Genomic DNA, 144,179 nt, shown 5'->3' on the forward strand with positions numbered 1-144,179 from the left:
GATTCAAAACATGTGATTTTTGGGTTAAAATGTCTCCTGTACGTTTGGTCACTCTGTGCACTAGGGAGTGGCCTACTTTGGTTGCGGCATGGCCGCCACGTGGTAGTTTGGATCCAACCCTGATACAGCGTGTACACGTGGCTGTGTCAGGTAGGCCTGAACTTTACGGGCAGTTTCCATATATTGATTGTTGGAGACAGGCCGTAAATGACTCGCCAAAATGGATTCAGATATGCCACGAGGAGCAATGTCGCCTCATGGTGGCCAGGACTTGTTTGTCCACTAGGACTGTGGTTAGGCCCATTTTGGACACGCCCCCTGAGTCCGAGATCCCTTTGCCGCCCCCTTACTTCCCTTTAAGAGGAAATGACGCGAATGCAGGAAGTTCTATACCCCTCCCCTCATTGCCCTCATCCACTTCCGCTTCCTCCTCCAGTACAGAATCCACCCCCCTCGTATTAAACCTCCCCTTCCGGAACCAGAACCAACCCCCGTTAGATCTAAATATCCTGATTTGGCGCCACTTCAAACTTCCGGTCAAGCTTCTTCTAGCTCGGCTGGGAGTATTCTATTTACTAACTTTTCCCAAAATCAAGCTCCCACATCCTCATGCCCTATTTCTCCCCGACTGGAACCCATAATTGACGCCCCTCCACGTAGCCCTATACTAACCCGACAACTGACCGGTACCCAACAATTAAAACATTATCAGATGCCTCTTCGTCTTAATCCCGGGTCAGCCTATATCGATGCCGCAGGTCAAATGGCACATGCTGACCCAGTCTTCGTATATGTCCCGTTCACGACTACCGATCTCTTGAATTGGAAGACCCACAATTCCTCGTACACTGAGAAACCACAAGCTATGACCGATCTGTTCACCTCGATAGTTCAGACGCATAATCCGACATGGGCTGATTGCCAGCAGTTATTAATGACTTTGTTTAATAATGAGGAAAGGACAAGGATTAATCAAGCGGCCATTAAAGCGCTAGAGGATAGAGCCCGTGCTTTGAATCAAGCCAATCCGGCAGCATGGGCCGCAACACATTATCCTAACACCGATCCCGACTGGAATGTTAATGGCGCAGATATGGTCCAACTTAAAGCCTATAGAGACGCTATAATTGCTGGCATGAAAGCCGGAGGAAAGAAAGCTATTAATATGTCGAAGACAGTTGAGGTGATTCAGAAAAGTGATGAAGCGCCCAGTGTCTTTTATGACCGATTATTGGAGGCATACCGCTTGTATACCCCCTTTAATCCGGAAGACGCAGATAATTCCCGAATGGTGAACTCCGCCTTTGTCAGCCAAGCTTACGGAAATATTAAGCTCAAGCTACAGAAGTTAGAAGGGTTTGCAGGTATGTCTATCACCCAACTAATGGAGGTAGCGAATAAAGTGTATATGAATAGGGAAACAGAAAGTAAGAAAGAGGAAGAGCGCAAGATGCGTAAAAAGGCAGATATGCTAGCGGTAGCGATCGCAGGCGTAGATAGACGGGGCCCAGATAGAGGCGATAGTAGATGGAATAGGGAGCCTTTGAGTAGGAATCAGTGCGCGTATTGCAAGGAAGAAGGGCATTGGAGAAACGAGTGTCCGCAAAGAGAGCAGTACGAGAGAGACCAACCCAGGGCAGGTTACGGAAACTTTAGAGGCAGAGCGAGAGGTAGAGGAGGCCCCGGAGGGAGTAATGGTAATAGAGGGAGCAATGGGAACAGAGGAAGTGTTAGGGAAGATAGGTACTACCCAGCAGCGCAAAGGTCCCGCGATAGAGAAGGTAGGGACTTTGTAGGATTGGCTGACACGGTCATGGAGGACTATTGATACCGACCGGGCTCCATCCCCCTTGGTCGAGCGGAGCCTATGGTCGATGTATCAATAGGGGGAAAAAGGAGTGCGTTCATGATCGACACTGGTGCTGAACATTCGGTGGTGACTGACCTAGTTGCTCCTCCATCCGGAAGAACTATTACTGTAATAGGAGCAACTGGAAGAAGTGCTGCAAAACCGGTTCTTAAAAGTCGACTCTGTACATTGGGAGGCCACGTAGTAAAACATCAATTCCTTTATATGCCTGAATGTCCAGTCCAATTGCTGGGACGTGATATGCTATCTAAGTTACAAGCGCAGATTACGTTCCTACCAAATGGAACAACATCCTTAAAGTTTAATGGACCTTCAGGTATTATGACATTATCCGTACCAAAGGAAGAAGAGTGGCGACTTTATACAGCGTTGACTAGCCAAAACCCTAGGAGTGATGAGTCCTTATTCAACATACCAGGAGTTTGGGCAGAGAACAACCCACCAGGACTGGCCCGCAATATTCCACCTATTAAAATCGAACTAAAACTTGGGGTTTATCCAGTGAGCCTAAGACAATATCACATCCCGCAGAAGGCTAAGAAGAATATCCAATCTTATCTGGATAAGTTCATACGGTATGGTATCCTAAAATTCTGTACTTCCCCCTGGAACACCCCATTGCTGCCAAAGCCCGGTACAGATGAATATCGACCTGTGCAGGACTTGAGAGCAGTCTTGAGAGCAGTCAATGATGCGGTTGTTAGTATACATCCAGTTGTGCCCAATCCGTATAACCTGCTTGCTTTAATTCCGGGCGGGGCTACTTACTTTACAGTCCTAGACCTCAAAGATGCCTTCTTTTGCCTCCGAATTGCCGCAGAAAGTCAATGTATCTTCGCTTTCCAATGGGAAAACGCTGTAACGGGCTCAAAACGCCAAATGACCTGGACAAGACTGCCCCAAGGGTTTAAAAATTCACCTACCCTATTTGGTTCAGCTCTAAGTCAAGATTTATTGGATTTCGAGTCCATCCCAGGAGAGTGTGTATTGTTACAATATGTAGATGACTTGTTGATAGCAGCAGTTACAAAGGAAATATGTCAGCAAGCAACGCACGATCTACTACACATTCTCTGGAAGGCAGGATACAAGGTGTCTAGAAAGAAGGCTCAGTTGTGTTTGCCAACTGTCAAATATCTGGGATTCCATATCTCTGAAGGTCAAAGAATTATGGGGCCAGAGAGAAAAGAAGCTGTGTGCCAAATACCGATACCCAAGAATAGAAGACAAGTGCGAGAATTCTTGGGGGCAGCAGGCTTCTGTAGGATATGGATTCCCAGCTACGCGATACTGGCAAAACCTCTGTATGCAGCTATCAAAGGTACAGAGCACGACCCCTTCTTATGGACTCAAGAACAGCAAACGGCATTTGAAGATGTGAAGAAGGCTTTGATGAGTGCCCCAGCATTAGGTCTACCTGATCACACACGACCATTCTACCTGTATGTACATGAGCAAAGAAGAATGGCTGTGGGAGTATTGACACAGTATTTGGGATCATGGCAAAGACCTGTTGCCTACATGTCTAAGAAACTGGATGCAGTGGCCAGCGGACTTCCACCTTGTCTAAGAGCCGTAGCTGCAGCCGCCCTGCTAGTAGCTGAAGCCGATAAACTCACTCTGGGTCAAGAACTTTATGTACAAGTCCCACATGCAGTACAGACGTTGTTGGATTACAAAGGAAATCATTGGTTTAGTAACAGCCGTATGACCAAGTATCAAGCAATGTTGTGTGAAAACCCAAGAGTGCATTTAGAGACTGTAAACACCTTAAACCCAGCTACCCTTTTGCCACAACCTATTGAAAGTCAACATGATTGTTTGGAAGTAATGGATGAAGTATTTTCAAGTAGACCAGATCTTCGTGATTTTCTTATCCAGAACCCCGATGTTCAATATTACACCGACGGCAGTAGTTATGTGAAAGAAGGGATCCGCTATGCAGGATATGCAGTAACAACAATAGACAAGGTGATAGAAGCTCGGCCACTAGCAAAAGGAACATCAGCACAAAAGGCAGAATTGATAGCACTGACACGAGCGTTACAATTGGCTGAAGGTTTAAGAGTGAACATCTACACGGACTCCAAGTATGCGTTTTTAACCACTCATGCCCACGGAGCTTTGTATAAAGAAAGAGGACTATTGAATTCAGAAGGCAAAGAAATCAAGTACGCAGCTGAAATCCTACAACTATTGGAAGCAGTGTGGGAGCCGAGAGAAGTCGGTATTATACATTGTCGAGCGCATCTGAGAGGAGATGGTGATGTAACCAAAGGAAATCGGATTGGCAGACAGTACAGCTAAGCGTGCCGCTGAATCGGGAAGACAGGAGTATGTGGGGCATATAGCTGCTCTTATACCAACTCCACTGTCTCAATGGACTCCAGTTTATACAGCTCAAGAAGAGGAGTGGTTAAAGACTGAACCTGGAAAGTATTTGGAGAACAAATGGTATCAGTTAGAAGATGGAAGAATAGTCATTCCAGCATCACTAGCGGTAGAAATTGTCCAAAACTATCACAACGGGACACATTCTGGGAGAGACAGCACAGAAGAATCTCTCAGAAAACATTTCTACATACCAAGATTGTCCAACTTGACTCAGGCCATTGTACGAAGATGTGTAACGTGTGCTAAAAATAATGCATGGCAAGGACCAGTAAAGCCACCAGGAGTCCAGTTTATGGGGGGACTCCCCATGTCCGATTTACAAATTGACTATACAGTAATGCCTAAATCGGGTGGACATCGCTACCTGCAGGTGGTTGTGTGCACCTATTCAGGCTGGGTAGAAGCATGTCCTACTCGTACAGAGAAAGCAGGAGAAGTTGTGAGATTCCTGCTACGAGAAATAATACCCCGATATGGACTACCCTGCTCTATAGGATCGGACAATGGTCCAGCTTTTGTTCATCAGTGCCTACAACAACTGACTCATATGCTTGGTATAAAGTGGAGGCTTCATACGGCATATAGACCCCAGAGTTCTGGTAAAGTAGAGAGAATGAATAGAACTATTAAGAATCAGTTGGCTAAAATGTGTCAGGAAACCCAACTTAAGTGGAACGTTCTCTTACCCATAGCTCTATTGCGAATCCGCAGTACACCTACCAGAAGGATGGGCCTCTCTCCTTTTGAAATCATGTATGGGCGACCACCTCCCGTACTTGGTAACTTAAGGGGGGATTTGAGTCAGTTGGGAGAAGGAATTACCCGGCAGCAGGTTGTAGAGTTGGGTAAGACTATGGAGGAGGTACAGAAATGGGTACAAGATAGATTACCTGTGAATATTTATCCCCCAGTTCATAGTTACCATCCAGGAGACCAAGTGTGGATTAAAGAGTGGAATAATGTACCGTTAGGGCCCAAGTGGAGAGGTCCTTATGTTGTTCTTTTGTCTACCCCTACAGCGATAAAAGTAGCCGAAGTGACTCCGTGGATACATCACTCCAGGGTTAAACCAGCAGCAGTCGATTCTTAGCAAGCTACAGCAGATCCAGAGAATCCCTGCAAGATCCGGTTAAAGCGCACGACTCAGTCGGAGTGACGAGGAACTTTGTGGATTACAAATTTTATTGTTTCAAGGATTTGGTAAGTGAGTGAGAAGGCCATAATAAAGCCTGTCCGCTCACCGACGTATAGTATATAAGCCAGGAAAAGTCTCGAAGGGACCCCTGTGAAGACGAGCAGAACTCCATTCCCTGCAGCCCTTACATCCTGGAAGCTGAGGTGCCTTCGCACGGACGAAGACTGAGGATGACGACGAAAGATGTGTTCATGATAATGTTTTTATATGTGTATTTTTATATTCAGGAAGGTAGAGGTACCGACACTCCTAGCTGTGAGGTATGCATTAAGACTACAAGAACAGGTAACCATATTTCCCAAACCCTAATTTGGCATTCACAATACGAGTGTAAAGGAGATGTATCAAGATGTAGATACCTAAATATAGAATATAGTGTGTGCCATTTAGGAGTAGGAGAACCTAAGTGCTTCAGTCCAGAATATCAACCTCGTACAATTTGGTTGACTCTCAGGAATGGAGAGCCTCAGGGGACCCTAATTAATAAGACGGTATTAGAATCCGTACATTCTTCGGGTGTTCTGCTATTTGATGCGTGTAAGGCGATATCAAGTGGTAGAAAGCCGTGGAATGTATGTGGGGATCTTAGATGGGAGAGGACGTATGGGTCTAACGATAAATATATTTGTCCCAGTAGTAAAAATAAATATGTGAGTCCTAGATGCCCAAATAGAGATTATAACTTTTGCCCATATTGGTCTTGTGTGGGGTGGGCAACTTGGGGACAGACAGTAGACAAGGACATGATTGTGACTAAGTTGCCTACCAGCCCATATTGTAAGTCTATGGAATGCAATCCAGTCCATATACTTATAAATAACCCTGACAAGTTCTTAGATAAATATGGTAATTTATTTGGGTTTCAAATATATGGGACGGGTTTAGATCCTGGGACAGTATTGTTTATAGGGATAGAGACTGATACGGTATCCTCCCAGACTCATCAAGTATACCATTCCTTTTATGAAGAGATGAGCATAGATAATAAGATCCCCCATAATGCTAAAAACCTGTTTATTGATTTAGCCAAAAGTATTGCCGGTAGTCTTAATGTTACCAACTGCTATGTGTGTGGAGGTACTAACATGGGAGACCAATGGCCTTGGGAAGCAAAGGAGGTAATGTCCGGTTCTGAGGCAGTTGACCAATTAATATCTACACAAGCCGATTATCATATGAGTGTTAGAGGTAAATCTGAGTGGAGATTAAAGACCTCCATCATAGGTTATGTTTGCATAGCAAGGAAAGGAATGATGTATAATACTTCTGTAGGAGAATTAACTTGTCTAGGGCAAAAAGCTTATGACGATGATACAAAGAATACAACTTGGTGGTCGGCTTCAAATGTCTCAGAGCCATCTAACCCGTTTGCTAGATACGCCAATTTAAAGGATGTGTGGTTTGACCTATCCATCACATCTAACTGGAGAGCCCCAGCAAATTTGTACTGGATCTGTGGTAAGAAAGCCTATTCGGAGTTGCCACAGGACTGGGAAGGGGCATGTGTGTTGGGTATGCTCAAACCATCCTTCTTGTTACCTATTGAAACAGGTGAGACTTTAGGTGTTAAAGTGTATGATGTGAATCATAGGAAGAAAAGGGAACCCATAGAGATAGGCGCCTGGGAAGATAATGAATGGCCTCCCCAGCGTATTATAGATTACTATGGGCCAGCCACGTGGGCAGAAGATGGTACCTTTGGTTATAGAACCCCAATTTATATGCTCAACCGTATTATAAGATTACAGGCAGTGGTTGAGATTATTACTAACGAGACATCACAAGCGCTCAATCTTCTAGCGAAGCATAATACCAGGATGAGGACAGCAGTATACCAAAATAGATTAGCCTTGGATTACCTTTTGGCAGTAGAGGGAGGTGTATGTGGGAAGTTTAACCTGAGCAATTGCTGTCTTCAAATAGATGACGAAGGGCAAGCAATAGCTGAGCTTACTAGCCATATGGTTAAACTAGCGCATGTGCCTACTCAGGTATGGAAAGGGTATAATCCAAGCAGTTGGTTTGGTAGCTGGTATGAGTGGTTTGGAGGGCTTAAGGCAGTGGTAGGTGGAGTCCTACTGATTTTAATGTTGTGTCTACTCCTGCCGTGTCTTATACCCTTAGTAGTTAGGTCTGTGCAAAGCCTGATAGAAAATATAGCAGAGAGGAAGGCTGCTGCACAGATAATGGCAATTTATAAATATAATGCTCTAGATCAGGGAGAACCAATGCAGGAAGATGAGTGTTGAAGATTCACATCATAAGATAAGTCTGGTCTGGTTCAAGGTAACTTGCGGTGTATGCAAACTAAGGTTAAGTGATGCCTCAAGTAATTGTGAAATATCAAGAGGCATCAAAGGGGGGAATGTGGTGGAATCTCGGTAAAAATAAATTTAGTAGGCCGAGATTACCACGTGGCATGTGTACGTGCATATGCTGACGTATCGATCAGTTGGTTGCACGAGGCAAAGATACGATCAGTAGTGTACGGAGCATGTGCAAGAATACAGGATATAGTATTCCCCTCCTCCATTGTGCTGGACAGGCCATGCGGTCAAGCAGGAAGTTAATTCTTATTTGTATTGATTGGTCAAGAGAATGTGCGGGTGGAGCTTAATATGGGAGGAGTTATGTGCCTATATAAGGAGCCTGCACTATTGTCCGGGGCTCAGAACCTGCTGTATTTTGGTGACATTAGTCCCTCTGAGTCCCGATCGGTGATCCAATAAAGAATCTCTTCCATCCTGAAGAAACCTGTGTCCATCTCTCTGTGCTTGGCTTCCGTCAGTTTCTCCGGTATCAGTAAAGAGAGATCTAATGTTTAATCTTCCTTTAATTTAGAATTTCATATCTCCTGCTCTGTTAAACACATATAGGAGCTTCATATGTGTGGTTAAAATTCAAGACCAGGATATAAAAACTTCTATAGTGAACACACTGTACTGACAAAAAAAAAAATTTAAACCATGTTTTCATGTGGGCTGTGTAAGTCACAGCCAGGGGAGGTGTTGCTATATCTGTTTAAAAGTGATTTAACACCTAAATGGCAGAGAATTGAGCAGAGACAGCAGGGACATGAGCCATACACCAAATTGCTTCATTAAACCAAAGTTGTTTTGGTGCTTAAAATATTCTTTTAGCAAAAGATCTGTACTCATGCATATTAGTTTTGGGCTCCTGAACCATGAAATGTATTTTGGCCTGTCAACAGTTATAAAGTTCTGCTCAGAATTATATAGGCCTCTAAGCTGCAAACTAGTCTAGTATTCTAATAAGAGGTGGAAGGGCTGGTGGAGAGACAAAACAATATATTGTTTCTAAGGTATTTATGTTACCGGGTGTGGAGTGTTGGCCAAGGTCCCAAAGAGGCTTGTCAGCACCAAACAACAGCCTATGTAAGTTGAACACAGGCGTGTGCTCCCAACCTCACATCGTAAAAGCCCAGATACAGCCTCACTGGAAAATACTTTTATAAATTCTCTTAATTCTCAAAAAGTCAAACAACAAAATAAACATAAAGAACAGGATGAAGTAAAAGTGGAGCATTAACTTAAGACAAACAAGCCCCCAAGCAGTCCGATGAATATACAAACACTTTTGTTTTAAAGGGGTGTTAGCAAAGCATTGATGGTAATTTTTTGGTGATCCGATTGATGACTTATTGTATAACAAAGTAATTTAGAACAAAATATTGTTATTATAGAAGGGCAATTTTTCATCTTGCGGATGTAAACGAAATCTTAATGAGATATACATAATTCGGATTTGCTGGAATTAAGGTGTAGGGCCAGGTGCCAGTCCCACAATAGATATTCTTGCATCCTCCTGCTCTCAGATGGGGGGGGAGGTTGTGTGTGTATATGTATATATAGTCAATGATCCCGATTCTATGGTTGTAAAACACTGCGGAATGTAGGCACTATATAAATAATCAAAAATATATGGTCACTTATCTATACTGTGTTATTTTATTATGTGACATGTTATTATCTACAGTGTCATTTTACATAACAGGTACATCTTAAAAACACTTTGATCTATAATTTAGGATTACTTTTCTGATCTATGAAAGTCAGTTGTGCACATGACAGACCCTTTAATAGGCCCTGTGCCACCTCCACTACTCAATCTAAAATCGTTGCCCACACACGCTATTGAACTTAGCTGTGATAAAATAAAACCAAGTCTAAAACAATTACACTGATTGAAAAACATCTAGTTGCTTTCAATAAATACATCTAATGGTGTTGTATGCTGGATCTTGACAGAACATGCATCATTGTGAAATTTACGTTTGTTTTATTGCTTTGGGGCATATTGATACATTGTTGTATGCTTATTTTATAAATTTTGCATACGTAATTTATATTATAAACTCTCTGAATTTGTTTCGCATTAAAATCTGAAAAGGAAATACAGGTGTATTCCTGATCCTATAGTGTTAAAGCATTATATAGGTGGCCAGCCCCCCCATGACGCCCCTAAATACGGTTAAATCTTACCTTTATTCCAGCGCTGCACAGTCTGCCAGTGTTGTGCCCGATCCGCCTCCAAGGAGGTGGGGCAGGGGTGAAGCCAAATGCCATGCTGGCCAATTAGCATCTCCTCATTGAGATGTATTGAATAAATGCATCTCTATGAGCAAAGTTCACCATCTCCATGCAGAGTGTGGAGATGCAGAACGTTAGTGCTGCATGTTGTGCAGCACTGACCAAGGAAGCACCTCTAGTGGCTGAGTGACGGCAACTGGAGATGTCCCTAGGCAGCAATGTAAACACTGCCTTTTTTCTGAAAAAGCAGTGTTTACATTAAAAAGCCTGCAGGGACATTAAGCTGTAGTTGGTCTGGTGACTATAGTGTTCATTTAAAGGTAACATATAGTGCTAGGAAAACAAACTTATTTTCCTGGCACCATAGCTCACCCCATGGTGCAGAAGGTGTTAAAAATCCTGTCAGGACCAATGTCCCTCGGCGCTGGCTCAGGTCCGCCTTCTCTCCTCCCCCACCCACAGCAGTCAGCAGGGGAGACCTAATGTGCAAGAGTGGCAATGACCTCACTTGCAATAGAATTTCCCCATTATACAATGCTTTCCTTTGACGTTTTGGGTGCATTGGGTGAATATTTACAAAACCAAAAGTCTCCTACAAGCCCAGAAGTCACTCTAGGGGCTGTGTGGTAAACAGCCTCTAGAGATGGAGTTAACCCTGAAAGTTAATAATTGCAGTTTCTTAAAAACTGCAATAATTACCTTTGCAGGGCTAAAAAAAACCTGAGACAGTACCTACAGTGCCTCTTTAAGTGCAATACGGCTAACATTATGCATTTCACCTCGTGGTAGGGCTTCCTCAGACATCTGAGGAATGTTAAAGGAATGCTATAGTGCCAGGAATACAAAGCCTCTTCTGACGTTACTGACAAGGTTGCACTAATGCACATGCGCGGCAAGTGTCATGCGTGCATTAGACCCTCCCCATAGGAGAGTATTGAATCAATGGTTTCCTATGGGGAAATAGCTGACGCTGGATGTCCTAAGGCAGAATGTGAGGATGTCCAGAGTCAGTTACCAGACCAAAAGTCCGTTAACAGCGAGGAAGCACCTCCAGTGGCTGCCTGATCGACAGCCACTGGAGGCAGACTTAGTGCTGCAATGCAATACGGACACTGTACCCAGACCACTTCAATAAGCTGAAGTGGTCTGGGTGCCTACAGTGTTCCTTCATTTACGAGTTGAAACGCGGAACAGGGGGAGGAGAGAGTGAGTCTGGTTAGTGTGATTCATGCAGAGCAGGCTCTGGTGTCAGGTTTCTCTCTCCTTTGCTTTATTGTGATTTGTGCATTTGTTAGAAATTGTTTGTGTGCTGCTTTAAAAACATTGTCAAGTGATGCATGTCCTTTTAAGTTAAGACCGTGTCCAGGACCACCACACAATCATTGAAGTTATTGTGGTGCCCAGAGTGATCTTTCAAAGAAAATGGGCACTTCTCAGGATTTTTATTACGTTTACTTATTCTATATTTAGCAAATATGTATGGTGTGAAAACGAATATTTACAAAATCACACCTCTTTATCTCACAATTGGGCACCTCCATTTTAGCTCCCTGTCAATCCTTGTTATAAGCTCCATCTTTTGTACCTGGTGATCATCATAGAGAAAGCATACAGAGAAGAAGAGAAATTAAACAAATTTCCAGGCTGGCTAATGTCAATTCTGTGCAAAACTTCTGTCTGATGCCAGCATGCTGGTGCCAGACAACCAATGGGGCCTGGCCCCCCTCATCAAGCCACCCTCCCCTCCCCTCCCTTTTGGTGATGGGGAGTGATCTCATGCAAGAAAGGCTGCAGGGATGACTTGGCAATGGCGACGTCAGTATTAGTGGGTTGTTTGTTTTAAAGGATAACTATAGTGTAAGGAAAACAAACTCGTTTTTTTTGACACTATAGTGCCCTGAGGGTGCCCCCACCCTCAGGGTACCCATCCCGTGGCGCTGAAGGGGTTAAAACCCCTTCAGTTACTTACCTTAATCCAGTGCGGGGCCCCCTCGGTGCTGGTGACCTCTCCTCCCACTCCGTCAGCTCCCCCGGCCGACGTTACAGGAGCCGAATGCGCATGCGCGGCAAGTGCCGCGCGTGCATTCAAAGTGTCCATAGGAAAGCATTTCCAAATGCTTTCCTATGGACGCTCTGCGCGATGGACGCATAATATGCCTCCAGCGTTGCAGATGCGCCCCTAGTGGCTGTCCGGAAGACAGCCACTAGAGGCTGGCTTAACCCCAAATGTAAACATAGCAGTTTCTCTGAAACTGCTATGTTTGCATCTGAAGGGTTAAAACCTGAGGGACCTGGCCTCAGAAACTGTTACTCTAATCAAAACCGGTGTTTTGTGAAGTCATTAGTTTTTGGTTGGAGTAACCCTTTTCATAATGTACATCAGTGTGTTTTTGCATTTCCTGGTGAGAATATTCAGTTTAAGACAGGAAGCTTCTGTTCTTCGCTCTTATTAAAGGGACACTCCAGACACCCAGACCACTTCTGCCCAATGGAGTGGTCTGGGTGCCAACTCCCATCCTCCCTAAACCTGCAAGTGTAATTATTGCAGTTTTATAAACTGCAATAATTACCTTGCAGGGTTAAGGCCTCCTCTAGTGGCTGTCTATCAGACAGCCACTAGAGAGACTTCTGGGTTCTTAAAACACAAAAAGTGTTTTAAATAACGCTTGAATAATGCTTTCCTATGGGGAGGTCTAACGTGCGCGCGGCCATAGCTAGCAGGGGAGGAGCGTGGGCGGAGCCTGACCCAGCGCCAAAGGACATCGGCGTTGGATTCAGGTAAGTCACTGAAGGGGTTTTAACGAATTTGTTTTCCTGGCACTGGAGAGTCCCTTTTAAGTTTAGGAAAACAGGATGGAATCTTGATGGGGCTCGATTCAGGTGCAAAGTTAATGAAACTCTGAAGGATAGCTGGACATCACTTTTCCCTATGAACAATTACAAATTCTTATAAAACCTGTAGATAACAATATTTTCTAACAGAGCTTGGGATTCAGGAATCCATAGTGAGGCAGCAGCTGTATTAAATGTGGTCTGCTATTTCTCTACAAGGGTTTTGAAAGAGTCATAATGCAAGCTGTTGAAACGTTAAATTGACAATTTATTTTAATTGCTATGTGAACCTTGCTGGTACCTTCATCCCGCATGCATGAGAACAGAGGCCTGAATGCATAATTCAACCTGTCCGGGCAAGTACTATGTGTAATAATGCAATCACTGGGGGGAATGGGAAAATGTCACTGGATTTGCAAGGGAAGTCAATATGTTTCATCTCAAAGAGCCTGATACATTTTCATTACCAAATAATAAAGTTAAAGAGACACAAGAGTCACCAAAACAACTATTTAAATGACAGTGGTGCATAGATAATGCCCTGCAGTCTCACTGCTAAATTCTCTGCCATTTAAGAGTTAAATCACTTTGTTTATGCAACCCTAAGCACACCTCAGTGCATGTGATTTACACAGCCTTCCTAAACACTTCCTGTAAAGAGAGATATAATGTTTAAACTTCCTTTATTGCACATTCTATATAATTTAGGAATTCTTATCTTGTATCTAACTATAATAAACAAACAATCTAATACAACTATAAAAGAGACACTACACCATAGGCACTGTTTATCTAATTGAAGTAGTTATAGTGGTTGGAGTCCCCTGCTGCTGTCATTCTGTTCCATTCAAATGTTGTTGTTTTATTTTTAAAATTCTTTATTTTCTCAGTGCATGGAGTAACAAAACAGGCTTGTGATGCCACGACAGCATAACAAGCATACTGCACAGTTTTTGGTTTGAGTAAACATGCTGCATCATAGGTCTGAGCTTAGAACCGAAGGGGAGACTGTAGAGACTATAGGTATATTAACATATGTTAAACAAGCTTGATCTATTGTTTAAGATGCTGACATTCTGTCTAGGCACAAACTTATACATTTCTAGTGCAGGCTAACTGAAGGTCTAAGCATGGGTAGGTGAAACATTGCTAGCAATCAAGAGTGTCAACAATATTGTAGCTGGTTTTAAGGATAAACAAAGTGAATCTACATGTAAGAGGCAGATAGCAGGATATGTATAAGGTACATCATGCGAAAGTGATTCCCCATGATATCCCCCCTATACAGCTGTCGGAGGTGGACAAGGGGGATATGTGTGACGGATCGCCGTCACTGAATGCCATTAGCGAATTAGCGGAGTTAACACGTCGGGTTACCCAGGGTCTGCTACAGTTCTTATCTTCCATTACATTCTATATTTCTAGAGATAGTAAGATTAATATGGGAGAAAAAGAGGATCTGAGTAGCCACAACAATCAGAGACCTATAAACGAAGGAGGGCTGGGATTGCACAACGTAAAAACAAAACCGCAGCACAGCATTAATATCGCTGTGGTAATATACCAAAACACTCAAGATGAACCACAGTGGGTTGACATTGAATCACACTGGGCTAGGGAGAGACCCCTGGGCTACCTATGCTGGTTACCACTGACTGAGAGACCACCAGAACACTCCCACTGCGCACGTGGGATACAAATCACTCCCAATTGTGCGGGGTTGGACCAGTGCCAATGGCCACTTCCCTACAAAGCATTGCATTCAATATTCAACCTTTAATCAAACTATGGACATGCAGGGGATGCACATGCGTACACCACTTTTTCAATAAGGGAATACGTATACCATTCCCAGACCTTCAATATGCCGTCTATTTCCTTACCTTCAAATAAAAACCTAACTCATGAAACATACCAAGCCCCGACTCTGTCCCTTACTAAATTTGAACAATTAAACTCATCAACCTCCTTACCAAAGAAAGTTGTATCTATAACTTATAACCACCTTTATGCTCAGCTTTACTCACACAAGTAAGACTAAATTAGGACTACGGACTCATGGTGGACAAACATCTGAGGCCCAAAGCAATAAATACTATAGCTAAAAATAGGTGGAATGAACATTTAGGAGCCCTCGATCCTGAAAAAAAAAAAAAGAGGCCTAACATTCTCAGGGCATAAAAGTCAGATGGGCTACCGAACCATAGTGTAATGCTAAAACACACTACGCACACACAAAATAACATAACCGACAACTGGCCCAACAAAGTAAGACCAACAACACTAATGGTGTCGCATTTTGCAATACAACACCCCAAAAAGTTTCTGGATAAATCACAAAACCAAGAGATCAGATTGCCCATACCACTGTATCATCAATTTCAAGTTTAATTCTATTTCTTTAGGTTTCATTCTATTAGTATGAAATATAACCAACGAAAATGCTACAATGTTTACGCATGGTTACGATAAGCTCAGAACACCTTAGAACCTCACCTTAAGTGACACTAGTCACCAAAACAACTTTAGTTTAATGAACCAGTTTTTGTGTATAGATCATGCCTCTGAAGTTTAATTCACTGCCATTTAGGAGTTAAATAGTTTTTGTTTCTGTTTATGCAGTCATAGCCACACCTCCCCTGGCTTTGACTAACACAGCCTGCATGAAAACAAAATGGTTTCATTTTAAATTAGATGTTACTTAATTTAAATGCTATTTATCTCCTGGTCTGTAAATTGAACATTAATTACATACATGATGCTCCTGCAGTGTCTAGCAAGCCATTAGCAGAGCAGGACATAAGATATTCTAAATTAAACATAATTTGCAGTAAAGGAAGTTTAAACATTAGATGACTAAGGAGGGCCGGTGCAAGGCCCTAGGCAAAGATCCATTTTGCTGCCCCCTCATGTCACTTACTCACTGACAGACACACACTCACTCATATACACAGAAACTCACTGACCGACACACACACTTATTGACAGACATACACTCACTGACAGACAGACAGACACACAGCAGCTCTAATGGTATTGTATTGCAATGGATGTCGAGGCAACGCACAATACCCCAACCCCCCCTCACTGCCGGGGCGCCGGGTGATCGCTCATGGCGCCCAGCAGTATAATGCAGAGCATCGGTAGCCCTCAGGCAGGCTTCCGATGCTCTGCCTGTACCGAGTGCCTCGAAGGTTCAAGGCACTCAGTAAAATAAATAATTAAATAAAATAATTAAAAATGGGGGGTACTGTTTTACTCTGTACACTTCGCTGAGCACAAATGTTAGTGTTTCAAAACAGTAAAACATATTACAGTGAGGATATTGTCAGTGAAAGTGACGTATTTTGCATTTTTCACACACAAACGGCACTTTCACTGATGATATCATTGTTGTAATAAGTTTTACTGTTTTGAAACACTAATATTTGTGTTCAGCAAAGTCTCCCGAGTATAACTGTACCCCCCATGTACAGGTTTTATAGTGTTTTTGAAAGTTACAGGGTCAAATATAAGGCCATTTTTTCACATAGAAATTTGCCAGATTGGTCATGTTGCCTTTGAGAGCGTATGGTAGCCTAAGGATGAGAATTACCCCCATGATGGCATACCATTTGCAAAGGAAGACAACCCAAGGTATTGCAAATGGGGTATGTTCAGTCTTTTTTAGTAGCCACTGGCCAAAGTTAGAATTCATAATTGTTATTTGCATTTTTAACACACAAATATAAATGCTAACTTGGCCAGTGTTTGTGACTAAGTGGCTACTAAAAAAGACTGGACATACCCCATATTGAATACCCTGGGTTATCTACTTTTCAAAAATATATGGTTTGATGGGAGGTAAATTGCATTGGCCAGCTTCAAAAATGTCCCAAATAGGACATGGGTGCATGATAGTAATTGTACAGCAATTTGCACCACAGGGTGCTACCGATATAGGGGATACCCCAGCCGATACGTAGATACATCACTCAATTACTTTACCTGCAGGGAGAACACAGCGGTGCGGCCTAGATGCAGCTGAGCCTGGGAAAGGTGGTCAATTTTCTCTGTTCGATGCGAGCAGTGCAGTACTCTAATCCTCCTAACCCCCAACTAGGGAATTAACCCAGCAATGAGGTACACGCAAAGAGAAGCTTACCAGAAGCTACTTATAGTGCATCTATGCACAAGACCTTCTGTTATTCACAACTAGGGAAGGATTTGGACTCTAAGAGGCCCAAAACCTGTGGACACAAGTTACTGGCCCCAACAAGGCCTGGAGCTGGAGGGATGCCTCATTTCAGTATAAGTACGCTGCTGAATCTAGCGAACCTTTTATGTGCTCCCTATACTTACCTACCGTAGGGATTGACTGACGACATCTACTTCACAGTTTGACATCCTACTTACTAGGCAAAGGAAAAGAACAGAAAGCATGATACAAAATGTCTTCTACTGTATGGGCGCAGTTTTGTAGACACCATTTTGTATCACACTTTCTTTTATTTTCCTTTGTGATCTGCTTGGTTTCAGTAGCTACAGATTGTAACTTTAGCTTGGCCACAATATTTGAATATATATATCAGTCTTCATGTCTATTTCCAACCCTGACACAGCCTTTGACTTATCCTGGTTTTATTTTTTTTTAATTCTTTATTTTTATCGTGCTTTGAGTAATTAACACATAAGCTCGTGGTGCCCCAATAGCATTCCCCGAGCGTAATTTACAGGCATAGACAGTAGGAGCATTGAGATTTTTGGCACATTTTAAAATGGAGCTTAGATCAGGACGTTAGTAAATACGAGTTACATTTGCATGAGTTACGATTACCAGAAGTTAATTAACATGTCTGACTTAGGTTAATAGCATTGTACAGCACCCTAACCATCTAATAAGTTGCTTGGGTGTACATACATTTTTATACAGTAAGTATCTTAGCTAGGGCTATTAGTCAGACTAAGTATAACAAGATGCAGTAGCATAAAGTAGCGTAAAATAGAGTACTATAGAGTAGAGTACCACCAGGCAGATCGTGGCGCATTGGGTCATCCCCTGCGAGTGTCAGGGCGCTAGAGACCGCTGTGCATTGCATGTTTGGCTGTGACATTATTAGGATATAAGTCCCTCCATGTAGCTGTGTATGCCGCCAGAGTGTCCCTTGGTGAGGCTGCCTGCGGTGAGTTCTGCGGTTTGTGCCTTTCGTGTCGCTTACTGTGTGGGAGTTTAATAGTAGGCATGGGGATGGGGATACACCCCGCAGGTCTCTCCAAGTCCACTGGGTCCTGTTGAAATACTGCTGGGCACAATGTCCGTAGGTCTATGTGGTCGTGTGACCCAGTCGTGGGGTGATTGCAGGTCTTGTGCCGATCAGATCACCTTGTCCGGTGCGGGTAGCGGTACGACCTGGCTGTTACAGGGGGACAGCTTTTCAGGGCCTGCCTCAGGCGATGGTCTGCGGTCTTGGAAGTAGGAGGCTGGGGTAAGGAGCTCCTAGTTGGCGCGGTCTGTGCGGCTCTTCTCTAGTGGCCTGTGGGGCAGTTATCGCACGTTCGGCCATTTTGTGGAGGCCGCGTGGCGGTCGTTGGCGGCTGGTGCCGAGCTGCCCAGGAGCGCCTTGTGGGTGTTTGCCCGCCTGGTGGGGACCGGGATAACCCCCACCGGTCCAAAGGGGGGGGTGTAACGGGGCCAGGAGGGCTCCAGTCGCGTTGTGGTTCACTGCAGCCGGGATGGAGAGCGAGGCAGCGGCCGTCTATTCCACTCCCCTCCCGGGTAGGCCTCAGTCCCCAATCCCCTGAGCATCTCACCAGGACCCAGATCCACCCGATTTCAGGTGCTCTAGCTGCACTGGGACACTACAGGAACTTGTGCCACGGTTTTCCAGGGTGTTTCAGGCTGAGTTTAGTGGGTATTTGCCCAATATTGGCTGAATTCTCCAGGAGCTGTGGTGACTTGCAGCCTGCTAGCATGGCCGCCTGGCCCCGCCCCCCTTATCCTGGTTTTAGACATGACTGACTAGTTTAAGGAGACTACAGTAACATTTTAAAAAGTGTGCTATTACCATACCTAGGTTTCTAAATATTTGATATTATTGTGCTTGTTCATGCTGTTGTGGCATTTTATGCGTTTTTGTACTTCATGCACAGAAAAAAAAAAAAATTAAAACACACATTGATCTAGATTCGAATATACTCTTCACCCTCCCTTAAAAAAAGAAAAAAAAAAATGCGGAACAAAAAAACCTAAATATTATGGTGGTATTTCCCAATTGTAAAATGGATATGGATAGATCATAGGGCAAGGATAAAATTACACTCACATCTCAGCGATCCTTTAACATTGATTTAATGAGTAAAGTCATATACACACGCACAGCACAGCTATTTTAGCTTACATTTTACAATTTGGTTTGATACAATTTCAGCTCTAAGGAATAATCCTGTATGTTTCATAGTGAAAGGGAATTTAAAATTATTAATTTTTTTCAAAATTATTTATTTTGATTTTAAAGGCATCAATTTTGTCAATGAAATACATAAATAAGGATAAAGTGTGGGGAGGGTAGACCATACACAATCCAAAAAGAACATAGTTTGTATATCGTTGTCGAACATGACAGATTGGCGTGGAGGGAGTTGCTAATAGGGGCCCCTAGGGGCAAGGCGTTCGTCAAAAGTAGTGATTAGGTCTCTGTCTTGTGTAGGTGAAATGTGGAAGTGAGGGACTGTTCCCCTAACCTGTGCTTCAATGGGGGTCTAGTGGCGTTAATGTCGGGGAGAGCTATGTTAGTGGAGGTTTGTGCTGTTTCTGTGTAGGTTTGTAGGTGTCTTATGCGTGTGTTCCTGGTAGTCTTTTTCCATCTTATTGGATTGGCAAAGGACAAAGTAGGTTTGAGGGGGTATGAGAAGAGAAAAAGCAGAATGTGGGAAAGGGTAGTTCGGGCGCCAACCTCCCTTCCTCCCGAGCAGGTGTATGGGGAAATGAGGAGGAAGGGAGAGAGTTATGTAGTGTATGGGCAGGGTGTGCTGAGGTGAATTTAAAATTTAAGGTGAAAATAGCCAAACTGGAAAAAAGTAAGGTAAACTTTTACTACAGCTACTGTGGACTTAAATTTGAAATTCACTTCAGTAAATAACCTTGTCAAAAGATGAATTGTAAGGAATTCAAAGTACATCAAATATTCGGCCTAAACTGCCAAAACAAAAAAATTAGAGGCACAATTTGTTTTGTTGTTGTTATTGATGTAAATGGTCAACATAGCGAACATGTAATGCTGATAGAAATCACAACAATATAAAGGAGTTCAGGTTTGCATAGATGTCTTAACCTAATTTTAGAAACATTGTCTGATGCAAAAACATGCAAATAATGAAAAATACCACTTGATGATAGGTCTCAATATAGTAAATTAAAAGACTAGTGATGCAAGAGTCAGAAAAGAAAAAAAACAAAACGCAGGCAACGCAAACAGAAAATAAAGAAATCAAACATCCCTCAGCTCAGGGGTTACACAGGCCATAAACAAGATAAAAACAATTTATTCCCTAACTGGGAAAAATGTTCATGGTTAGAAAGAGAATCTCAGTAGTCCAAGGAAGACAAATTCGGAAACAAGTTATTTGAGCTTGTTCAATTTGTAGCATGCTTGTCATGCTTGGCCCAAAAGTGAGAACATAGATCATCAAAAGCTTTTGGACAATTGTATCTGCTTGTGGAGGTCGCAGTGATGAATAGATCTGTGATGTAGTCTTAGAGTCAGCAGCCATTTTGGAAAATTTGCCACGTGCGGTAAGCTGTGCAAACATCATGAGTTTCTCAAGTGTGGAAAGAAATCTCCAGTGGGGATTGGGATAACCCTCATCGGAACAAAGGTGAAGGAAAAATGGGACCCAGTTGAAGGCAAGAACTATTCCCCCTGCCACGAGTAGGTTGCTTTCCCCCGACAAAAGTAGGCTAGAAGGCCACAGAGGAACACCCATCAGTTCCAATTGAACTCAGTCCAGAGTAATAAATGTGGTGTTCTCCTGGCAATAAAGATAATACAACTGTGGTAAAGACCTGAAACAAAACCTTTTAGAGGCCTAATTCCAGGTTGTATTTGAGCAGCTTCTCCAACCGATGTCCTGCTTGATCTGTAGTCAAACTCCACCACTTTGAAATTCAGTTTGAATTCCCTACAATTCTCATAAGTGGATAATTTTATTTGTTTATTTTAAAGTTCTGTTGCTTTGTGTTTATTAAGGTATTTTGTTTTGATTGCAGTCTCAGTAGCTTTGTGGTATTTAGATATTTCAAATTATATATTTTCCTTTGTCTGACATATTTTTTTCTTCCAGCTATAAACTATGGATTTAAAAAACAAATTAGGCAATGTATTTTTTTTTTATTTTTTTTCTCCCAGGACTGAAAATAATACATTACTTGAGTGATGCCAAATGTTACCTTCAGATGTTGTTGAATTACCGCTCAAGAAAAAAAAAATTCTACATTTCATTTTACATTTAGATTTTTTTTATTTCTACCCATTTTCCACAAAAAATACATGACGACTTGGGATACTATGACAGATTCTGTATGGGATGCTTGAATCAAGCCAGAAGGTTACTGTCCCTCTCATTTGTCCCAATGACAAATGTTCGTCTGATCCTAATGCTCCCATTATGGTACATCATTCCTATATTTAACAATAGTTGGCTCACTTTCCCTTCAGACATTTCTATAGAGAGTTAATGATTGCATATATTAAAGCTTTCCTGGTCAAAAGAAAAATAGTAATAGATAATACAAACAAAATGTTTTAAATATTTTAGCATATAAAATAATGGTTTATTGAAAGATTTTTAAGGTAGCTAATTTATGGTAGTGTATGCAATGGTTTACTTTACAGTCTAATGGACTGGCAGTGGCATATATCTGCAGAAAAAGAGTGATGCAGCCTCACATCTGGAATAGATTATAGCCTCAAACCTAAGTTTCTCCTATTGTTTCATGTTCTCCATCTCTTTCCCAATCTGTCTTATGTTTTAAAGAGAAATAGAGCAGAAAATAAGTAAAGAATAAAGTAAGGACTACTTTAATTTATATATTTTTCCTACGCTTGATAATTGTGACAAAATGGTGGAGCTTAAAGGGAAACTCCAATGCCAGGAAAACAATCCGTTTTCCTGGCACTACATGTTTCCTCTCCCTCCCACCTCCCAATCCCCGGTTGCCTTACCAGAGGCAGCGACATGTCCCACGTCGCTCCTCCTCTGCATTACGTCGGACGGTGGGTAAGACGGATCTCTCCAACCGGCCGGGGAGACCTAATGCGCATGCGCAACAATGGTGCGCATGCGCATTAGAGCTCCCCATAGGAAAGCATTGAAAATGCTTTAAAATGGGGAATTGAGCGACACTGGAGGTTAAAATAAACAGGGACCTCCATAAAATTAAGTGCCCCCACCTATTGACTGCAGGTGGGTCCCTAAATAACAAGGGGGAATGGACCTATTGCCCCCTCAACCCCCAACCATTTGCAGCAGATGCCGCGCCCTAAATATCAAGAGGGGTGGACCCCTTGTCCCCTGTAATTGGCAGAAGATCAAGACCCTAAATAATAAGGGATATGAACCAGAGCAGGTAGAGGAAGATATTAGGTCCTATTTAAGTTAATAGCCCCACTCACGGGACACAGGAAAACACTGTCTCCCCATTCATTTCAATAGCCCCCACTCGTGGCCCTAGGTGGGGGCCTCCCAGTCTACTTTCATGACCCACCCTAGCGAGGCAGAGGGAGACACTATGTCCTTTCCAGTTAATTACTTTAGTAGGTTCTTCACGGTGGGGGCATGGGTGACCTGTATCCTCAGTCCCCCTTTATTGGGTTAGCGACTGAGCAGCTATACATCAAGTAGCAACTGGCTGCTTTCTGTTTATTAGACATGCACTTACCTGCACTACAGCGGGTAGGGACAGGAAGGAGGATTTAACCACCTTACGAATACTAATATGAGGGTCATATTTATCCCCATTCAGTAAAGGGGATTGAGGAAGCACCGCTTCTATTTTTAAATAAAGGTAACTCCCTCAGGACGAAATTTCATCCATCAAGCAATTTGTTCTTCGTTTCATTTGTAATTTGTATTCGTTCATTCGTCTTTCAGATGAATGGACAAATTGTCAAAATTCATAAGTCTAATCAGCACCCCCAAACTTTAATGTCAATGTATAAGCGGAAAGATCACATCCCTTGTATGTACCCCATAGGTATTACTAGGGGGTGTTGGGGGCAGAAACCCCACACCTGTGGGATTCTTCAGCCCTAGCATCTATCAAATGTAAAGGGGATTGAGGAAGCACCGCTTCTATTTTTAAATAAAGGTAACTTCCCTCAGGACAAAATTTCATCCATCAAGCAATTTGTTTAAGGGGAGACAAAGACAAACTTGCAACTTGGAGAAAGGAGAATCTTCTAATTTATGCTCTAGCACAAGAGTTAGAGGCACAGAACTGCAGGATGACCTTTCTCAAGACAATGTTGACAATTTACATTTCAGCTTAAAAGTTTATTTTAAGACTAAGATAATTACAGTCCTGCAAGGTTGCCTCCTTAATAAAGGTCTGCTTGTAGCAATCATTACTGTAAGAATGGCCTTCAGCAAGGCCTAATTGCAGAACAGGGTGACTATACAAGTGCAACCTGATTTTTAGCCTAAAACTAGTAATGGGCACTAGTATGAGTCTTCTCCAAACCTCCCCCCCCCCCCACCCCTCTCCCCCCTTTAAACAAAGTTTTCCACTGTCAAGAGTTATTGCCAGGTCAACCAAGTGCTTTCCAGGCTTGTATGAACTCCCAAGCTCTTATAGTCTCATCTCAAGAAAGGTATTTGAGATTACCTTCATTCCATCACCATTTGGATTATATAGACCATACAAACAGCCTACATCACAACAGTTCTAGAATCATCTCATGTAACAATACATTATACAGTGGCATTTAAAAAAATATAAACACAAACATACTCCTAGCATATATGTATCTTTATGCCCTCTTCCATGAGTTAGCTGCATTAGATCACTCACATCAGTTGTTATTAACCACTCCCTTCTCAGAGTTTTGGTATATCTGTCAAGACTTCAAAATATGTAGTTCACATAAAATTATCCTACCCTTGATGGTAACATCTAAAATAACGAAAACAAGAGACTAAGATTTGCTTGTCCTTCAGAGTCGCCTCCCAGCAGCAAATGTTAACCAGACTGGGAAGAAAAATAGATTAAATTATAAAAAAAAAAAAAAAAGGAAAGGAAAAAATGAAGGGATACACAAAATCCTTAGAGGACCCCTCCCACATTGTCTTTTTGGTGTGGATGATACTGGGAGTCCAAAATAAATAAAAGCCATCCCGATAGAAGAAATCAATGCACCAGCAAACACAGCTACAGCCAACTGGCAAGAAGGTAGAAAGTCTTCAAACTGTAGGAAAAGAGATTAGACAATAAGCAAACAATTAGCCGGATAAATACATAAAAAAAATCATGGCAAAACCATGTAAAAATGAACAAGGGCATCATTAGAACAGGAAAAAAAGTTAAAAAAACAAAAATATTGAGTTTGCAAGTGAAGATGAAAAGTGCAAATGTACATTCCCATGACCAATTTATGGAGATCATAAGATCAATAAGAGTACCACCTGCCTCAAAAAATGATGGCCACCAAAAAAATGGTCAACCTCAGCAACAGACCCAAGGACCACTGTGGAAGTTCAGGTTTGACATCAGAAATTAGGAGAAGAAGAAAGAGGAATCAAGATAATTGAAGACAATGAACAGCTGTTTTGAATCAAGATAAGTATAGAAGATCAAGGTGGAAAGGGACTTCGTACGCTGATGAGTAGAACAGGTAACACCTTCGAGTGTGCAGAGGAGGGGTGATAAAATTTCAATATTAACAGTATGAATATCAGACATTCATCAAAAAGAAACAAGGCATAGGAGGAGAGCCACCTTAGTTGAAAGATGGCAAAGTGATAGATCAGCATTATCAAGAACGATTTGGAGAAAATCTAGAATTAAGGAAATGTTGGGGTAAAAAGGCTACATTTGGATGTAGCAGGACTATCCAAACCTATCCCTCAGAGGAGACGACACATGCAGATTCTTGCCCACACCGAGACCTTGAAAGGGTAAAATAGTCAGCAGAAGACCCTAAGCAGAATAAAAGACGATGGGGAAGGAGAAGAGCATCTGCCGTTGACACTTCCAATAGACCCTGAAACCTAGGTTGTATTCGTCAGAGTGTAGTGATCAGGAATATGGTGGCCTTTTGTCATCTCAGGTGATGAAGGACTTTAGTAATCATGGCAAAAGATGGAAAGGTGGTGTAGGAGAGTATCTCTGCTAGCATCCCTCCTTTGTACCTCAGAATACCCAGAGTGATTATAGCAGGTCAGTCTATCAATGAAGACCTGTTGAAGGGTGAAACTGTGCTTACTTTATTTGAAAAACACATTTAGGTGGTACAAAACGTGTACACCCTCAGGGGTTGATTACCAATACTTAAAGAATGATCCCTCACTGGCACCTTCAAGTCCAAGGCTGATAACCATCTCCCACCCACAGAGTCCCTCTTTGCTAAAGCACCAGGAGAACAGTATATCTGATCCACCACCCCAAATATAATGTCCCCATAAACCATGGTATCCACTGATGGCTCACCCCTAAGCCCAAACTGTTGGCGTGAGGGTGCTTTTTGGGGCTGTGCCTTGTGAAGGGCAGAGGGAAAACCAGTGGGGAGAAAATGCCTTTTCATAGTCACAGAACTGCTATTCTGTCAGCCGCAAATGAAATTCAGCAGCAAGTTGCAAAGTGACAAGCAATGGCCAGCAGTATAAAAAGGATTGACTTGCATGGACACGTAAAAAGGAAGGGAAAACATTGGAGCTTACCAGTGAATAAATGAAATGTAGTCTTGTAGAAAGGCACATTCCAAAGGTGCATGAATTGCAATTAGTCTGGACCACAAGAAAAATGCAGAAGGAAAAAATGTGCCGTCCATAACACTACCCATGCATCAGAAGAGGTGCAAAGAAATGGTACAACTGGCAAGATGGTTGTTGTTACTATTCAGGAACTCAAGAAAGAGTTCGGGAACGGTGGAAAAGGAAAGAATGAGGCATGGAGAACAGAGACCAGGGCACCCAGCCTTAGGGGAAAGGAGTATGAGAAATTGCTACTGACACCAGAGCATCATAACAGACACTTGTGTCCCTCTCCCAGGGAGTGATACAATGGGGGGGGGGGGGAGGGGGGAGACAAAATGTCAAAGCAGCAAGTATGGATGAAATCATGAAAAGCAGAATAGAAAAACCGAATACCCTGCAATAGAGTGAAGAGTGTAAAAAGCCTAAAAAGACAAACCAAATCTAGGCTGAAGCCACCAAGTTGAAATAGACTCACCTGGGAGACAGCAATAAAGAAATTAGAGGTGAGAGGGTGGTTTCTGAGAGTTTTGTATTGCTCCCTCCCTTTTGCAGATTCTTGTTTAGATTTTGTTATTAACTTCGTTTGCTGCTGGGAGAGAACTATTGAAAGACAAGTGAAAATGAAGCCGCCTTTCTTGTGTTAAAATGACTGTTCATCCCTCTGTAGACCACCACCTTATTTTACATTTTATTTATTTAATAAATACCAGAGTGTGGCTACGCGAGTGAGGCAAACCAGCGCAACTTCCTACCAAATTCCTAGTTTATGCTTTAGGATAGTACAGACTGCGGAAATATGGATAAGAAATAAAATATACCTTTAAAACTTTGTAACGCGGCCAGGAATTTGAAGTCCCTGTACAAATTCCTTTTCCGTTGTATACACAAATGTTATGTCAGAACTCTGTTTCTATTCCATGGTGTTAGTGTTTTTTTTTGTACTTTGCCTAGTTATAATTGATTTCAGGTGGGCAGTTTTTTTTCTATACTTTAAAATGTGTTTTATATAAATCAGGGCTTAAACTTCCACGACCTATATTACCAAGCAGCTACTTGCAACTGCTAGCCTCGAGAGGTCTTTGAACACTCATCAGGGTACCAGGAGTGAATTGTAATCACCAATAGATAGTGTAAACCGTGGGCCCCGATATTATAGATACTGCAATATTATATAATCACTGGTTACTCATAAGACATCTTGGACAATTTAAGAATGCATTTGATAGCATAGTATCTTTCCTTGCTTGCAGAATTTTGTAGCTTTGTGCTCTCCCATATTTAATGCAAGGGCCCAAAAGACAAATGGTACAGATTATACTGGTACGACTCTTCTAACCAGCTTGTTTGAGAAACTCTGAAATGTTTGCACAATTATAAGCTTTAGTCATTAGTTTAAGCAGTGGCTTTATATTCTTCAATCATAACTCGTAAACTCTAAATAAGAGTAATGTACCAACACATAAATCAGACATGAGGCTGGTGGATTTAAAGGACAAAACAAGTGTTTTTTTTCTATTGGGCATTGCCAAAGCATGCTCCTCTCCATTAGTTAACCTGTATTCATTGTTCCTAATTTGCAATAGTGACTTAAAGTGACAGGGTGGTTCATTTAAGAATTGAATGAGCATGTAATGTAAATATATGAATTCAAGGCATACAGTAAAGTAAAATATAATTTTTGACATAAGCTTTTTTTCTTTCCATAAACTGAATGAATGATGTACTGCACCACTCCACAAAATCTTTAAACCGAAATCCAATTAGACTTAAATGAGTATTAATTCATCTAGAACCTCTTCCACTGTGAAAAATACCAGTCGTCTGTGTTGACAGGGAAAGATAAATAATCGCATGGTTTAGAGGGTCCATGAATGTGAGGGGCACAGTCCATATGCCGCGGGTTTGATAACTAGAGAGAGACAAGAGGGAGAAAGGGCATAATCACACTTTCAGAAATTTCCCAAAATAGCATTTTCTAAATCAACCAAACATTTGGGCTGAAGTTTTATCTTTCCACAGTTATTTGAGACAAACATCCCCCTCGGGCTCAATAATCTTATTTTATTCCTGCCAATATTACTAGTTCCTAGAAATCTAGGAATGTTCTTCCAGCAACTGGATAGCTTACAAACCACGTTGGATAAGAAGTTTAATAATGCAAGTCAAAGAAATTAAAGTCTGGTAAACATATAAACTAACTTTATGCTTATTGTATATAATCAACTTGTACCTGTAGATTAATTAGATCAGGCGTCAGATTCTGTAATGGTTCTTTGCATCCAAACCACGATTCTAGTAGTTTTTCTGTGGAATTACTCCATTCTTTTCTAGAGGGTAGGTAAAACAAGGTCATAACCCATCTTTTGTAATACACAACTTTAGCCAAACTTCAGGAAGGGAAATAAAAATGGTCCAGTAATCACACTGGCAGCATTGTTTGGGATACCTTGGAGAAATACATATTTATACATATAAATATTAAAGAAACACAAACTTTTATTCCTGACCCTATAGTGTTAAAAACATCTAGCCCCCAGATCCTTCCCTTGCCACACTAAATATAGTAAAATCTTACCTTCATTCCAGTCTGCTGGTGCTGGTTATGCCCCTTAGCTGAAATCAGAATTGTTGATCAGACCAACCACAATGCTTCCCCATAGGAAAGCATTGGAATGGCTGTGACTGTTAAGGAGGCAGATCAGGGGAAGAGCCAGCACAAGTCAAACAGTCCTGGCCAATCAGCTTCTCCTCATAAAGATGCATTGAATCAATACATCTATGAGTAAAGTTCAGTGTCTCCATTCAGAGTTGTTCTGGTGACTATAGTGTCCCTTTAATATTATTATTTATTATTTTTTCTGCAGTGTATCTTAAATAAGTATTAGAACCATACAAGGCTGGGCATCTCCTGATGAAGCACCGTTTCAGCATCAGTCAAGAAATCCATATTGAGGACAACCTTTTAAATAATGAAATTTAAGTCTTGGCTCAAATCTGTAAATGGAAAATATCTATGATGCTTTACTAGTAGTTTGTGATTGCAATTTTTTATCTAATTTTTAAACAGGTGTAAAAATTTTCAACTTTTTTCTAGAGAACTCACGAGGAGTTCTTTATAAGATCATATAACATCACTGATCCACATCAATAAGTGACTAATAGTTTGTAAATAGACTTGCATATTGATGAAAGGCTGCTGTCATGATATAAATGAGTTTAACCAACCATCCTACAATTCTGGCAGCATGATGTTACTCAGTGTGCCGGCCCCTGTCCTATATCCCCCCTACCTTCTCCCCCAAAGGAACGATTATCTCCCTTGGTTCAGTGCCTTCCCTTCTACAGAATGCAATTACCAAATGTTCCAGTTCCCTGGCAGGCATTTGCACTCAAACTACTGAAAGGTCACCAGCAGCAAATAGCCGCAAACCTTCTGAAACCACAAAATTGGTCGCTTGGTATAGCGGTGGCCGGTGACTTTGGCTCACGGTTTTGCCCCACTTCCTGACCTGCCAGGAGAGCACTATTTGGAGGGAAGGTACTACAGACCAAATGGAACAGCAGTTCCCAGAGAACCAGGAAGAGCCACCTTTCGTTGGACCACAGAAGGCCCCAACATTTGACTGGCAAAAGCCCCAATCGTGGAACTATTTTGGGCTTAAACCTAGTGTGCGGTCAGAACTTTACCCCGTGGCAACTGGGCTTATCAATGGATCCAGGCGCTTTTTTGCCAACATGGGCGCTTGGACCATAGCTATCTGGAGATGTAAGATGTGAGGTTCCTGTGTGTTTTTCCTGCATTTTGGCGTGTTATTTATGTTAGGCACTCTGTATCCAGAAGATAAATTGGTTTAGCGGGCAGCAACTCAACTATCTCCCAGACACAGAGGCGCCTGGGCAGGCACCGCATGTCCTGAATGGAGACCACATGCTAGGAGTCTGTGCATAAAAGGCTGTATTCAACTCAAAAACAGTTGTACTCCAAGAACCATGTGTCGTTTAGTCACTGTGGTAAGTTATAATCACTGACCAGCACTTTTAGCTACGAGGAGGAATCAGCCGAGATACCCAGTTGCGGTATTGGAGCTCCGCCATTTTATTTATTTATTACTGGTATTTAGAAAGCGCCAACATATTCCGCAGCCCTGTACAATTAGGGGAGAATGTACAATATACGCAGACAAATACAAAAAGGTAGAGAGGGCCCTGCTTAATAATAAGCGGAGATCTAGACATTAAACTTCTTTTATACAAAGTGCGTAGCTAGATAGCCTGTGAGTTTACAATCTAAAACAGGGGTAGGCAACCTTTTGGTAGTACCGTGCCAAAACAAGCTCTTGAAGTCCCTTGTCATGCCGGTACGTTTTTATTTAAAAAGGAGGTGTGCATGTTGCCGTGTTGTTCTTGTTTTACTTATGGATGCTGAAGTTGCTTTGAAACGTATTTGTGCATATGTGGGACGTTATATTGTATATGTTCATAAGGAGTTTACGGTTTTGTGTATGATACTTATTGAATGTGGATGTGTATGGGGGCTGCTTGTGGGGTTGTGTGCGTGTATCTGGATTGTCACTGGTGTGTTTGTGGGGACTGAGATTGTGTGTGAGCGGCCCGTATTATCTGCATGAAAAAGGGCTTCTTGTAGAGCTCTGTATATCTAGCAGTGGGGACCAGGCTGACCAGGTACTGGTCAAGGGCAGGAGCTGCGGAAGGTGCTGCAGGCTTCTCTACTCCAGTGTGGATTCCCATTCACAAGTACGGAGAAGAAGTGATCACTACCCCCATGTGCTGCAATGCATAAATTGAGGGTGGTCCTTCACAACATGGGTTGCAGTAGCAAATATCTGAAGTCCCAATGGGACTCCTGGTAGAACAGAACCTGTTTGGCAGTCTTGAGTGCCGTGCAAAGGCACCTCGAGTGCCATGCAGGGCACATGTGCCATAGGTTGCTGACCCCTGATCTAAAGGATAGAATGGTGATTTGAGACAAGGGGTAGCAGGGGGGAATTTGGAAGTGATGACTAAAAGAAGTTCAGAGAGTTGCAGTATGTTGGTAAAATATAAAGGGAATGAGGACGTAATTGAGGGAGACTCAAACAGTTAGAGGAGCAGGCTATATATTTAAGAGAAACCTGGCTGGTCAGGAAGAGGTGAGGGGTGGGGTGGGTTGTGTTGAGAAAAAAAATTGAGATATTTCAGTATTGCTGGTTCTGGGAGAGTGAGACGTAAAGAACAAAGATGGAGATGGAACAGTTATATGAAGGTATTTACAGCCAGGAGGAGCAAAGGAAAGAGGTGTGCTGGGGGGGGAGAATAAACATTGGTTTTAGATAATTGAAAAGTTAAACTCCTGGAGGTCCGCAACTACCTCGCAGGAGAAATCTCTAAGAGCACACAAGATGTCAAATTGGAAATTCAGGCGCTGGGCGCCCGGACCGCGGTGCTGGAAGAGAGGATGGAACAAGTAACAAGGGCCCACAATACCACAGTGACCCATACAAGAGCTGTGGAGCAAAAAATAACGGAAATGGAACTACTGGTCAAAGACCTGGCGAACCGCTCAAGGCGCAACAATATCCGGCTTAGGGGCCTCCAAGAAACACCCAACGAGGGGGCACTAGTGGAAAAGCTAGAGCAATACTTTAAGCAGCCCCTGCCGGAAATACCGGAAGAAAAATGGACGATTGACTGAGCACACAGGGCGCTCCGGGCCTGCAGAGCTGAAGGGATGGCGCCAAGGGACATCATCATCCGCTTCCACTTCTATACAACAAAAGAAGCAGTGATGAGATATGCCAGACAGGACAAACTCACCTATCAATCTGCCAACATCACCCTGTTCCAAGATCTATCGCCTACTACACTGCAGCGCTGCTGAGACCGGAAGCCATTAACTTCACTGCTGCAAGACCAAGAGATCCGGTACACGTGGGGGCACCCCCACATTCAAGCTCGTGGCTTTCAGGTCAGGCAACGCACACCCTCCTGCCCGGGACTGATCCCATAAAATTTCTCCGCGGCCTCCGCCTAGACCCCCCGCCAGGATTCATCCTGCCACACAACAACTTACCGGAGCTCCGCTCACTCCCCCGGGACTGGCTGACGGCTGGAGAAGCGGCGGACCGACACACATGAACTCTCACCCAGCTCCCGCGAAGTTTGACAACCACTCAACCGGACTGGTTAATAGGTATCCCCCCACACGAACTTGGGGACCGGCCACACCACTGGGCCTGGGGGAAACTCTGGCTACGGCAGGGGAGAATGGGAGAATGGGAGAAGGGATAATCCACCACCACCACCACCACCCCCCACCCACACACACACACACGAGGGATGGGGATTGCACACACTACCCAACTCCTCACGCCACATGGCAACCGATAATCAAACTAGTTACCCAAGGCCTGGGCCCTCTCACACTGGGTAGAAGGCTAAGCCAACAAGATATAAGTATCCAATAATCACCCACGGCCCAGGCCCATAAGGCCTCAAGGACAAAAGCAACCCCACACACAACCTGTGGGAAACCGCAACAATATTAAAGGCAACCTCAACGGCATAACCCCAACCACCGGAGGGAGCCGCAGTCACACCTATAACACCCAATACTACCTTAAACTCCCCATAGCAACTGGAAACATGGGGGAGCACAAAGGTAACCCCGGCCCCACTATCTGGGCACGCTACAAATTAACCTAGACGCATAGCCAGGGATATGTGATGTAACCGTGAATTAGCTATAAATATTTTCTCAATAGCTGTAAATGAGTCTCTCGCATTGTGACAAGGTGGACCGGGAACTCACTCGACCCTGCTGGTTCCATAGGGATATGACCGGCAGGAAGAGAAGCCACCCCCGATTCGCTCTGGCAAAATGTAAGACCAGACTGTACTTACTTTGGAATGTTTTTCTTTATTATGTAAATAGTTATAATGTTTTAATGTTTAATATGTGTACAAGTGAGACTACCGCTCTTAAACCTGCGCAAGACACCATGGTAAAACCAGGGAAGGAACCTACCCGAACTAAGACAGACCCTGACAGAGGACCATACAATCTGAGACAGCCACCACAACGTCACCACCATGACACTTAAAATCCTATCCATAAACTCCAGGGGCCTCAACAAACCCCAAAAACAAAGACTACTACTAAGAGAACTGAAATAAAAAAATACTGTGTAACGGAGCTCCGGGTACCCCGACCGAGTACCCTCCGTTGATGGATGCTCCTAGCGCTCTCAGAGGACTCCAAGCACTGCAGACGACACCACAACCACCGCAGGCTCCACAACCGCCGTAGCTTAACTGGAGCCGCGCCGTCTTCCGTCCACCCTGGAATGAACCTTCAGCATTCAGGAACGTGTGGGGAAGATCTCTCCTCCTGGAGAGCGTATCCGGAACAAGCTCTTAAAAGAGCTAAGTGATTAAGAGCTCAGGGGAATATGCAGCGCATAGCAATCCCCAGTGTGATATAGCAGTTCCCTCCAATAACGAGACAAGGCTACGTATTGAGGGTCAGAAGAGGTCTCTGGACTGGAACACCCAGCCTGCTTTTTATTTGGATAAGGTACACACAGGACACTCCCAGGGGGAGGATGAAATTAACCAATCACAGCATAGTACAGCCCACAGGTTCCCTCCCCTCAGATAAACAGTTAAACCAATTATTACATACAATAAAAATACAGTTTTTACACACACACACTGTAACTTTAAAACCATACATCCAATTTCAATAAAAGTTGCATATTCAGACTCAGCATACATCAAACATAAACACTTCCAAAAATCAGCCAAATCCCTCCAGTGGATCAAAAGTTAGCTGGAAGTCCTTTATGACCGACCGCAAGCACAATTTCCTGCCCAAAACAGTTCCATAGATTTGGGCTGTGCGGTCGGTCAATTTCATGCGAAAAAAACGACTAAGTCCCATTTCGAACGGGACTTAGTCTCTGGAGCTGCAAGTTCCGTATGGGAGAAGGTAAGGGTCAGCGGTGTTCGGCAAAATGTGTAGCCGATTTCAGTTCCACAGAATCTTTAGCATACACCGCTGACCGCATTCGAGGAAACCAAGATGGCCGCCGCCACGTGCAATTGACCGGCAGTAACCTCACAGCCTGGGAGGTAAATTGCCTGCACACTTTAACTTCTGGGTGGTCTGCCTGTGTGGTACTTGGTTCAGTAAGCCCTATTTACTGAACCAAGTGGGGGAAAGCCAGGAACAAGTTATTTTACCGGTCTGGGGACATAGTCTTAAAGGGGCATTGTTCAGCAAAGTCACAATATGTCCCCAGACGGTTCTTAAAGGGCCATACACACCCAATAAATGTTAATAAGTTTTCAGGAGCACAATCTTCCAGGGGCCATAGTCATGAGGCAGGAGGCTGGCAAACATGCTTCTCCACAATCCAGGGAAGCAGGGCAATTTCTCATTTAAAGGGCCAGTTACAAATAGCGATTTGTAACACATCTCCCCTTTGGGGGGAAGACTAACCAGGCACCTGACCTTCTGTCGGTCAGTGCCTCCGTTAGTCGATCCACCAACCCACAATAAACAGATGTCCGAGTAGCCCCCCCACAACATCAAAGTACAGGAACAGCCCACCCACAACACACAGTCACTGCACCTGGGTATTTGGCTGTGGTAATGAGGCCACATGCCGAGGGTACTTGAAGGGCAGAGGCCAACTGCACTCTGCCCAGATGCCAGCTCTTCTGCTGGGGTAGCCTGCAGGACATCAGGCTCTGGACCAGGGACAAAGGTAGGGCAGAGGCCGACTGCACTCTGCCCAGCTGCCAGCTCTTCTGCTGGGGTAGCCTGCAGGACATCAGGCTCTGGACCAGGGAAAAAGGTAGGGCAGAGGCCGACTGCACTCTGCCCAGCTGCCAGCTCTTCTGCTGGGGTAGCCTGCAGGACATCAGGCTCTGGACCAGGGACAAAGGTAGGGCAGAGGCCGACTGCACTCTGCCCAGCTGCCAGCTCGTCTGCTGGGATGCTTGGGACATAGTCCGGCTCAGTAGCCAAGGGAACATGGACGTCAGTAGGGGTTAACATTGCCTCTGTTAACTCTGGTGCCACGCTAGGAGTTACCTGGGGAGGGGAATTTGTACTTACCCCCTCCTCTGGGTGTCCCGGTGAGGGTAGTTGGGGATCTGGAAAGGCTGTCCAGCATCCCTGTAGGTCAGGCACAGAGACCACGGTCCCATCTGCGCCGTCTGGGGGATTGGTGTCTCCCCTTGTTAGGGTAAGCTGCCGCTGGGGAGAGGGTGTGCTGTGCTCCTTTCCCGGAAACACAGGCTGCCGCTGGAGAGGGAGACCGCCTGTCTCCACTCCCGTAACATTGTCCTGTTGCTGTAGAGAGGGACCAACTGTCTCTGCTCTCTGTAGGACACACTGCTGCTGGGGGGGGAAGGTCGGCACCTTCGGCCCCCTGGGGTACACACTGCCGCTGGAGAGGGAGACCGCCTGTCTCCACTCCCTTACCATTGTCCTGTTGCTGTAGAGAGGGACCAACTGTCTCTGCTCTCTGTAGGACACACTGCTGCTGGGGGGGGAAGGACGGCACCTTCGGCTCCCTGACACTCACTCTGGGGTTGGGGATCTTCCCAGTAAACCTCTACGATATCCTTCCAGCTGAAGGGCTCTAGACCTGGTTCTGCTTGTCGGGTAGGTTGGGGCTGCACGGAGCTGAGCAGGTGTAGGTAGTCTTGCTCCAGCTCCCACTCCCTTGTTACCAGGTGGGTCATGTCTTCTCTCACCTCGCGTTCGTCAGCCCAGACATACATGCCCACCCGGTAGTCGTAGATGTCCCAAAACCTAGACTCCTCCGTGCTGCTGAAATCAAGATCCTCCTCCATGGCATCCTGAAGTAGACCAGGACCATCATAATCATCCCCCTCCGGTAGGTCGTGCTCGGCCGTCCAGGGAGTAAGTCGAATGGTATGCCACCAGAGGGCCTGGTATGCGTTGTCTAGCCCGATCTCTCGCCATACCAGGGTCTCCAGTCTTGCCACCCACTCATCTAGGGGCTGCTCCCCCAATAGACATATTCGCATTGCCACACGCTTCTGTAGCCGCTGCTCATCACTGGGGAGGCCCTCACCTCGCCGCCACTGGGCCTCTTCCAGGGCATCATACCAGAGTTCCCTTCTGGCTGCATCCCTGTAATCTGCGGCCTCCTTCTCCTCCTCATCATGGAACGCTGTCCGCAAACCAGCTGATTCCATCCTGTTGTAGCCAGGGGCGCTGCCCAATGGCTAGCGTTGCCCTCAATTGTAACTCCAAACGTTACCAGTGTCTCTGAGCTGCTTCTCCTCGCACTAGGACGCCATCCCACCGCTGCCACCAATGTAACGGAGTTCCGGGTACCCCGACCGAGTACCCTCCGTTGATGGATGCTCCTAGCGCTCTCAGAGGACTCCAAGCACTGCAGACGACACCACAACCACCGCAGGCTCCACAACCGCCGTAGCTTAACTGGAGCCGCGCCGTCTTCCGTCCACCCTGGAATGAACCTTCAGCATTCAGGAACGTGTGGGGAAGATCTCTCCTCCTGGAGAGCGTATCCGGAACAAGCTCTTAAAAGAGCTAAGTGATTAAGAGCTCAGGGGAATATGCAGCGCATAGCAATCCCCAGTGTGATATAGCAGTTCCCTCCAATAACGAGACAAGGCTACGTATTGAGGGTCAGAAGAGGTCTCTGGACTGGAACACCCAGCCTGCTTTTTATTTGGATAAGGTACACACAGGACACTCCCAGGGGGAGGATGAAATTAACCAATCACAGCATAGTACAGCCCACAGGTTCCCTCCCCTCAGATAAACAGTTAAACCAATTATTACATACAATAAAAATACAGTTTTTACACACACACACTGTAACTTTAAAACCATACATCCAATTTCAATAAAAGTTGCATATTCAGACTCAGCATACATCAAACATAAACACTTCCAAAAATCAGCCAAATCCCTCCAGTGGATCAAAAGTTAGCTGGAAGTCCTTTATGACCGACCGCAAGCACAATTTCCTGCCCAAAACAGTTCCATAGATTTGGGCTGTGCGGTCGGTCAATTTCATGCGAAAAAAACGACTAAGTCCCATTTCGAACGGGACTTAGTCTCTGGAGCTGCAAGTTCCGTATGGGAGAAGGTAAGGGTCAGCGGTGTTCGGCAAAATGTGTAGCCGATTTCAGTTCCACAGAATCTTTAGCATACACCGCTGACCGCATTCGAGGAAACCAAGATGGCCGCCGCCACGTGCAATTGACCGGCAGTAACCTCACAGCCTGGGAGGTAAATTGCCTGCACACTTTAACTTCTGGGTGGTCTGCCTGTGTGGTACTTGGTTCAGTAAGCCCTATTTACTGAACCAAGTGGGGGAAAGCCAGGAACAAGTTATTTTACCGGTCTGGGGACATAGTCTTAAAGGGGCATTGTTCAGCAAAGTCACAATATGTCCCCAGACGGTTCTTAAAGGGCCATACACACCCAATAAATGTTAATAAGTTTTCAGGAGCACAATCTTCCAGGGGCCATAGTCATGAGGCAGGAGGCTGGCAAACATGCTTCTCCACAATCCAGGGAAGCAGGGCAATTTCTCATTTAAAGGGCCAGTTACAAATAGCGATTTGTAACATACTGATATAGCACTCATACAGGAGACGCACCTACATAGAACAACACTAGTCAGACTGACAGACCGCACATACACCACGACGTATGAGGCTAGAGCAATTAGGAAAAAAGCAGGTGTCGCCATCCTGATCCACAAAACCTGCCCATTCATACTAACACACCACCAAACTGACCCGGAGGGCAGATACCTAGCTACATCAGGCACTATACACGGCATGAAAATACATGTAGTCAACATATACGCCCCCAATGAACCAGATCATGTCTCCTGGAAGCCCTGATTGCCACTCTACAAGGAGGCATACTAATAGTAGGTGGAGACTTTAACGCAGTCCCTTGCCCGACACTTGACAGAAGCTCCAAACCAGGCACTCAACGCTCACAGGGCAGAGGGAGTCAAGACAAATTAATGCACACCTTTCTTCAACACACGGGCTTACTCGATGCGTGGAGGCTACAACATCCAGATACCAGGGACTATTCATACTACTCCGCACCACACAACACGTACTCTAGAATCGATAACATTCTCCTCAATGGAGCAGGCATGACCAAACTCATACACTCAGATCAACAGCATCACGTGGTCTGACCATGCCGACATATCGGTTACACTGGGGAAACTACACTATCACACAAACTGGACTTGGAAACTCAACGCTAACCTGCTCAATGACGAGGAGATACTCCTCGCCACCCAGGCAACAATCAGACTATTTTAGCAACGATGACACGGGCGACGTAAACCCGACGATCATATGGGCAGCCCACAAATCAGTGCTGAGAGGCCACTTCATCCGAACAGCCACCCATAACAAAAAAGCAAAAACAAAACGCCTCTTAGAACTCCAAACTGCACTACGGAGAATAGAACACCAACACAAACACAACCCCACCACAGCCAAATTTAACGAACTCCAGGCACTAAGACATTCCATCAGAGAACTATCAATAGCAGATGTAGCACACTATCCTACAATCCCGACGCCTTTTCTACGAGAAAGCCAATAAGATGGACACACTATTAGCCCGGACGCTCAGGCCCCGACAAGAATCCAAACCCATCACCACGATCCGTAACTCCTCTAATGCAGCAGTTAACACACCAAGAGACATCAACCTAGCATTCACAGAATACTTTTGCAGACTGTACGACCATACCCCACGAAGTGAGATAGCACATGCCCAACTACTCACAAGTATCAACGACCTCTTGACACACACAGACCTACCAAGGCTAAGAGAGGAGGCAGACACCCTACAAGAGCCCATAACCCAAGAAGTGATAGCGGCAATCTCTACACTACAAGGCAATAAGGCGCCTGGACCTGACATATTACAAAAAATTCAAAGAAGAATTAGTACCCCCCCTAACCAAATTATATAACCACTTCCTACAGGGAGGGACCCCAGACCGAGACATGGCTACCGCTAACGTAATACTACTACCGAAACCGAATAAAGACCCTACCCTAGCTGCGAACTACAGGCCAATCTCCCTAATCAATTCGGACTTGAAAATATTCGCAAAAATCTTATCTCTAAGATTAACACCTCTCTTGACCAAACTAGTTCATCCGGATCAGGTCGGCTTCATGCCAGGACGACAGCTATACGAAAACATCCGCCGCGGGGCAGACCTGATCTGGTACGTGTCCAACTCCAACGCCCCCTCCCTCGCCCTCTCCCATGATGCCGAAAAGGCTTTTGACAGAGTCCAATGGCCTTTTCTATTCCAGCTACTAGAATCCCAAGGCTTCCCAGACACATTCCTTAGCGCAATTAAGGCCCTATATACAGACCTACAAGCACAAACAATCATACCTGGAGCCCCCAGGACCCCCTTCCCGGTGCGAAACAGGACACGACAGGGGTGTCCCCTGTCACCCCTTCTGTTCGCGCTAATTTTGGAACCCCTACTACAATCCATTAGAACAGACCCGCAGATACAGGACATACAAATAGGAAACAAACAATTCAAAGTAGCGGCATACACCGATGACGTACTATTAACACTGTCTGACCCAATACGATCCATGGACCGACTAGACACACTCCTACTACAATACAGAGAAGTCTCCGGATACAAGGTCAACCTCACCAAATCGACAGCCATGCCCTTCCACCTGCAAGACCAAGAAACATTATATATTAAGCACAAACACCAACCAAGGATAAACCATGAATCGCTAACATATCTTGGAATACAACTTACAGCTGACCCCACGGCACTATACAAACACAACTACACACCCCTATTGCACACCATAAAAAAACACGACTTAGACAAACGGACAGACAAACCCATTACATGGCTAGGGCGCCTCCACTCAGTGAAAATGAACGTCATGCCCAGACTCTTATTCCTTTTTCAAGCACTACCGATCAGGGTCACCAGAAAATATCTGGCAGACATCCAGAAGGCTATCAACGCTTTCACATATGGCAGAGGAAAAAACCTAGAATAGCCCGAGCCATGCTATACAACCCTAAAGCACGGGGAGGACTAGGGTTGCCCCACTTACAAAACTACTATGTAGCAGCACAACTGGCCCAAATAGCACACTGGCACTGCCCAATAGACCAACGCAGATGGGTAGACATAGAATCCCTAATGACTGGCACAGACCTACCTCAATTTTTAATATGGACACCCAGAGAACACAGGATGATAATTAGAACCACCTGCCCAGCCATCCTCAACTCGATAAGCCTCTGGGACCAGGTAGCACAGAAATATAAACTCATGAACACCCCAAGCCCGATGACTCCAATATTCCAGAATAGAGCATTCCCACCAGGACTCAGGGCTCAAGATTTCAAAGGCATAGAAACCACAGGGCTACAACGCTACATACACCTATACATCGACAAACTATTAGTAACATACAACCACTTAAAATCCCTGGCTCCACTGCAAACCAGAGATTTTTTCCGCTACATTCAGATCAGGGACTTCGCACAAACCGCCACGGTTAAAGCAGCGACAACCAAGAACATAACATTCTTCGAATGCATATGCTTTAAGGAAACCATGCCAACGAAACTCATCTCACTACTCTATTGCCACATCTGCACAGAGTCAGGGACATGGGGTACAATAACATACACAGACAGGCGGGAGGCGGACCTGGGGGAAACAGAGGGGATAGACTGGCAAAACATTTGGGAAGCATGCACAAAAACATCTATCTGCACCTCCCTACAGGAACAAGCATACAAAACACTACTTAGGTGGTATACAACCCCTATCAAGCAATGCCACATGCAAATCAGCCCCTCAGACACCTGCTGGCGTACGTGCGGGGAAAAAGGCACTTACATTCATATGTGGTGGCACTGTCCAAAGGTTACCCTGTACTGGAGGGAGGTAGTGGCCGTGGGCTCCCGTCTCCTGTACAAAAGACTCATGCCCGACCCTTGGGCTTGCCTCCTCTTCCGACCCACAGACTAACTAGACAAATACGAACAGATACTACTAAACATGCTATACCTAGCGGCCGGCAGAGCCCTGGCTCAACAATGGGTACAGCCGGAGACACCACCTATATCCCTAGTAATGACTAAAGTTAAAGACAACTATTTAATGGACAAAATGACAGCCCAGGTCCGCAATACCATGACAACCTTTAACCGGGTATGGGCACCATGGGAACAATATAACGAATGACTCCACTTCGGAGCTAAAGGGCAGAGAGTGGACGTCCACCCCTCCCCCCCCCCACCACCGAACGACTAACAGGCTCCCACGCTCCTAAAGGAGAGGACGACTCACTCTCATACGAGGCCAGATTGACGCAAACCATGAATAACTACAAAAAAAAAACATGGTCAAATGAGTCACACCTTCCAAAAACCTCACTTTTACCCATCACTGTACACATACTGTTACAATTGTGACAAAATCCAATCACTTATGTACGTTATGTTATACCTTTGAAGTAAAAACAAAAACAAGAAAAAACAGACCAACGAAAATATATAAGCTTGCACCTCAGGCTTCTGCGAAGCCCATAATTGATATGTCAATGTCCTGATAAAACGTTTGTTTGACAATAAATAAAGAATAAAAAAAAAAAAAAAAACTTTTCAAATGATTTCTTTACAAAATGGCACAGACTTTAGTGGTTACTTATGTAGATAAATAATTTTGAAACTTTTCCCAACAAATTGTGATCATTTGAAATGCTTACACAAAATTTAAATAAAACTAAAAAAAAATCAAAAAAATCTAGGCTTTAGATTAATTTAAGGCCAAAAAAAGGACAAAACCAGGATTGACTGGGCACATGGGACTTTGCTGTATCTTAAATTATTGTAAGGAAAAAAAAAAAATTTGCATTAACCAGTCACAGTCATCAAGGAATTCTCAAAGTATTGATACCAGTTAATGCCATCTGAACACATCACTAATACTGCTGTAGACAAACGATAAATAAAGCCATAAACCATAGAACCCCACAAATCCTTTAAACAGAATGCTTGCCAGACACGGCAGTTGATACTTACTCAAATGAGAGTTCTAACGGTGGATCCCATGCATGAAGTGCACGCCTCCAGAGTTTGATTTGCATATCCCATGAGCGCCGGCTGTATTTCTTGTATTTGTTAGGGCTGCGAGGGTGAATTCCTGGCTTTCTCTGCTCCCTGTATAGTAATCAATATACACATGCTTCCTGAAAAAGCTTTTCACATCATTTAATAAAAAGCGTCGCTATTACTTGCACAGAAGGCCATCTGTTATTAAGACACGTTATTGGAAATCACCTGGTATTGCTGTTGCCTGGCCTATGCATTGGGAATGTGCCCTATTTCCATTTATCTTTAACCCTGGCCAGTGATGGGCACTCCTGCAGTAGTGAATTAGAGCTTTTGCAGGTTTTGTTTTTAACCTGCTCTCAGTCCATTACTAGTGTCCAAGCCAATCCATCCAGATCAGAGCACTTTTGGAATAAACCGTTCATAAAAAAGTTTAACCAGGAAAAGCAAGACTGTGCCCATGGACTACAGCCCGCCCCCCCAGCCCCCGGAAGGGCAAATTGCAGACATCATGGACAGGGGAGAAGAAAATTGAGGTGTCCAGATCTTGACATCAGATCAGCCACAACATTAAAACCACTGACAGGTGAAGTGAATAACATTGATTATATTGTTACAATGGCACCTGCCAATGGGTAAGATGTATTAGGCAGCAAGGGAACAGTCAGTTCTTGAATTTCATGTGTTGGAAGCAGGAAAAATGGGCAAGCAAAAAGATCTGAGTGACTTCGACAAGGGCCAAATGGTGATGGCTAGACGACTGGGTTAGAGCATTTCCAAAATTAAAATTCTTGTGGGAGGTTACTGGTATGCATTGGTAGTACCTACCTAAAGTGGTCCAAGGAAGGACAAATGGAACCAGCATCAAGACCATGCCAAGGCTCACTGATGCATGTGGGAAACAAATCGACTTGCCTTTGCTTCCCACATTCAATCTGATCAGAGAGAATAGCAAGCTGTAGTGCAACTTGCTTAGAAATTTAAATGAGCACTATAGGGTCAGGAACACAAACATGTATTCCTGACCCTGTAGTATTAAAACTACCGTTAACACCCCCCTCCATTCCCCCCCTCCCCTCAAATATAGTAAAATCTTACTTGTATTCAGGTTTGAAGCTGCTGCCTCTGCCTGTGAATTGCCTCTGTCTGCTGACATAAGTGGTGGCCTGAGCCAATCACAATGCTTCCCCATAGGATTGGCGGAGACTCTCAAGGAGGCAGATCAGCACAAGTCAACCAGCCCTTGCCAATCAACATCTCCTCAGAGATTAATTGAATCAATGCATCTCTATGAGGAAAGTACAGTGTATGCGTGCAGAGGGTGGAGACACTGAATGGCAGTGCTGCTTACTCTGCAGCACTGCCCAAGGAAGCAACTTTAGCAGCCATCTGAGGAGTGGCCAGTGGAGGTGTCCCTAGGCTGTAGTGTAAACACTGCATTTTCTCTGAAAAGAGTGTTTATAGCAAAAAGCCTGAAGGGAATTATACTCAACAGAATTGATGCAATAAGCTGTAGTTGCTCTGGTGACAACAGTGTCCCTTTAATGCTGGCCATGATAAAATGGTGCCAGAACACACAGTGCATTGCAGTTTGCGGTGTAGCCATAGCCCAGTCAGAGTGCCCATGATGACCCCTGGTCCATAAACGAAAACTCCTTCAATGGGGACTTCAGCATCAGAACTGGACCATGGAGCAACGGAAAAAGGTTGCCTGCTCGGATGAATCACGTTTTCTTTTAGATCAGGTGGAAGGCCAGGTGTGTGTGCGCATCGTTTACAGAGTTAAACAACAAGGAAGTAACAGAACCTGTTGTCTGATTGACAGCCAAGGAGATACAACAAGATTAATTTATAAAAGTGCCAATTTCTACTGAACCCTGCACTTTGTAAAATGGGAAGAGGGAGGAAGACCCTATTCACACATAATTGAAAAAGGAAGAACACAGGCAGCACTCCAGGATTATGAAGGTAATTTTGTCATTGTGGGTTCACCACCTCACCAAGAAATAAGTGCGACGTTTCGCCTCCACAGAGCTTTAATCATGCAACTATTCACACATAAATCACTTTAAGCGAAAATGCGGTCGGTTATCTGTAAGAAGTCAGATTGCAAATATATTATAGCTTTACTGTTTAAAAAAAAAACTACCTGGAGGTAGTTATTGTTCAGAAGAGACTTACTTGGGGACTTGTTCAATATAGCGTTGATAACCAAGTGTGTTCTTGCCATAGTCTATCTGCTTTTGTCGTCTCTGTAAAATAGCTTCATCTGTTTCAAGGTGGGCAGAACCATGCAACTTGGGGGAACTGTTGACAATACATATGAGAGGTGGACACAAATATAAGATATCAATTTGTAGTTTGCTTCTGGCAGGGTAGACATTTTATTACACAAAGTTTATCTGCATATACATTAAAATGACAGTGTGCACCAAAACAACTTTAGCTTAATGAAGCAGTTTACGCATATAGATCATGTCCCTGCAGTTTCACTGCTCAATTCTCTGCAATTTAGGAGTTAAAGCACTTGTAGCTAGGGCTGTATAAACCAACACATCTACCCTTGCAGTTATGCAGCCTTACTTTAGACCAGGGGTAGACAACCTTTTAGCAGCACTGTGCCGATATAGGATTGTGATGTCCCGTAGCGTGCCGGTCCTATTTTTTTTTTTTTAAATTGAGAGGTTTAAGTTGCTGTATTCTGCTTGTGTTATTTATACTGCAGTTGCTTGGTATTGTTGTATTTGTTCGTATATAAGCTATGTGCCTGTGGGCCGGGGAGGGAGATCACTGATCTCCCCTCCGGTCCATGATGGCAAACAGCAGGGCTGGCGCTTGGATAGCATGGGCCAGCAGAGGAGAGCCTCAAACTCACTATTTTCTCAGGGAGGGGAGGGGGGGGGGGGAATTAAGTGATCTGAGATTACTTCCTCTACGTGCTACAATGCATAAATTGAAGATTGTCCTTCACCACCTTTTCGTATTAGCAGATATCTGAAGTTTCACTGGGACTCCTGATAGGCCAGACCCTGTTTGGCTCTAGCAACCTTGAGTGCCGTGCAAAGACACCTTGAGTGCCGTGCATGGCACTAGTGCTGTACGTTTCCTACCCCTGCTTTAGACACTTACATCTCATGCTCTGTTAAGAGAACTGTAATCACACATAGGAGGCAGCTGCACTCTCAGGGTAATGAAAATTCTAAATTAAACACTGTGGCTTTCAGCAAGTGTGTACAGAGACACCGAGTCTCATGCAGTGGAGGTGTGGCTAGGGCTGCATAAACAGTGATTAAAAGGAACACTATGGTCACCTAAATTACTTTAGCTAAATAAAGCAGTTTTAGTGTATTGATCATTCCCCTGCAATTTCACTGCTCAATTCACTGTCATTTAGGAGTTAAATCACTTTGTTTCTGTTAATGCAGCCCTAGCCACACCGCCCCTGGCTATGATTGACAGAGCCTGCATGAAAAAAAACTGGTTTCACTTTCAAACAGATGTAATTTACCTTAAATAACTGTATTTCAATCTCTAAATTGAACTTTAATCACATACAGGAGGCTCTTACAGGGTCTAGCAAGTTATTAACATAGCAGGGGATATGAAAATCTTAATTAAACAGAACTTGCAATAAAGAAAGCCTAAATAGGGCTCTCTTTACAGGAAGTGTTTATGGAAGGCTGTGCAAGTCACATGCAGGGAGGTGTGACTAGGGTTCATAAACAAAGGGATTTAACTCCTAAATGGCAGAGGATTGAGCAGTGAGGCTGCAGGGGCATGTTCTATACACCAAAACAGCTTCATTAAGCTAAAGTTGTTCAGGTGACTATAGTGTCCCTTTAACTCCTAAATGTCAGAATTGAGCAGTGAGACTGCAGGGGCATGATCTATACAACACTGAGTTAAGCTAAAATTGTTTTGATGCTTAGAGCGTCCCTTTAAACCTTTATACAAATTATACATACAGATGTGGGGAGGGGTGTCTGCAACTGTTCTTGGCATGCTTGGATCCATATGGGGGCATCGAGTGAGGAGATATTAGTTCATAGCATCTATTTTTACCTGCGCATCTTATTTTTTGATAAAGAGATATACAATGTTTGACAAGTACTGGGATTCCACTGCATTATAGTGCAATATTTAGAATAAAATGTCAAGATTACTGCTATTGTATGCAAATTAGACTGTAGAGGGTACTAGTTATCCCCATAGTGCTTCCTGCTCAAGTATAGCAAACCTGATTCTTGACTGATCCAGATCGAAGAGATCCAACTCTGTATCAACACCAACACTAACTACATCCACTCTATGGTTTTGCACTTTACAGGAGGATTCATAAACTGTGGACCTGTAATTCACAAAACAAACACTGTTAAATACCAACAGGTGTATATTCAGCCAAAATATTAGACATCATAAATAAGATCCCCCTTTAAACAATAATGGTTATTGTCTGTGGTTGGCTCCCTCGTATTGTACTTACCTTGTTATTTGTGGTATACTTTGATTTTGGTAGCAATCTGTCTCTGACACTAACCCTGGAGCACCAAGAAAACGTGATCTGGAAGACACACTGTACAACAGATTTGTTGCATGAAAAGGAAAGTCAGTTTACAGCAATAGCATATAACTGCAGGAGGCCTTCAGTGTTTAGCAAGTCTAACTAAGGTGGCTAGTCTCATCATTGGGACTACTGCCGTATGAGGCTATACACTTTAATAATTCAGTGACAATCAGGGCAGATCATCCCTCAAATATACCTCTAACAAATGTTTAATTAAAATAAAAAAAAACAATTTACAAATAAAGCACTAAACGTTTTAGTGTCTTTTTTTGTGCAAGATACTAAGCCATGCTTAGAGGAAAAACCCACACACTACCAGGCAGCCAGCATATCAGATGTGTATCAGAGGTGTGGTTACCCAAAGAGGTCCTCCAAGGCAGTACTGCTGTTTATCAGCATCCAGGGTTCTGGGAGTAGAGTAGGTGGCAGCCCATACAGCTGTGTTTGAGGGTTGGACATGGGTGGCATCCGTACATCTAGCTGAGGGGGTAGTCTGAGAAAAACAGATAAGCGTTAATATACTTTCTCAAGATCTGCTGCAGTACAGAAAGACATTTTTGTACCGTAACAGCTAGATTAAAGGGAAGTTGTACTCCATCCCATTTTACTGTAGAACACAAATGGTATTACATGTTATGAACACCAAGTACAACCATGGTTTACACCATTCCTCATCGTTCAGCATTAAAGTGATGCCAGGACAGTCGAGGCAACATAACCACTATAGCAATAAGCATGGTTATGTTGTTTTGAGTGTCCCTTTAAGGAGGAGAGAGATCCTGGGAGCCATGCTGACCCAGTCAGAAGGTTCACCTGACATAAGATTAACTATATATATATATATATATATATATATATATATAAATATAAAAACAAACAAAAAAACACTTTCCTCCCAATCTGCAGGTTTACTAATTTTTTCTATAAAAAGATTTCTCTGAACAGGATATTACAAGCTTCTCGGAGTCAAAGTTCAATTAACAGCTTTCTACAGCAGAAGTCGTCATGCAGATTAATGACAGCTACCCTTACTATGCACAGAAACCACTGCTTATACAATAAGTTCAGAGGGGTCAAAGGACGTTAAAGTAACACTGAGCACCATTGCCTCTATGGAGCAATGATGTGATTATGGTGGCATGAGTCACAATTGCAAGCCATTTCTAAATATTTTGCCCTTTACCTGGCTTTGATGGGCAAATGCAGCCCTTCTGATCTGCCTCATGTTAAAGTGAATTAAAGGGACACTACAGTTACCAAAACAACTTTAGCTTCATGAAGCAATATTGGTGAATAGAACATGCACCTGCAGTCTCACTGCTCAATTCTCTGCTATTTAGGAGTTAAAGGACCAATAGAGTCACCCAGACCACTTCAGCTCAATGAAGTGGTCTGGGTGCCAGGTCCCCCAGGTTTTAACCCTTCAGATGTCTTCCTGACAGCAGCTAGAGGCGCTTCCCCGAAGCTCAATGCGAAAATCACATTGAGCACGCAGAACATCCATAGGAAAGCATTGAGAAATGCTTTCCTATGGGCGTTTTTAATGCGCGTGCAGCTCTGGCCAAGCATGCGGATTCGGCTCCACTCAGGAGCTGACGTCGGAGGGGGAGGAGAGATCACCAGCACCAAGGGAGCAGGGCGCTGGATATAGGTAAGTGGCTGAAGGGGTTTCAACCCCTTCAGCCCAGTGGGAGGAGTTTGTTTTCCTGACACTATAGTGGTCATCTCCTGCTCTGTAAATTGAACTTTAATTACACAAAGGAAGTTCCTACCGGGTCTATCAAGCTATTAACTGAGCAGGACATTTGAAATAAAGCAGAATTTAGGATAAATGAAGTGTAAACATTAGATGACTCTTTACAGGAAGTGTTTAGGAAGGTTGTGTAAATCACATGCAGGGAGGTGTGACTAGGGCTGCATAAACAAAGTGATTTAACGCCTAAATGGCAGTGAACTGAGCAGTGAGACTGCAGGAGCATTATCTATACACCAAAATGCTTCATTAAGCTAAAATGGTTTTGGAGACTATAGTGTTCCTTTAATTTTTCCTCCTTAGTATACAAAGCTGGGACATTCTTGGCTGACACTCAGTCAGTTAATAATATGCAAAATGGGAATGCATTATGTTAATTTGGAAATATGATATTGTGCCTTAGCATAACAAGACCATAAGTAATGAAGTGCCACCAGAGTCAGGTGAATATCTTCTTACGCTGGGATAGCACCACGGGAATACTGGCATCATAACCACTATAGTGCCCTGTAGTTACAATGCTTGGAGGATCTGTTCAGAGTAGCTGCACATGCATGATGTGTCTCAATGCTGCTCTATGAGTAGCATCTGATTTGGCACAATTCTTCAATAATGGTGACTGAGTTGCAGCAAGTAGACTTATTAGTAATTGATGCTTAACCCCTTAATGAATTTTGGTCCAGGTCGCAGCAACATTTTTTTTTTTTTAAATATATTATTCCAAAATGGAATGACCCACTAAATTAATGAAATTAGGTCAGCTTGAATGTGCCATGTTATAGAGTGAACAGCCGATGCTTCAGCCAATGAGCTTCGTTCATGGGCACAAATGGAAGATCCGGATTAGAATCTTCCAGCTCTCTGGCATTAGTTGTGGGCCTCTTATAAGAAGTCAAACCAAAAACACAAAACAAAAAATAAACCCAGTTTGACCACTTAGAACAGGATTAGTTCCAGGGCACCCCTAGCACCTTAACTACAGTGAGCTTTAGTGATTATGGTGTTCTTTAAATTATTTATGTGAAGCAAACTGATGCAAGAGTACATAAACATCAAAATGGTCATTTGGTTTACTACAACATAAACGCTGCATCATAAAAACATGATGGATAAAGTGCTGAAGTCTAAAATGTATTTTAATTGACTGTATGCAGTCTCATTCCACTAAGAATACAGCTAAAATGAAAGTAATACCATAGGTACTTAATTTAGGTGAAGTGGTTATAGCAGGGGGAGACCTCTGTTTTTCCTCCATTTAGTGTTGAGACATTTTTATGATTACTTTAAATAGAATCCCACAGCCCAGCCCCTTATGGAAGTATGGCAAAGGCAGAGATTGCACACTTCCTTCTTACCATACCGATTGATACCAACAATGGGACCAGTGAAAGGCTGCAAGTTGTCAGCTGACACAGTCAGTCACAGCTAATGCAAATGAAACAAGGCGGGCACACTCTACTAAACAACAAAATAGCCCCAGGAAAAGGCTAATGTAATGAATACTGGGTGCTCACCCACATAAAGCTCTATCCCCTAAAGAACCCAAAATACATAACAGTGTGAATAGAGTAAGGAGCACAACCATAAATCTTTATATATGAGAAAAAAAATCTTTATTAAATGGGTATATACTATAGGACTGTCTCTTTAAATATTATCCACAGAGATACAAAGTCATGCTATTCAAAAGCATTTACCAGAAAAACAATGTTATAGGCAGATATAAACGCTCAATGCGTAATAAATGAATGAAAGAAATATCATGCAAACAGTCCACCACTATAATACTAGTATAATGAAAACCCAGACATATAAAAAAATTGCAACAAACCATACCAAATTCAGTGAGAAGTAGGGACAGAGTCAATCAAAAAAAAAAAAAACCAACGTTTCGGCTGAAAAGCCTTTGTCAAGGGAATATAGTACTGGTTAATGATAGGGAGACATGGCCTGAGTCTAAAACAAGAGATTTGTTTTATATTGACATCTTGCCATTTTAAACACAGCCAAGGCCAACAATTCAAATAAAAAATAAAAAAATTATTTAGCAGCAATTTAATAACCAGTTTTCTAAACGCTTTTTAAATTCAAAGTAAACCTTTTCCCTTTAATGAAACAGCCAGCGCTGCCCTTTAATTCAGAGACAAGCAGCAGTAATCTGCTGGACCCATACTTTGTACAAAGTACAAGGCTTTATTGCTAGAAAGCAAGAGGCAAATTTCCCACTAAGAAACCACACAGTATCACTAAAACGAACACAGAAATATAAAATGCAATTAAAATACCAATGATAATAAATGCCCTCAAAACAATAAATCAAAGCTCAATTAAAAAAAAAATGGTCATATCAGGTAAAATAAAAATAATAAAACTCTATAAGGCATTCACAATGACACTGTGCTTGTTCCAGACATGGTAGCTGGCTCTATACACACACTCCATCCTATTACCGCTGCATGGCAGTACTGACAGCTGAGCAGGGGAACCCTGCATCCTTGCCCTTTAAATAACCTGCTCACGTCATCTGGGGGTGTGGCCTACACGTGAAACCTGGAAAGCAGCCACTTGTGTGTGGGCGTGGCCAGAGAGGAAACCCTGCTTATGACCGCAGCCTATCAGCAGTCAAAGCTCGGTGAAACGCACACAGCCAATCAGCGAGGCTGCTATTTTAAAAAAAAAAGCCGCCCAGTACGGCTTATCGCGTGCCTTCGCCTTGTCGGCTGCCATTTGGTTGGCAGAATCCCGCATGCTTAACCCGGATGCAGTTTTGTGATTGGTCAGTCTTCAAGGGCGGAAGATTTCAATTTTTTTTTTTTTTTTTTTTGGACTCGGTGTTGGGAGAGGACGGGGATATAGATCTGGCTTGGAGTGGTTATACACAGGGATGTACTGATATTAAAGATTAGCTTGATGCTTCGCCCCCACCCCCCAGCCTTGGGGTGAACTGAGCGCCCACATGTGAGACCTGGGTACACCTGTGAGTATTAACATAGAGCAAAATCAAACCACTTGTGTTTAATGGTAAATAAAGGCTTTCCAATGCTTCTATCAATATGATAACCAGACATTCTCTATGGGGAGGTAAATTTAAAGGGACAGTATCTCACAGTCCATAATGCGTTATTTAACAACTTTAGCTTAATGAAGCAGTTTTGGTGTGTAAAAAATGCCCCTGCAGTCTCCCTGCTCAGTTCTCAGTTAAACTAGATGATTTTGTTTCTGTCCATGCAGCCCTAGCCACACCTCCCCTGGCTGTGACTGACACAGTAGGCATGAAAACAAAAAGGCTCTTGCAGGTTATAGAAAGCTTAATTATAGAGCAGGAGATTAAAAAAATACAAATCTAGATTAGACAGACTGCAATAAAGGAAGTGTAAACATTAGATGTCTCTTTACAGGAAGTGTTTAGGAAGTTGGTGCAAGTCACATGCAGGGAGGTGTGACTAGGGTTCATAAACAAAGGGATTTAACTCCTGAATGGCAGAGAATTGAGTAGTGAGATCTATACACCAAAACTACTTGATTAAGCTCAAGTTGTTTTGGTGACTATAGTGTCCCTGTAAGTGTAGTGTCCCTACAACCCTTGAAGTTGTTTTGGTGGATCTAGTGTCCATTTAATGCATGGTATAACTACTAAAAATAAACAGTCACTTTTTTTTTTTTAAATATTACATTGCCATGTCCCAATGCCTTCTTTCTTAATTGGCCCCCTTTTCTCCCCCTGAAATGATGCCTTCTCAACTACAATTCCTTATGTATAACAAAGGGTGGAGCTTTAGTTGGCTCCACGGTCTGTGTCATAGGCATAAGGTCTGTATACTCGCCTTCCTCCAGTGCTGTTACGGATCCTTTCACGCAATTGCCAGAGTTAAAGGACCACAATAGGCACCCAGACCACTTCAGCTCAATTAAGTGGTCTGGGTGCCAGGTCCATCTAGGGTTAACCCTGCAGCTGTAAACATAGCAGTTTCAGAGAAACTGCTATGTTTACACTAGGGTCAATCCAGCCTCTAGTGGCTGTCTCATTGACAGCCGCTAAAGGTGCTTCCGCGCTTCTCACTGTGATTTTCAGAAATGCTTTCCTATGGACTGTTTGAATGCACGTGCGGCTCATGCTGCACATGCACATTCGGCGGATGACGTCGGAAGAGGGAGGAGGGTCCCCGGCACTGGAGAAAGGTAAGCGTTTAAGCCCTTCCTCACCCTTCAGCCCGGCGGGAGTGGGACCCTGAGGGTGGGGGGGACCTAAAGACCCTATAGTGCCAGGAAAACGAGTTTGTTTTCCTGGCACTATAGTGGTCCTTTAACATAAATCAGGTGGAGCTGCATCCGTGAGTTGGGCGTGATTTCACTCACATGCCCATCTATGTATACTTAGAAACCTGAAGATGGCATCGTCCTGAAATAAGATTTGAAAGGAACAGTAATGGCGGGATAAAGTTAAAGAAAGCTCTGGAGACCAAAAAAATATTTGGGGGGGGGGGGTTAAAGGATTAACAGATCCCTTGGCTAAAAGCTGAGGGATCCAAATTGTTCAAGATCTTTTTTAAAGGGTTATATCAAGCATCATAGCCATTACAGCCAGATCATTGGCTGGGAGTATCAGCTCATTGGTACTCTCAGCCAATGAGCTAACCTCTGCACTGCAGTTCTCAATTGCTCTAAAATGGTTTTACTACATACATGGAGGGTTGGACATAACTCCTGTGCTGTAGTGCAGGGCTTGACAAATTTGCTTTGGAACTAGGAGCCAGCTAAAAAAGGTAGGATCCAGGTTTTTTAAACTTACAAAGCTTTATTTTCAAAGAGACCCTATAGTCACCAGGACCACTACAGTTTAATGTAGTGGTTCTGATGTCTATAACCTATCCCTGCAGACTTTTCAATGTAAACACTGACTTTTCAGAGAAAAGGCAGTGTTTATATTGCCGCCTAGTGATACCTCTTGTGGCAGCAATGCTATGAGGAGATGCTGGTTGGCGCAGTGTTTTCAGCGCATGCGCAATAGCTTTTCAGTGCTTTCATATGGGAAAGCATTGGATTGGCAAAGATCATCATGCATGATTTTTAGCCATAGAGGCTTGGCCAGCCGTGGGGAGGCTAGTATGGCGTGGAAAAAAAGTTGAGTATAAACATTACTCCCCCGTGATCGCAGAGGGAGCTGGCCACCTAAATATAAACCCATACATTGAGACGGATCCAAACACACTGACAGACGCACAAACAAATTATTTGTTTTAATTCTATTCCACCCAGACTCCCTAACTTTGGGAGAGCTGGCATTGACCTGTTTTCCCTGCGGTCCAGTGGGTGGTTGGTTAGGGGACAGTGAAGGTGGGCTACTGGCTACGCGTTGTGTAGGTTGACGTCATATTCCGGCATCACTAAGCAGTGCACAAGGGAGCAGAGCAGGGAGATTACAGCTCCCTCGCCGTCAGCCTACAGAACGCACAGCCGGCCACCCGCATTCACTGTCCCATAGCCGCCTCAGATGGAATGTGCTCACAAATCTCAAGCGCCAGGACTAAATTGCTGGTCGCCATGGTGACCTGGCGCTTGGGATCAATTTCTGTTGTAGTGGTTATGGTGCTTGGAGATATCCTTTAACCCCTTCCCGACCTAGGACGCGCAGGGTACATCCGACAAAAAAAAGGCAGTTAATGTCCGCGGACGTACACTGCACGTCCGCTGTTAAAATGACCCGGGTACTAACCTGGACCGGCGATCCAGGTCCAGGGGGACTGCCCGAGATCCCAGCAGTCTCCCTGCTGCAGCTCTGGCCCTCCAGTGCCGCAATGGAAGTCTATGGAGCTGCCAGCAGGGGGACTGTCTGAGCAATCAGACAGTCCCCCAGGCACCTAAAATGTAAAAATAAATATATTGTAAAATAATTAAAGCATTTTATAATATATTATGCATATATATGATTGCATTATAAGTGTACTTTGAGACATATATCTCAAAATACACTTATAATGTAATCCTATATATGTATAATATATTATGCATATATAGGAAATAAAAATGTGTGTGTGTGTGTGTGTATATATATTGTATACACACACACATTCTATATGTAGAGTAATGTCTCACGAGTACAACAGTACCCCTCAAGTAAATTTTTTATGGTGATTTTGGAAAGTTACAGGGTCAAACATAAGATTTGCCAATTTCTGTTTTTGTAAATTGCTATTTGCCAGATTGGCTATGTTGCCTTTGAGATGGTATGGCAGGCCAGAAATGAAAATTAACCCCACCATGGCATACCGTCTGAAAAAGTAGACAACCCAGGGTATTTAAAATGGGGTATGTCCAGTCTTTTGTAGTAGCCACTTAGTCACAAACACTGGCCAAACTTAGCATTTATATTTGTTTGTGTGTGTGAAAAATGCAAAAAAAACTTAATGAAATAACTTTGGGCAGTGTTTTTATTTTTATTTTTACTGTGCATGCAAATATAACAAACAAGCTTGAGGTACCCCAACGGCAATCCTCAGGCACATTGTCACTCTTCACATTGGGGTATTCAAGAGCACATGCACAGTTCTATATTTAATAAAGGAGTTAAACAAGCTATCTACACGGTATAATGTTGTCTGGGTGTATTAGAGAAATACAAGAATAGGAAAACGGTTTAGCATAGCAGTGAAGCCACCGAGGCCCGTCACTCTGTCAGGACTGCATTTTAAGTTAAAGACATATAAATATAACAAAGGCTGGTTTAACTTGTCAAAACTAATATACACAATTATTGCGAGCAAGATAGGGTAGCTAGGCATGGTGGCTGTCACTAAACAGGAACATTGCATATTGGGGTATATTTATTTGAGTATGTGGCCCTGTATCCTGAGCAAATAACTGTTCTGCTCTGATCTAAGGTGGAACAGAATTCACAGATTCTCTCTCTGGTAACTAAGAAATCAATCAAGCTAGGGATAAGGACATAACATGGAGCAACAAAAGTAGCAGGCATCAGGGGAGCTCGTGAATTTGACAAGTTACTCCCTGGGTGACTGCATGTTTCACCCAATTACCAGACTTGGTAAGTGCTGCACTCTGCTAAGCTAGCCCTGGTTAGAGAGTGCAGTGTCAGCCGATACCAAGGCATGGAAATACTTGGAGGTGGCCCGGAGGCTGGCCCAGGCATGGGCTAAGAGTGGCCTTTCTCCTGCCCCTGGCCTTATTGAGGGTCTGCATCATGGTTCCACGGACCAGGGGGTCTCACAGTCGAGTCAGTCCTTCCTCTCCAGAAGGTGACGGAAGCTCTGAGTCGTCGGTCGCCGCTTGCGGTGTACGTGCTTCTGCCACTGTGGTAGATGCAGTGGGAGAAAGTCCCTGTTGGCTCTCAGCCCAGGTGGGCCTAGCGTGTGAGGCTTAGATGCTTGGTGGGTGGTTGTGCCAGATGGGGGCATACACAGTCCATCTCCTGCCTGCTTCTGTCTCCCAGTTGCTGCTGCTGCCGTTCGTGCCACCAGCTGCTCCCAGAACCGGGTGAAAATTTTGTCTAGATGCCTCAGCATTCGATCTAGTCCTTCCTCTCCAGAAGGTGACGGAAGCTCTGAGTCGTCGGTCGCCGCTTGCGGTGTACGTGCTTCTGCCACTGCGGTAGATGCAGTGGGAGAAAGTCCCTGTTGGCTCTCAGCCCAGGTGGGCCTAGCGTGTGAGGCTTAGATGCTTGGTGGGTGGTTGTGCCAGATGGGGGCATACACAGTCCATCTCCTGCCTGCTTCTGTCTCCCAGTTGCTGCTGCTGCCGTTCGTGCCACCAGCTGCTCCCAGAACCGGGTGAAAATTTTGTCTAGATACCTCAGCATTCGATCTAGTGTGGCGCACTCGTCTGGTTCTGTTGACTGTCGTTGAGGCTTGCAATATGAAAGGGGCGTCCGCCATTTTGAAACCGTGTTGGAACTCGGTACTGTGCAGTATTAGCTGCCTGTGTTCAGCCAGGTGAGTTGGGTCTTGGGAGGGGGAGAAGAGGAGGAGGAAGCGATTCACCGGGGTCGCAGCTTCAGCTTAAGAGCAAGGATAGCGGCCGTCTCCCCGTGACTCAGCTTCGTAAAGGCAGCAAGCCTTAAGTGGGTCGGTTTGGTGTCGTTTGAGCCCGGTAAAGGTAATACCGGTACACCGACCTCTCACGTGTAAGATCAGTGGAAGCTGCGGTCTGAATGCAGATTGCTAGGTAAGGCACCCTGATTTTGGTCGTCTCACACGGGGAGCACTGGCTGAGCATGTCTGGGCTGCCAGGCTACGCCCCTACTTTGTCCAGTGTTTGTGACTAAGTGGCTACTATAAAAAACTGTACATACCCTATTTGCAATACCTTGAGTTGTCTACTTTTGCAAAAGGTATGGCATCATGGGGGTAATTCTTATTCCTGGGCTACCATATGGTCTTACAGGCAATATAACCAATTTGGCAAATTTCAGTGAAAAAAATGAAATGGGCAAGCCTTATACTTGACCCTGTAACTTTCAAAAACACTGTAAAACTAATACATGGGGGTACTGTTATAATCGGGAGACAAAACTGATATGAGTGTTTCAAAAACGTATCCCAACAATGATATTGTCCGTGAAAGTGCTTATTGTGTGTGTTTTTAAAAATGCAAAAAACGTCACTTTCACGGACTATCATTGCTGTGATCTGTTTTGATTCCGAAACATTAATATTTATGTTCAGCGGAGTCTACAGAGTAAAACCATACTCCCTGTGTACAGGTTTTAGGGTGTTTTGGAAACAGGGTCAATATAGGGCTTGCTCATTTCAGTTTGCTGGGTCTTTTGAGACCATATGGTAGCCAAGGAATGTGAATTAACCCCATCATAGCATATAATTTGCAAATGTAGCCAACCAAGGGTATGTCCAGTTTTTTCTAGTAGCCACTTAGTCACAAACACTGGCCAAAGTTAGCGTTCATATTAGTTTTTTGCATTTTTCGTACACAAATATAAATGCTAACTTTGGCCAGTGTTTGTGGCTAAGTAATTACTACAAAAGACTGGACATACCCCATTTTGAATACCCTGGGCTGTCTACTTTTTCAAATTGTATGTCATGGTGGGGTTTATTTTCATTTCTGGGCTGCCATACTGTCTCAAAGGCAACAATCTGGCAAATAGCAATTTACAAAAAACTAAATTCGCAAATCTTATGTTTGAGTCTGTGTAACTTTCCAAATCACAATAAAACCTGTTCATGAGGGGGGTACTGTTGTACTCGTGAGACATTACTCTTCACAAATATGAGTGTTTTAGAGCAGTAAAATATAATCTACTGATATCATTGATGAAATGGCAGTTTGTGTAACAAATAGAACCGCTAATTTTGGCCAGGGTTTGTAACTAAGTGGCTATTAAAAAAAAAAAAATGGACATACCCCATTTTGAATACCGTGGTTGTCTACTTAAAAAAAAAAAAAAATTAAATTTCATTGGCCAGTTTCAAAAATGTCCCAAATAGAACATGGGTGCATGATGACCAGCTGTGCAAATTCCATGTTTGAAAACTGGAATGCGCACCCTCTAAATAAGGTCTTAGCCCCCAGAGAACCCGACACGCCTGTACATGGGTGGTATCACTGTACTCAGGAGATGCTGAACACATTCTTCAATTGCTATTAGTGATGTCCCGAACCGTTCGCCGGCGAACATAGCGTGTTCGCGGTCGCAAACACACAAGATGTTCGGTCCGCCCCCTATTCGTCATCATTGAGTAAACTTTGACCCTGTACCTCACAGTCAGCAGACACATTCCAGCCAATCAGCAGCAGACCCTCCCTCCCAGACCTTCCCACCTCCATGACGAATAGGGGGCGGACCAAACATCGCGCGTGTTCGCGACCGCGCTATGTTCGCCAGCGATCGGTTCCCGGCGAACTGTTCTGGACATCACTAATTGCTATGTGTGTCAAAAATATCACCATACATTTTTTTTTATTTGGCATAGATTGGTAAAATGGTTGCATGAAAAGAGTCAAAATACCCCAAGTTTATTACCTTAGGTTGTCTTCTTTGAAAAAATATACACATGTGAAGGGTTATTCAGGGATTCCTGACAGATATCAGTGTTACAATGTAACAGCGTAGCGTAGCTTTAATTTTGGGGGAAAAAAATGGTTTGGAAATAGCAAAGTAATACCAGTGCTTTGTGGAAATAGCAAAGTGCTACATTGCCCTATAACTTGCAAAAACATGTTAACATTGGGTATTTCTAAACTCAGGACAAAATTTAGAAACTATTTAGCACCATTGGTTTTTGGCGATTGTGGATGCGTAACAGATTTTGGGGGTCAAAGTTAGAAAGTGCTGTTTTTTTTTTTTTAAATGTTTCATCATATTTTATAATTTTCTTTATAGTAAATTCTATGATATGATGAAAATAATGGTATCTTTAGAAAGACCATTTAATGGCGAGAAAATCTGTATATAATGTGTGGGCACAGTAAATGAGTAAGAGGAAAATGACAGCTAAACACAAACACCGCAGAAATGTAAAAACAGCCCTGGTCACAAACGGTAAGTAAATTGAAAAGTGGTCTGGTCACTGAGGGGGTTAAAGGGACACTTAAGGCACCAAAACAACTTTAAAGAGGTTAAACCATTCTTTAAAGGTTTTTTTTGTTTTTTTTAAGGAGCCTCCCGCGTGGCTGAAGGGGTTAAAACCCTTTCAGCCACTTACCTGAATGCAGAGCATGAGGACGTCCAGTGTAAGATAACGGAAGGTCCGTTTGGATTCCGGAAGCACCACCAGTGGCTGTCTGGTTGACTGCCACTGAGGGCAGACGAACAGCTGCAATGTAAACATTTTCAGTTCTCTGGAACTGCAGTGTTTTACATTGCAGCACTAAATACAATAGGGACACAGCACCCAGACCACTTTCATGAGCTAAAGTGGTCTGGGTGCCTACAGTGTCCCTTTAATGATTTAACCCCAAAGTTGCCTCCAGTGGCGATGTCCACTTCCCCCAGGTGGCATCTGGCTTCTTAATCTTCAGATTCCGGAATCTTGGAGTACCGCTGGGCATAGTCGCTGCAGATTGGTCAGAAACAACTTTTCCAAGCCTGTTTTGTGAAAGGGGAGTCACTAGTTGGCTGAGTGTCAGTTGTCTGCTCTCAGCCAACCAGTGGTGGCATTTCGCGCTTCCTGAATCATAAAATTCAGAAGTCAGATGCCATCTGGGTGGAGGGGACATTGCCACTAGAGCAGCAGTTCCCAAACTGTGTGCCAGGGCACTGCGACATGCACACAGGGGTGCCGCGGAATATTTCCCCAGTGTTATGATTATAGCACCCGGGAAACACGACTGCTTTACAGGGAACCGGTCAAGTGCCCCTGTAATGACCGGGCCCCTGTAATGTCGGCCGGCTGGGAAGAAGTGACAGCCTGTCACTTCCTCCCAGCATCCTGCAGGGAGGCAGCTGCAGCATGAGGGGAGAGGAGCAAGAAGAGCTCCAGACCCCTCACTCCCACAGCAGCAGGACTCCAAGCCACCCTCCTGGCACATAAGGTAAACTGACAGGAGGATGGCTGGAGATATATAAATAATGTTTTAATTTGTTTTTAAATCTCGTGTGTATGAATGTTTGTTTTTATATGCATCCATGTGTGTATGTCTGTATGTGCATACATACAAACAGTCAAACATCAGCACAACATACAAGCACACTCCTGGAATCTAACATACCAGTGCACTCACACAAAAAAATATACAAACACACCCCTTCACTCAAAACACAAATACTTCACACAAATGTACATCTGTATTTAAAAGTGAACATTACATTCAGACACACCCCTGTATTAAAACACAAATGTATACAAGTACCCCTTTAAACACTTATACTATAGTGCCACTATAGCGGCAGCACTGTACAGATATACAACCTAGAAATTTTGACTTGAGGTGCCTTGGAAAATTACTGAAATAGTAAGGGTGCATTGAACCTGATAAGTTTGGGAACCACTGCGCTAGAGGCAAATTTGGGGTTAAACCGTTTGAGACCAGTTTAACGCTTTGAGTCCTCCAGGGCTTCCTGGCACTATAACAACTTAATTTAGATGAAGTTGTTTTGGTGCCTGCAGTGTCACTTTAACATCATTATCTCAATGACGCTATGGGGCCTGCAATTCCTGGGTGCCATCTTACCTTACAGCATGCAGCTGATGCTCTCAGTCAATCACTCGCTGCAAAGCCAATACTTCTCTATTCTCATAGAAGCCAAGTAGAGATGTGAGGATGTGGTGTGACGGACAGATGACAGAAGTTTGGTGTTAAAATCATTCAAAAACGGTTTAATGCTGTAAGGAAGGATAGTGCCAAGGTATTTCTTGCTACATAGCCGCTTGAAGTTACACTCCGAAACCACTACAGCATTACACCAAGTCAGAATGTTTTGTGAATAAACCCCTTAATTACCTTAAAGTGCATCCGTCCCAGTCTGAGGTCTGTGCATATCTGGGAAAGACTGCAATGGTGAAATCTCTGCTGGAGATTCAGTGGCAGGAGTTTTACTTGCGTGAACCTGTCCCACACATGCGCCGCCATCCTCTTCCGTTTGCTCATCTTCACATTCTGGTGCTTCAACTGCCAGGAGCCGACATCCTCCATACAAAGCGCTTAATAATTCCATAGAGCCGTCAGAAATGCTGAATTTTGTCAGGCGGAATAAAAATACTGAAACAAAGTACTCCTAAATTTGTCTCCGTATATCTTTTGGCTGGGCTGGAATTTCCATTAAATTTCAACACAGTCAAGCTGTGTATTTTGTAATACAAATTTTGGAGATGGGGTGGGTGTCAGTGCTGCTTTAAAATGTATTCGGAGCATCTCTGTTGAATAGTAATTGTATCTCTGCCTTTTGTAGTATTTTTTACTACTGGCCCTTTAAGAAGAAACCATTTGCCATCTAAAGAATGGTTAATCTTTCTTTGCTTAGGGTCATTCATGATCTTTTGGATGTGCTGATTAGCAGTATACTCTGCAGTTGAAGGTGTGCCTTGACACACACAATACATTGATCAAACAAATGTACAGAGCTATTTACTAAAACAGCTAAAGAATTTATAGCTGCTTAAGATCACATCACACAGTAATAGCATTCTTTTAAAGCGTTTAGTGTGTGCAATTTGTCAGTGTGCATTGCAATAGTAGGGGTCCACCCATTCTTATTCATAAAATATAAGCATGTTTTACTTGTTTGCTGAACTTTTACACTAGTCAGACTGGTGTTCATTTCTCACGGACTACGTAAATATATTTTAACTATCTGCTAATGTAATCCAGCAACCTTGCGGTCTGCTGGTTTTGCACTGAACAATTTGTTCAGTATATTGTAAGATCTAAGCATTCACTTGCTGGCAGATTGCCCCAATCATCTGACCATGCATCCCCATGGGTGTAAAAATCTAAAAAAAATCTGCTTGTCAAAGGGACCAAAGTGTTAGCCCAATCGACTTGCTAATCTTCTTGTCTTGACATTAATAATTCAAATTAGAAAGTTTGGTTAACCTGTTTAGACAAGGCAGAATTATCCACTAAACTCAGAATTTTCACAAGTTAAAGAGTTACTCCAACCTTTTGTCACTGTTTTGCTGCTTTAGGCATTGTTAAAGGAACACTATAGGGTCAGGGACACAAACATGTATGCTACTGGCTATGCCCCTGATCTACCTGCTTGACTGACATCATCAGAAGTGGTGTTCTGAGTCAATCACAATGATTTCTCATAGTAAAGCATTGGATTGGCTGAGCTTGTCAAGGAGGCAGATCAAGGGAAGAGCCAGCACAAGCCAAACACAGCCCTGACCAATCAGCATCTCCTCATGAAAATGCATTGAATCATCTATGAGAAAAGTTCAGTGTATGCATGCAGAGGGTGGAGACACTGAATATATGCTGTCAGGGATACAAGTGTGAGGTCAGACCTTGGTAATCGCTTCTCACAATTCTGGAGCTCTGTGCTTGAGTGCATGCTGGGAATCCCGGTGGCTGGGCTCTCACTCTCTGGAGAGTGCTGGAACATGATAAATCAATTACTGAGACTGAAAAAATGAGAGGTTGAGATGTCACTCTTGTCAAAGGCAAAAAGAATACAAAATGCATGTCCTCACTATAATGTTCATTTAATGTTTGAGTAGCCTAATGCTCACAATAGATTTGGACCCCAAGAAGAAAACCTCACATTTCTATCCACTTGGTCACTGAATAGGTTGGCATGTTACATGGATTTTGGTACAAATGAAACCTTGCTAGCTTACCTGGTTATATGATCAAATATTAGTCTGTTTTTTAACTTTTTATTTTGATTAATTACTTTTCATGTTTTAAGATGTGTGTGTGAAATATTCCTTTTTCTTGCTGCTTTTCAGGGCAACCCCAAACTTCGAAAAATTTGAAGTCATGGCAGAGTCTCGCTCTGTGGTGCCAGATGGGTCCTCAAAACCGTCATCAAGTCTGACCTACCGTACAAATTGTCGTATGATACTTAACCTGCTGAGAGACAAAGACTCCTCCTTGGTTTTCTCACCAGAGCAGCCACTGACACCAGTTACTGACCTCGCTGTTGGCTTCAGTAACCTGAGCACGTTTAGTGGGTACTTATCAAAGATGTTAAAATTATTTGTGTGAGCATGTATTGCGTGACAATCTTTTAAAGTGTATATTCAGTTAAAGGGACACTATAGGCATCCAGATAACTTCAACTAATTGTATTGGTGTGGGTGCATATTCCCAGGTTCTTTAACCCTGAAAAGATAATTATTGCAGTTTTTAATTAACTTCAGTAATTATCGTTATGGGTTTACTTCACCTCTAGTGGCTGTCATCCAGCCCAGAGTTCCAGGCTGGCTAATTTCAATTCTCTGCAAACTTAATTTGGTTTAGTTTATTTTTTTGCTTGCACTGAATGAAATTCATTGGCTGAAAGCGATCTGTAAACACTGTCATTCAATGAATGGTAACTGCGTCCGGCTATGCAGAAACCTGAAACGTGTCACTGAGTTAGAGCGGAGCCTCAAACTCTGGGGGAGGTCCAGTTATGAGGGCAAACTGTTACTAAATAACTTGCCCCATTACCAGATAACTGCTGGACCAGCATACTGCTGACATCCTAAACATTACAGATCACAATGGGAGGTTAATGTTATCAGTAATGTCTTTACTCAACAAAGTGAACTAGTTTTTTAATGTTTTATTAGTCATAAAGCTGTCTTTGTAAAACAGTGATTTATAGGGAAACGGAAGTTGTTGGGTTGGAAATTCTCTGGCTATGGTGTAGTCATAAATTATCTTTATTTTTTGCCTGAAGTTTGCAATTCAGCTTTCAATTCCTTTTTATTTTTTGTATTTTTTTTTAAAGTAAAAAATTTACAATTTAGCAGAAAGGGCAGTGAAATGATCATTAGTAGCTTTTTTGCTACTGTGGGAATTTCCAGTACATATCGAAATTGGTGCTTGAACAGGATATTGCTGGGTGTTTTCATAACTGGTTCAGTTTAGAAATCAATAATTATAGTATGTAGGTGCACGTAAAGGGAAACTATAGGCTAGGAATACAAAGTTGTATTACTTGCACTATAGTGCCCCTTTGCTCACGCACACCTCTGTGCTGGGTCAGGATCTGCCATCTCTCCTTCATCACTGACGTTGGGGACCTAATGTGCACGCACGGCGATAACCCCCGATCGCATCAGGAGAACCCCATAGGAAAGCATTGACTTTAATGCTTTAATATGAGGTTTTAGAAGATGCTTAACCCCTTAAGGACCAAACTTCTGGAATAAAAGGGAATCATGACATGTCACACATGTCATGTGTTCTTAAGGGGTTAAAGGACCACTATAGACACCAAGACCTCTTCAGCTCAATGAAGTGGTCTGGGTGCCAGGTCCATCTAGGGTTAACCCTGCAGCTGATAACATAGCAGTTTCAGAGAAACTGCTATGTTTACACAAGGGTTAATCCAGCCTCTAGTGGCTGTCTCACGGACATTAAGAAATGCTTTTCTATGGACTGATTTAATGCGCACGCGGCTCTTGCCGCACATTCGCATTCAGCGCTGATGTCGGAAGAGGGAGGAGAGTTCCCCAGCGCCGAGGGAGCCCAGCACTGGAGAAAGGTAAGAGTTTAACCCCTTCAGCCCGGCGGGAGGGGGGCCATGAGGATGGGGGGACCTAAAGACCCTATAGTGCCAGGAAAACTAGTTTCTTTTCCTGGCACTATAGTGGTCTTTTAATGTACTCATACAGAGTGTGAGGGTGTTCAGGGTCAGGTGACCAAAGGTCGCTTAACTCCGTAAGGACTGCAGACTTATTGGGTTCGTCTGACAAAAACGGTCCTTAAAGGATCACTATAGGGTCAGGAACACAAATCTGTATTCCTGACCCTATGGTGTTTAACTCACCATATAGGTGGCTTACCCGCCTATGAAAGTTTAAAACTCTCCTTATTTCCAATGCCGTGTGAGTCTGCCAGCGCTTGCGCTGCCCCCTTTGTGACCTCATCAAAATGGACGATTTTTAGCCAATCCAATGCTTTCCCATAGGGAAAGTGTTGGATTGGCTAAAATGGTCACGGAGGCGGGGCCAAAGGCCATTTTTGCCAATCAGGACCTCCTCATAGAGATGCATTGAATCAATGCATCTCAATGAGGATAATTCATCATCTCCATGCTGAACGGCAGGGCTGCTTACTGTGCAGCCCTGAGCCAGGAAGGCCCTCCAGTGGCCATCTGAAGAGTGGCCACTTGGAGGTGTTCCTATGGGCAATGTAAACACTGCCTTTTCTCTGAAAAGGCAGTGTTTACATGAAAATGCCTGATGGGAGCTATTATACTCACCAGAACAACTACATTAAGCTGTAGTTCTGGTGACTATAGTGTTCCACGTTTTAAAATTGGAATGCACACCCTCCAAATAAGGTCTTTTAGCCCCCAGAGAACCCAACACACCTATATATATATATATATATATATATATATATATATATATATATATATATATATATATATATATATATATATATATATATATATATATATATATATATAGGTGGTATCACTATACTCAGGAGATGTCGCTGAACACATATTGGCAGTAGCCCTTAACGTTCTCAGTACATGTATTCTTAAATTGCTATGTGTCGAAAAAATCACAAATTATTTTATTTGTTTTAAATTTGGCATAGATTGGTGGTAAAATGGTTGCATGAAAAGAGTCAAAATACCCCAGTAAATGTAAAGTAGTTTAATACCTTAGGTTGTCTTCTTTAAAAAAAAAAAAAAAGAAAAAAAAAATATATATATATATATAAATATATATGTGTGTATGTGTATGTATGTATGTATATGTATGTGGAGGGTTATTGAGGGATTCCTGACAGATATCAGTGTTACACTGTAACTTGTGTTAATTTTGGAAAAAAAATGGTTTGGAAAAGGCAAAGTGCTACTTGTACTTATAGCCCTATAACTTGCAAAAAAAGCTAACATGTTAACATTGGGTATTTCTAAACTCAGGACAAAATTTAGAAACTATTTAGCACAGGTTTTTGTTTTTTTTGGCAATCGTAGATGCGCAACAGATTTTAGGGGTCAAAATGAGAAAAGGTGTATTTTTAAAAAAAATATATATATTTTTATTATAGTAAATTATATGATGAAAATCAGGGTACCTTTAGAAAGACCATTTAATGGCGAAAAAAACTGTTTTTAATATGTATGGGTCCAGTAAATGAGTAAGAGAAAAATTACAGCTAAACACAAACACCTTAGAAATGTAAAAACAGCCCTGGTCCTTAACGGTAAGAAAATTTTGAGAGAATTTTAAAACGGTCTGGTCACTAAGGGGTTAACGACCCAGAAACACCTCCAGTTGCCTCTAGAGGTGAAGTTAATTATGCAAAGTACTTATTGCAGTTTCTCAATAACTGCAGTAATTACAATTGCATGGTTAAACTGACAGGGACAGTGCACCCAGACCACTTCAATAGTCTGAGTGTCCTTATAGTGTCCCTTTAAAGAGATCGTGTTAAACTATGGTGGAAACCCCCACATATTCCAAAAAGGCCTCATGCATGAGAAAAGACTTGCAAACTATAAATTTTTAATTGGTGTTTATTTAAATTACCTGTATAATATTTTATTTTTTTTCCTCCAACTTTGCAGTGAGACTCCCAAGCGCTGCCTTGACTTGTCCAATCTGAGCAGCGATGAAGTCAGCCTTCAGGCTTTAGAGTCTCCTGACAAAACAGCAGCAGGTAATGTAGGCCTAAGAAATGGTACACTCCCCCTCTTTAGCCAACATAAATATGACCTTATTATCCACCATAGAATCTTGCTGTCATATGTATTGCACCACAGCGCTGAGTGGTTATTCCCTCCATTAAATCTCAAGTGCAGCCCTTTTCTTGTTTTGTTTGTGTATATTTTGTCTTCACGTGAACCCAGTTAGTTCTTACTCTCTCATACTTTCTTTTTATACAGGTAAAGGGGATTCTCCAAAGTCGCAATGTGTCCAGGTATTGGATAACTTGTAAGTACTCCATGTCTTTACCAGTCTTTTCGTTTTTAATTGTTGGAATAAGGGACTGGGTTTTAGTAGCCTGCACTTAATCCTTCTAAACCCTAAAATCTTGGATGCCTTATATCCAAGCCATCTTTTACAATAATAGAAAATGTGTTCAACTGTGAGGTATGAAAAACCGACCCCAGTTAAAGTGGTGGAGCGCCTAAAGTGTAATTACTCACCCACCAAGGGCTGATATAAGACGTGAGGGGGAAAATAGAAAATATAATGTAGTATATCAAAGATGGTCAGATGGGATAATGAGGTGATTGAGTTCACTCACATGGTTCTGAACCTCATTAGGACAGGCTCAGATCACTCTGGCAGGCGTGTATTAGGGGTCACAAACCCTCTAGATTATGTATCTTGATATTCCTTGTAACAAAATAATTGAAACCAGTATCTGGTGTAGTATGTTGAATTGTGAAACCTATAAATAAATAAACGCTCAGCTGAGTTAGAGCCTATGAACTTGGCTCTAAGTGTGACAGCTTGAGTGTCGAATAGGGGACACAAACCCTTCTTTAGTTGCTGGAACAACTGGATCTGGAGCCCACAGAAAAAGTAAGTTGGTAATAACAAAAAGTATTCACACCACTGGAGAACCACTCCAGATGTGAGTACTTACTGGAAATCTAACTGAATAATATAGTATTGATTAAAGTATAATGAAATAGTGTCAATGTATTGATTAATGTATTGATAAATAATTGATTGATCGTTTCTGACCTCTTACTGGGGAATATGACTATACATTGACATTCGATACTATATTATTCAGTTAGATTTCCAGTTAGTACTCACACATCTGGAGTGGTTCTCCAGTGGTGTGAATACTTTTTGTTACTTTAGAAATAGGGGTTAAGTCCCAAATGACACCCCTGGAGTGTCAATAAAGGTGTATGGTCTACGGAGTGGGTGGACTTGTCCTATCCGTAGATTTATCTTTTCTTTTAAGTTGGTAATAAGATTTATCTAAATTTAAAACACTAGAATATATATAAAAAAACAAAGTGCATAACAATAATGTAGAAGTGAATCCTGTGGATAATCCCGAGACACGTTTTGTCGTGTCTCCTTCCTCAATCGGTATATAGTTCCAGTTGTCCAGCCTTCTTTTTAAATCCACAGGGAGGTCCTTATTGGATAATTTTTCTGCGGTTTGAACCAGCCGCTATTTTTTCTGATGATGTAATCCAATCTGGCTTGATTTGCCAGTTCCGTCCACCGGAAGTGACGTATCATTCCTACTCGTCACGTCTGTAGTTGATTCTGCAGATGCCATGTTACTGAATGCCAAAAAGTCCTAACAGCATATTGTGACCTCTCCCGTAAGGTGGTAATGAGCAAGATGAAAACAATATTAAAAAATGTTAGCATATCATAAAATTGTATACATTAGTAACTTTCATACAAGTAATATTTTAAAATGCATACATTACAAAGTACAGTACAATTATAAAACCGTGTAGTTGAAAAACACGTAAGGAATTGTATGAAATGGTGATAAAGGGAATAGATATATAGAAAAATGAATTAAAATGAGTAAAAATGGCAAATGGAAAAAACAATGTGAAGGGACATAAAAAGATTAAACTAGTGAAAAGGGGATATATCCTTCAAAAGAATAAAAGATTATAAAAAAATGGCAGAGTTCAAAGTTACTATTCAACCCATGAATAGCATTGTATTTAGGTTGAAGATCCACCTCCTTTCCATTTGACATATTCACTGTATCAAATCTTCCCCCCTCCAATTTGGTTTCATTCTTTGTATGCCCATAAATTGGAGGTTACTTAGATTTCTATTATGTATTTTTGAAAAGTGTAGTGAGAGGCTGTGTTTCTCAAAACCATTCTTGATGTTCCTGATGGGTTCTTGGATGCGTACATGCAAGGGACGAATGGTTCGACCAACATAAGAGACCACATGGGCTTATGATAACCTACATAACTTTTTTTTTTTTTTGGAGTGACATGTAATTAGTTCATTTATTTAGAAAATTTGTTCAGAATTTTGTGGGTGATTAAGATTTTTTTATATTTCTTTTCTTATTCAGCGTATTTTTGCACGCTCCACAGGTTCCACAACCAAAAAAGCCTTTTGATTAATAAAAAAAAAAGTATATTCTTTCTCCTTTATGTGGTTATGGACCAGAGTGCTGATTAAGCTAGGAACTACTCTATATGCAAAAGTTGTTTTTTCCGAAAGTATAGTGCTTAACGTATTGTCATTTAAAAAAAAATAAAAAAAATTGGCCAATTCAAAATCCTTTTCACCTGTTTATTTTTACAATTAAAATCACATATAAAAACTGGTTCGTTCCTATTCTCAGTTATATTTTATCTTTATAGTTTATTTGAGGACCTATCTTCTAATTTCACTTTTTCATAGGCTTTATTTAATAATTCATCTTTATATCCCTTTTCCTTAAAGTCATGTAAACAGAATATTCAAGGATATAATCTTTCAATGTAGGGTAATAACTGCTTGATCCAAGGATAAATCTGACTGCCATTCTGGGGTCAAGAAGGAATTTTTTTCCTAGCTTGTTGCAAAATTGGAAGTGCTTCAAACTGGGTTTTTTATTTTTTTTCCTTCTTTTGGATCAACAGCAAAAAACACATGTGAGGAAGGCTGAACTTGATGGACGCAAGTCTCTTTTCAGCTATGTAACTATGTATTTTCTGTGCTTGATCTTGGAACATTAATTCATCAGTATAGTTACATCGAACCCTAAGAAGTTATGCTTTAGGGGCATTGAGCAGCCAAGGGGAAAAATTACAACAGTTTTCTTGTATGTAACTGTTGACGTCCACTTTTTTTAAAAGAACGTATTGGTTTTTAAGGTTCCGTTATCTACATAGATATTGAGGTCTAAAAAATTGACTTGAGTTTTACTGTAGTTCATAACAATTGTGATTTTGATAGAGGTGGGTTGAAAATGACTGTAAAGATGCTTCATTACCCCTCCAAATAAAAAACAAATCATCCATATATCTGTGATGGGTCACAAGGTTCGCCTCCCATCTACTGTCTCTATAAATAATTTTGTGTTCCCAATGAGACATGAAGAGGTTAGCGCATGCCCATTTTATTGTCACATACTTAAAGATAAAAGTTGTTACCAAACCAAAGAGTTATGATGCAATATCCAGTTAATTCCCTCAATGATAACCTCAATTTGATCTGGGTGAAACTTCTTGGATTTTACTAAAAATTCTATTGTTGCTGAGCAACCTCTGCAATGTGGGATTATTGTGTAAGATGTGACAAGGTAAGTTATCCTCCCACTTAATGTGTTCTAAAACTTGTAAAATACTGATAGTCTCTCTGAGGTAGCTAGGACATTGTTGCACAATTAGTTGAAGATTACGGTCAATGTATTGAGAGAGTCTGCTAGATATCGACCCAATGCCTGATATTATTGGTCTCCCTGGAGGTTTTTTTCTATCTTTGTGTATTTTGGGGAGATGGTAAAATACAGGGATTTTGGGATGTGGCCAGTGGCGGATCCAGAGCCTGATCTCGGGAGGGGCACTTGTAGATTATTTAAAGAAATAATCCAGGCACAATAACCACTATAGCTCAGTGTAGTAGTTATGGTGCCAGGATCCCATCCATAGAGTAAGTAGTCGAACAGTTTGACAACTTACCTGGGGTCTGCTGGGATATAGGGCATAGGAGCAGTGGTATGTGTTAGGGGTGCAGTGTGTGTGCGAGTGCGTAAGGGCGGCATTGTAGGTCAGGGTTGCAGTGTGTGTTAGGGGGCAGTGTGTGTGTGAGAGAGCTGCAGTGTGTGTGTGTGTGTGTGTGTTTGGGGAAGTGTGTGTGTATGGGGGCAGTGTTTGTGGGGCTGTGTGTGTAGTGTGTGTGTGTTTGGTGGCAGTGTATGGGGGGCAGTGTGTGTGTGTGTATGGGGGGCAGTGTTTGTATGGGGGTAGGGAGGCTTTTTTTTAATTTAATTTAATTAATGTTACATTAGTGTCCAGTCATAAGAAGATACCCAAGATATACTTCTCATTTAGGCCCTTGGGGTGAACAGTGTCCAAAGTTCTGATCCAATGTAGTTCTCTTTGTAATTGGATTTTCTTACGATCACCCCCTCTTGTCGGTTGTGGGATGTGGTCTATCGCTGTGAACTTCATGGATGGTAAGGGATGACTGTTTTCCCAAAAATGTTTAGCTACAGGCAATTCTGATCCCTTGTCTCTGTACGCTATGCGTATGCTTGATTGATGGTTGCGCATCCCTTCTCTTAGAGGTAAGTCCGTTTTGCCCACATATGCCAGTCCACATGGGCAGACTAGTTTGTACACAACATAGTCGCTGGTACAAGTGAGTCTATGCCTAATGGTGAATTTTTTGCCAGTGTGCGGATGGGTGAACTTTTTACTTGGTACCATATGGCTACATGTTACACACCCTAGGCACCTATAGCATCCCAAGTTTGAGTGGGTAATGGGTTGGTTGTAGCAATGTGTGGGGTCGGTTTTGACTAATAAATCCCTTAGATTCTTTCCCCTCCGGTAACACATCATTGGTGGCTGTTTGAATTGACTTGGTAGGCTGGTATCATTGGCCATCATTCGCCAGTTTAGGTTAATGGATTCCTTGATATGATTAGATATGGTCGTATAGGTAATAGGGAATGTTAATCTTTCCTGCTTGGAGCTCTGTATTGAGGTCTTCTCAAGGCTTTTGTTCAGGGCTTGCTGTAGTATGGTGGGACTGTATCCACGGGACAAAAACTTGTCCCGCATTTCCTTTAACTGTTGTTGCATGTTAGCTTCATTAGAGTTGTTTCTGATTACCCTCATAAATTGGGATTGTGGAAGGGAATTCTTTAAGTGCCTTGGATGGTAGCTGTCCGCATGTAGGATAGTATTTCTATCGGTTGGCTTGCTGTACATAGTAAACGCTATTTTATTTTTTTCTTTATAGAGTCGTATGTCAAGGAAGTCTATTGTCTGTTCGTTCGTAGTCATTGTGAGACGAACAGGTGTGTTTGAGTTGTTGATGTATTCCAACATTTCTTCAGGGGTAGAACCTCCTTTTTTCCAAATCATAATAATATCATCGATAAAGCGTTTGTAAAACAATGTTATCGTGAAATGGGGTGAGAATGTATTCCTGTTCAAATATGTACATAAAGCTGTTTGCGTACATTGGCGCCATGGCTGCTCCCATTGATGTTTCAGCGACTTGATACCACGTGTGTTAAAACCTAAAGTAGTTTTGGTTAAGTACCAAGTGCAGTAGTTCCCAGATATATTCTACCGGTGGTCCAAGGTAGGAGGAGGATGACGTGAGAATTTGCCTCATTGCATCAATGCCTGTATCATGTGGAATGATTGTATATAAACTTAACGTCACATGTGATAAATGTAGAACCTTCTTCCAAGTTGGTAAACTGTTGTAGTTGTATTAGTAGACTTGGCGTGTCTTTAATGCACGTCTTCAATTCTTCAACTGGTTTCTTAAATAGAGTCTAGCCACTTGGCTATGGGTTCCAGTACCCCTCCTATTGCTGAGACTATAGGTCTGCCTGGGGGTAAAGTCGACTGTTTATGTATTTTAGGCAGTGTATAGATCCCTGGAGTCCTAGGTTTTGTTTGTGGGAGATATTGGTACAGTTCCTGTGTGATGTAAGCTGCTTCTAGTCCCCGTTGCAATGTTTGTTGGACATTGAGCATGATTGCCTGTGTAGGATCAGCTATGAGTTTAGAGTAGGTGGTGGTGTCTTGTAGTTGTGTTAAGATTTCTTGTCTGTAATCACCTGTAGTTCATCAGGACTATCCCACCTCCTTTGTCTGCTGGTCGAATCACCAGGTTCGGGTCCCTGGCCAATGAGGTGATGATTTGACGTTCTTCCTTGGTGATGTTTGATCTTGGTTTCTTAGTATGGGTGAGATGGTGCTGAGTTTCTTGATTCAATGATCTAATAAAAGTTTTGATGGTTGATTGATTGGGTAATGGATCCCAAGTACTTTTCGGTTTAAATTGGCTTATAGGTGTATGCTCTGTGATGTTCGTTTTGAAGAAGTCCTTCAATCTTAGTGTTCTCCCAAATTTGTAATTTTCAACTTCTTGAGTAAGGGGGACAGGGTGGTTCGTGGGTACGAATGAAAGTCCTTTCATTAGCAATCGATTCTCGGAGTTGCTCAATTTGCGCATAGATAGGTTAAAGACTGGGATTACCTCCATCTTGGTGGTCTGCCTCTCAGACCAGTATATGCCGCCCCTCTGTCCTCGTCTTGTGATGTGGCGTTTGGTTCTAGATCTTGTCTGGAACGTAATCGTGTGGTGGTCCCTACTCGTGTTGTGCCCCTCTCTAAAAAATGGCTTGAGGTTTGAGTCTGTTCAGGTCTTGATTGAGTATCAGAATCGGAGGTGGATTCCCCTGAAGTTTTATCGATCGTGAATTGTCTTGGTCTTCATATAGGTCGTCTGTTCCTAGCGAAGCGTGGGACTTCGTTCTGGCCGTTGAGCCACCGGTAGACTCTATGTTCAGCGTAGTCGCTTTTCACTTTCTCTTGCTTCTCACGCTTAAATCTGATCAACTCTGTCTTGTACTCTTTAATATTCTGTTCCAGTCTCAAAAAGAGTAGGGGCCGCTTCTGTGGATGTCAGTAAGATTGCTTCTCTGGCTTCCAGCTGTGTGATTCTTTGTCTAATTCTATTCAGGTCTTCTTTAACATCCTCTATTATAATGAGGATTAGGTCCAGTGAGCACTTATTCAAAACCCGCTATCCATTTCTTGCAGACTTTAGGTTTGGCTCATCCTATTGTGGGGATATTCTTAATTCTAAATCCCCTCGGTTTCTGTAGTAGTCTGACCGGAACAACCCGTGTAGGTCTAAGTCAGTTTCTTTCTTTTTTAGACGTGTGAGTTCCAAATAAATTTCTTTGAGTGTGGTAGTTTGTGGAAGGTCTGTAGTTAAAGACTCCCACCTAATCCGGTCAGCGTCTTCTTCTGTGTATTGGAAGATTTCTGCTTGTTCCAATAGACCTCCCGCTTGGGAGAAAGAATCTTCCATAAATACTTCTTACTCAATATGATGGCGATGTACTGAAAAATATTTTCGTGAGTGAACAAAAGTGATATCAACTACTGTCTATATCAACACTGCACAATTTGCAGGTAAAAAGAACAGTAGTGCACTAGTAAAATAATTGGTGGTTGCCCAGTTATACAGTGTTCTCTCTGTTCTTAGATACAATACTTATTCCATTTTTCCATTGTAGAAAACTGGAAAGGAATAGTTTAAAGAATGCCAATGTTACGGGTGCATAGCTGGTCTATTGCCATTTAGACCAAAATATACAATACTGTCCAATGCTTGCACTCCAGCAAAATAATAGTTATGGCCACATCATTGCTATTTTCTGCAGGCAAGGAAATCCCCTTGTTCTTACCAATACGCATAATATTGAACATGCACTTTACTGTTTACTTTACATTATACTGTGGTTTTCTATGGTGTAACTCTCTACTATGGGTATATATTCGATCAGCAACACTGTAACTAGTTATTCTACTACACCCTGGCCCCAGACTCTAACCCATACGATCTCCCTGAATACACGATCGGCTGGTTGCCATGACGACTTGTAAACACACGCCCCCTTGCGTTCCGGCTGATCTCCATGGCAACAGCCGGCACGCAAGGGTTCACACAGCAGCGAACTTGACAGCTGCAGAATACATGAAACAAGGTCAATTTTGCCCGTGATTTTCTGGCGCCCAGGGTGATTGTTACACAGAGTCAGGGGTAAGTCTCAGCTGATGACAATGTACTGTATTTGATTTAATTTGCTTTATTTTGCTATTTATTCTGTTACAATTGTAATGCACTATTATCCTGACGAAAGTCCTGACATAGGACTGAAACGTTGATTCTTCATGGCAGTTGCCGAATAAAGCTGTCTATTTTTTTCACCATTTGAATTACGTCCCTGGATTGCTTTTTCCTACTTGAGAGAGATATAGATAGATATATTTTATATATTACATAATTAGGTCATTTTATTAATTACAATTAGCGGGACCGGCCTGACAACCCAGGCTGTATTGGGGAATTTAATTTGCTAGCACTATATTTGGGCCTATAACTTTCCAAGACACCACAAAACCTGTACATGGGGGGTACTGTTTTACTCAGGAGACTTCGCTGAACACAAATATTTGTGTTTCAAAACCATAAAATGTATTACAACGACGATATCGTCAGTGAAAGTGACGGTTTTTTTTTTTTTGCATTTTCCACACACAAACGGCACTTACACTGACAATATTATTGCTGTAATACTTTTTACAATATTTGTGTTCAGCAGAGTCTCCCGAGTATAACAGTACCCCTCATGTACAGGTTTTATGGTGTTTTCAAAAGTTAGTCAAATATAAGGCTTGCGTTTCAGTTTTTTTTACATTGAAATTCGCCAGATTGATTACGTTGCCTTTGAGACCGTATGGTAGCCCAGGAATAAGAATTACCCCCGTGATGGCATACGATTTGCAAAAGTAGACAACCCAAGGTATTGCAAATGAGGCATGTTCAGTCTTTTTTAGTAGCCACTTAGTCACAAACACTGGCCAAAATTGGCTTTTAATTTTTTTTTGCATTTTTCACACACAAACAAATATTAACGTTAACTTTGGTTAGTGTTTGTGACCAAGTGGCTACTAAAAAAGACTGGACATATATTTTCAATACCTTGGGTTGTCTACTATTGCAAATGGTATGCCATCATGGGGTAATTCTTATTCCTGGGCTACCATACGGTCTTAAAGGCAACGTAACCAATCTGGCGAATTTCAATGTGGAAAAAAATGAAAAATGTAACGTGCTATATTTGACCCTGTAACTTCCCAAAACACCATAAAACCTGTACATATGGGGGTACTGTCTTACACGTGAGACATAGCTGAATACAAATGTGTATTTTATTGCAGTAAAACAGTATTATGACATTCACAGTTAAAATGTCATGTAGAACTAAAACAATAACATTTCTTATTTTCTCCCATTTTTTTTTAATATTTTATTCATATTAAATTACGTATTTTTTTTTGTATATCCCTTAATTTTCAACTGATAACTGATTATTTTTGTTTCATTAGTAGGATCTTTATTGAGTATTTTATGGGTTTGTATCACCCAAAATTCTATTTGCTTCCTTGACATAATCTGTGCTCTCTAGAAGAACTATCCCCTCATTGTCCGCTGGTTTAATTACTAGCATTTGGTAATTATAAAAGTTATAAGGGCTGCTCTTTCATTACAATTCAGGTTGTATTCATATTTGACGGTTCAGGTTGTATTTACTTGATACCGATTGAGGAAGCCGACATGGCGATACTCGTCTCTGGATTACCAACAGGATTCACTTCTACATTATTGCTATGCACTTTGTGTTTTTTTTTTGTTTGTTTTGTTTTTTATGTAGTGTTTTAAATTTAAATAAATCTTATTACCAACTTACTTTTTCTGTGGGCTCCAGATCCAGTTGTTCCAGCAACTAAAGAAGGGTTTGTGTCAAGCTGTCACACTTAGAGCCAAGTTCATAGGCTCTAACTCAGGTGAGCGTTTTTTATTTATAGGTTTCACAATTCAACTTTTATCAACATACTACACCAGATACTGGTTTCTATTTTTCGTTCAAGGAATATCAAGATACATAATTTAGAGCAGCGGTTCCTAACCCGTGGTATGCGTACCCAAAGTGGTACAATTCAGTGCCCCTGGGGGTACACAAAAACATTTGGGTAATAGAAGCTTTGCTGGTTAAGAACCGCTCTCTGAGTCTATTGGGTGGCCTATGCACCGTGGGCCACCCGATACACCTGTGCCTTCAGGGGCCCTTAAAGGCACCCCTGTGATCCTGCAGCCAGAGCTGGGTGGAAGTAACAGCTTGCAACTACATCCTCCCAGCTCGCACACAGAGCACGCCATGCGAAAGGTCATTTAAGTAGCTTGAACAAAAACTTCCAGCAGGATATCTCTACTGAATTATTGTCCATAATTCACTTATTTTGGTTTTTCATTTTTTTTGTATTTCTGCTTTACAGGTTTACACCAGAACCGGAGAAGAAACCTAGGTAATATAAATGTGTGTATGGATATTTACATTCTGGATTTTGTTGTGATATAAAGAAATCTTAACTTATTTCTCTTTTCAATAATTCAACCCCTTAAGGACCGCGGACGTGCCAGGTACATCCGACAAAAAAAGGTCCTTAAGGACTGCGAACGTACCTAGTACGTCCGCGGCAAACTGTTGCATCAAAGGCATCAAAACACTCCATATACAATATCTTGGGGTGTCAACTTTTAAAATATATGCACGTTCATGGCAAGAAAATCAATTTGTATATGTAAAAAGGCCCCCAAAAAGAAGATAGGCAAAGAAGATACGTCAAATTTGAAAAACACATGTCAGAAGTTTGGCATTGCACCCCTCAAACAACCCAACAAACCTATGCATAGGTGGTATCACTGTACTCTGAAGATGTTGCTGAACACATATTGGAGTGTTTTTTGTCAGTAACACAAAACAGGAACTGAGAATCCATGCCTAAAATACAATGTGAGAGAACAATAACACAAAATAATACTACCCAAAAGTTTGACAAAGACTGGTGATGGAATTAGTGCATGGAAAGTGTTAAAATACCACCATATGAAATACCATAGGATGTCTACTTTTCAAAAATATATAGTTTGATAAGGGTAAACTACATTGGCCGGCTTCAAAAATGTCCCCAACAGGACATGGGTGCATGATGACCAGCTGTGAACATTCCGAAAACTGGAATGCGCACCCTCCAAATAAGGTCTTTGAGCCCCCAGAGAACCCAACACACCTATACATGGTTGGTATCACTGTATTCAGGAGATGTTGCTGAACACATATTTGGGTTCTCAGTACATGTATTCTTAAATTGCTATGTGTGTCAGAAACCTCATTAATTATTTTATTTTTAATTTGGCATAGATTGGTGGTTAAATGGTTGCATGAATAGAGTGCAATATTCCGCGATTCCTGACAGATGTTACAATGTAACTTGTGTTAATTTTTAAAAATAAATGGTTTGGAAATAGAAAAGTGATACTTGTACTTCTTGCCCTAAAACTTTTCAAAAAAAGCTAAAAACATGTTAACATTGAGTATTTCTAAACTCAGGACAAAATTTAGAAACTATTTAGCACGGGTGTTTTTTTGGCAGTTGCAGATTTTGGGTCAAAGTTAGGAAACATTTTTGTTTGTTTTTTAAGTTTTTTTTATCATATTTTATTTAAAAAAAATAAAATAAAACATTCTGTTATAGTAAATTATATGATATGATGAAAATAATGGTATCCTTAGAAATACCATTTAATGGCGAGAAAAACAGTATATAATATGTGTGGGTACAGTAAATGAGTAAGAGGAAAATAACAGCTAAACCCAAACACCGCAGAAATGTAGAAAATAGCCTTGATCCTTAACGGTAAGAAAATTAAAAAATGGTCTGCTCACTAAGTGGTTAATAATTTTTATTTTATTAAAACGATTTGTCCTCATTTCTTTCTGGGTGTAATAATAGTATTTGACATACAGGGTCATTCACTAAATTGTAAATTTAATATGAATATCAAATTTAAAGTCAAATTAGTTTAAATACAAAAATTCTCACTTATGCTTTCAGTTTGGCTACTCTGGCCTTAAATTTTAAATTTCACTTTGAATTCTCACTTAAGTAATTCACCCTGATAATAATAATAAGACCTAAAGCTTGAAACGGTATTTGCCATAACCCCTAAATGCCAGGCTAAAAAACACACCCATAATTTCCTTTTAAAGCAGGTTTAAAAAGCAAGGATCGTAGTATTCCTCGCTGTCACTGATCGTTTTATTTATCCCTTCCCGCATACATCACAACCAGCCTTTATAAGTTTGATATTACTCTTTGAACTTTTCTTTCTGTGTGACAATAAGCACTTTTTTCCCTTAAACACTGCAGTACAGGTAGTCCTCATTTTACAAATTACATGTTTAAAGAACCACTATAGGCACCCAGATCACTTCCAGTCAATGAAGTGGTCTGGGTGCCAGGTCCATCTAGTGTTAACCCTGCAGCTGTAAACATAGCAGTTTCTCTGAAACAGCTATGTTTACACGAGGGTTATTCCAGCCTCTAGTGCAGGGCTGTCCAACCTGCGGCCCCCCAGATGTTGCTGAACTACAACTCCCATGATCCCCTGGCTATCTGTTTCATTGAAAGAATCATGGGAGTTTTAGTTTGGCAACATCTGGGGGGCCGCAGGTTGGACAGGCCTGCTCTAGTGGCTGTCTTGCTGACAGCCGCTAGAGGCGCTTCCGCGCTTCTCACTGTGAAAATCACAGTGAGAAGACGCTGGCCGTCCATATGGACTGTTTGAATCGAGGGAGTCCGGCGCTGGAGAAAAGGTAAGTGTTTAACCCCTTCAGCCCAGCGGGAGTGGGACCTTAGAGTGTGGGGTGGACCTTAACACCCTATATTGGCAGGAAAGAAAGTTTTTTTTTTTTTTTTTTTTTTCCTGGCACTATAGTGGGCCTTTAACCCCTTAAGGACACATGACATGTGTGACACGTCTTGATTCCCTTTTATTCCAGAAGTTTGGTCCTTAAGGGGTTAATGACCGCTTGGACTTACGACCAGCACTCTAGCGCGGGGATTTGAGGGATTGGTCTATATTCGGGGAATTTCACCCGAACACAGATTAGAGGGATTTCCTGCTCTGGTGCGTTTTGTCTACGTTCAGGTAAATTTCCTCAAACATAAAAAATGCACCAGAGGAGGGAATCCCTCTTATCTATTTTGGGGAATGTTCCCTGAACATAGATTAAAGGGAATCCCAGATCTGCTGCACTTGTCTGTTTTGGGAAATTTCCCCAACCATAGACCTGCACTGGTGCGCATGCTCTGTAGCGCATCCTCACTTACCGACCGAGTCGTAAGAACGGAACCTGGTCGGTTAGTGAGGAGTGCCTGTATTTCATTGCCATCCGTGTCTCATATGTCATGGCTTTATTGTTAATTTGAATATTTCTTGCCTGTTAAATATTTGTCTTTATCCTTTTACAGAAAGTCTAGAGGAAGTCTGAATCCCACTTTGGTTAGTGCTTGTTTAATTTCTACATTGTAGAATGTGTGTTATGTATACATGTGTTTTTGTATTGAGGTTAAACCACTTTGTGTATAACTTTTTCCAGCCTAGACTTCTCTGCAGCACCCCGAGTTTCAAGAAGACTTCATGGGGACACCAGAATCACTGCAATAAAGAAAATGTGAGAAAAGGCAGACTGTGTTAAATAAGTGATTGGAGAAGAGGATTTGGATCACTGATCTTACATTTTACCACTTTTGTTTTCTTTTTACTGTCCCTGATTTCAGGAGTGTGAGCAGTTTAAAAATCCTTGGAAAACAAACTATTTGCACCTTCCCCGGTCAGCATCTGATGCACAATTATCCCCAACATTTGGGACCAAGGTAAGCACAGGGCAAATTGGTTCATAAATAGAAATCTTGGGGGGAAAAAAAAAATAAAAAAATAGAACTTTAATTTTAACCTATTAAGGGATCACTGTGAGGCTTTGGTTATGCCCCGATTTCTTTAACATTGTTTCCAATAAAAAGAAACCATGGCTTTCCCGGCACTCCAACCTTTGTCTGTAGCACCAGATTAGGTGGAAGCGCCTAAGTTTTGTGTACCTTTTACTTTCATCTTCATACCTAATTTTAGCTAAATTGGCTGCTGGTATGTATCAGTTATGCCTGTTTGACAGGGGGCCCACACAGCTCACTCAGTCAGGGCCATTGACCTTCTCTTTTTCATTTGCCTTTGGACCAGATTGTGATCCTCTGACCATCACTTCTGTGTGAATATTTGTTAATAGTGTAGCTGTCAGTAAGGCTAGCTCTGGTCACTTTCATTAATGGTTCATTTCTATTCTGGTTTGTTTGTACAGGTGGTTTTGTATGTCCCACTATAGGCCTGACTGTGTGATAAGTGCTAACTATTGAAATATTTTGTCATGTTTTAATGAGTAAAAAATTCCAGGTGCAGTTTTCTATATGAGAAATCTAATGTATGTGTAAAGCAATATAGGTGAAGTCTCTATACTTGTGCTCATCTGCAGCATGGCTTTCATTTTTTTTTATCACGCTTTGATTTCTAAATGTTGATGTTTGTAGCAGCCATGTTCTTTCTGTGTCTTTACAGGATAGTATCTCCTTAGAGGATGACCATGAGTTACACATACTGGCTTCTCCTATAAGCGCTGGCCCTGCAGGCTTGGATGATGTACCAGATCTCAAAACCCAAAATCTCGATGGCTTTACTGATTTTTTCTGTGTGGATGAAGAGGGGTTGGAGGTGAAAATATTTGCTTTAGATCTTGTTTGCAATTATACCAACTTACAGTGATTTAGGAAGTGCTTTCTTCAAATGTGTTTTGTTTGCCTGGAGTAACTTTCTTTCTAATCTCTGATGCCCTGCAAAGACTTCTCATTTATCTGCATTGAGCAGTTGGTGATTGGACAGCCACAGAAAGTCTGGCCTGGGTTAGAATGGGGAGGGCTTGCAAAGACTGGAGACAAGATCTGCGGTCATTGCAAACTGTTTTTAGATAAAACCCCCAATGTAAAAATACATAAGTAAATGCATATCTACTAAATGTTTGTCCTGTTTATGTAACTGTTCCATATGTAGGCAACTGATGCAATATTACTCTAACCTCTATTTTCAACCTCGTTCGCGTTTCCCAGCATGCTGCTGAGCTACACTATCTAAACTTTTGCTAATCATGTATTTATTATAGGCTTTTATTACAGTTAAGGGGACACTATGCAACTTTAGTTTATTGAAGCAACTTTGGTGTATAGATCATACCCCTGGAGTCTCATTGCTCCGTTCTCTGTAATTTATGAGTTAAATAACATTGTTGATGCACAATAGCTACGCCTTCCGTTAAGTAACATGCACAGCCTTTATTGCAAATTCTGTTTTATTTAGAATTTATATCCTGCACGGTTAATAGATTGCTAGACCTCGCAGGTGTCTCAGGTGTGTCATTAAAGTTCAATTTCCAGAGCAGGAGATAAAAACGTTTAAAGTATGTTACATTTGATTGAAATTACATTTTGTTTTCATGCAGGCTGTGTCAGTCACAGCCAGGGGAGGTGTGGCTAGGGCTGCATAAACGGAAACAAAAGGGATTTAACTCCTAAATGACAGTGAATTGAGCAGTGAGGCTGCAGGGGCATGATCTATACACCAAAACTGCTTCATTAAGCTAAAGTTGGTTTGGTGATTATACTGTCCGTTTAGTATTGTACTGTTGTAGGTTTCTTTTTAGTCTAGTCTGGGGAAAAATGTCTTGTGTTTTTTATTTAGTTTTATAGAAGCTGTGCTATGTAGAAATAATGTTTCCTCAGCTAAAATGGCTAAATACACAATGATTTGCATTCTCTGCAGTGTTTAGAGTAGTCCTCCCATGAAATAATTGAAGGAATGTTAAATCTTTCTAACACAAGACTAGACTTGTACAGTGAATTTTCATGTTGATACATCCTTGTTTTTGCAGCAGAATCCCTCTTCAGCTGCTGCCAATTTGTCATCAAGTATGGCTGTCCTGCTGTCTGGACCTTTCCTGAATCAGGATGTAGAAATAAGTAATGTAAGTGAATTAGAGGGGACCCCCTTGGTTTCCATTTCCTGGATACTATTGATGTCTCAAAACACATGGTTTGAGCTACTGAAACTATGGTTTCTGATAATGTATTTCGCAGCTTTTGCCAACAGCAGAAATGTGACCATTGTACAACCAATGCAATGCATTAGTCTCTTTCTTGTAGGTAAAGGTACATAGAGATTATTTATTCATAAAACATTTAACATGGAAGGAATGCGATGAATTATAGTTTTTGTGTGACCTGGAAAGCACCTGCAAACCACCTTTTTACACACACTATTGCAAGCACCATCGCATTTTTAGTTCTTTGAAGTGGATATGGTGCCAGAAGAATTTCATTATGAAGTCCACCTTCAGCAGCAGCAAGAGTTCTGGGTTGGCTAATGTGAATTCTGTGCATAAAGTATGTCAGCGGTATGCATAGAATGTTGACATGGTACTGTCGCATCTTTCCTGTCCTCCATGGCACTGCCCAGCCCTTTTGTGCCATTTCCTACACCTTCCTGTCCCTGCCTCTGGCCCAATTCCCTTGCTGGCTTAGAACGAGTGATTGCAGGATAAGAACCTTAGGTCCAGTAATGCTTTCATATGACAGCAGTTTAGTGACGTCACTAAAGGTGCTTGCAGGGAAAATTTGGTCTTAGCGTTGGGCTTTTTGTTTTCTTCTTAGAGTAACCTTTTAACAATGCTTGCAGATGCTTTTTGCTTATAGGAACTGGATGCAGACTTTTTCTGGAACCTTTCTCCAATTAGCAATTCCGATGAAAAAAAATTCTTGGCATCTCAGGGTGTACTCCTTTGTGGCATCACATTTTGGAGGCTGTCCTGGTATTCAATATAACATCGCTTCAGATCACTATTTTAAATAATTAGTCGTGTAAACCTTTTATTGCATGTTCCTATTGCTCGACATACAAATAAAAGCACACTTTTTTAGCTTATTAATGTGTTGGCTTTACAATATTGAGCACTCTTTTCTCTTTATATGAACATGTCAGCAGAAGCTGTAACTACAGGGAGTGCAGAATTATTAGGCAAATTAGTATTTTGACCACATCATCCTCTTTATGCATGTTGTCTTACTCCAAGCTGTATAGGCTCGAAAGCCGACTACCAATTAAGCATATTAGGTGATGTGCATCTCTGTAATGAGAAGGGGTGTGGTCTAATGACATCAACACCCTATATCAGGTGTGCATAATTATTAGGCAACTTCCTTTCCTTTGGCAAAATGGGTCAAAAGAAGGACTTGACAGGCTCAGAAAAGTCAAAAATAGTGAGATATCTTGCAGAGGGATGCAGCACTCTTAAAATTGCAAAGCTTCTGAAGCGTGATCATCGAACAATCAAGCGTTTCATTCAAAATAGTCAACAGGGTCGCAAGAAGCGTGTGGAGAAACCAAGGCGCAAAATAACTGCCCATGAACTGAGAAAAGTCAAGCGTGCAGCTGCCAAGATGCCACTTGCCACCAGTTTGGCCATATTTCAGAGCTGCAACATCACTGGAGTGCCCAAAAGCACAAGGTGTGCAATACTCAGAGACATGGCCAAGGTAAGAGGCTGAAAGACGACCACCACTGAACAAGACACACAAGCTGAAACGTCAAGACTGGGCCAAGAAATATCTCAAGACTGATTTTTCTAAGGTTTTATGGACTGATGAAATGAGAGTGAGTCTTGATGGGCCAGATGGATGGATTGGTAAAGGGCAGAGAGCTCCAGTCCGACTCAGACGCCAGCAAGGTGGAGGTGGAGTACTGGTTTGGGCTGGTATCATCAAAGATGAGCTTGTGGGGCCTTTTCGGGTTGAGGATGGAGTCAAGCTCAACTCCCAGTCCTACTGCCAGTTTCTGGAAGACACCTTCTTCAAGCAGTGGTACAGGAAGAAGTCTGCATCCTTCAAGAAAAACATGATTTTCATGCAGGACAATGCTCCATCACACGCGTCCAAGTACTCCACAGCGTGGCTGGCAAGAAAGGGTATAAAAGAAGAAAATCTAATGACATGGCCTCCTTGTTCACCTGATCTGAACCCCATTGAGAGCCTGTGGTCCATCATCAAATGTGAGATTTACAAGGAGGGAAAACAGTACACCTCTCTGAACAGTGTCTGGGAGGCTGTGGTTGCTGCTGCACGCAATGTTGATGGTGAACAGATCAAAACACTGACAGAATCCATGGATGGCAGGCTTTTGAGTGTCCTTGCAAAGAAAGGTGGCTATATTGGTCACTGATTTGTTTTTGAATGTCAGAAATGTATATTTGTGAATGTTGAGATGTTATATTGGTTTCACTGGTAAAAATAAATAATTGAAATGGGTATATATTTGTTTTTTGTTAAGTTGCCTAATAATTATGCACAGTAATAGTCACCTGCACACACAGATATCCCCCTAAAATAGCTAAAACTAAAAACTACTTCCAAAAATATTCAGCTTTGATATTAATGAGTTTTTTGGGTTCATTGAGAACATGGTTGTTGTTCAATAATAAAATTAATCCTCAAAAATACAACTTGCCCTATAATTCTGCACTCCCTGTATAAATAAGTGTGATTCAATAGCTAGATTTCTTTTTAGATTGTAAAGGTAACTAATTGCAAGTGTATCAATCAGTTGTATAGGTTAAGACATGTTAAATAAACTGCCCGTGATAGAGTGCAATCACTGAGGCATGCTGGCCCAGTGATCGTTTGCCTGGGAGAACATCAAGAAGGATTTTTCTGTGATGTTTATTAGTGAGACATCCAGAAGCTAAATCACGCCATGATCAACTTTCTGAAAGGTCTTTGGTATTCTCTGTACGTCGTATGTTGTTCAAGTGGCCACGACATTAGCTATACATCACTGGTCACAAAGGAGTTAATGAATAAGTGATGGTAAAATTTTATTTTGGAGGGTCCTTCATATCTCCTTACAGATGGATCAGTTCTGCCAAGTTGACTCTCTTTTTGTTTCTAACAGGTTTCTATGAACCGAAGCCGTCTTTACCGCTCCCCATCAATGCCAGAGAAACTTGACCGTCCCATGTTAAAGCGACCCGTACGGCCACTGGATGATGAAACGCCTGTCCGTGTGAAAAGGAGACGTAGCACAAACGGTACACTTCATGAACAGGATGAGGAGCACAACCAGTCAAGACGACGGGTGAGAGCAGTAAATAAAGTAACATGACACACATGTCTTGTTTAGGGTGATGAGCATCGTAGTTGAGCAGAGTCCTATTACTGCACATTCTGGGTTCAAAATATAACTTAGTTGCCTTCACATTTGCATCAGTTTTGTGCACATGCCAACCACACCGCCAATCACCGTTGATGAATGTGACTCAGGATACAGTTTGAGGTTCGCCATAGGCCTGCAACTCAGATGAGTTACAGAAGGTTCCTGTATCCAACAATGGAGATGAAGGCCTCACAGCTGTAAGGCCCCCCTGTTCCAATTTTGCGCAGAAGCTGGAGGAGATTGGGTCAATAGCATGGAGCAGAGCTTCTACATGTGAGTCGCAGGCTCTGTGTTGACAAACCATCCGACTCCATAACAGCTGCTATCCCATTTGGAATCGGTTACTGGTGGTAGAACCCTGGGTATAAGTACCTGGATTACCCTTACCGGCGAGGGGGTGTGGTGGGGACGGGGATTGAGGCACTATCAGCTGTTGCGGAAACCAGGGTGCAGGGATTTTATGGCTTTTTTTTTTATTTTATTTTTTTTGCCAGAAAAGCATTGCAGGATAAAACAATTTTTAGCTTTTGTATTGGTTTTGAAGTGCCCAGCTTTTACCGAAAAGTCTGTACTGCTTATGAATTTGTAAAAGGTAAAGTCAAAATAGTATTTCTCCCTGAGAGCTATGGGAAAACCTCTCAAACTGCTGATATTCAGGATGCTAGTGTTCCAAACAGTTAGACAAACTGCTCTTTGGACATACCTTTACATCTATGGGCAGGCAGCCCACCATCAAGATCTTGCAAAATAAATTGAAACACGTTTTCGACACCCTCTTGGGTGACTGTAAATCCTGCAACTTGGTCTTATGTTTCACTCTGGATACAGCTTGAAGATGGAACTTGTGTTGGTAAATTATAACTTCCGTCTTTATTTATGGTACACAGCACATTTACATAGTGTAAATGTAATTTAATTAAAATGATCAAATTGTGTGCCAACTCTTTTTGAAATGTACTTTGACATAGCACCCTTATTTACCAACATTTGGGCAAAGAGCCATCTTCAGGCTGCATAAAGGAGCAATAGGCGTGGGGTATTTTGTATTGGATTTTATTTATTGGAATGTCCGATATTTTCCATAAATTATCTTGCACACTCACACAGTGAGATACCATGGTCCTCTACTGCACGTATATATCAAAAATTTCTGTCGGCATCAGATGTTGCTTACAGTGACAGATGGAAAATGGCAAAATTCTACTGTGTTATAAGATTATTTCATGCATCACAACGACTACAGCACACTGTAGTGGTTATGGTGCCAGAAATGCCATGGTCCCGCTCCCCATATAACTGGGTATATGGTTTTCTAACCGATTTGAAAACTCACCTGGTTGCCTGACGCTGGTCTCTTTCTCCATTGTTAGCCGTCCTGAGCAAAGCCCTGAAATGCAATGCCAAGTTACTGGTTAAGAGTGTCACCTGAGCGCACTCAAGCAGCGAGCTAAGCTCTGCATCAACAGGCTAGCTCAGAGCTGAGAGCTTTTGGCAGGAGACCCAAAAAAAGTATCAGAGCATTGACAAATTGTTTGACTACCTATATGGAGGGGTGCAAGGGCACTCCTGGCACCCAAACAACTCTCAAGACAACGAAACTCATTTTTTTTTGTTTTTTTATTTCACAGGGCCCATCTCTGAAAAAGACACTATCATTGTGTGATGTGGATATTACTAAAGTTTTAGATGAAGACTGCGGCAATAGACAACTGATTGGAGATTTCTCCAAGGTTAGTGGTTTTTATTTTTCTATTTTTATTAAATGGACAGCCTATTATTATTATTATTATTATTATTATTATTATTATTATTGGTATTTATATAGCGCCAGCATATTCCGTAGCGCTTTACAATATTATCAAAGGGGGAGATTTAACAATATATGAGACAATTACAAAAACTTACAGGAACAATAGGTTGAAGAGGGTCCTGCTCAAACGAGCTTACAGTCTATAGGAGGTGGGGCGTAAAACCCAATAGGACAGGAGGTAGCAGTCAAACAAGTTGGAGTGAAGCAGAGTTGGAGGAGAGAATAGAGTGCTGCCCATTAGGCGAGAGCAAGGGACAGGTATGTGAGGTAGCGGTTATTCTGGGAGGCCAGAAGTTTCCCTAAAGAGAGGAGTATTGAGGCACTTTTTAAACGATTAAAGACTAGGAGATAGCTTGATGATCGTAGGCAGGCTATTCCAAAGGAAAGGAGCCACCCACCCGAATTCCTGCAAGCGTGGGTTGGCCGTACGGGTGCGAGCAGCAGACAGGAAAAGGTCACGGGCAGAGTGGAGAGACCGAGAAGGGGCATACCTATGGATCTGTGAAGAGATATGAGGGGCTAGAATTGTTCAGTGCTTTATAGGTATGGGTTAGCACTTTGAATTAACTCCTATAGGATACAGGAAGCCAATGTAAGAGGGGAGAGGTGTGAGAGGAGCATCAGGAGAGGAAAATCAGTCTGGCAGCAGCATTCATTAGACTGCTATATGCTGCATTATGACTTGTGGGAATACCTATTAGGAGAGAGTTGCAATCATCCATAGATAGATAACGGCAATGTTAGCAGAGATGTGTTTGAAAAGGCGAATTGAATTAAATTCAAATGAGGAGAAAGAGTGGGGGGGTGGATAGAGGTTAGAAGGAGCAGTGAGGCGAGAGGAGAAAGGATGGGGGTGGATGGATAGAGGTTAGAAGGAGCAGTGAGGCGAGAGCAGAAACCCTACACCACCACCTTTGCTTTCAGTGTCTTGGGTTGTGGGAAAATTGAAGTCCACCAAAAGAGGGAGAGGCAGGGGTAGTGGTGTCAGAGGGAGAGAGCCATGTTTCTGTTAAGGCTAGTAAGTCTATGGAATGAGAGATGAAAAGGTTGTGCACAGCAGTGAATTTAGTAACACTGCAAACAGAGTGCATTCCAGAGGGCAGTATGGAAGGAGGATTTAAAGGAAGAGTGACATGAGATGGGTATGAGATTATTGTGATTCCTGGAGTTAGCACATGGTGGGTTAGCAGAGGTGAGACCGGGATTTGGAGAGACATCACCAGCTGCTAGGAGCAGGAGGATAGAGAGTAGGATTTAAAAGTTTTGTGAGAGGGTGTGTATTTAGAGTTTTTAGAAAGGGTTGATGGAGACAGGCTGGAAAGGTATAAGAAGAGTACATGGGAGGGAAGTAAAGTGGGAGCAATGAAAATGGTGTCCTTTCCATTATCCTTGCCCTATTCTTTCCTTAACATGTGTTGGATCATCCATTATTTGAAATGTAAGCCATAAATGCCATCTGTCCAACAGGTCTATGCTTTGCCTACGGTTACGGGGCGACACCAGGAGCTCAGATACATCTGTGCGGAAACTGTGAGTACCACTTTCACAGAAAAGGAATGTATGTTAGATGCCTAAGTGATACTTGTTTAAAAGTTGTAGTTTTCTTTTAATGTTGGAAAGCTTAAACTGTTTTACACAAGCAAATCTCTGTTTTGCATGATCTGTCTCATTTTACAATTTCCATTCATGATAACACATGATAAAACTACTTGGTAAAACCAAACAATGTGACTGCTGTGGTTTCCCCCCCAACCCTTCACGTGAAATCTCTTTTTATCTTCACTAGAGGCTATATGTCACAGATATGCCCTAAATATCCATAAAAAATGCAGAAAATGTACTGCACATTTTATTTATTTGGTCAAAGATTTCAAGCTCCATCACCAATCAAATAACTTTTAGCTCAGTTTTTTTTTTAAATATTTTAGCATAACCCACAATAACTTGAAATGCTATGATTATAAACCTCAAATCTATATTTTTTATTTTTTATATTTTTTTAAGTGAATAATATGTTAACATGTATAGCTTGGAGGAAAGAAAAGCCGGGGGGCATATGATAGAAACATTTAAATACATAAAGATAATCCACATAGTTAAGGAGGAGACTAAATTTAAAAGAAAAGCTACCACAATGAGGACATTAGAGGAACAAAGGTTTAAAAATATCAGTAAGTATTACTTTACTGAGATGGTAGCGAATGTGTGGAATAGCCTTCCAGCTGAAGTGGTAGAGGTTAACACAGTAAAGGAGTTTAAGCATGCGTGGGATAGGCATAAGGCCATCCTAACTATAAGATAAGGCCAGGGACTAATGAAAGTATTTAGAAAATTGGGCAGACTAGATGGGCCGAATGGTTCTTATCTGCCGTCACATTCTGTTTCTATGTCTGATATTTTCAAAACTGTTCCAATGTTTTGAACTATATTAACTGTGTAGTTTGGTGATTTATCCATAAAACCTACAGCCCTGTTACTAAAGCGAAAAGCTTATATGTTGTATGTTTCACGAATATCATGATCTTTCTTTCAATTTTAGCTTGCTGCTCTAATTCATGGGGAGTTTAATAGTCTTGTGGAGAAGTTTTTTGTAATAGACTGCCGATATCCATATGAATATGAAGGTGGCCACATAAAGGTAACTTTGCAAAGCAGTTGATTTTTTTTCTTTTTTTCTTTTTTTTTTTTTTTTTCTTCTCTGCTTCTATTCTCCTCATAACTTCTGAATTATGAAGTGACAAAGGCGGATTTATTTCTTTTTTAAAAAAAAGTTTGTGTTTTTTTTATTGTTGCTATGTGTTTAAGAAATGTAGAAAATGGATGTCTGTGCACACACAGGATTTATCCTATATGCAGATCTTATTGAAGTGGAATGGCAACGTTTCAGCTCACACAAGAGCCTTTTTTCAATCTAGTGTTGCTATGTGTTTAAGAATCATTAGTGGCATTTTACTATATGCTTATCCAGCTAGAATTCGTCTGTCTTTCAGTGCACCCACTGTATGTATGTGTTGTGCTATGGTGAATAAGGCTATGTCCACTGATTGCCAAAGCTGCAAAGTGTGTGGTGTTATCACGCTGTATAAAGATGTTGGGCAAAATTGATATAGGCAACCTGGAACGGAGCATTCTGGCTGTCTGCTCTGATTTTACAACTATATAAACTAGATAATCAAAATAAAATTTAGAAAATCAATGTTTATTACTTAAAGAGACAGGCAACACATAAAATAGCTATTAAACTAATACAAATACTATACATAAAGAGTGACCAAGGCTAGCTAAAATAAACAATCATTGTGGTAAATTACCGTATATAATAGAGTATAAGCCGAGGCCCCTAATTTTACCCAAAAAACTGGGAAAACTTATTGACTCGAGTATAAGACTAGGGTGGGTAATGCAGCAGCTACTGGTAAATTTCTAAATAAAATTAGATCCTAAAAAAAATTAATTGAATTTTTATTTACAGTGTGTGTATATAATGAATGCAGTGTGTGTGTATGAGTGCAGAGTGTGATGGAGAGCCTTGGTGGGGGGTGGGCATTTTTATTATTATTTTTTTAATTATAATAATTGTAATTTTTTTATTCTTTTTTTATTTTTTTAATATTTTATTTTATTATTATTAAAAAAAAAATTCGTCCCCCCTCCTTGCTTGATACATGGCAGGGAGAGGGGCTCTCACTCCCTGGTGGTCCAGTGGCATTGGCAGTTCAGTGGGGAGGAGGGGGGCTGTCAGAGAGCACTTGCCTCTCCTGCAGCTCCTGTCAGTTCCCTTCTCCTCCACGCCGGTCCGTGCAGCTCCTCTGTCAGCTCACACTGTAAGTCTCGCGAGAGCCGCACTATGACCCTGCGGCTCTCGCAAGATTTACACTGGGAGCTGACAGAGGTGCTGAACTGACCGGCGCGGAGGAGAAGGGAGCTGACAGAAGCTGCAGGAGAGGTAAGTGCTCGCTGCCAGCCCCCAGTCTGTATTATGGCAATGTAAATTGCCATAATACAGACATTGACTCGAGTATAAGCCGAGTTGGGGTTTTTCAGCACAAAAAAATGTGCTGAAAAACTCTGCTTATACTCTAGTATATACGGTACATAGTGGGTATGAGAGCTGGGCACATGTCTAAAACAACCCCCCAATGTTTTGGCACTAGGAAGCGTGCCTTTCTCAAGGGACAGCATCAAATGCCATTGTGATGCTGGGAGTACACTGGACCGGTCTCTCCGCAATGGGGCAAATAATTTGCTACAGTTTGCCTACTTACCAGGGTCCTAACTGGGTGCTGACGACGACAGACTTCTGCAGAAGCTGTAAGTCGATCTCACCGACCATACATGCAGTTCTGTGTATAGTAATTCTCGTTCCAGGCTTGCTAATGGCACCCTGTGATGATGCCAGAGATGGAGTTACACCTCCGTTAGCAAAGGGGTTAAACTCAGATCAGATCATGGTGCACGGAGTCACCCTTCAATGAAAATCTAATCACTTTCCTGAGAGTTCCTCTGCTTGGCACAAACTTTCCTAACTGTTGTAGTGGTTTCTTCTTAGAAACAAAGCATAAAATGAAACGATAACATATACATACAATACGCATAAAGTAACAAAATTCACACCTGCTAATTTAATTACTAGGTTAAAAAGCAGAGGTTTCTGGACAACTTTTTTTTTTTTTTTCTTATTGATTAGAGTGATATAAAAAGGAACGGTCTCTGTGCACGTATCTCTCAGCTCTCTCCCTCATTTTTATTTGTTTCTCTCACTCTTTATTTTTTATTTTTTTTCCTTACTCCCACCCCTCCTTTTTATAGGGTGCATTAAACCTTCACCTACAGGAGGAAGTGGTTGGTTATTTTCTAAAGAAGCCTTTGGTGCCAACCATGGAGCAGAAACGCATTATATTGATATTCCATTGTGAATTCTCCTCTGAGAGAGGCCCAAAAATGTACGTATAAACCTGCTTGCTAAATAAAGTGCGAAATATGTATTGATGCATTTTGGAGCACTTTGTAAATTTATGCCAACACCATGAACAACGTATGTTAAAAATCCAATGAGGTTTTAACAATTTCTATTCTTTGATTCAACTGTTCTCATTCTCTCTCTTTCCTTCTCACTTCCACGTGCTCTCTCTTATCTTTTTTATTTTTCTCTTTGCTTCTCTTGTTTGAGAGTTGTTCTCTCACTTGTGTGGTTCCTTACTTTGTTTTATTCTTTTCCTCACTGAGGTTACGTGTATTAATGTTTGTCTTACATTAATGACAAAATCAAATAAATACTTTACTTGCAAAAAGAGACTAGCATTCCCCTAGGTGTCTCTCTCCCATGTCCTGGTCTGTCTCTTTTGTCCCTTTCCCAGCCCCTCTGTGTCTTTGTGTTCCTCCAGCCCCTCTAGGTGTCTCTCTCCCATGTCCTGGTCTGTCTCTTTTGTCCCTTCCCCAGCCCCTCTGTGTCTTTGTGTTCCTCCAGCCCCTCTAGGTGTCTCTCTCCCATGTCCTGGTCTGTCTCTTTTGTCCCTTCCCCAGCCCCTCTGTGTCTTTGTGTTCCTCCAGCCCCTCTAGGTGTCTCTCTCCCATGTCCTGGTCTGTCTCTTTGTCCCTTCCCCAGCCCCTCTGTGTCTTTGTGTTCCTCCAGCCCCTCTAGGTGTCTGTCTCTTTTGCCGCTTTCCCAGCCCCTCTGTACAGTGTTAATTGTGGCAGCAAATTTCAATTTAGTTTTATTCCTAGTCTATTGACTAAGAATACATTTTAGTTTGTCGTATTTTAGTCATCTGAATTGTTTTAGTGAACTAAAATTGTTAGTCGACAAAATTAACACTGCTTTACAAGGGAGTAGACTATCTCTGGATGTGACCGATATGACTTGGTATGTCTCTGCTTATTAAAACAATTTATGTTAAATATATTCTAAAGACTATACCACTGGTAATCTCAGTTGGATGCCCACAAATGTAGTGTTTTCCCCTGTAGTTCAGAATAAACTATTCTACATTTAAGGGACCCTATAGTTCCAAATATAACAATCCTTTTCTCGTCACTATGGGTTCCTTCTATCATTAACTTTGCTAGTAAACATTAAAGTTAAAGGAACCGCTCACACACAAACAAAAATACAGCTTTACATTTAACACGGCTGCATAAAATCACCTATCTTTGCAAATAAATATGTCGATTCAGTTCCACCATGTGGCCATATTGTGTTAAGACCACCACTACGTCACAACACACTAATTTTAACATTGGAGATTTACATGCTAACTTGCAATACTTACTTGCAGTGTAAACTGCTTCAAGAGACTCCTCAATTTAAGCTTTACTGTGGTCACCAGCAAAGGAATTAATGGGAATCTGGTCTGGATTCTAAATTTATACATTAAATATTGGGGTACTGTGACGTAGTGGTGGGCTTAACGCAATATGGCCATATGGTGGAACTGAACCCCCATATTTATTTGAGATAGGTGATTTTAAGTAGCCTTGTTAAATGTAAAGCTGAATTTTCGTTTGTGTGTGCGCTGTTCTTTTAACTGTATTTTGTATATGTTTTCGTCTTTACAGCAGCACCACTGCTTGGAAATGCAAACAAAGATTAGATACCTTGTTTCCAGTGCAAAAAACTCAGTTGCAGCCAACCGATCCACCTCTTTATTTGTCAGCACACCTGCTGGCATCTTCCTCAGTCTAGTCCAATGCTTCTCATAGTGAAGCATTGGTGGATGAGCTATGCATGTGCGGCTAAAAGCAGCGCTTTTCCAATCAAGTGCTTCTCTCAGTGACTTGTTAATAATGTAAGTATTTAAACCGCTATGCTGTTAGAACACCCGGCAGAAGATGCCACAGTGGTTTTATTCTGAGAAGACCTGTATAGTAATCCCTATTATTCCATGTCCTGTATTTTTAATTTATTTCTAATGTATTCACAGGTGTCGCTTGTTACGAGAAGAGGATCGCGCTAGGAATGAGTACCCAAGCCTTTATTATCCCGAGCTTTATATACTACGAGGAGGATACAAGGATTTCTATCCAGAATATTTGGTAATCTCTCTATGGAATTATTTTTCTTAAAGTCCTTAAAGTGTATGTGTAGCTCACTTGAACCTCAGTTTGTGGTTGTATTTTCTCTCTATTGAATAAGCTGGCTCAGAAATTCAATATAAGCATTTCTTTCATTGCTGATGTTTTGCACAACCCGATAGGTTAAAAAAAAAAAAAAAAAGTTATGCAGTTCTACTTTAACCCCTTAAGGACCAAACTTCTGGAATAAAAGGGAATCATGACATGTCACACATGTCATGTGTCCTTAAGGGGTTAAAGTAGGTATCTACAAAATGACAAGGTTTAAACTTGCTGAGAAGTGCCTGGATGTTTTAACATGGTTGAAGGTTACCTATGTGCATGTGTTTTTGTAGCAATCGTCCTCATCTTTAAAGGACACTACATGCATGCACTAGGCACCAACACAACTTAAATGGTTACTTCAACCACCGTGACCACATCTCCCTTTTTGAAGTTGTCATGGTGGTAGAAGTCTATATGTGCAGTGTTTCAGTCTGAAACACTGCACATCTAGAGTTATTGACAATTGTGTGCGGGAGTCTAGTTACACTCAGGGCACACGTGACTTTAGAATCTCTGCATTTTTTTTTCCCTTCAGATTAGAGGCAGTGCTTATACCAATGGGATTTCATCTAGAGGGATAAAAAACAGGCAGGCAATCTCCAAAACTTTTCAAGGACCTCCCCCAATTAACATTTGGCCTTATAAATAGCTTCCTATCCAAGACATCCCCAGTTCTTTGCCTGCCTCCGGCAGAGGAGGGTGTCAGGTTTCTCCCTAGAAGTATGGTGAGAGGGCTGAGGCTCTGGAGGCTCTACTTCTTTTAATTAAATTTTTTCAGAGATCAGCCAGGGTTTACACTCCAGACGGCTGTAACTCCCTGGGTTGTATTAATTCCGTCTATACCGAGCCAGGTGCCGGGCAGACGATGGTGCGCTTTTGGGCACTAGCTGGGAAGTCCTGGCGGTGGAAAACTCATACAGGTTATGTTTATTTCCACCGTGGAATCGCGAAATGCAGGACATGCGTAATGTGATTTAAAATTCAGCCGCCAATACCTTTTGTTTTTTCTCTCCGGGGTCAAGATATTGGTTTCCAGGACTTAGAGAGGCTGTTTACCCAGCAGCAACTAACTGTTTGCCAGGTGCACTCAGAATCTATTGCAAGTGTGTTCTCACCAAACCTCCTACACACTCTGAGAACATTTAAGGTAAGACTTTTTGCTTTATCTTAAATGACTCTAGCTTGAATAAGTTAATTATCAGTGTTGTAAGGTAGATAATGTTTCTAAGGGGTCCAAAATAGATTATTCTTTGAGTAGACCTATAAAGGATATTAGCATATATTTTTACATAATTCTTTTGGGAAACTTTAAGTTTCTTTTCTGGCTCAAATCAGCTTCTGCCCGGTGATTAGTTATTATGACTTTCAATAATCACTAATTACTGCAACAGGGTAAGCAATTAAAGTGAAGTGGTATACATTCACGAGAGCAGGACCCGTATGACTATTGGAGGATTATCCTTGCTAGGTTATGCTTAGGGGGCTTATATTTAAAATCTGGTTAACCCCTTAAGGACACACGACATGTGTGACATGTCATGATTCCCTTTTATTCCAGAAGTTTGGTCCTTAAGGGGTTAAGTTATTTTCTGTTATAGCAGAGGGATTCTTTAAATGTCAGAATCCTAGCTACAGTATTTTTTTTGCTTAACCCCTTGAGGACCAAATTTCTGGTATAAAAGGGAATCATGACATGTCAGACATGTCATATGTCCATAAGGGGTTAAACTTGCAGTAGGTTTTTAGCAATTGCTGTAGACAAAGCTCTGTGCAATTAGCATTCTCTCCACCTCAACTAGTTTCACCTGATATCAGTTTCTAACATGGCAGTCTGTTTTTCAGCTGAGGCAGAACTTTTCCTGTGCTTCACTCCATGGTTGCACATTTTATGTTTTTTTTCAATTCCAAGTTTGATAGCCTTCAGCAATATGACTGTTGGAATGGGAAATTCAAGAAAAGGCTTCATAATTTTGGTTACTGCAAGGTTTGCAGCAAACAGGTTGTTGTAATGCAGTTGCAGCTATTCTATCGGCTCTAGCCTCTGCTCCCCAAATACGGCTAAGGAAAGCCTCTATCATGTAAGGCTGCTGGTTGGAATTGTAATTTAAGGAATTACTTCTGATATTGATCCCAGCGGAGTCTGCATCAAACATGTTTTGTAAATTCAGTTGCAGATATCCTGTCTGCTCTAGCCTCTGCTTCCCAAATGCGGCTAATGAAAGCCTATAGCAGGTAAGGCTGTTGTTTGGTATTCCAATTTTGAAGTACTTCTTCTGCTATTGATTCCTGCAGAGCCTGCATCAAACAGGTTGTAGTACAGTTTGCAGTTATTCTTTCTGTTCTAGCCTCTGCTTCCCAATTACGGCTAAGGAAAGCCTGGATAGAAGCATAGGATGTGAAGGCAGATAAGAACCATTCGGCCCATCTAGTCTGCCCAGTTTTCTAAATACTTTCATTAGTCCCTGGCCTTATCTTATAGTTAGGATAGCCTTATGCCTATCCCACGCATGCTTAAACTCCTTTACTGTGTTAAATCAGGGGTATTGTCTTCTTCTGACTGTATATCTATGTAATCAGTCTCGCTTCCGCCATTAAAGATGGTAACCTGTATGAACTAGTCTTCATGAGAAATTATTTCTTCCTCATGTTACTGGGCTTGAAGAAAATTCTAGTACAGCTGCAAACCTATGGATCATGGTGTAGTCTACGACCATACCAGTCTGTAAATGCCTGATTTGGTCAGATCCCAGAAGCCGTCCAGTCTTGGGCCTGGTTAGTACTTGTATGGGAGACCAACTAGGAACCTCAGGTGCCGTAAGTAAATTCCACCAGTTTCAATTTGTTCCCTGCAAATAGGTTCGATATGACTGAGATGGTTTTCTGCCTAGGTTTGTCTGCATTTTTCAGTTTTAAGTAAATGTTTTTTAAGAAAATGCTTATGGCAATTGCCGCTTGAGATGCTCTCACTATGCAAAATATTGCCATCCATAAATTTGTTGAATCTCTACAATTCTGCTTCCTCAGGGGCATCTAATGATTTTTTTGTACACCAGCCCCTAAAGGTTAGGGTGTTTCGACAGCATACAGATGGATGCTAATCAATCTTCTGATAAATAACTCCCCTTTCAGGAAGTGTGCGGTTCTGGTGTTTGTCAAGGAACAGTTCATAGGGAATTTAGCTGAGATAATTTGTAAAATCTTATCCGACTACATAGGACTGAAGGCTGGCTGGATAGCTCTTTGCCTTTCAGATAAAGACCAGGTATTTTCTTATCCGGATCTGGTCAGATAGTTCCACATTCGGTAGCAATTCTGTACATACTAGGTCATTTTGTTTGAAAAATCTTGTTCCTGGATTTGCTTGGATTAGTTTTTCTTAGATCTGTTCACTTATGTATAGAACTTACTATTCCTCTGTTTGGCTGTAACATTGATTAGTCAACATTTATACAAAGCAGATTGGTTCAGACTCCTTAATCTTCACTCTAACGATAGTAAGAATTTGATTTTCCAGTTATGTAACTGGGACTTCTAGATCAAACAGCATGAAGTGTTTCATTGGACATGCTTGGACAGAGCCGTAAGCTTTGGTTTCCTTTTCTTTTTTGTGTATTCCAGTCTAACCTATAGTTTCCTCCTGGTTACCTATTCCCCAAGATCCTATAGGATGGGAAGGGTGAGCATGTTAGTCTTCCTCCCTTGGTGGCAAGTAGCTGTTTCACCATTCATCAAGAATGCTCCACAGGTATCTTTGGGGACCGTAACTGTATATAGTTATCCTGGAATTCTCAAGGGTACCGCTTCTCGAATTTGTTGTAATTCAATCTGACTACCTGGTTTATGTATACCAGATACTGAAGGAAAAGGTTTTGTCTCAGGAAATTATTGACCAGCTCTTTTACTATAAATGGATCTTGTTCCAAGATGTATTCCAAGAATGGAAGGTGTTGTTTTTTAGGATATTGGTCCTTAGAAAAACAGGCGTCCGCTTCAAAGTTTTAACCTCTTCTTTCTTCTTCGGATGGGCTTTGCGTATGGTTTAAAGCCAGAGCCCTCAAGGTCGAATTTCGGTTATCAGTTGATATTTAGAGGTTGGTCTCCAGATCACAAGTTTCTGCTAGGCTCTTCGTGGTTTGTTCCTATCTTCAGGGAATCTTTTCCGCATGGGATCTTCTTTTGGGGTTTGTTACTCTGCTGATTTGAGTCTTCAGTCTAGGTCTTTGGGGGTAGTCGCCCAAATTATTTTGGAAAGGACTTCAAGTTTCTGTTTTCAGCAGGAGTAAGTGGAGTTAAATTGGATTCGTTAAATTTTCTCTATCTTCCTTCTAACACTATTTTTCTAACTTTTCCCAACAGCGTTCTAGGGTCTTGGAAGTTTAATTCCAGTGCCTGGGCGTTTAATTTTCGTCTACGTTGCCTTAACCCCTTAAGGACACATGACATGTGTGACATGTCATGATTCCCTTTTATTCCAGAAGTTTGGTCCTTAAGGGGTTAAATGTCTGCATTCGTTAGTTTTCTCATCTAACGCCTTTGAGGCTCCTTCGATCAGTTATGTTCAGATCGGTTGCCTGAGGGTTTCTGCTATACGTTCTCTCGTTCTCATAACAGCCACGAGGTGTTCTCTTCACTCACTTTGGTCTGTTCTTGGTAGATGCATCTTTGGTTGCAGATTTTTTGCAGAGACTTGAGTCCCGCCCTAAGGGATTGCTTTAGTATATCCCATTGGTATAAGCACTGCCTCTAATCTGAAGGGAAAAACATAAATTTTACTTACCGTAAATTTCTTTTTCCTGAAGATTAGAGGCAGTGCTTACTTTCCCCCCCATATTTGTTCATAGTCTGAGTGGTACGGTTGGTCGGCTTTTGTATTTTCTGGGGATGTCTTGGATAGGAAGCTATTTATAAGGCCAAAGGTTAATTGGGGGAGGTCCTTGAAAAGTTTTGGAGATTGCCTGCCTGTTTTTTATCCCTCTAGATGAAATCCCATTGGTATAAGCACTGCCTCTAATCTTCAGGAAAAAGAAATTTACGGTAAGTAAAATTTGTTTTTTTATGTCTGTCGTCAGCACGCACTGTACGCTGGCAACAAACATTTACTGCTTCTCCCTTGGAAGGGGAAACTTGTCCACTTTCCATCCTTCAAGCTCAGTGTCCCTTGTCCCTTTACCCTACAGTGGTAATTATAGCAGCTTCTGAGAAACTGCAATAATTACCTCTCCAGGTTAACTCCACCTCTAGTGAATATCTACTAGACAGCCACTAGAGGGACTTTCGGGTGCTTAGACGACTTTTGGTCGTCTAAATGACGCTGGATGTCCTCACGCTATGTATGAGGATTTCCAGCGTCACCGGAATCCCCATAGGAAAGCGTTTGTTAATGCTTTCCTATGGGGAAATTCTAACGTTAGTGCTGCCATTGCCGTGCATGTGCATTAAGTCTCCCCTGACGGACGTCGGCAAGGGAGTATCGTGGGTGGAGCCTGACCCAGTGCTGAGGGACATCGGTACTGGATTCTGGTAAGTGACTGAAGACATTATAACCCCTTCAGCGGTGCGGGAGGAGGGGGCACTAGGGAGAAGAGCACTGTAGCAACCTATAGTGCCAGGAATTTCAGCCCTTACTATCCCATCTGATATATATATATTTTTTAATTTGTTTGTTTGCTGGGCAGAAGGGATTAAATGTCACTTCCTCCCAGACAACAGCGCAGGGAACAAGAGAGGGTGCAGCACAGATGGTACCGAGAACCTACAGGTAAAAGGAAGGGGTGGTGTGTTGCTCTATCTGGGGGTCTTAATAGAGAGACTGGCGAGGGAGCATAGACTGATGTGTTCCCTCACAATGCCCTGCATGCCAGGAGCAGCCAGATGCGTGTGTGCGTTTTGGTAAGGGTGATGTTGTCATTAGGGTAGTGGTGGAAGCCCATTGGGACTCTTTGATAAAGGGCCTGGTTGCTGGTGACCGGGCCACTGTCACATTAGTTTTCAGCCTGCTAGGAGATTACATCAGGTCACTTCCTTCCAGCTTGCTGAGAGCCGTGCGGGAAGCAGGGGCTAACACATACACACACAGGTGGGGGGAGGGAAGCTAACAACTATTTTAATTGTTGCTTATATGTGTGTATAACAGTGTTTTGGCAGTGCATATATCCCAACACTCAAACGCCAATACTGCACACAAATACACCCCAGCATTCAAATACACACACTGAATGCTGGCGTGTATTTGTGTGCAGTGTGGGTATTTGAATGCTGGCGTGTATTTGTGTGAAAATACCTACTCTGCACACATACACCCCAGCATTTAACTAACAAAACTGTACACAAGGACACATCTGCTATCAAACCCCAAGAACACTGCACACAAGTACACTCCAGCGTTAAAATACCAAAACTGCACACACACATCCCTGTATTCAAATAGTTCATACAAACACACAAATATAATTTTTTCTTGTTTTAAGAAAGTAATAATGTTTTTATACATTGTGAAGTTCTTGTGGCCTGCTCTTTATCTTGTTTGCCTGTGTGCCCTCAATACCCATTTCAGTGGACTCTTTGGCCCCCCCAGAACAAATGAGCTTGGTGCCCCTGTTCTGAGCCAATAAATGTAGCCCTGCAAGGCTTTACTTGGCTCAGAAAAGCTCACTGAATTTGGAGAGTTAATTTTAAAGCAGATTGTGATGGCCTAAAAGACAGTCCCATGGTATCTGCCCATTATTTGTGTGAGATTTAATACCTGCAAGATTTGTATTTTTATGGATGTCATTAATTTGGTTTTGTTTTTTCCTACACTTACCAGGAACTGTGTGACCCGCAAAGCTACTGCCCAATGCGTCATCAGGATTATCGAGAAGAGCTGCTAAAATTCCGAACAAAGAGCAAATCTTGGGCAGGGGACCGCAAAAGGAGGGACCAGATTGCCCGTTTGATGAAGCTGTGAAGACGCATGCTTCACATTTGCCAGGATAAATCACTGTACATGCGATGGAAACAATGAGACATTTCTCATCTTAATATTTTTTTTTTAATACAAGTCTGCTGACTCTTCCATGGGCCATTTTACAGACTGATCAATTTATTTTATCCTGCATTCCCTATTGTTACTGTGAATTTGAGGAAGTGAACCACTATTTGTTAAGGTGTGAAAGGAAGCATGGATGTCCTACAAATGTGCCCATTAATACCCATCTTTTTTTTTTTTTTTTGTGGAGAGGACCAACATCGTAAATCATCAGCTAACACTGTCCATTTGCCTTGGTTGGAATACAGCATTGGAACAGAATAGTCTTATTGCCTTATTTGTTTTGCTAGTGGACCTCCTTTCATGCAGCATTCTGTATTCAATTTCTTATCAAACAAGGTTATGTACACCGTTCTATCCCATTATGGTCAATAAATCAATTACAGACTCTAAGGTTGTTGGTTTGAAAAGAAAATCAACCAAGAGCTAATTATTTTAATTCCAAAAAAATCATTTTAGTGGCAAGTCTTGGGAGAGACCTCCTAGTTTTTTGCTTTTCATCCCCACTTTTTCATTATTCGAAAACTGTTCCTCAGTGGTTTTATAATGTATACTTCAGGGTTATTTATATAGACTGATGTCAACTGGGAAAATTATTTTCTTGGAAAAGTGCAACATCCAGTGTCTGCTTTACAAGCACTACATCTTCCACTAAATTTCACATTTACTGTCTATTATCATCATAGTAAACCAACTGACTTTTGACATATTTTGTGTGTTGTGATTTATTGTGAATTACACAACCAGATATCACATTGAAAGGTATTCGAATTTTTTTTTTTCAAACAAATGACTTATGAGAAAGAGTTACAAATAAAATGTAAGGTGGTAGTGGATATGCATTGTGCCCTGAGAAAGTAATACCATTCAGAGTTCCAAGACCTCGCACACCGTAACAGCTTAGTGGACTATAAATCCCATTACAGTACAGCTTTTAGAAATGCGAACAGGTTCTGGAGAGAACACTTGGTTATTCCAAATTGTTTACATTTTCACAGACCGTTAGAATCTTGTTAGGTCTAATAAAATAAGGCAGACTGAGATCTGATATGTTGCACTGTGAATGTTTTGTCTATATTCAATGTATAGTGTGTACATATACCTATTCCATCATAGACCTGGTGTCTATCCATTAAATACTAGTGATTATAGGTATTTTTTTTAAATGTCTGCACCCATTCATGTTCTTCATTTGATAAGGATCTGCTGGGGCTTAATTTATATTATTTGGTTTCTATAACCATAATGTAGTATTAGCAGTGTGCTATTAAAAAATGTTTATTTTCAAACTTATAATCACAGTTGAAGTTAGGTGTGTAAATCGGTACTACTTAAAACATTTAACTTGTGAGAATTTCTATGATCCTAGTAGGATTTACAAATGGTCTCTAGGCAGCTGCCGTACGATTAAACAGCAGCCCTTGTGCAATGAAGCTTTGTGACCCCATTCACCGTCTCTTAAAGGAACACTATAAGGTCAGGAACACAAACTTGTATTCCTGGCCCTATACTGTTAAAACCACTGTCTAGCCCTCCCTAAATATAGTAAAATCTTACTTGTATTCAAGTCTGCAGCTGCTGCCTCTTCCCCTGGCCTGCATACCTGACATCATTATAAGTGATTCTGTGAGCCAATCACAATGCTTTCCCATAAGATTGGCTGAGACTGTCAAGGTGGCAGATCAGGGGCAGAGCCAGCACAAGTCAAACACAGCCCTGGCCAATCGGCGGCATCTCATAGAGATCCATCGCATAATGCATCTCCATAAAGAAAGTTCAGTGTCTGCATGCAGAGGGTGGAGACATTGAATTGCAGCACTGCCCCAGGGAGCACCTCTAGTAGCCATCTGAAAAGACAGTGTTTACTGCAAAAGGCCTGAAGGGAATTATTCTACTCACCAGAACAAATACAATAAGCTGTAGTTATCGTGACTATAGTGTCCCTTTCAAATAGTAACATGTCTAGGGCTTTGTGGTATCTTAATTCTTCTGTGTGTGTATTTTGTCATCTATTTGCCCAATATAACCTTTACTGTAGCATGCTTTTTTTGGTTTTGTATTTTCGTCACACCACTTGGTGGCAGCATTGTACTAAAAGTAGCATCTAACTGGAATGAAATTGTTGTGAAAGAGAATGTCCTCTCATGATTGAATAATACAAATTATGAAGACCTTTTTTTTTTTGACATTTTGATGGTTATATGGAACCTTTTAGAAATCCCAAAAATGGACCTATCCCTCTAACTTTATTTATTTTATTTATTTTTTCCTCTCCTTTGGACACCCACACCTTATTTTTTTCCACTTCTGTGGCCTGATTGTGCACCATTATTATTCACATAAAAGTACTTTGATTGAACATGAGCCCTGTGTTTTGACTGCCAATTACAGTGTTGCCACTTTTTCATATTGATTGTCAACACATGAAAGTGCTCACCTATGAAACGGGTATACACCCTCAAGGTGCAGCCCAAGCTGCAGTAGTGTTTTGAACATACGGCTGGTAAGTGGGTAATAACTTATTTAATTATAACTATCCAATTAGCAGCCCAATCTATGCACTATCTTTATACTTGCAACCTTATAAGCCTGAAAATGCATGTTTGATTATCCATGACCTAGGTACAAACGCATGGCGGATTAACATAGGGGCTGATGGAGCTGCAGCTCTAGGCCCATTGATTTAAAAACATTTTTCTTTTTTCCTCCCCCACACACTACTCTTAGGGATTCCACCTGCCTTTTATTTTATTTGCACAGCCAGTATTTGAGGCTGCCTGGCTGGTGCCAATATTGCAGTGATACTGGCAATACAAATGCTGGTATTTTTGTCAGTATAAACAAGAGATTACTATGCAATACCAGCACTGTCCAGTAGGGGTCGCTGTGTGTGGAGACAGGCAGGGATAGGAAGTTCCAGCATATCCCTCCCTGCCTAGTGTCTGTGTCCCTGGTGTCTCCGTGTCCCTATGTCCCCCAGCCATTGTCTCTAGTGTCTGTGTCCCCTAGTTTCCCTGTGTCCCAGCCAGAGTCCCCTGGTGTCTCCGTGTCCCTAGGTCTCCCCGTCTTCCTAGTGACATGGGGACACAGGGAGACATGGGGCATTGAGACACTGTGATACATAGGATCACTGGGAGACCTGGGGACATGACACTAGGGGACACTGGGAGACATGGGGCACTGATACATAGGAACATTGAGACCTGGAGTAATCGACACATGGGGGCACTGGGAGACATGGTGGCACTGGGAGGAATCCATCTATACAGCAGAACTGAGTAGTTTTTTGGTGATTTTACAGCATTTTCTCTTATGTCACTCATTGTGATTTAAATCATGTGATGTCACCCATTCATATTTAAGTATGCTCTTAGTCTGGCCCTGCTTGCTCTATAGAAGTCCCTGATCATCTACTTTGCTCAAAAGCCGACCTGTAGTTCTACCATGCATTGCTGGAAAACAAAATACCAACACAAATAAAGATTGTCAAAAAAAAAGTGCTGTTATTAGGCACTGCATGATTCCTGGCTAATCAATGACTTGCTCCTCCACCTTATGTTGTATGTGCTGTCCGATCAATATGTGGAAGTGACACATGTCCAGGAACACAATTGTATATCTGGTGATCATAAGATTTCTAGGGGTTGCTGAAGATTTCAAAAGGTGCACTATGACTTTCATGATGTTCTGCCATCATGTACAGCAACCATTTTGGATCAAGAAAAAAAAGTGTGGTCCAGATAGGTTGGACTGAAACTAGTAAGTGTGATGGGGATAACTATAATCTATAGAAAGTAAACAAGTTTGCTAACAATGCAAACATCTCATTGATCAGGCAGCTTATTTAAAATGTATTTTATCAATTGGTATTGCTATCTGGATCCGGCACATTAGGGTGTGTTTCATATAACAACCAGAACACTGTATTATGGCATACCAACCAACCATCCCTATTTAGAAGGGACAGTCCCTACGTTTGACCCAAATCCCTCTTTCCTTTTTTTCCCTATTGACCCTCTCTTCTACAAGCTCCATATTGTTGGTGTGGCTGAGTGCATAACAGAGCTCCATAGCAATAAAACTCCCAGTAATGTATTTAAACTATAATACATTTATTTAGAAGTCAGTCTGTGTAAAGAAGATACATTGTTCTTATAAATTACATTTTAGTTGCATAAATTTTTATTAGTAAGTCAGGTAAAAGTTCACAGAAAAGACCCGCCGCTGACCACACCCCAGCTCACACAAAATACAGGTGGTCCTTGTTTTGCGACGGCTTGCACTTACCACCAGCTCTCTTGTGGGGTGGTAAATGCAAGCTGTCATGGGGATTAGAGGGATTTCCTGCTCTGCTGTGTTAGTCTATGAACAGACATGCGCACCAGAGCAGGGAATCCATTAAACCTATGTTTGGGATTCCCTGCTCTCGTGTGTTTGTCTATGTTCAGTGTTTATTTACTAAACTCTGGTGCAAATGACCGAATGCTGAAAACATTGAAAATTCAATTAGTAAAGCCAAAAGCAGTATGAAGTGGATTGGTCCAGAACTCCGACCAATTCTGTAACATTCGTTCAGATAAGTTTGGAAAATTAGTGATTTTTCACATCCGAACCAACCTACAGCACCGGAATCGGAGATTTATCAATAACTGCATGGCGGCTGATGATAAACTGAATGCATAAGGAAGGATGCACATTCTGACTGCCAAGTCGCAATATACATTTCGAAACTTCTAATGAGCAGTCCTGTTGTACGGTCAGCCTTCAGTACAATGCATGGAGTAATGCCTAAGCTTTCTCTTCATGGCCCTAGTGCCCGCTGCATTGTGTGATGGCTTCTAATGATGTACTCATGCATTGCAACAGTTCACTGGGATCTCAAGATACGGGGATATTTAGAAGCCTGACTAAGCTGTCAAAAAAGATCTACCGTATATACTCGAGTATAAGCCGACCCGAATATAAGCCGAGGCCCCTAATTTTACCCCCAAAAACTGGGAAAACTTATTGACTCGAGTATAAGAATTAGATCCTTAAAAAATTATATTAATTGAATATTTATTTAGTGTGTGTGTATATAATGAATGCAGTGTGTATATGAATGCAGTGTGTATATGAGTGCAGTGTGTGTATATGAGAATGATGTGTGTATGAGTGCAGTGTGTGTGTATGAGAATGGTGTGTATGAGTGCAGTGTGTGTGTATGAGAATGCTGTGTGTATGAGTGCTGTGTGTGCGTGTGTGTGTAATGCAGAGTGTGATGCAGAGCCTTGGTGGGGGGTGGGCATTTTTATTTTTTTATTATTTTAATATTTTTTTTTGCTTCATTACATTTTTTTATTATTATTTTTTTATTTTATTATTATTTTTTATTTTATTATTATTTTTATTTTATTATATTTTTATTTTTTTTATTATTATTATATATAAATTTTTTTCGTCCCCCCCTCCCTGCTTGCTAGCTGGCCAGGGAGGGGGGCTCTCCTTCCCTGGTGGTCCAGTGGATGGGCACTGTGTAGGAGGGGGCTGTGGGGGCTGCAGAGAGATGTTACTTACCTTTCCTGCAGCTCCTGTCAGCTCTCTCCTCCTCCGCCGGTCCGTTCAGCACCTCGGGCAGCTCCCAGTGTAAATCTCGCGAGAGCCGCGGCTCTCGCGAGATTTACACTGTGAGCTGACAGAAGAGCTGAACGGACCGGCGGAGGAGGAGAGAGCTGACAGGAGCTGCAGGAAAGGTAAGTAACATCTCTCTGCAGCCCCCACAGCCCCTGTCTGTATTATGGCAATGCATAATACAGACAATTGACTCGAGTATAAGCCGAGTTGGGGTTTTTCAGCACAAAAAATGTGCTGAAAAACTCGACTTATACTCGAGTATATACGGTATATGTATATGTGTGTGTGTGTATGTGTATATATATATATATATATATATATATATATATAAAGGCGTAGCCTGTAGTTGTGTTTATATTGCTATAAATACACAGGTCGTGCCTCCCTCTGGACCGAGACTGACTGGTTCAGTACAGAACCACCTACTTCCAGTTTAACCCCTTAAGGACCAAACTTTTGGAATAAAAGGGAATCATGATGTGTCACACATGTCATGTGTCCTTAAGGGGTTAAAGGCCATCAACACAAACGGTCTCCAAACAAGCTGGTCTTGGCCTAGTTCGGCCTACACAAGTATTCATTTTACCTCACTCTGTAAACAACAGCCTCCACCTTAGAAGCTCATGGGGCACTGCCGCGTCTGGCCCAGCTGTGGCTGTTACTGTTTGCACATTTTATTTTATTTTTCTCTACAAACTGTAAGTTTGTTTATTCGGATATGGCAAATTTCACTACTAATGCAAATTCAGCCTATTTCAATCGTACATAGCATTACAGCGATGCCTCAATTAGGTTCATGCTTTTACTTACTGTATTTGGCCATATCAACTTTTATCATGTGCAATTCATTTTTCACCCTTTCTTTTTATGTGTTCTTTGTCTGCCTTGCGGGTATTCATGTACTCATTAGGCCTACATTATTTAGTATTTATGTGGCAAGGTGTTGCAACTGTCCAAACTCGGGCCTATACATGTTGTTGAGGGGAAAGAAATATAAACTTTTTTTTTTTTTTTTTTTAATATGCATTTTCTATATACTAAAAAATGTAAAAAAAATCTTCTTACTAAACAAATTCAAACTCTTAAAATTTATCATGTGCATTTCAGTTGCCACCCTGTTTTTTAGGTTTTATTTGTCTGCCTTCTGAGTATTCAGGCACTCATTAAACCTACATTATTAATTATGTGGCTAGGTGTTGCAACTGACTGCCTAAATTTATGTCCGGCCTAAACATGGTAAAAAAATAAAAATGGATTTGTTTCACTGTAACAGGCTGTTTGATATGTGTTTGGTTATTGGGATTTGTTTATTGCATGCTTACTAAGTACTAAGCTATCCCTGCATAATTAAGCCTTAACTAACTGTGGCTCGCCAGTGTCCTGTTTTCTCACGTTTGCCTGAAGTTACTTTCATATTTTTCTGCAAATTACATATTTTAATAATAGTTTGCTAATTTAGGTTATTCCAGGGTAATTTTGTATTGCCTACTGCTTATATCTCTGTATGATCTCTATTAATGCTGCATGCACTTGAAGGGATGTGCCGCTGCCAAAATACAACTAAGTGGAAATCACTGTTTAGTGGATGTGCTGTGAATGACAATGTGCATGCATTTATTTATGTAATTTTTCATACGGTACAATCTAAAACCGCTTGCAAAATCTGCAGTTCTCTTGTCTGTTGCTTCTGCCTGCTCTCCCTTCTAACCCTGCCTGGTCTTTCTGTGGCTGTCCAATCGCACACTAAGTGCTTTGGGGGTCTGGAGTGCCCCTTTGAGTTAGTTTTCTCCAGTCATAAGCAATTTACAAGTGAGTCTTAAGCCCTCCTTTACGAGTGTTTTAACGTGCCCTACTCTGCCTAGTAGGGGCTTTCAATTCGATTACTGCATTTTATGATTTATTGTCTGCTATGGCCTCATGCTACCACTCAAGCACATCAATTTTCCACCTTCCATAAATTCAGTCCACATTCGACCGCGCTGGTTTCCTCATCCACTTTTTAGACACTGTTAACATTTCGGCCCACTTAGGTCGCTCGTTTATCGGTTGCACTAACACATGTCAATCATATTAGGCCGGCTAAGGTATTGTGATTACTTTTACTGCCTTATTTGTAGGGTCTACACGCATTATGTAAATCTCATTCAGTTATGTTCAGTTTAAGCAAGTTGTAGCTGATGTTAATATTACTGAGATATTCTACCATTGTTCTAGCATTTGCTGTTACTGTCAGCCCTAATCTTCCATGCCTGTTGTGTATGCAGAAAGATAAACCTGAACTGGTCAAGTGAGAAAGGGCGCCCCCTAGTGCAGAACTATATACATATGTACAATGAAGTTGTAAAACATAACCTTTAATAGTGCTGTGGTAAAAAACTCCAATAGGGAGTAAGAACAGGAAAACACTCTTGTTTTCCTGTTCTTACTCCCTATTGGAGTTTTTTACCACAGCACTATTAAAGGTTATGTTTTACAACTTCATTGTACATATGTATATAGTTATGCACTAGGGGGCGCCCTTTCTCACTTGACCAGTTCAGGTTTATCTTTCTACTAACACATGTATGTGAGGGTTATCCCCTGTTTTGGTCGCCCCTTGACACACACCTAGTTGCTTCCCCTTTGGGGTACCCAACTACTCTACTGTTGTGTATGCATAAGTATTTTTCATCTTCCTAAGCATTCCACATGTAGGTTTTTTTTTTTTTTTAACGTATATCTTATATCTCCTGTCTCTTCCTATCGATTAAGTACTGTTGTCACGGCCGCTAAACTGTTTAGCCACTGTGGCATTCTAGAGGCCTCTGTTCCTGTTTAATTCTGTCTGCCAACACCCTGTTTTATTTGGCTCCGTGGGTATGTATTATATGATGCAGTATAAGTGTTTACATACAAGTTCTATTCTGTTTCACCATTTCATAAACTAGATGAATCTTAGTAACTCTATCAGGTTCTCTACCATCTCATCACCAACATGTCTTGGCTACATACAACTTCTCCAAAACAATTCTCTGATTCACATCCTACCTTCACCTGCATTAATCCCAACACAGCTGCACAACCATCCTGTAACTCAGGACACAAATTGGGACACCTTCTGGTATTATACGCAATTTCCTACTCATGGCCTTCACTAGGCCTTTACAACGTGCGGTCATATGCCCCACAGTGTGCTACATGCCATGTCCTAATTCGAAACCTCATTTGGGCATTTCATTTGCATTACATCGGTCTTACAGGGGTTTCATACTACCCCATTATACTACATGTTATCGGCAACATATCTATCCTTAAGACCCTCATTTGGCCAATCTCATGGGGTAGTTGTAATCCCTCCATTATGTACACTATCTTTACCTCACATTAAGCACTTTGGTTCACCTATATATATTTAGATGAGTTTATTATATCCTTCATAGATCTCATATTGTTGTGAGTAAATGCTAGCTTGGTCTTGTTTCAGGTCCAATGCCTTCACACACGGCCGTACTGGGCCTTCATTTCATTCCCATCATATGTGGGCAGCCCAATATGACCGATATGCATAAGTACCTTTATGGGGTTATGTGTATACACCACTCTTTCGTACAACATTTCATTACACAACTTATATTCGCTAGGCCTATACAGCCCTAAAAACTCCATGGTATGTGAATCCCTTATTCTATAAATTGTATCCTTACTTCACATACTGTCACTTTGCACAGTCATAGCAATGTTATGTCTCAAGTCAACTACATTGAGACACCATATAATCTATTGTGTTGGTTGTGGGCCTTATAGTCGGCCTCCACTGCGTGCCATGTTACCATCCTTCTAGCCTAACTAATAATTCTACCTTTACAATTGGACTGGAGCAAAAACTAGGTATTCACTATTGGCCATTTCACAACACCTGCACCTTGGTATGCTTATCCTTCTTTTGTTCATTCCATACATCCGTATCCCTCATACAGCCCTATTTCTCCATCCAGCAGCACCGGACCAACACTGAGCACTCTGCATTCCACTACAATACCTCTACACATGGCCCTCACTAAGCCTTCACTCCATACATTTACACATGGCCCTCTACGAGCACTATGGCAATTTCGGCCCCTCATTTGGGCAATTACATACGTCAATTTCGGCACCTTATTTGGGCAATTACATACGTCAATTTCCTTATATACGAGGGTCAAAGAAATACAACCTTTCATACTACATTCCAATATTACACATGGCCTTGTTAGGCCCACGCATGTCTTTACCCTCTCTCGGCACACACCCGAGTACCTGGTACTTATCACTATGCATTTAACATATCCAGGCTTCTTCGGCCTGTCACTATTTTAACTGTTTAGTACTTCCACCTTAAGGCACTTGCTAGATCTGGTATTTCACTTCCTGCAGTACACTATGGGATTTTATTAATGTGATGGTTGGGTTTTTTTCAGGGTGTTTTCTCATACACACTTCAGGTCCTTCTAGTGGAAGGATGTGCAGAGGGAACTCATGCCTAAATTCGGTACAATCAGGTATCGGATACCAGCTTTTGATGAAAACTGTTCATTTTCAGTTACTCCACATGTCTGCACTGTTATGTTTTATATTATGCCTTTCTGTCACTATGCCACTTGCGGCTGGTTATCCTCAACTTGATCATTTGGGAACCGTACGCTCACCTCCTGACATATACTTCACAGGGGTCTTGTTGATCAATAATTCTGGCCAACTCCTTCATGACCTATATCATTATGTAAATTCTCACCAGGTATAAAAAGAAAAGAGAGATGAGTGTCCTAAGTGAATATAAAATGTAACCTTTAATAGTATTAATAAAAACTAATATGAATATCCATAATCAAGAAAAATGCTACATAATATATTGAAATGTACATACACTCTAATAAGTGTCCATCTAAATAAGAAAATATGTGAAAAATTCCCTGTATTGGAGAATAAATAATTGATACAGGAATAACTGGGTTCTGTCGTAAATTTACAGATACCTAAAAAAATAATAAATAAATAAATAAAGACGAAGAAAAACAAAGGTATATACATAATGTAAGGAAGGTTTCTAATGGAACATTTGCAGAACCCTTCACTAGGTATGCTTAGCTAAAACTAAGTGTAGCAATCCAGGGAGTCTAAAGCATACACAGGTCCTGTTCAGAAGTTTTCAGAGACCTGCATATAAATATATAGGTGCAAAATAAAATGTTTCGCAATAGACTAGTAAATATCCTGAACTAGTATAGGGTATACACGTTTAAATCAGGCATGTAGTCCGGTCTCAGCACATTAGAATAGAGCACCGATACTGCAGCCGAACAGATGTAGTATTAATAGATTCAATAAATAGATGAAATATCCGGACTTCGTGGATACTAGAAATCTGCTACCGCTGTAGGTGGGGGAAAAGAGGGATAGTAATCCTAGTGATGCTGTCTGTATATATAGCAGCAAGCGTTGAATCTAAAGTGATAGCTGGATACTAGATAGTACATACATCAAAGCGTCCCCATATAAACAGAAAGATTGACGGTAGCGATAAAGTATAACTCGGGATTAGAGACATGAACTAAAATAGCGAATATAAGAGTGAATTACTAGGTCTCCTATAATCCCTGAGAGCCCCTGACGCGCGCGTTTCGCCCACAGCTCATCAGAGGGAGCTATCACTTTAGATTCAACACTTGCTGCTATATATACCGACAGCATCACTCGGATTACTATCCCTCTTTTCCCCCACCTACAGCGGTAGCAGATTTCTAGTATCCACGAAGTCCGGATATTTCATCTATTTATTTCATCTATTAATACTACATCTGTTCGGCTGCAGTGTCGGTGCTCTATTCTAATGTGCTGAGACCGGACTACATGCCTGATTTAAACGTGTATACCCTATACTAGTTCAGGATATTTACAAGTCTATTGCGAAACATTTTATTTCGCACCTATATATCCATATGCAGGTCTCTGAAAACTTCTGAACAGGACCTGTGTATGCTTTAGACTCCGTGGATTGCTACACTTAGTTTTAGCTAAGCATACCTAGTGAAGGGTTCTGCAAATGTTCCATTAGAAACCTTCCTTACATTATGTATATACCTTAGTTTTTCTTCTTCTTTATTTATTATTTTTTTAGGTATCTGTAAATTTACAACAGAACCCAGTTATTCCTGTATCAATTATTTATTCTCCAATACAGGAGATTTTTCACATATTTTCTTATTTAGATGGACACTTATTAGAGTGTATGTACATTTCAATATATTAGGTAGCATTTTTCTTGATTATGGATATTCATATTAGTTTTCATTAATACTATTAAAGGTTACATTTTATATTCACTTAGGACACTCATCTCTCTTTTCCTTTTATCTATATAGTTTTTGGGTTAACCCCATATCGAGTGTTCCTTCAGCTTCCTATTTCTTCTTTTTTTGTCTTCTCACCAGGTATACTTTATGCTGACCATTGCATATCTGGGGGTACTTTTGCACGTATAGTCAACTGAGTTATTTATCACACTGTTCAATTTCCTTTGCTAGTTTGGTAACAGATATTAAGAGTATTTTGGGTTCTAGGCTCCTTGCACTTACTTTACCTACCTTACCGGCAATCTGGCACATTTTCATTGGTGTTGTAGTTGTAGTTGACGGAATTATGAACACTAAGTTCTTGGGTCTCTCTTTCTCTCTCTCTCTCTCTCTCTCTCTCTCTCTCTCTCTCTCTCTCTCTCTTCTCTCTTCTCTCTTCTCTCTCTCTTTTCTCTCTCTCTCTCTCTTTTCTCTCTCTCTCTTTTCTCTCTCTCTCTTTTCTCTCTCTTTCTCTCTCTTTCTCTCTCTTTCTCTCTCTTTCTCTCTCTCTCTCTCTTTTTCTCTCTCTCTCTTTTTCTCTCTCTCTTTTTCTCTCTCTCTCTCTCTTTCTCTCTCTCTCTTTCTCTCTTTCTCTCTTTCTCTCTTTCTCTCTTTTTCTTTTGACCTCCACTTTCTATTCACCTATTCTTACCATCAATTTCTAGCATAGCTTTAATTTATCTGCCAGGTGTATGTCTTATCATGACACATTTATTCTTTTGCATTTTGTGTTTTTTAAGTCACCACGTTAGTGACTCGCTTTACGATACTACCTCCCTTCTCACAACAACCACTCGCTCTACAAAACTTATCTTTAGATTGGTCTGTCTGTTAGGGTACCCTAAGTAGCCATAAGTAGTTTTTGGCTTCTTGTGCCATTATATAGCTGTCCCGCGAGGCCAACTCCCATCCTTAACTACAGAGGTATTCGCCTCTCGGGCCAAATCATAGTTACTGCCTCGCATCTCCGCCCTCTTGGCAAAGCAGTTCGGGCGTGGCCTGTCACTGCCAACTTATTTTGAATCTCTTTAATCCTCACCGAGAGGCCAACACCCCTCCACAACGCTCTGTGGCAAACATACCCAACGGGTCAAATCATAGGTAGAGCCTCTCATCGACACTTGGCAACTAGTTAGGTTCCCAAGTCACCAATTTAGCTTAATTGTTTCACTACTTGGCTTAACATAGGTTAGACAGTATCTTGGTGTTATAAAGTGTCTCCCACTAACCAATTTTCTCTTTCAGTGAAATGCTGATAAAATGTAAAGTGTTGATGGCGTAATGTAGTCACGTATTAAAGTGTTAAACTATTAACTTTTGCCCTCTTTTTACAGGCCTACTCGAATGTCGGTTTCAGCACACCACAACCGACTTGTGCACCACTAACATAACTCTGCTTATTGTCCCTGACCACAAATGGAAAGGCGGAGCCTGTAGTTGTGGGAGGGGATATTGCTATAAATACATAGGTCGCCCCTCCCTCTGGGCTGAGACTGTCTGGTTTACCCCACCCACCACTCCCTTTATCAATCCATTTAAATTGGTGGACCCTCTTTTTTTACAGGCCTGCCCGAATGTCAGTTTCGGCACACCACAAACGACTTGTGCACCACTAACATAACTCTGCTTATTGTCCTTGACCACAAATATATATATATATGTATATCTCTATCATGTGGACTGACTGAATAGTGTACAATATGTTACCTGCAAGTTAGCGTGTGAATCAAGTGTCACATGTTGTATGTATATTTACCAATTTATTGGAGCAAAATACCACAAAGCTTGACAAAGGCCTTGTTGTAGTCCGAAACATTGTTTAAATTTTGCTCCAATAAATCTGCCCACTGGATTGAACTGGAGTGCCTGGACCATCATTATTTTTTGCATATCACATGTTGTATGTAGTGATGTACCGAACGGTTCGCTGGCGAATAGTTCCTGGCGAACATAGCGTGCTCGCGTTCGCCACGGCGGGCGAACACATGCGCGGTTCGATCCTGTACCTCACAGTCAGCAGACACATTCCAGCCAATCAGCAGCACACCCTCCCTAGCAGACCCTCTCATCTCCTGGACAGCATCCATTTTAGATTCATTTGGAAGCTGCATACATTATTTTTTTTAATGTTTTTTTATTTATTTATTTATTTTAAATTCTTTATTTTTGTAGTGCATGGAGGTATAACAAATGAGCATGTGGTACCCCCAACGGCATTCCTCCTGCTTTTCAAGTAACAATTGTAACAATATGGTATATGTTAATACCCTAGTCTGCGCGGAGCCCTCCATGGGTGAAGATGGATTAATTTTTTTTTTGCGCTCGGGTTTTTTATTTTATTTTTAAGTTCGACGGGTATGATGGCTTTTTATTTGCCCTTTTTTGGGGCTGAAAAATTAAGATTTTAGAAAAAAGAAGACGTTGAATAGTAAGTTGAATTTTACTTTACAGGGTAGTAATTTTATTCCCCCTCACTATTTTTAAGGGTAAGGGGGGTAGGTAGGGGCTTTTTTATTTGGGTGTGTGACTAGGGGCATGGGGACTTTGATGGGGGAGGGGGGGATTTTCATTTAGGGCCCCCACCCGCCGCTCAGGGGTTGGGGCCGGGGGGGACAGTAGGTCCCCCCCCTTATTGTTGTTTAGGGCCCCCACCCGCAGCTCAGGGGTGGGGGCCGGGGGGAGGACAGTAGGTCCCCCCCCTTATTGTTGTTTATGGCCCCCACCCGCAGCTCAGGGGCGGGGTGGGGGGGAGGACAGTAGGTTCCCCCCCCCATTATTCTTTTATAGGGCCCCCACCCGCAGCTCAGGAGCCATGTTACTCTGTATATAGAGGGAGCCATGTTTACACTGTATATAGAGGGAGCCATGTTACTCTGTATATAAAGGGGAGCCATGTTACTCTGTATATAGAGAGGAGCCATGTTTACACTGTATATAGAGGGAGCCACGTTACTCTGTATATAGAGAGGAGCCATGTTTACACTGTATATAGAGGGGAGCCATGTTACTCTGTATATAGAGGGAGCCATGTTATTCTGTATATAGAGGGAGCCATGTTTACACGGTATATAGAGGGAGCCATGTTACTCTGTATATAGAGAGGAGCCATGTTTACACTGTATATAGAGGGGAGCCATGTTACTCTGTATATAGAGAGGAGCCATGTTACTCTGTATATAGAGGGAGCCATGTTATTCTGTATATAGAGGGATCCATGTTTACACGGTATATAGAGGGAAGCCATGTTACTCTGTATATAGAGGGAGCCATGTTACTCTGTATATAGAGGGGAGCCATGTTACTCTGTATATAGAGAGGAGCCATGTTTACACTGTATATAGAGGGAGCCATGTTACTCTGTATATAGAGAGGAGCCATGTTTACACTGTATATAGAGGGGAGCCATGTTACTCTGTATATAGAGGGAGCCATGTTATTCTGTATATAGAGGGAGTCATGTTTACATGGTATATAGAGGGAAGCCATGTTACTCTGTATATAGAGGGAGCCATGTTATTCTGTATATAGAGGGTGCCATGTTTACACGGTATATAGAGGGAAGCCATGTTACTCTGTATATAGAGAGGAGCCATGTTTACACTGTATATAGAGAGGATCCATGTTTACACTGTATATAGAGGGAGACATGTTTACACGGTATATAGAGAGAAGCCATGTTACTCTGTATATAGAGAGGAGCCATGTTACTCTGTATATAGAGTGTAACGGTATGCAGTATAACCGTCCACGACATCCGTTGGTATCTTCAGGAAATCCACAGTCAGAGTAGAAAGCAAGGCAATATTCCCAATCCTCCCAATAACCGGACGGAACACAGTTTGGGAGTCAACTAACTCGGTTTATTCACAAGCAGCGTATTTATACAGTTCCCCATGCAAGGGGTTTCCACACAGATCATCCAGGGGATTTCTCCCAACATGCATTGTGACTTTCCCAACAGGCATTGCGACACGAGAGGGATACTCCCACTAAAATGGACGATTAAGTGGATTATCCCCTCGTGTAGCAAAACCGACAATTGACTCTAAAATCCATAATTCACATAATATTCGGTACTTTGGAATAATCGAACGTTCGGTAGATAGCTGGGGTCGGAGCGCACACTTTGTGAGAATACCGCTCCGATCCCAGCTGAATTGACCGAACGCCGCACATAATACATTTAAACATGAAAGTTGGTTTAAAAGTACCGAATAAATACGGGACATATAATGTACCGAACGCGGAACTCCCGAACGCTCTGGAAACCCAGCGGGGCTCGGATCATCGAGTAGCCGTTTTCAAGTCCAGGCTCTCGACGACCGAACACCGCTGCAGAGACAAAGGATCCAAGATGGCCGACCGCCGCATGGTCGGTAGTGGATCGACGGCCACCTAGGAGAGCCCTTAATTACCGATTGCAACAATGTTGCAATCGGCTACTTGGTACCACACGACTTGGGAGTGTGTGGTCGACCTGGGGAGCCCGTATTCGTACGGCGAATGGCCAGGATAGCCGTGTTTTCGTCGTATGAATGCTGGTACGCTGGCAGCGTACGGCTGCCAGCGTGCGAACGGCCATAGCACAATACATACACATTTAACGGAACACATCATACAGTCAGCCTACGGACAACCTATACTGCATATAGTCCAGAAGTGGCTAGATTTGCCACAATGCTCCCCCAGAACCAAGCCGGCATACACAGTCTGATCCCAACGGATCGGCTTGGGGATGTCCGGGAGAGTACTCACAGATCACTTTTCGAGTTCAGTCTGTCTGGATAACCCGTCCGCGTTACCGTTTTGTTTTCCGGGTCGATAGTGAATGGTAAAGTCAAAGGGCTGCAGCGCTAAACTCCAGCGCAGCAGCCGGGCATTGTCCCCAGATACACGGTTCAGCCACACCAACGGGTTGTGATCTGTGAGTAAGGAAAAAGGTTGTCCGTACAAATATGGCTGTAACTTTTTGAGGGCCCACACCACGGCCAGGCATTCTTTCTCGATGGCAGCGTAGCTCACTTCACGTGGTAGTAACTTGCGGCTTAGGTAAGCTACGGGGTGTTCTCCGCCATCGGCTCCCACTTGGCTCAGTACTGCTCCCAATCCAAACATTGAAGCGTCTGTGTGAACAAGAAATCTTTTAGTTGGATCAGGAGCAGTCAACACAGGAGCATTAGTTAGAGCCGTTTTGAGTTGCTGGAATGCCTGCTCACACTCTGGGGCCCAGACAACCTGTCGGGGAAGGTTCTTTTTAGTCAAGTCCGTCAGGGGTTTGGCCAGGGTGCTATAGTCGGGAACAAACTTCCGGTAGTAGCCGGCCGTCCCTAAAAACGCCAGCACCTGAGTCTTAGTCCTGGGGGTAGGCCACTTTGCTACGGCCTCAATCTTGGCTGGCTCGGGTCTCTGCTGCCCACACCCTACTCGGTGTCCCAGATACTGCACCTCAGCCATACCTATGTGGCACTTGCTAGGCTTTAACGTTAACCCAGCCTCCCCAATACGATCTAGGATCGCCCCTATGTGGTGTAGGTGATCCTCCCAGGTCTGGCTAAAGATGGCTATGTCATCTAGATAGGCACAGGCATACTCTTGGAACCCGTCCAGTAGCCGATCTACCATCCGCTGAAAGGTAGCCGGAGCGTTTTTCATTCCGAAGGGCATGACCTTGAAATGGTACAGGCCAAACGGAGTGACAAACGCCGACTTGGGGACGGCGTCATCGGCTAGTGGAATTTGCCAGTATCCCTTACACAAATCAATGGTAGTGAGATACTGGCCCCGTGCCATCTTATCTAACAGCTCGTCTATCCGGGGCATCGGGTAGGCATCAGACACCGTTTTGTCATTTAGCCTCCGGTAGTCGACACAGAACCGAGTGGTGCCATCCTTTTTCGGTACTAGGACTACCGGCGATGCCCAGGGGCTATCGGAGGGTTCGATAACCCCTAGCTGTAACATCTCATCTAGCTCGGCTTTCATATGGGTACGGACGGATTCCGGAACCCTATATGGAGCCTGTCTCATAGGTAGCTGTCCCAGGGTGTCTACTCGGTGAGTGGCTAGCGGAGTGTAACCAGGTAAATTGGAGAAGGTAGCCCCTTTGGCTTCGATCAGCGCTTGTACCTGGGCACGCTCATGGGCGCTTAGCCGCTCCCCCAGCTGAACTCCCTGGGAGGGCTCTATCGGTGCCTCGGGTTCTAGTAGGTCAGGTAAGGGTAGGTTCTCCTGATCCTCTAAGGAGGAGGCGCAGATGGCCGTCACATCCTCGATCCTCTCATGATAGGGTTTGAGCAGGTTCACGTGGAGCATGCGTCTCTTCCCTACCCCTGAGCAGGGGCCGATCACATAGGTAGTGTCGCATCGCTGCTCCACTACCTGGTATGGGCCTTGCCAGATGGCCTGCAGCTTGTCTGTGCGGACAGGTTTTAAAATTAAAACCTTCTGTCCCACCTGAAAGCTGCGGTCTCGGGCTCCTCTATCGTACCAGCGTCGCTGTCGTTGCTGGGCCGCCTGGAGGTTGGTGTGTACAGCCTGAGTGAGCGCCTCCAGACGGTCCCTGAATTCCAGGACGTATGATATGATAGGGGTCTCGTTGGTAGTACTCTCTCCCTCCCAATGTTCCCTAATTAAGTTCAAGGGTCCCCGCACCCTCCTCCCAAATAGTAATTCAAACGGGGAGAATCCGGTCGACTCCTGGGGAACCTCTCTATAAGCAAAGAGTAGGTGAGGTAGAAACCTCTCCCAGTCTTTGTGGGTCTTCCCGAACGTCCGAAGCATCTGCTTCAGGGTCCCGTTGAACCTCTCACATAACCCATTGGACTGGGGGTGGTAGGCGGAATTAACTATTGGCTTAATGCCACATACCTTCCACATATGTTGAGTAACTTCGGCCGTAAACTGGGTACCTCGGTCCGAGATTATCTCTTGGGGGAACCCTACCCGGGAAAACACTTTCATTAATGCCTCCGCTACGGTCTCGGCATGTATATTAGTGAGGGCCACAGCTTCGGGGTACCTGGTGGCGTAATCCACTACAGTCAGAATGTACCTTTTGCCAGAGGGACTGGGTTTTGGCAGGGGCCCTACGATATCTACCGCTACGCGGCTGAAGGGCTCTGCGATAATGGGTAGGGGACATAGCTTGGCCTTGTGGCGATCCCCTCGCTTACCTACTCTCTGACATACGTCGCAAGAGGTGCAATACTGGCGCACATCCTGCGAGATGCCGGGCCAGAAGAAGGCATGCGTTAAGCGGTACCGGGTACGGGTCATCCCTAGGTGTCCTGACAAGGGAATGTCATGAGCAATTCTAAGCAGCTCCTGTCTATACTTTTGCGGTACCACTAGCTGCTTGTTAGTCAGGGTGACAGACCCCCCCACATCTTTAGTCGTGACACGGTATAACAACTCCTTCTCCCAGATGTACCGCTCCCCCTCTAGCCCGGTTTGGTCTGTTTGTGCCCGGTCCCTATATACTTGGAGGGTGGGATCGGTCTGGACTTCGGTCGCAAAGGTAGTCGGGGTATCCCAGGACATGGGGGTCAGTTGGGGAACCGGGTCTCTTACCTGAGCCTCAGAGTGTATCGGTGTAGCCGTGGTGCGAGCCTGTTGTCGGGTGGTTACGGGGTGTGCCTCCTGATAGGGAGTCTGGGGAATAAAAGCGGAAGTCATTTGGCCTAAGTCATTCCCCAGCACAACATCTGCAGGTAAATTTTGCATAAGCCCTACTTCCACAGTCCCCTCTCCCACACCCCAATCCAAGTGTACTTTGGCAGTCGGTAGCCGGTATACTGCTCCCCCGGCCACCCGTACTGCCACTGACCCGCCAGTGTGGGTTGCGCCCGGGACCAAATGTGGTGCAACCAAAGTCAAAGTGGCTCCCGAATCCCTGAGCCCTTGTACCTCCTTGCCCTCTAGGGTTACTAGCTGCCGATGATGTTGTCGGTTGTCGGTGGCTCGGACCGACATTACTTCGTGGAGCACCCCTAGCGGCTCCTCAACTTGAGCGCTCAGCAATTCTTGGGTGACGGGGGCTACCTGGTAATGGTGTGCAGCAGCCCTTGGTGCCAAATTTTGTCGCACCTGATTCCAAGCCTGCCGGCTCCGGTTTTGGGTGCACTCCCGAGAAATGTGTCCCCACTGCTTGCAGGTGTGACACTGAATGTTAGCCCGGCCGTTGTATCGGGAGGGGGGTGGTGGAGTATTCAGTGCTGGCCTGTGCAGGGGTACGGTGGGGCCGGTAGGAGTAAAATTATGGGGTGGCCCGGTAATCCGAGGGAGGGCCTTATTCTGTGATCCGTGATGCCTCCGGGCATCAAAATGCTGATCCGCCAATCTAGCGGCTTCGGGTAGGGTGAGGGGTTTACGGTCTCTCACCCATTCTTGTGCGTCTGGGGACAAGCCATTAAAAAACTGCTCCAGTAGCATAAGCTGTCGTAACTCCTCCATATTAGTGGCGTTGCTGGCCTGTATCCATCCTTGCGATGCTTGATCCAGCTTGTGTGCCCACTCTGCGTGAGAATCTTTCTCCGGTTTGCGCAAGCCCCTGAACTTGCGCCGGTATGCTTCTGGGGTAATAGCATACCTCTCCAAGATCGCCCTCTTTACTTTAGGGTAATCTTTGCTGTCCTCTCGAGGTACAGCACGGTAGGCTTCAGCTGCCCTACCCGATAATTTACCGGCCAGCAGCGGTACCCATACTGCGGATTCCAGATCGTGCAAATCGCACAGCCGCTCAAAATCCTGTAAGTACCCATCAATTTCGTCCTTTTCTTCACAAAACGCTTTAAAGGCGTGATGTGGGACTTTGGGCTTTATTTGTCCATAGGTGGAGGCAGTAACAGACTCTGCCCTAGGTGGGGTTGCTGGTGGGTTGGTTGCCAGCAGATAGTCCTGTACATCCGATATCATCACGGTCAACATTTCCAACGATACTGGTTGCGGCAGGAACTCCAACCTGGTTCGTAGCTCTTTTTGGAATGGGGTCTCTTCCTTGGCTGGTGGAGGTGTAGTGCTGCGGGCTCTGTCTCCCTCCATTAGTTCAGCGATCAGCACAGCCTTAGATTTGTTGCTGGCTATCTTGCCCCTGGCTTCCAGTAGCTCTTTTAAAGTCTGTCGTTTCAGTATGGTGTAGTCAATCTCCATACGAATTGCCCTTGCTTTCCTTGTTCGGTAGTTCCAGTTTACACGAACGCTGCTTTTTCGGCTGTAAGGTTCGGATCCCGTCGCTTGCCACCAATTGTAACGGTATGCAGTATAACCGTCCACGACATCCGTTGGTATCTTCAGGAAATCCACAGTCAGAGTAGAAAGCAAGGCAATATTCCCAATCCTCCCAATAACCGGACGGAACACAGTTTGGGAGTCAACTAACTCGGTTTATTCACAAGCAGCGTATTTATACAGTTCCCCATGCAAGGGGTTTCCACACAGATCATCCAGGGGATTTCTCCCAACATGCATTGTGACTTTCCCAACAGGCATTGCGACACGAGAGGGATACTCCCACTAAAATGGACGATTAAGTGGATTATCCCCTCGTGTAGCAAAACCGACAATTGACTCTAAAATCCATAATTCACATAATATTCGGTACTTTGGAATAATCGAACGTTCGGTAGATAGCTGGGGTCGGAGCGCACACTTTGTGAGAATACCGCTCCGATCCCAGCTGAATTGACCGAACGCCGCACATAATACATTTAAACATGAAAGTTGGTTTAAAAGTACCGAATAAATACGGGACATATAATGTACCGAACGCGGAACTCCCGAACGCTCTGGAAACCCAGCGGGGCTCGGATCATCGAGTAGCCGTTTTCAAGTCCAGGCTCTCGACGACCGAACACCGCTGCAGAGACAAAGGATCCAAGATGGCCGACCGCCGCATGGTCGGTAGTGGATCGACGGCCACCTAGGAGAGCCCTTAATTACCGATTGCAACAATGTTGCAATCGGCTACTTGGTACCACACGACTTGGGAGTGTGTGGTCGACCTGGGGAGCCCGTATTCGTACGGCGAATGGCCAGGATAGCCGTGTTTTCGTCGTATGAATGCTGGTACGCTGGCAGCGTACGGCTGCCAGCGTGCGAACGGCCATAGCACAATACATACACATTTAACGGAACACATCATACAGTCAGCCTACGGACAACCTATACTGCATATAGTCCAGAAGTGGCTAGATTTGCCACATAGAGGGAGCCATGTTTACACGGTATATAGAGGGAAGCCATGTTACTCTGTATATAGAGGGAGCCATGTTATTCTGTATATAGAGGGAGCCATGTTTACACGGTATATAGAGGGAAGCCATGTTACTCTGTATATAGAGAGGAGTCATGTTTACACTGTATATAGAGGGAGCCATGTTACTCTGTATATAGAGAGGAGCCATGTTTACACTGTATATAGAGGGGAGCCATGTTACTCTGTATATAGAGGGGAGCCATGTTACACTGTATATAGAGGGAGCCATGTTACTCTGTATATAGAGAGGAGCCATGTTTACACTGTATATAGAGGGGAGCCATGTTACTCTGTATATAGAGGGGAGCCATGTTACTCTGTATATAGAGGGAGCCATGTTTACTCTGTATATATAGGGAGCCATGTTACTATCTGAGGTGGTTAACTATGATTGGCCCTGGCATGTTTGTTAGTCTGGCCTGCATGGTTGTCTGGCATGAATAAAAGTAGCATGTTTCAACTATATTAGTAGTTAGACTAGTTTGCACTAAAACATGTGCAAACGGGGAGTTTGCGGTTGTGCAAATGGACCGTTTGCGGTTGTTTGCGGTGCGTTAAACGGGGAGTTTGGTCTGTCACTGTGACGCGGGCGTAACCCTTACACTACCTGATCGATACAACATCATACCTGATGTTTTAAAGCACGTTATTCCAAACAATTTAGGAATGTTAGGTGATTTATGCCCTTTATGGATTAAAACCAGACTCTGCATCAACTGTGTAATTTTCCATGGGAGTTTTGCCATGGATCCCCCTCCGGCATGTCATAGTCCAGGTGTTAGTCCCCTTGAAACAACTTTTCCATCACTATTGTGGCCAGAAAGAGTCCCTGTGAGTTTTAAAAATCGCCTGCCCATTGAAGTCTATGGCGGTTCGCCTGGTTCGCCCGTTCGCGAACCGAAAATGTTATGTTCGTGACATCACTAGTTGTATGTAGGCTGAACTGCCATTTAGGCATCACATATGACATATGTGAATGAAGAACCTCAGGTATCATGTGAGTAGTTAACGTGTGCATAAAGCAGCACATGTAGCACGTCGGGTGGCTGTAATTCTGCTATAAAAGTGTCCTTGATGTGTTTCTGCAGATACAGCTGATCTATATAGGGCAGATAAGAGAGTGTAATCTGAAACTGTATTTAGAACACAGATTGCCCTATCTTCAATCTGTTTGCTCAGTCTCTCTCATATTTACCTAATTTGATTATGAAAATAATTGATAGGCTGGCTGGTAATTAAGTTAGCTGTAATCCTCAGGGCACAGGTGTTCGCATTATGGACGGTAATATCAGAATGAGTGAAAACTAGAAGAAAAGGTAAATACAGACATATTCTCCCATGATAACACGGGGTGAAAGTGTTCTTTATTACGTAGGGTGCAAAACTTTGCTTTTACTTTTCAAAGAGCATAAAAGATTGTGGGGGAAAACAGTTTAGTTGCCAGTTTTTTGTTTTTTTCTGCAATACATCAAAGGGGCATTTCTACAATTGTTTTTATTTTAATATAAATACAAAAAGAAAAGTCCTGCGCTTACTCCCATCATTCCTGGGCCGCAACAATGACTACAGTACACATCAGCCCCAATATATAGTAAAAACCCAAAAAAAGTTACCTGCGCTCTCTCCTTAATCCCTATGTATATTTAGACAAATGGAGGTCATTTAGTTACTCCAATGGCCATTGGAGGGAATGCCCGCCTGCCAACGTCAAGGCAGACCCCCGGTAGACGGGTCCTACACTAATCCTTCTCCTTGCTTCCTTGAGCTTCTGGCAAAAATATCTCTAATGAGACAGAGAGGGGTATTTTTTATATACACCCCTATATACTTATTAACCCTTAATAGGGAACACATGGGATGGGCGGCAGCATTGTAACCTAGCTGTGTGATACAAAAAGTGAATACAAATACAAAAAGGCCGGCAGCAAGGACTACAGTACACATCAGCCCCAATATATACTAAAAACCAAAGAAAAGAAAAAGTTACCTGACAGTTATCTGTCTCATTGGAGATATTTTTGCCAGAAGTTCAAGGAAGCAAGGTAAAGGGTCAGAGTAGGACCCGTCTAGGGGGGTCTGCCTTGACGTTGGCAGGCGGGCATTCCCTCCAATGGCCATTGGAGTAACTAAAAAAAACTCCATTTGTTTACATAGGGATTAAGGAGAGAGCGCAGGTAACTTTTTTTTGGGGTGTGGGGGGTTTATTTTAATATGATGGATGTATCTCATGTATGGAACTCAAGGGGGATTACATTAAATTAGTACATTAAATTAGTACAGATTAGGATGATAAGCGTTATAGAATGATGCAGAATGCAAGCAGGAAAACATTATAATTCATTAAACAGTTGAAATAAAAACGGCACAGTTTAGATCAGGGGTTCCCAATTAATTTTTCCTGTGGAACCCTTTGACATAATGCGCTTAAAATGTGGAAAAATGTTGGCGCTGGGGGGGTAGGAGGGGGGGGGGCGTGGCTAGCCGAGCAAAGAACAAGACGTGCTGGTGTGGAGCTCCTACAGGCCGCACAGATATATGGATTAAATAGCCACAGAGCAAAACCTGACTGACTCTAATACTAATACCTGGGAACTCCAGAACAAAAATCGTAAGATGACCCACTCAGGGAGCTCTAAGCAGTCAGACATCTGTGCGTTCTTTGAAAGGCCGCAGCAGCAAGCACAGCCCAAGATGGCACCTATGTGGCCTCGAAACGCTAGCTCCTCAGAAGATTCGGCAGAGGACGACAGTATTACACCAGCAAGAGCCTTGAACGGGGTGTATGGGAGTGAAGACTCCGACTCTGACACCTCACCCTCCACTAAGGGGGATATTAAAAAACTGCTGGTGGACTTACGTGAGGTCTGGAAGGCCGACCTAGATGGCGTGCGTACCGAAGTCGATGGTCTCACCACACGAGTCAGCGCAGCTGAAACAAGAGGAGGGAAAAGAGAGCAGGAGTTGCAAGAGACACGGGCCCAAATGGAGATGATGTGCCAGCAAAACATGGGCTCACCCTTTTCGGTCACATCACTAGAAGCCAGACACCGCAGGAAAAACGTGCGGATCCGCAGGTCACACGAAAGAGTGGGCACGGAAACTATCCTGGAGTTTGCCAACGCTGCGGCGGCAGCGCTGGGAGTGAGACTAACAGCGGGAGTATTAGCCATCATGACCACTTTCCGAATACGGAAGGCCCCAACTGCCCCTGCAGATGCACCCAGGGATATCATAGCTGTTTCCAGGGACATTTCCGTCAAGTCTGCAATATTGTAAATGCAGCAAAACGTAAATATATATATATATATATATATATGAAAAAAAAATTAATTAGGCTACTCTGTGTATCAGTTAGTCATTTTGCCAGTGCAGTGTATATAGATTATATTTCATAACTATTTAAAGCTGAACTTGTCATTCATGCATATTGTATATGACAAGCTCTCTTCCATTTAGATAATAGCAGCTTCCTGCAACCCTTGTAATGGGGCCATACGAGACCTAAATAAAGTTACTATCCTTTTCTGCACATAAATATTGAACTGGTCTGATACTTGTATATAATTGTTATTGACACTTGAATATATTTTTCACTATTCGTTTTGTTTGAATGGTGGGTTTGTCTTTGAATAGCATGAGTTTCCAGATTTAACTTATGTGACAGCCATGATATCTGCATCTAAGTTACATTTTATTGCTGTCACTTCTTCACTCCTTGGCCTGCGATTTTCAGAAGGTTCCTGCTGGTTGGAGGAAGCTCATCATATCTGTTCCGACCCAAGTAGCTCGTTATAATAAACCATTTTCAGTAGCAGCACTACATTCCCCCCGGCAGGGATACCCCAATGACAAAAGAATCTATAGAAAGAGTTCTAAAAAAACTATTTTAATATTTACAATTTCACAATTGAAACAAAGTCTCACAGAGCATATTTACAAATGATGCACATATCTTTATATTGTAAGCTTGTTTGGACACATCCAAAATCACCTACTTTTCTCGTATGCCGTATGTCATATTTGTTAGACTTAAATGTTTGTGTTGTTTATCTATTGTAAAACGTAGCGGAATATGTTGGCGCTATATAAATAATTGTAATTATATCACAGAGCTAATGCCATAAACATCATTCTAGAAGCTCTCATCACATTATAAACCATTGATTTAGAATTCATATATTGCTTTAAGCATTATAGGTTAAAGTGGCTCTGTCACCTAAAACTTAACTTTCTCCTATTGTTTCCTCTTCTCTTTCTATTTCCCAATCTGCTCTTAATTTCTGATCTTGTTCTCTTCATAACAGAAGACACAGTCTTATCTATTTTTGCTATGCATGACAAATGTGACAAAAGGAGCTTAACCCAGTTCCACGTTTTCGTCAAAAAAACAGAAAATTCTCCCACAGTGCTCACTTCTCTGTACCCGTTTAACTCCGTTGTCTCACAAGATCTTCGTGCATCATTTCTACTGATAGTAGACTTGGGCAATTCGGCCATTCATCCAAAAGGCGAATGAAAGAATACAAATTACAACGAATTAAACAAAAAACGAATTGCTCATTAAACTAAACAGTGTCAAATTGCACGGTGTGGGAAAGTTTTGTAAGATTTTCCCCACCCTGCGAGCTCAGTCTGCAGACAGCCCTCAAGGGAAGAAGATGTTTTGTTCTTTTTGTCTGATTAATTTTTTCGGCATGTTCCTTTTTAAAAATATATATATTTTAGTAATTTGACGCAACCTCAGGGTTTTTATTTGTCCTTTTTTGGGGCTGACAGAAGAAGATGGTATGTATTCATTTTTTATTTTACAGGTATTTAGTTTATTGCTCCCCCTCACTATTATTAGAGTGAGGGAAGCTATTTTCTATGGATGGGTGACTAAGGGATTGGGTACCCCTAATCACTGGGGGATTGTGACTAGGGGCTAACAGCACCCTCACAAACACACACCCAAACACCCTCACCCACATAGCTCACTACCAGCATCTTCACACACACACACAAACACACACACACACACACACAGCACACAGCAGTGTATGTATGTGTGTGTATATCTGTATGTATGTATGTATGTGTGTGTGTATATATATATATATATATATATATATATATATATATATTTGTAGTCGGGGACAAAAGCCGTATACATGATAAGTTAGATATATGAGCAAGTCGGTTGTAGTGTGCCGAAACCGACGTATCGGGTAGGCCTGTAATAAAAGAGGGCCCACCTGTAATAGTAATATGTATAAGGGGAGAGGTGGGAGGGATGAACCAGGCAGCATCAGCCCTGTGGTGTAGGGGGCCTGAGTTTAAATAGCCGGGTAACCCCTCCCACAACTTCAGGCTACGCCTTCCAATTTGTAGTCGGGGACAAAACCGACGTATCGGGTAGGCCTGTAATAAAAGAGGGCAAAAAGTTGAATAAGATACCTTATTACACATCTTTACGTTGCAAGATTCATAACGGCTTGTCCTACTCAAATCTAGCTCTGGTTGTGGTATGTATCTAGTATTATACTGTGGATTTCCAGCGTCCTAATGTTTATGGTGTGAGCAGGGAAATTTTTCTGGAAGCAGCTGATGCTGCCCTGATTCTGGAGGAATGTCCCGAAAAGGCATTGGGGTTGAGTCCCCGCCTAGTTAAGAGGGTTCTGAGGTACATTATGAATTTAGCTGTAGTGAGTGGTTTGCCCTGCAGTTAAATAGGGGCATATTGAGATTTGGTCCTGTGAGTGATAACCTGTAAAGGTCTGACATTTTGACCGGCACCTTATTGCCCGTAGGATTGTCCCTACGTATTACATATGGCAAGAGGATGTGAACTGTTTGGTACCAGGATGGGCACTTAAGACATGGTGTAGCCAGCCAGGTAAGTTTTGTAGTGTTAAGAGAGATTTTATAAATTGTGTGGGCAAAAAGGAGAGGAGTGTCGCAATGGTGACTAGTGAACGAATATCGGTTTTATGGTAATCGGTGGTAAACTTGTTGTAAAGGTGAAATGTCTATTGTATGCTTGTGATGTATAATCAGAGAGGGCAGCTCAATCCAGAAATCTGCCAAATGCCATGAGGCGAGTTAGTGCAGTATTAAGCCATGGAATGTGGGTATAGCCAGCTGCTTTATTGTCAGAAAATCACTTGACTTCCCCTATCCGATCATACCTCCCCAGGCCTTGTAGGCGGCCACTATGGGGCAGATTCCAAAGAAATGTTGACGAGGAATAGAAATTCTTTTTTTTTTTTTTTTTTTTTTTTTTAGAGTCTCAACTGGCCAGGCAACTCAGAACCAAAAGTCACCAAATTGGCTGTGAAATCAGTGTGTGCGGACGCATTGGTCCATGTAACTGGGAAATGATGAGAAATGGCGGGAATAACCTGGCCCCCAATCCAATGTGGTATGAACCTGAGCCATATGTGTAGGTATGCTTACAACTAGTGCCAGAATGCAACTGTCGGTGGGAAGAAGACTCAGCGGTCGGGAAATAAATGTGCAGAATAATTCTCATGGCAAACCTCAATGTGCCCAGTAGGACTGTAGATCCATTCTCCCCGCTTGTTCTTCAGAAGGAAAGGTTCCCAGGACTCCGATGCGCTGTACCTTCTCTGTAGGTGGACATGTTCTGTAGCTTATTAGTGTCAAGATGAATGCCTAAGAAGGTCAGTTTGTGAAAGTGGAACCCATAGTGAGGAAAAGTGCCATCGTCTTGTGAATACTAACCAAAGCGGAGTGAGGGTGTTCTATCATGAGGAAGTTATCTAAGATAACCGGTGACTGCAGGACATTCGCTAATATTGAGTGTTAGTCAACATAGTGTGTTAGAAAATAAGATAAACAGCTTGGGGTTACTCTTTGCTCTAAAAGTTACACGTGTGGGAAATTCATGACAATCCCTCCATAAAATGCCAAGAACATGCCCTTGGGATGGCTGAATAGGTAGAAGCTTGGAGGCTTAGGAAATGTCTGTCTTGCCCACCCAAGCTCTGGTCAACCCCTTTGGCATAGTGCTGGGAGAATTCCTTAGAGGAAATCAATGAGTTGAGGCTAGGGGTGGGTAATTAATATGGTTGAATACCTTCTTAAGCAACGTGATTGTGTTGCGGGGTCTATTAATGCAGACAGAAGGTTCTGACACTCGTGAATACCGGACAGGAGTGTGACCAGACCTGTGTGGAACTGGTGTGTGGAAACCTTGATGTAGAAGTCGACTGAGTGACAGAAAGGCTGTGCTTAGAGGTAAAACTCCAGGTTGTTGATGCAAACCTTCTCTATGGTGAGGAGAAGTAGAGCCACTTACATCACAAAAGTCTGAAGGCTAGGATGAATTCTGGGATAGTGAGTTTCTGATTGAGTCTGGGATTCTGGTGTATAGAACGACGTACAGATCATCGTAGTAGTAAGACTTGTACTCTAAGACATCGTGGGAGGCAATCAGTAAGGAGACTAAATTAACCTTTCCAGATGTCTTTGCGTATGGTCAGGGACACAAAGTATGAGGGAGTAATAATGTAAACCGATGTGCTAAGGGAGGGATTTGAAAGGATAACATAACCATGAGAGGGATTTGGGAGTCCTGTGGCTGGGATGTGCATCAGTGCCTGTGGAGATTCCAGTCTCTGTAGTCCATCGTTGATGTTATGTATGGAGGCAAGTAGAGTGGATATCAACGGTTTGACTTCATGTGATTTGGACTAGTGGGCAGGGGCCACTGAAAGGTGTGGCAAGAATGTTGGCCTCTTGGGGACTGTAAAAAGAGTCAATATAAGAGGCCATGCTGGGTGAGGCCCTAACTCGTAACCTGGAGAGGTTGATGTGAGGCGTTAGCTATGTGTTGGGCCGAGGGGCGTGTACCTCCATATGCGGATGAAGATGGGTGTTGGCCTCACGGAACTGATAATGATGAGGCTAGTTACTGGCATAGCTGGGTACCAGGCCGATAGCTGACATAGCGGATCCGAGAATGGGACGGGTAATGGTTAGTAGCGAGGTGGGTAAACATACCTTGCTTGGGGTAGAATGTGGTTTCCTTGCCAGAGGAATGCGATATTGGAGAACCTACAGGGAAATGATGGTGGGAGGCAAGTTGGAACTGGAATTGGGCTTGACTTACTGTGAACGAAATACGCCTGTATAATCGGGGTGGTTGTTCTTGAGGCTGGTCTATGAATAGGTAACCTGAGGACATAGTTGTTAGAATCCTGACCCTACAATGGTGGGTACAAGATTCATAGGACATAAATCAAATATCCCTATAAGTGAGTAGGGTGAGGATCCTAGGCCATTACCAGAGACCATGGGGAGTGTTTAACCAATACTGCGACAATAATGGGGGATAGGCAGAGTCATGAGTGACCGCTAATTGGTCCTGTGACTTCTTAAGCTAAAATACATATAGGGGATATGGAATACCAAGCTATGATGGCAGTTTTGAGCTATCCCGGTAGGACTTAGAATATTTAATTATGGTCGTGCCAGCATGGGAAGGAGGGTGTATGTGTGGGGAATTAAGGATCCCCGGGCGTGGGCCTGTGTACGGCCTGGCAAAGGAATTGCGTGCCAGCGTTGGCTGATGTAACATAGAACAGTTAGAGTGGAGTTGCTGTAGGTTTAGTGATACAAGGGTCGGTTAGGATGATGAACTTGCTTGAGTAGAATATAGCAGCAATGAGTAAATAACCTTTAGTGCATAATACGTGATTATTTTGACGTAGAGTCAGGGGGAACATATGATGGTATGGTAAAGCCTGGTACACTAGGGTTTGTCCCAGGGAACATGACGATACATATGAACATAGGAGTGTGGCGTGTTACAAAAAAGGTTTAGCGAATAGGTGATCGTCCTCCAAATAAGTAATATACCTATCGTGGGAGCAAGTATACAGATTGGCCATAACACATGGTAACAAATGTGAACGTGATGACTGCCTCAGAACAGTACCAGGTCCATAAGTGATAGAATAAGACATATGTGATATATGATGGTAATGCTATATATGTAGTGAATATTAAATGCTTACCAGAGCTGAATTAGTAATGGGAAACTGACAATATCCATGCACAATCGTAAATAATAACAAGAAACATAGCAAATATAACAGAACTACAGGGGGCATGTAAGGATAACTAGTAGCAGGCTAAAGAACCTGGACATTTCATGTATCAGGGAACAGTGTAAAACTAACGAATTGGTACTATGATTGTGGTGGTCGTTGATGGAAGCATGGAATGGAAGATGGAAGCATGTAATTGAGATAGACTGGAGACTAGTTCGGTAGAAATTTGACGAAAAGAAACTAGCGAATAGGAATGGAACAAAGAGCAGGCAGGAGTAGGTGAACTGACTTAAGTCCTGAACGGGAAAAAGTCCAGAATATACGGTATGTAAAAACGTAAACGTGTGAACAATTGTGTGTTCATGGATTTGGCCCGTACAGGCAGACTCACGGTTCGTGGATTTGACTGGTACAGGAAACAAACGAGAGGTCAGCTATGTGGCTGGAAAGTACCCAGACTTGGTGGACACGGAGGTTTGGTCCAGGAAAAGGCCCGATAAGCCGGTAAGGGGTCTCATAGAGCCAGCGGGAACGAACAGCCAGTTCTGGAGAGGAGGTGAGTAGTCTGACTGCGTGTGGCTGGAACAGCGTGATGGGAGTTGTTGGAGCAGGGAAAACTTGGTCCGATCAGCGTGGGAGTCAATGACCGCATGTGGCTGGAACAGCGTGATGAGAGTTGTTGGAGCTGGGAGAACTTGGTCCGATCGGCGTGGGAGTCTGACCGCATGTGGCTGGAACAGCATGATGGGAGTTGTTGGAGCTGGGAGAACTTGGTCCGATCGGCGTGGGAGTCTGACCGCATGTGGCTGGAACAGCGTGATGGGAGTTGTTGGAGCAGGGAGAACTTGTCCAATCGGCTTGGGAGACTTTGACCGCATGTGGCTGGAACAGCGTGATGGGAGTTGTTGGACCAGGGAGAACTTGGTCCAATCATCGTGGGAGTCTCTTACTGCATGTGGCTGGAACAGCATGATGGGAGTTGTTGGAGCAGAGAGAACTTGGTCCGATCGTCCTGGGAGTCTCTGACCGCATGCGGCTGGAACAGCGTGATGGGAGTTGTTGGAGCAGGGAGAACTTGGACCAATCAGCGTGGGAGTCTCTGACCGCATGTGGCTGGAACAGCAGGATGGGAGTTGTTGGAGCAGGGAAAAACTTGGTCCGATCGGCATGGGAGCCACAGTAGGCCCAGACCAGCTTGTTTGGAGTTTTAGGCAGTCTGTGTTGATGACCTTTGAACCGGAAGTAGTCATGAACCAGGCAGCATCAGCCCTGTGGTGTAGGGGGCCTGAGTTTAAATAGCCGGGTAACCCCTCCCACAACTTCAGGCTACGCCTTCCAATATATATATATATATATATTGTGATAAAGCGAAGGCAGAGAGGCCTTTTAACCCCAGAAGAAGTACGTGTAGTTTGTGTTGTAGACAACACGAAGCTATGTTTAGTTATGGGCCCCTGGGGTGGAGCATTTGGAGAGAAGGGTGGGCCAATGCTCCACTCCACAGTTTAGTGGTTTTCTTGGGAGACATAGATCCAGGCCAGGGTTTTTTGGACTGTCTCCAACCCACTGCTCAGCTGCAGATAATCAGCTGTAGCAGTGGGAATAAACCCCTCCCTGCTAGGCAGGTAAAAAGGGGGGATTGCTGGCTTCCTCCCAAGTAATGGAATTAAAGGCTGGACTCGGACTGCCTGACCAGCTGCTTGATACAGGGGCTGTCATGACCCAGCGAGAGGCCATAACTGCGTCTCTGTACACCCTCGAGGGAGCAGGGAGACCGCCAGACAGTCCAGAGAATACCCCTGGGGAGGAAACCAGGCAAAGGAAAGATGAGTTAAGCCGGGAGTCTGGGCCTCCAGCAGAAGAATAGCGCTCCATACCAGGCCAGGCCAAGTATGATGGGATGGAGCTGAGATCAAAGGCTGCATTCATGCAGGAGGAGGTTGCTTTAGACAGCCTCCCTGGCAAACCCCTTAAGGATATAGAGATGAGACCTGTAGAATTAACCGTAGAGAGCAAGGAAGGTTCCCAGGGATTCACAGAACAGATGGAGGATGTTGTGAAGCCCTTCACGGAGGGACCTGTTCCAGTGGAGGATGAACTGGTGACAGAACCAAGTCTTGAAGAGGTTGAGCACCCAGCAAATTCGTCTCATGAAGGACTTGGACGTATAAGTGATATAGAAAAGTTAGTTACACACAAAGCTTTTGTAAAGTTTGCATTTGAAAGTAACTCGGACATTGACAGACTATCAAACTAAGGAGCCACACAGTATTGATCCCCAGCCTAGATCCGCTAGCAACCAGATAAGTGGGAAATATGGAAAGAAAGGACAAAACCTGATACTGAGCCTGGGACTACATAACTATGATGGTAGAACATACCCAAAAGTCCCATTATGGCTACGAGACCAGACTGAGAAAAACTGTTTCAACTGCCACATGCAAGGACATATTGCATATAACTGTCCTGAGAGTGAAGAGCCAATACAATGTGACATAGGAATAAGGGCTCTGCATAGGATTGTATTGACTTGCTTAAAGATGTGTATGGTGACTGGTGGTGGTGTTACAGCACAGCTAAAATTGGTGATGGTGGTAGGGAAGAGTGCACATGCACTAATTGATTCAGGGAGTGAGGCTACTTTGAAAAGTGTTCTGCTTCAGGCAGAGAAATGTGATACAGGACAAATGATTGATATTGTGTGTACACATGGTGACACCCGCATATACCCCAAGGCATAGGTAGAGTTTGTAGAGGTTGTAAATGTTAAATGCCCTATAGTACATGTAGCTCCAACGCAAGAGCGAATAAGTAAGGCCAGGTATCTGAGTACCTTGGACCTTGTCATAGGGTATTGGCAGGTTCCCCTGACAGAGAAAGCAAAGCGAAGGGCAGCGTTTTCTACTACCGAGGGGTTATTACAACATAAAGTACAGCCATTCAGGTTGCATGGTGCACCGGCCCTCTTTCTGCATATGGTGAATAGGATACTTTGGCCCCACAGAGAGTATGCAGCTGCCTACCTTGGTGATGTGGTAATTCACAGGGTGGACTGGGAAGCACACATGATGAAGGTCCAGTTAGTTGTGAATAATGTAAGGGCTGCCGGTTTGACCGCTAACACTAAGTGTTATCTAGGATTTGAGGAAGCTAACTATTTGGGTTATCCACTTGGGTGGGGGTTCCTTAAACTATGAGGGAGCAAGGTAGCAGCCATCTACAATAGGCCACTTCCTGTAACTGAGGAGCAAGTCAGGGCTGGTACAGCCCTTGGTGACGTGAATATTCACGGTTTGTGTTCTAAGGCCGCTCGACCCGATGGGTCTGAGCTGGGGAGGAGGATATGTGATAAAGCGAAGGCAGAGAGGCCTTTTAACCCTAGGGGAAGTACGTGTAGTTTGTGTTGTAGACAACACAAAGCTATGTTTAGTTATGGGTCCCTGGGGTGGAGCATTTGGAGAGAAGGGTGGGCCAATGCTCCACTCCACAGTTTAGTGGTTTTCTTGGGAGACATAGATCCAGGCCAGAGTTTTTTGGACTGTCTCCAACCCACTGCTCAACTGCAGATAATCCGCTGTAGCAGTGGGAATAAACCCCTCCCTGCTAGGCTGGTAAAAAGGGGGGATTGCTGGCTTCCTCCCAGGAAGCAGGTAGGAGAGAGGCTGTTTTCTCCAGAGAGAGAGTCAAGGAGACTAGGCACTGGGAGTGCAGAAAGGGAATGTAACGAGAATATACCCCAACACGCAGAATTCAGCTAAACAGAAGACAACACAGAGGAGAGATACATCTACCGGACCTTAGAATGTCCGGACTCGACGTATATGAGAGGAGTACAGAGTCAGGAGCGATCCGAGGTCAAGGGCACAAAGAGACAGCGTAAACTAGGACTAGCCGGGGTCTGGTACACAGTAAACAGCAAGCCGGCAAACAGAACAGATAAGGATAAAGAGATAACGTAGTCAGAAACAAAGCCAAGGTCAATACGAAGGAACACAACTGAACACAACAAGCGCTAAAGGGAACTGCAACAGAAACCATGATAGGGCAGGGAGTAAAGGGAGAGGTAAGTATATATAGCTTCTAAACTAATGTGATTGGCTCCTGTCATATCCACACCCCCAAAAGGTAAGTGTATGGGGAGTGTGGCATGACAGGGGCCAATGGGAGCCTTTTGGCAATTTAGGCTCCCACTGTCTCTTTAACCCCTTAAGGACACATGACGTGTGTGACATGTCATGATTCCCTTTTATTCCAGAAGTTTGGTCCTTAAGGGGTTAAGAGCGCACCCGAGACTCGCGACGCGCTCTTAGATTCAGGCGGGACACGTGACCGCTTCTTGCGGTCACTACCCGCCTTCCTATTGAAGCCGTCGGATGAGCCGTGCGCGGCTCGTGCAGCAGCAGGACCGCGGCCGGCCCCTGGATAAGGTAAGTAACGCTACAGGGAAGCAGTTAAGGCTGGCTTGGAGCACTGGGAGTGCAAAAGGAAAGCAGTCAAGGCTGGCTTGGAGCACTGGGAGTGCAGAAAGGGAAGCAGTCAAGGCTGGCTTGGAGCACTGGGAGTGCTGAGAGCGGACAAAGAACTAGGTTGGTGAAACCAATATTGTTTTGTTTTAATTTAACCCCTGAGAGATAGGGAACCTAATGTTAGTTAGTGCTCAGACGAGCTAGGCTTTTTGTTTATAGGGATTTGTGTTATATTTATGTTTTCATTTACTGCTGTCTCCTGTGTGGATTTGCAAATAAAGTGCCTAGATTATACGCAATTAAAAGGACTGTGCCTGTCGTTTACCCTAGAGGACCGTGCTACCTGCTGACAAGGATCACAATATATATATATGCACATATACACGCGGCGTGTGTTTGTGCTTTAGGGTGCACACCCTAATGCAATAGGCTGCGCACGCCTATGCCTGGACCCCGGAATAAAATTAAGACAGAATCTATCCCTACCTGTTAATTTCTTGCTGGAAAATATTATTTGTAAGAGGTGTATTCCATAACCTTTAATATATATATATATATATATATATATATATAAACCTGATCTACATAACCTACTGCACATCTAATAAGGCAGAATTTACAGACAATATGGCCTAAAGTGGTACGGAATGCCAAGTTTAATTGTATTAAGGACTCTTAATCTAAGATGTTTTAAATGGCTGTTTTTTAAAAAAAAAATGATCATGAAGGAGAGGAAAGAATCAATAAATAATGAATTGAATAAAACGTACATTATTTCCAGGTTTCATCTCTGAGCATCATAGGGAATATGTTGGGGTAATTATTACTTAGTGGTCTTCCATTATATTATATATCAAAAACCATAGTTTTTGCCCTTGAATAGGACAAAAAAAAAGAGTCCGCAGCCAAACAGAAGCAAAATAAATCAATATTTTGCTTCGCAGAAAAAACAGAGAAATCTTGTTTTCTACAGCGAAGCACAATTCCTATTACTAAGTGCAGTGTACCACGACCAATGTGTTAGTAGCTGTTTCTGCTGCAGGCGCTCTACTATCTATGAGTCCATTCGTTACACACTCTGGAACAGCAAGGGTAATGAGCAAAACTAACATAAAAGGTCACATTAAAGGGATACTGTAAGCGTCAACTCAACTTTCAGTTAATGAAGCAGTTTTGGTGTATAGATCTTGCCCCCGATTTCTGCTGTATAGATCTTGCCCCCGATAGATCTGCTCAGATTTCTGTCACTTAGGAATTAAATAATTTTTCCCCCCTGTTTATGCATTCCTAGCCACACCTCCCTTGGCAGTGTTTTGTACAGCCTACTTGTAAAAAATGGTTTCATTTTCAAATTTCAATCAGATCATACAGCAGTGTGTTTACTTTCGAAATGCTTATCTCCTGCTCTGTGTTTGAAATGTTATCATACATATGAGGTTGCTGCAGGCACTAACAGACAACTAAAGAATAAGTGTCTTAAAAATGGGCCTTCTCCATTTTTAGTCCCGGTCTGATATGAGCACGGTCATGGACTACATTTCAATACTCATTAAGTATAAGCCCGCCAGCACACTCAGACCCTCACCTTGATTTCTGCCGGTTATGGGAACACGCTGGTTAATTTCAAGAATTGGCTACCGTCTTGGAATTTCTAACGAGTTCCGGATCAACATCTTTCACAAGCATCACACTGTTACTGTTACTGTTATCTTGTTTTACTGTTTAACCATAGGTCATGATTTCCACAAACCATTAGATGATATCAGCTATGTACTCACTTTCAACTGACTGCTCTTGTACAAAAGGCTTTGTGACATCAACTTGTTGGATACACAATAACTTTATTTTTTTTATATTTGTTATTGTTTCTTAATGTATACGTCTGCAACGATGACAATTAAATTATGAAAATATACCATAAATAAAGACTTTTTAAAGTTTATTACATTTTATGAAACTTGAATACAAACAGGGTTTTTGAACAACATAAAATGTGTTAGGGTGTGAAGGTTTTATAAAAAGTACATTGCATATTATATAAATCTCAGTAAGACTCAGTAAGGTTTTAGTGCTTCAGGATCACAATAAACTCATCAAGTCACTTCTGAATAAATATGTGCATGCTACATTATCTGTTGGTAAACCCTGTACTTGTGATACTGCCAAGAATGGTGGTTATGTGGAGGACAGCGACATGAAGTTAATGCTCATGCACAATCTAATCAATTCTCAGATCCATCCCTCAAGATTGTAACGACAAGTCTTGCTGTAAGAAGTTGGCTTGTTGCATTCCTTCTCTCACTATTAACATATAGAAAGATTAATTCGTATCAACTGGTCAATGGGTTTCTGTCCAATAGTAAATTATCACTTCATTACATCAATTGAACTAGCCATGCACTTTAAATCCAAGCCCAGCTAACCAGGAGGGGTTTATTTTATTTTGTTTTGTATACACATTTTACAACTCTACAGAATATGTTGGAAGTTTATAAATAATTGTCCTCTCATTCTGCTCTTCTGCTGTGGTTTAAAGCAAGAAACCTTAAATGTTCATTCCAATCATCATAACCACTACAGCACACTGTATTGGATGTCATTCCTCCAAACCTTGGCGTACAGACAAGCGGATGCTGGTGGGCAGGGTGGAAGGCAGCAGACCAGTGACCTAAATTGCGTTACTGGTGCTGCCCAAAGGGGGCAGGTCTGCCAGAAGAATTGACAGGTCAGGTTTTTCGTGAATTCTTGCTTGGCAATCACAGGGGCAAGCAGAGGACAGGCCATCCAAGGAGCACAATTTCAGTGTCTTGGCACTCTTAGAGGATAATGATGCGCTGGCACTAGACTTTCTGGGGACACAAGGGAACAAAGACAGAACTGCAGGACAGGACCCTAAAATCATGACTGTCCTGCCAAAATCAAGATGGTTGGGAGGCATGGTTTATAACGTGACGAATACCATGGACTGGTACCCGCTAATAAAAAAAAAAAAAAGCAATTAGCAATGATTTGCCTACTTACCTGCATTAGCTCTGATGCTCCATGGTGGTCCAGTAAGGCAAAAGCTGGAAGTTCTGCCAGTCAATGAATGCAATTCGGTGCAACGAAAGTTACACCTCTGGCATCACAGGAGTTAAACTCCATATGAGTGTTTCATAGAAAAGGCTGCACATACAGATTCTAGGCACTACGAATACTTTAAATGACTGAAGTGGCCATGGTGCTCGGAGTAACACATCAGTGTTTCAGTCTGGACACAACACCTGTAAATATTCGTTCTAATGATGTAGTGTTTGTATAAATCCACTATTATACTATACATGATTTATAATGAAGAAAGAATATTCAGACAAGGACATTTCGTTTTGTTTCTCTATTTTGTATACGGACTAGTTCCAACATCATTCTGCAGTTATCAAGGTAATACATGCATTTCAGAGGTAATTAATCTATAACATAAATAGACGCAAGCATGTGTAAACTACACTTCAGAATACTTTACAGATAATCGCTGCTGATATTCTATTGACATATTTACAATAAATGCTTGCCATTCTCAATAAAAAAATCAATTTTATCTTGTTATTTAAAGTGGCTTTGTCACTTCGGAGTATTTCATAAAGATTGTATGTTTCTGAAATACTCATTGTGTGTGTGTGGGATGGGGTGTGTGTGTGTGTGTGTGTAGGGGGGGGGGGGGGTTAAAATGCCAATTGTTTTAATATGGTATAATCTTTATGAACTGATCGTGCTCACTGTGTTGGAAATTAAATTGAAACCAAAGATACCAGAAGACAAAACTAGGGACTACATTGTCTTATCGTAAAGCCTGAGGTTGAAAAAAGGCAGAGGTTCACCTTCAACTTATGTCCAATCTCAGTAGATGTCACAAGTGATGGCCAAGGGATGCAGGCATCATCTAGCTTATCACGAGATGTGACCTATGGAGTCTTCTGCAGTCTCCCACCTGCTCCTTGTGGGTGAAGTGTCAGGAGCTGAAAAGAGTCCACCAGAAGAAGATTACCTCAAGAGACATCTTCAGGTAAGTATACCTACCTTCCACTGCACCCCACAGCCACTGACCCCCTGAAAGTGACAGATCCGCTTCAAAGGAATACTCCCAATTATTATAACCAGTTAACCACTACCGCACACCAAAGATCTGGCCGTGTATTGCAGAGCTTAGCTTAGCTAATGGAAGCTTTGTGCAAGAGCTTCGAGTTCTCCTTGAGGCTGTGACTGGTACCCAGCAGGCCCCAGGTAAGTTCTCAAACCGACTACAAATGAGTCGACTATGTACCATGACTATATACCAGTGTGCTGTAGTGGTTATGGTGTTTGGAGTGTTCATTTAATGTGCAGATTCACATTTAAACAGTTTATAACAATTACCATCCCTGCTGGGGGGCAGAAACCAATACCAATCATCTTTTTTTTTTTTTTTTTTTTTTTAAAATGCTTTTTATTAGCTTCCAATATCAAGGTATTCTTCTTTATATGTGAGTGATGTCCTTGTCCCTTAAACCTATGTTTATCTCAAGACAAATGGAGTAAGGAGCAGGACGCTTCATATGTTTTAGCTTTAGAGCTTTCAGTAGGAGACTGACAACTGAACTACAACCGCCATAAAACTCTGCCGAGTAGCTTTATTGCATAATGTCACATATATAACCCGGTGGATTCGTGAAGCAAACAATTCATTATTATTTTTTTAAAAAGAGGAAGACAATCAGTATCTAAAATGTGTGTTTCTGTAGTGTCTCTTTAACATTAGTGCAGCTTGGGTGTGTAATTGCTAAAATCTTTTTCTATTTCATTCGCTCTGTGCGTGCCAAACTGACAAACACGTTCCTTGTGCTGCCCCCACATTTAGCCTGTTCTGTTCCCGATCCCATTATCTATCTATTTGATTTTGCAATATTCAATCCAGGAAAATGCGAAAGTCAGTAGTTGAAAGTACCTCTGTGCGCAGCTGTTTAGTAGTGAGAATTGTGGTGCTTTGTTTATTTTGGATAAATTCTAAGCTACGAGTGATGATAAAATGCTGCTAATGGTTTGCACTCAATATCTGCATGTACTTCTGTACGACTCTTTTTCTCTGGGTCATACGATGTGGTCAAAGCTTTTACAGGAAACCAATGTTTTCCAAAATAAAGCCATTATTTATTCCCGAATTATTTGCTCATTTATGGCTTAGAAATGCATAAGAAATATTGTTCTCTTTCTCTTGTTTTATTGGACAATGACAAAGAAACTAAAAAAACAATAAAGAAAGCACAGTGCAAAACACTATTGCAAAAATTCATATTTCGTTATATCAGTTTTTATTTTTTTGTACACCAGTTCAAGTTAAGGTGACTATTTTTTTTTAAAAGTAATATTAATACAACTAGTTGGAAAAACAGATGTTATAACTTACAAACATGTGTCTTACAATCATATGTACATACAGATGCACGGGTTAAATGTCATATTTCTCAAATGACATTCAACATTCCATAAGCCCCTGGTGGCATCAATGGAAATTTGTCATCAATGGAATATTTAAATGTAATTATATAGAGTGACATGTTTCCCAGGGGAATAAATGTATCCATTGTCATAGTGTAACATTTGTGGAGATATTTACGGTAATCTCAATTGCCAAATGTAGGTAGAAATCAACAAAAACAAAACATTAACAAAGACCTATTCCTGGCTAATGTAAAACCTCCAAGGTGTTGAAAGAGGGGAACCACTCCCCCCTCCCGCCACTAAATGTTATTGTGATCAATATACACGTCAAGCATGGAAAACCGGGAATAGGTAACATTAAAACTCATGAGCCAGGGACAGTGCACCAAACCAGGAAGTCAGACTGGCCAGGTAAAACAGAACTATTAAATACTAGGAACACTCTAAGAGCTACTGAAACTATGCCAGGGAACTGTAAGACCCTAGATTATATGCCTATAGCCTAATGTGTATAGGCACCATCACATAGACCATTTAAACCCCTGACTGGGGCATTTGCACCCTCTTGCCCTACGTTGCGGACACCCATGGGTGGGGCTATATGTTGTCATCACAGCTGTAGTAGAAGACATAGATATGAGGGATTGGACAGAGTGGTATATACAGTTGTTGCTCAGAAGTTTGCAGATCCTTGGAGAATTGGTACTATATGCACCATTTTTAAAGAAAACACGAGTGAACAGGTAAAACACATTTCTTTTATTTCTTATGGGATTCATATTCAACTGGAGGTTATAACAGAATGGCACAATCATAAAACAAAACATGGCAACAAAGAAAAAAAATAAATGACCCCTTATTCAAAAGTCTGCATAACCTTAGTACTTACTGTACTTAGTACTTACTTAGTAAATACTGTGTATTGCCCCCTTTAGCATAGAAACATAGAATGTGACGGCAGATAAGAACCATTCGGCCCATCTAGTCTGCCCAATTTTCTAAATAGTCTTATTAGGTCCCTGGCCTTATCTTAAGTCTAGGATAGCCTTATGCCTATTCCAAGCATGCTTAACCCCTTAAGGACCAAACTTCTGGAATAAAAGAGAATCATGACATGTCACACGTCATGTGTCCTTAAGGGGTTAAACTCCTTCACTGTGTTAACCTCTGAAAGGCTATTCCATGCGTCCACTACCCTCTCTGTAAAGTAATACTTCCTGATATTATTTTTAAACCTCTGCCCT

The 144,179-nt window shown here is 42.4% G+C and overlaps 2 protein-coding genes across 4 annotated transcripts; one reads left to right on the forward strand and one right to left on the reverse strand.

Annotated features, from left to right (window-relative positions):
• Window positions 1-27,488: 27,488 nt before the first annotated feature.
• On the reverse strand, window positions 27,489-50,799 carry LOC134600803 (oocyte-specific histone RNA stem-loop-binding protein 2-like). The gene is made up of 8 exons (XM_063445193.1): window positions 50,740-50,799; window positions 46,895-47,029; window positions 46,456-46,545; window positions 46,210-46,320; window positions 44,154-44,279; window positions 41,943-42,080; window positions 28,020-28,116; window positions 27,489-27,698 (listed from the first exon to the last, which is right to left on the reverse strand). Exons 1-8 carry the CDS (start codon window positions 50,745-50,747, stop codon window positions 27,576-27,578), a joined length of 828 nt encoding a protein of 275 aa, XP_063301263.1. The 5' UTR covers window positions 50,748-50,799; the 3' UTR covers window positions 27,489-27,575.
• Window positions 50,800-51,008: 209 nt separating this feature from the next.
• Window positions 51,009-102,452, forward strand: CDC25C (cell division cycle 25C). Of its 3 annotated transcripts, none has more exons than XM_063445194.1 (17): window positions 51,009-51,266; window positions 62,656-62,880; window positions 66,450-66,541; window positions 66,768-66,816; window positions 76,923-76,952; window positions 79,962-79,992; window positions 80,090-80,164; window positions 80,271-80,366; window positions 81,100-81,252; window positions 82,463-82,555; window positions 85,534-85,716; window positions 87,423-87,524; window positions 89,072-89,134; window positions 90,144-90,242; window positions 92,414-92,547; window positions 94,525-94,636; window positions 101,526-102,452. In XM_063445194.1, the coding sequence occupies exons 2-17, from the start codon at window positions 62,687-62,689 to the stop codon at window positions 101,664-101,666; spliced, it is 1,647 nt and encodes a 548-aa protein (XP_063301264.1). In that variant the 5' UTR covers window positions 51,009-51,266; window positions 62,656-62,686; the 3' UTR covers window positions 101,667-102,452. The 3 variants fall into 3 exon arrangements, with proteins under 3 accessions (XP_063301264.1, XP_063301265.1, XP_063301266.1); XM_063445195.1 differs by having other exon boundaries at window positions 82,466-82,555; XM_063445196.1 differs by having other exon boundaries at window positions 66,774-66,816.
• The last annotated feature ends 41,727 nt before the right edge of the window (window positions 102,453-144,179 follow it).

This window comes from Pelobates fuscus, chromosome 3 (assembly GCF_036172605.1).
Source record: "Pelobates fuscus isolate aPelFus1 chromosome 3, aPelFus1.pri, whole genome shotgun sequence".
Classification (NCBI taxonomy): Eukaryota; Metazoa; Chordata; class Amphibia; order Anura; family Pelobatidae; genus Pelobates; species Pelobates fuscus.

What these genes read in the sequence shown, in the direction of transcription:
- LOC134600803 (XM_063445193.1), bottom strand. An exon ending in GCCTTGGAGGACCTCTTTGG is followed by an intron (nt 46,546 to 46,894) that starts GTAACCACACCT and finishes TCTGTTGTACAG; the next exon opens with TGTGTCTTCCAGATCACGTT. An exon ending in CTGATCTAATTAATCTACAG is followed by an intron (nt 27,699 to 28,019) that starts GTACAAGTTGAT and finishes GTCTCTCTCTAG; the next exon opens with TTATCAAACCCGCGGCATAT.
- CDC25C (XM_063445194.1), top strand. Translation starts at nt 62,687, where the DNA reads ATGGCAGAGTCTCGCTCTGTGGTGCCAGATGGGTCCTCAAAACCGTCA. An exon ending in CCCCAACATTTGGGACCAAG is followed by an intron (nt 80,367 to 81,099) that starts GTAAGCACAGGG and finishes GTGTCTTTACAG; the next exon opens with GATAGTATCTCCTTAGAGGA. An exon ending in TCTGAGAGAGGCCCAAAAAT is followed by an intron (nt 92,548 to 94,524) that starts GTACGTATAAAC and finishes ATGTATTCACAG; the next exon opens with GTGTCGCTTGTTACGAGAAG.